General features: G+C 34.9%; 3 protein-coding genes across 6 annotated transcripts; 1 reads left to right on the plus strand and 2 right to left on the minus strand.

The window, feature by feature from the left end:
• Positions 1-1,775: 1,775 nt before the first annotated feature.
• Positions 1,776-11,002, minus strand: LOC120352661. Of its 2 annotated transcripts, none has more exons than XM_039434297.1 (4): positions 10,709-11,002; positions 9,737-9,838; positions 8,465-8,620; positions 1,776-1,884 (listed from the first exon to the last, which is right to left on the minus strand). In XM_039434297.1, the coding sequence occupies exons 2-4, from the start codon at positions 9,815-9,817 to the stop codon at positions 1,825-1,827; spliced, it is 297 nt and encodes a 98-aa protein (XP_039290231.1). In that variant the 5' UTR covers positions 9,818-9,838; positions 10,709-11,002; the 3' UTR covers positions 1,776-1,824. The 2 variants fall into 2 exon arrangements, with proteins under 2 accessions (XP_039290231.1, XP_039290230.1); XM_039434296.1 differs by having other exon boundaries at positions 10,555-11,002.
• A 17,425-nt stretch (positions 11,003-28,427) lies between these two features.
• Positions 28,428-62,602, minus strand: LOC111058765. 3 transcript variants are annotated; one of them, XM_039434295.1, is made up of 4 exons: positions 62,393-62,602; positions 39,356-39,415; positions 37,663-37,821; positions 28,428-29,996 (listed from the first exon to the last, which is right to left on the minus strand). In XM_039434295.1, the coding sequence occupies exons 2-4, from the start codon at positions 39,395-39,397 to the stop codon at positions 29,811-29,813; spliced, it is 387 nt and encodes a 128-aa protein (XP_039290229.1). In that variant the 5' UTR covers positions 39,398-39,415; positions 62,393-62,602; the 3' UTR covers positions 28,428-29,810. The 3 variants fall into 3 exon arrangements, with proteins under 3 accessions (XP_039290229.1, XP_039290227.1, XP_039290228.1); XM_039434293.1 differs by lacking the exon at positions 62,393-62,602 and adding an exon at positions 57,632-57,787; XM_039434294.1 differs by lacking the exon at positions 62,393-62,602 and adding an exon at positions 56,098-56,226.
• Positions 62,603-69,068: 6,466 nt separating this feature from the next.
• Positions 69,069-76,582, plus strand: LOC111058761. The gene is made up of 3 exons (XM_022346331.2): positions 69,069-69,446; positions 72,509-72,667; positions 75,887-76,582. The coding sequence occupies exons 1-3, from the start codon at positions 69,402-69,404 to the stop codon at positions 76,079-76,081; spliced, it is 399 nt and encodes a 132-aa protein (XP_022202023.1). The 5' UTR covers positions 69,069-69,401; the 3' UTR covers positions 76,082-76,582.
• The last annotated feature ends 44,618 nt before the right edge of the window (positions 76,583-121,200 follow it).

A 121,200-nucleotide genomic window follows, 5' to 3' on the forward strand; every position in this document is an offset into this window, starting at 1 on the left:
AAGTCTTACCTGCACTTTCTTATCTCAATACAGTATTATACTTTTTGTCATACTTACTCAATTGCAGCTGTTTTCGATGCATTAAATCAAGCCGGTAAACAGCTGTTTGCAGAGAATTAAAACATGTGATTTTCATTACAGCATACTATATTTACTATACTGTAAAAAGATCATAATAATATGTTCTCTTTACAGTCGAGTATGCTAGGACTCTACTGAGTCCCAATAACATCTGATTAGTTAATATAGACTACTAACTCAATTAAATAACTCATTTAAGGAGTTTCATAAGTTATAAGAACTCATCTGAAATCTTATAATTTAGGCCTTTATTATTTTATTTGAGCTCGAAGGGTCTGTCTGTTATGAACTAGGCGCTGCAGGCTAGGTCATGTTTATAGAATGCAGTAGCTCGAGCAGCAGCAGCAGGTAATGATTTCTGTTTCTCAGCAATATTATTCTTTCTCAGATAAGTATGACAAAATAGTATATTTCGCACCTAGGGCCGAAAATGAGACTTTTCTGGCTCGAAATCGGTTTTCAAGTCCGAGGCCGTAGGCCGAGGACTAGAAAAGATTGAGAGCCGGAAAAACATTTTTGCCCATGGTGAGAACGTTATTTTTCGCCACACAGAAAAATAAACAATATATATATGAAAATAATTTATTGTCTATTATAAGCACTTCCGAAAGCAAAAGTGGAATGTCATAGCTCTAGCAAATCTGAGGTAATCTGAATATCAGGAAATTGTCCAAGTATTTTTATTTTTTATTCTGATTTTTCTAAATAACCTAAAAGATTATGTTCAATTATGTAAGAGGTTGAGTTTAAACTTTTTATTCTTCCAAATGACAATAAGATGATATATTATAAATGTTTTAATTATTGAATGATAAACACAAATAATGAAAAGTTTTTGATCAGCTGTTTTAGCACACTTGAAATTTGGCCAATCTGAATGTCAATGGAAGTTTAGGTTAGAAGTTCTATCCTACTCTGAAAATCGAATTAGTTGAATAGTTTATAATATATATCTTATCTGTATTTTATTCATCAAATAGAATGATAGTATATTATTGCAGAATACTTTATTGAATTCTAGAAGCATAAAATGATTCCGTTTATCCACTATGTTCCGTGATAAACGCAGTACTAGGAGGTTTGAGGTTAGATTCTATTATACTCTGAAAATTGAATTTGAATAGTTTATAATATCTCATTTGTATTTCATTCATCCAAATAAAATGATAGTATCTTATTGCAAAATACTTTATTCAATTCTAGAAGCATAAACTTATTCCGTTTCATAAACTATTTTGTAAACACGTTCACATAAAATCAGAATCAGCTGACTTCAAGGTTATTTTACAGCCCTAGGGCCGTAAAAATTTTACCGGCCTGGCCAGAAAACAATCACTTTCGGCCTCCATATGACGCACGTAAACCAGCTCATTACATCCAAGTGGGGCGAAAAATATTGTACGTAACATGCACGGTAACGTATTTACCACATTCGAATGATAATTCTGCCCTCAAATACGTTTCGGGCAGAAACAATCATACTTATGCGGTAAATTATCATTACCGGACTTCTTACGTAAAGTATATTAATAAGAATTAAACCTGGTCTGGTTTACCTAAATTTTAATAATCTGAATACTCTACTATTACTACAAAAATAAAACATTTAGTGTATTAGGCCTATATTATGTGGAAGTCGATTTTAGCATACAGGAAATCAATGAGGCAAATAACAAAGTCAGGCATATTACTGTGGAAAAACTAAGTTTTATTACACAATAATAATGAATTTTTTTGTCAAGATTAGTCTATTTTCTTCCTCCTGTACAAAATGTTCCCAAATGAGAAAGCAGCTTTCATCAACTGTAAAAAACACAAACTGCAAATAAGTTAAGGGATTCAATCAAGAAATTTAATCTACATATCTATATGTATATATAAGCGAAATGACACTCACTCACTGACTCACTCACTCACTCGCAGAACTAAAATTCTACCGGACCAAAAACGTTCAAATTTGGTAGGTATGTTCAGTTGGCCCTTAGAGGCGCACTAAGAACGGATTTGGAAAGATTTCCAAAGATACGCCCAAAATCTGCGCCTTTCCAGCGTTTTCTCAGCTTTATCGAGAACAAATAAACAGAAAATGTTCAAATTTAGTACAGAAGCTAAGCTAGGGTGTAATAATGTTGTGTTAGAAGGAATTTGAAATAACGCCAAAGATACACCCAAAATTTGCGTTTTTTCAGTTTTTTTTGTGCTTTTTCAGCTTTATCGAGAACAAATGAACAGAAAATGTTCAAACTTGGTTCAGGGGTTAAGCTAGGGTCTAAAAATTTTGTGATGAGGTGACTTTAATATTTCATCAAATATACGCCCAAAATCAGCTTTTCTGCGTTTTCTCAGTACTTCGACTTTCTGATGCAATGAACCATGCTCAAATGAAAAATGCAGCCGAGCGAAGCGAGCCCGCTGATCTCATTTTTGGACGATCCAGTCGAGAAACCAGGGGACGGAGCCCCCTGGCCAGACGCATATGGCGAGCGAAGTGAGCCTGACGGCTTGTAACTATATATCAAGAAAATAGTAGTCCAGACAAATGGCAGCCCCGAAAGAATTTTTCTCGACGGTTCTATATGTATTTTGGGGCCCTGAATTCGAATCTGAAATTGCCCAGAGGGCAGCTTCACCACTAAAACCGCCAAAAAACCCCTAAATTTCGAACTTTTTTTAATTTTTCCATCCAATCTCGAAAACTTCAAGTTTTTTGAGAAAAATCATTCTCTACAAAATTGAAGATTGGAGAAATAATAAATTTTCCAATAAATTGAGTGGTTGCACAGAACTGTACCATTTTTTATCAGGTTACCGAGATACACAGTTTTGAATTTAGAAATTGGCCATTTTCTCGTGTATGTGAATATGAGCTAAAGTAAACTCAAGGAGGTATTTTTCATTTTTTCATCAAATTTAAGTTATGGTACATGATATTGAACCGCCTTGATGAGCTGAGAAGAATGAACTGTAGTACAAGCAAATCTGATCATTCCGTCAAAAGTTGAGTGTTTAAAGTTTTGATCCTTGATGTATCCTTATGTGAACCCTCCCACCTCTAGAAAACTGAAATTGAATGTATCTAACAGGTGATCTCATAGAACATAACCGTCGTAAGATGATTTCAGTAAATAATTGAATATTAAATAATTCTTTTAGTGCCAACAGGAAAATAGCTACTTATTCTAGAACACTTATAAAGTGCTGCTCTCATTATGTTTTTTAGTGAATCGTTGTGTGATTTGAATCTCATATCAGAATCGAAAGTTATTCCTAGGTGTTTTATACTTTTACTGTAATCAAGTTTCTGGCAATTGCAATCATTCATTCTTTGGTTTTTCAGGCATACTGATTCATGGCAAGTCAATTCAACAACTTCTCTTTCATCAACATTAATTCTTTGATTCTTAAACACTATAGCCTTTGTCTTTTGGGCATTAATTTTTATACTGTTATTAAAGAAGTACTTAGTTGCCGAATCAATATCCTGTTGTATGAGTCTCGAACCAGTTTCCAAGTCTTTGTGTATTACATAGAATATATTGTCATCAGCATATTGCAGAATTTTACTTTTAAAACTTAAACTAGCAAAATCATTTACATATATGTTGAATAGGGTAGGTGACAAGATACTGCCTTGAACTAATCCACATGTCTGCTTATAGCTGCTACTAATATAGCTACCTATACCTGCATGAAAAGTTCTATCCATGAAATAATTCTCTAATAATCTTCGTAATTTACCTCCAATACCTATTTCACTTAATTTGCGAAGCATGATTTGATAATTCACAAGGTCAAATGCCATAGTCAAATCAGTTGCCACTGCCATTACAAACATATTATCATTCAGAGATCTATTAATGTCACCTGTCATAGTTTCTAATAAATCAATAGTTGATTTTCCGGGAATGAAGCCATGTTGAGCCTTGTTTATTATACTATGTCTGGATAGATAGGCCTACTGTTGCAATTGCATTCCTATGAAGTGTTCCAGAATTTTCATAACAACTGATATCGATCCTACTGGTCTGTAACACCCCAGATTTTTCTTTGATCCTTTTTTAAAGATGGTCTAAGATGAGTTACTTTCATTGGTTGTGGTATATTACCAGTTTCAACAATTCTGTTAATCAAATGAATCAATATTAGTCTCAGGTAAAATATATTGCTTATTACATCTCGTGGTCTAATCCTATCTGGTCCTGAGGATGACTTACTATTCAGTTTATTGATAGCTAAATACAGAGAATGCAAATTCATGTTCTTGAAGTTCATGCTTAATTTATTGCCTATTGAATGATTTCCCTCTTTTAAATGCTGAGATAAGTCAAAGTGTTGCCCATTCATCCCACCATTAACCTCTTCAATTGTCAATTTAAATTTTTCCTTAAATTTCTCGGTTAAGTCATGCATATGATCTTAAAAAGGTATTATGATGAGAAATTTGTATTTTGGCTCTAGAACATGATTTTTTATTTTTGGGTCTACTCCCCCTCCCCCGTCTACTAAATTCGAAAACTCCCAAGGAATTCAGTTCAGAATTAATCGTTTTTTCATCATTAATCGTGAGTTTTTATCATTACTAGAAAAATATCCAAGTTATATAGGGTAGAAGTGATAGGTTTGCATAATTTTAAAAACCCCTTAAAAAATAAGTACCCCTTTTTTTGAAAATTCGTAGCTCCGGAACCGAAAATGGTAGAGTCCTGCGCGACCACTCAATTTATTGGAGAATTTATTATCTTCAATTTTGTAAAGAATGATTTTTCTCAGCTGACAAGATCAATTCTGCTCTCTCTTCCAGTGAATGATTTGGGTAACCAAAGTACCTAGAATACATTCTAGGTACATTGGAATCAACATTTGCTTCTCTCATTAAGTTTGCATTTGAATAATCACATTTTATGGAATTTTGAACTTATTTTCAATACTAGGTGAAAATTTTACTGGACATTAATTGTAGTGTTTATACGCATCTCAAGTCTACTATTCAAAGATCTGAGCCAGCTGGTGACAGGATAATAACGCTGGATACACATGAGATCTGCTATCTTTTCATAGTGAATGATTTAATAGAATCAACAGTTGCCAACAGTTTGCAATTGAATTATCACATTTTCTCAAATTTCAAGCTTATTTTCAATTTTAGGTGAAAATGTTACAAGACATTAATTGTAGAGATTTCCATGCTCAATCTTTTCTACTCAGAATTTTTTGTTTGAATTGTATCTGAAGCATGTTGATTGGAAATCTAAAATCAAAAATTGCATAGATGGGGCGGAGCTTGTGAAATTTTTTATAGGTATGGGAGTTGTGGCAGTTGATAGAGCTTATCAATAATTTATAAGTAATTATTATTATAAAATAGTAATAGTAATTATTACTATTCTAGGTCAAAATCGTTGGAGCCGTCTTAGAGAAAATCGCGAAAAACCCTGTTTTTGAGATCATTTTGCCATTTTAGCCGCCATCTTGAATTGCATTTGATCGAAATTGTTCGTGGCGGATCCTTAAGTTCCAAATTTCAAGTCAGTCGATGAGATATCGTGTACACAGACATACATACACACACATACATACATGCAGGAAAGTAAAGTGAGATCCCATGGTTTATGACAGCAAGATGAGATCCACCAGAAGGAATGCTTATTTCTTAATAATAAATAACACTTCTGCTACTTATAATCATATTAATACATTGGTGATTTAAAAAGTTTGAAAACTCATCAAATCATAGTTTGGAATATCACTATCACACTGAGATCTGTTAGGTGACCTTGTGTATATTATTCATGTAAGACAGTAATATGAGATCAATTTGAAAATTCACCGTTCATTGAGATCTGGTGGGCGAAATTGTGTAGTACCGGTACAGTGAGATCCAGTGGGAGCTGTTACCGCGGGCTATTTAAATATACGCTTCAGTTTAAATAAGTAGGCCTAGGAATTACAAAAAATATCCAACTTTGAAAGACAAGAAAAATGCCAAAATTTGGGAATTAATATTGTGCAGTATGTTACGGTAACAGTTATCTTGATTTACTGGAAGAGTAGTTATTATATTCTATTTCTGGAAGATTCTTGAAGGAGGGTAGATGGATGGGGAGAGAGGTAGATGGATTTCTTGTATTCTTGTATTAATAGGATCACGTATGTATAATTTGTCTCATTTTCAATAAGAAACTTGAAGAATGATAGAAGAGTTCCTTATTAGCTGAAGAAAATAGAATTCTTTGATTCAAAACGGAAGATTTATTAGGACCGGTTTCCGAGCTCGGTATTCGGCTAAGTTCCAGACTTTAAACAGCTTCGGGGTGTCGTCCGCATAGAGTAGAGAGTTCATAAAGAGATGATTGCAAAGTTCAATCCCCGAGTCAACATATCTATTCCAAATGTCTAGAATCTCGTAAGTGTATATATTGAACAGTTGGGGACATTGGGCACCCTTGTCTTACACCTCTATTTATTTCAATTTTTCCTGTTTTTCTATTATTGTTGGACGTGATAATGATATCTGTATTGGTGTATGCACCCGCAAAATTGCTGCAACAAGATGTTTGGGATATCCTTTTTCGATCATTATGTCCCACAGTTTGGCTCTTTGAAACGTTGTCAAATGCTTTCTGCCAATCGGTGAATGCCATGTTAGTTTTACAATTGTATTCACGATTTTTCTTAATAATCCGCTGGTGAATACATCATTCATACATGATCGACCTCAGCGAAACCCCATTTGCTCTTCTCCTAACAGTGTTTCTGCAATAACTCTCTGGCGTGTATTCAGGATGTCAGCATATAACTTGTATGCAGTGTTCAGGAGGAGCTATTCCATGATAATTCTCTGGGTTAGTTCTATCCTTTTTCTTATGAACCGACACAGGTTTTATGAAGACCTCCCAAGCTTGTTGTGTTGCTTGTCTTGTAATCCTTTTTGCATGATTTCTTGACTGCTTATAGATCTCCTCATTCATTATGTGCTTGGTTTTTTAGCCAATTCTTGTAAGATTTTTGCCACTTATTATTGCATCTCTGATTTCACTATTCCAAATCCTTTCTGGGTTTGACGCTTTATCTGTGTGCCAGGAAGTGCTTTTGTGGCTGCCTGTTTGATGGCTTTCTGTAGATTTTCCCATTCATCATCTATGTTGTCCTTTGTTGGCATTCTAGAAAGGTAGGTGATTAATCGATTCTGATAAAATTGTTTAATACTCTTTTCTTGTGGAAGACCAAACTTGAAAACCGATTCATTTTTATGGAGATGATGAATGGTACGATTTAGCAAACAAATCGATTTTTCCTACAAGCAAATAATGATCAGAGTGGATATCTGCACCTCTGAAAACTCTGCCATCTCTTACTTGCTTTGCCAGTTGCTGATTCACCATGGTATAGTCGATTAGGTATATTGTTCTACTTCCTGTAGCTGACCATGTATACTCTTATGGATATCTCGTTTCCTGAAAAATGTGTTAGTGTTTTTCAACTCATTGTAGGAGACAAAATCCCGGAGCTTCTCACCATTTCTGTTCATAGATACTTCTCCAAAAGTGCCAACACATTTAGCCAATGGATGATTTCCTACTCTCCCATTCATATCACCCAACACATTAAGATCTTCTTGTTCCTTTATACAATCAACAACCTGTTGTAGCTGAGAATAGAACAAATCTGTTTTTTCTTTTTCTTGGGTCTGTGCTGTCCTCAGGAGCATATTCACCAATAATAGAAAAGTGTCCTGACAGCTTCATTCTCGTTTCTGTTATAATATCTATCTTTATGCCGGAGTTCTCTTGAGCCTTTGCTAGTTCCATTTCTTTTGAAAGAGGTTCTCTCACATTCCAAGTTGCTATTCGAATCGACTCCGTTATCCATTTATTTGTTGAATTTGGTGGTCCATTATTTTTTCCCTTGAATTCCGGTCCCGATCTGAGGCCAGTAATTTGTGAATCCCCTGGAAATCGTTTACCAATTTACAATTAAATTGACACAATTGGCATCCTCCAACAATCATCAAGATATTACTAAAGTTTCATCAATTTCTGATTGTTAGTTTGAGAGTAACTGTGTTGGAAATGAAAAAGGAACACTACTTTTTTAATTACAAAATCAAGTATGATTCTTAAGAAATTCTATTTATCTTTTTAATGAGTAGATTTACATAAAAAGTTTGAAGGATGAAAACGATGCATAATCGCCTACTAGTTTCATAGGATTGCATATTTTTGGAGCAATGCTAGAAAGTTTTCAAAAATGAACGATGTTTCTGGATGGGTAGTATTGTCTTTGTCTAGTGGCCCTCAACCGACAGGCAAAGCTGAAGAACACGGACTATGCTTTGCTTTGGAAATTCAACTCATAAATGTTTAATACTATTTTTATTACTGACATCTTTGAAGGAGTTGAGGTTGAGTACAAAAACTCCATAAGGATTGATTTCAATGTCGACCGTTGCTCTGGCCATCATTATAAGCATGCTCTGCTTGAACCATTGCGGCTTATCCATCCAGGGAAGATTTGCAAGACATCTACGCAATATTTCATTCTGCAACAAATTAGCGCAAATATTCACAACAAAATACAAAATTATTCATGATCATGATTCATGAAGTGTCAATCTTTTCTTCAATTTTTGAATCCAACTCATCTCTTATCGACATCCGTATCATTATCCACACACAAGCCTAAAGCTTATGTAAGCATCGTCTTCAGAAAAAACTCCCTAGTAAGATTCACTTCCAACTGTCAGCATTTGTTGATTAGGAAACACTGAGGAATGCTGCAGGAATGCTGCTAGTTTAGAGTTTTTATCATAAATGATTATTCAACCAAAATTTGGTCACAAATGGATGTCCAGTGGATATTCTCTAATTTCAAAATTATGCTGTCCAGAAGACATCTCATATGGTCCGTGGATGTCCTACTATATCCAAAACATGTATGGCCTGGATTGAATTTGGTTGTGGGTTGTCCGATGGAGTTCAGATTCTGATATACATGTATATTGTGTGGACAAGAATCGGATGTCTGCAGGATATGTTAAATATCAGATATCATCCACATGTACTAGCATCACATATTCGATAACATCCACTGGACATCCACCAGAAGTTATCCCTTGAAATTATTCATTCATATTTCCAGGTGTTTAATCAATTTATTCAATACCTTTACTCTAGTGTTAGTTGAATTGAAGTAGACTAATTCAGTTGTTACCCCCTTCAAGGCGAGCAAGAACGCACCCCCCTCCCCCTAAATATCCCAAATTTGGTACTAGCTGCCACACCCACAAATAATAAGGAAGTCTCGCAGAAGAATGTCGTCAACTGCTTTTTTGAACACTGATGACCTTATTATCCTGGTCCCACCAAAAATTGGCTCTGAACCCCCCTCTCTCAAGACGCTGTCTGTTTATTTATTTTGACTAATTTTGGCTAGATTAAATTATTGAAAATTGCTGATTTCATATTTGTGATATGGAAGAGGAAATAATGTTCAACTCTTATCTGAATCTTATCATCAATTTTCATGAAGCAGTTTATTTTATATTCAATGGGAAGTTTTCTAATCTTCACTCAAAGTTATTGAAGTTATCGCTCTATAACATAGAATAAGTGTTCATGAAAAAGGAAACAAAGAGCAAACAAGACAAAATAATTACCTGGTTAGAAATGCGTTGACCACTGTAGTAGCAGAGGAGCATCAGTATATTGTTGCAGAAACACGATGCAGCATAAGTCATGAAAATCTTTGGATTATTTGCCTGAGAAGAAAGCGACATGTTCTTCAGCAGAGTAGTGTATTGGTGTTTGAAGGTGATAGTTGTTACATCTCTATTATTTGATTATTGAATTGAAAAAAAAATAAAAGATTATTCCATTAGTGAGTATGGCACCAGTATCAAGGAATCAATTCGAACATTTCTTATCAATAACATGTGATGAGTCTAGTCTCATATAAGTAATAGCAAAAACTACTCATACCATGGTGAAACAGTAGCTTTTGCTAATATTTTCATACAATTAAACTGCTATAGAGTTTAGGTTTTGTAACAATATAGGTTCCGGCAAGCAATGTTCCGCAGGAAGGGGTTCATTTAGGGGGTATTCAGGAGGAGGTCCGACCCTTGTGTTTTTGAAGAGGGGTGGAGTAGGAGAGTAAGTGGAAGAATAAGAAGGAGAAGGAGGTGAGGAAAAAGAAGAAGAATACTATAATAAGTAGTATATAATATAGTATATATTATAATAAGCTGAAGAATAAAAAAGAGAACAAGAAAAGTGGGAGAGGAGAGGAATAAGCCTGCAAACAATTGGCTACGATGCAGAGTTAGAAAAGGATGGAGTTATCTGATTTTTCAAATGACAGTAGACTGTAGCAAACCGTAGTACAGTAGACTGTGATAGTGTTAATCAGGTGCTGACTAGATTACGCGAATCTCATTACTATACTACTGTACTTAGTTTCAATAAATATCTTCACCTGCATCATCAGATAGATGTTGAAGCAAGTATCAATGGCAAGTACGAGACTTAACATCAATATCCAATATCCGGAGATCCTTGCACAGTCATTGAGGGTCCTGAAATAAATGCACTAAACTTGAAAATTTGAAGAAAATTGAATGGAAACTCACGAATATCGTCAATTCAACTTTTCATTCCAAGTAATGTACCGCACATAGATTGAAAAGTCACATTTTCAACGGTACGTTGTGTATTTTAAAATAATTATAACTCTAATAGACCCGTTTAACAGGCGTAACATTCAATGCTCAGGATTAGAAGTTAACAAACGTTTGTGCAACCAGGTGCAAAACGAATAATTCCTCAATTTTCATATTCATTAAGCATTAAGGCTATAATTGCCTGTAAATGTCGACTGTAATAAATACAGTCAACATTCAACTTAATAGGCAAGGCAAGTTAATTTGTTGGAGATCTGGAAGAAATAAGTTGAAAATACGGGTTGACTCAGTGGTCGCGCAGCGCAGATAAGCTGCTATCGCTTAGATAAGTTGAGAATCATGCGCCTTCCACTTCCGTTGGAAGGGTGACCACGTAAGCCACTCTGACCACTTAACTACTCTGAGTATGGTTTATGAGTTGTGAAATAGCTTCCCAGTGGTTTGGAACCCACCTAAAACTGTTGGTACATTCATCTCTCATTATTATCTGCCTCATTGACCGAGCGAAGTGAGGTATTAAGCTGCGTTTACACCAAAGTTATTAACAAAATGTTTATTACTCCGTCCTTATAGGTTCTATTAGATTGAACATAACTTATCATACACATGATGAACATTTATGTGTTTGTCAAGTTCCGTTCAATCTAATAGAATCTATAAGGACGGAAAAATAAACATTTTGTTAATAACTTTGGTGTAAACGCAGCTAAAAATTCAAGTCGACGGGTTTGCATTTCTCTTTATTTATGTTTAGACCTATAATATGTTTATGTTTATGTTCCGCATTTACGGCGAAACGCAGCAATAGATTTTTATGAAATGGTTTTTCGAAATTTTGCATTTTAAGGATAATACAAAAGGAAAGGAGTCTTCTTCTTCAATCTATATAAATAAAAATCGAGCCTCAAATTTTGACGTTCAATAACTTTTTAATGTGTACCGTACACCGAATTTGATGATTTTTTTTAGTTGTGTTCGTTATGTTCAGGACCAGGTTTATGACCCATCAAATTTATAATCCGACTTCAGGACTCTTTCCTACGATCCTTCAAAGTTTACATGTTATCCTTATGGGAGAAGATTTGTAAGCTGGCCACACACAGAAATAGAAATCAGCTGCTATAATCATTGCGTCATCCAACAGCCGTCGATAGATAGTAGACAAGAGTGTGTGCTGCTCCATAACCACTCATGTAGGCTATTTTATTCTAAACGCCCAGACTGAAAACAAAATGACTGTTTTGTGTGTAACCATCCAGCAGTGCAGCCTCAGGTTAAAGACATTGCTTTGTTTCGAATAATTGAATAGTTGGATAATTATCTTTATAAATGAAATCAATTAAAATCCCCCAATGCCAGTACTTGAGTTACTCATTCAGTAACATTTATATTAGTTACAGTTATTACATATTTTAGTTATCAGTCTCATATCTTCAGTTACTTATACAGACTTATTATTAATGGATCTTTTTCAATACTTAATTCACCGGGTATGGTGAATTAAACCTAAACGTAGCTGGCTCAATTAGGCCGGTTACAGAGCTCGACCGACCATCAGTGCGTATGTACCATCCTGACCGTACGCATCGATGAATCAGTTTTACACATTCAGAGCTCGACCGACCGTCAGTGCATCATCCTGACCATACATCAGTTTTTCTGACTCACAAAATGGACGCCTTTACAGATTGTTTAATTGCAGCTTATTATCTTTGTAAACGAAAGATTAAAAGATGTAGATATCAAGTTCACCCGATGGTCGCCCAAAGAGCATTTCAAAGGGAATTTAGTACCATTATAAACATCATTGCTTGGGTTGAAGATACATTTTTCAACTACCTCAGAATCTCCATAAGATATTTTGATGAGTTATTTCGAGCTTGTATCACCATTGGGAATACTATCTTGCAGTATACTTTAAGCTACGGATCAAATTAATAGTAGATAATATTAATAATATATGATTTTTTCCATAAAAAATTAGAAATGATTGAAGAAATGTATGGAAAAACTCTGTATTCAAATATGACACTATTAATTGAACTCATTCATTATGCTATTCAATTCAATATTAAACAATATATTTTGGGTACTTACCAAATTTATCTATTAAAAGAAATTGTTAGGTCTCAGTGCAAGAAGCTAGAAAATGTTATCACCAGTCATTAGTTAGTTATCAATTGACTTCATAAGATGAATTTATTTTATCCGAATTCCACCAGAGGCCGAACTCAAGCCCTGAGATATTTTAATATTTAATTTTTTCATATTGTTGGAAGTAAGATTTATAAATTTTATTCGACAAGCAATAGCAGGTTGACCACTGTAGTAGCAGAGGAGCATCAGTATATTGTTGCAGAAACACGATGCAGCATAAGTCATGAAAATCTTTGGATTATTTGCCTGAGAAGAAAGCGACATGTTCTTCAGCAGAGTAGTGTATTGGTGTTTGAAGGTGATAGTTGTTACATCTCTATTATTTGATTATTGAATTGAAAAAAAATAAAAGATTATTCCATTAGTGAGTATGGCACCAGTATCAAGGAATCAATTCGAACATTTCTTATCAATAACATGTGATGAGTCTAGTCTCATATAAGTAATAGCAAAAACTACTCATACCATGGTGAAACAGTAGCTTTTGCTAATATTTTCATACAATTAAACTGCTATGAGTTTAGGTTTTGTAACAATATAGGTTCCGGCAAGCAATGTTCCGCAGGAAGGGGTTCATTTAGGGGGTATTCAGGAGGAGGTCCGACCCTTGTGTTTTTGAAGAGGGGTGGAGTAGGAGAGTAAGTGGAAGAATAAGAAGGAGAAGGAGGTGAGGAAAAAGAAGAAGAATACTATAATAAGTAGTATATAATATAGTATATATTATAATAAGCTGAAGAATAAAAAAGAGAACAAGAAAAGTGGGAGAGGAGAGGAATAAGCCTGCAAACAATTGGCTACGATGCAGAGTTAGAAAAGGATGGAGTTATCTGATTTTTCAAATGACAGTAGACTGTAGCAAACCGTAGTACAGTAGACTGTGATAGTGTTAATCAGGTGCTGACTAGATTACGCGAATCTCATTACTATACTACTGTACTTAGTTTCAATAAATATCTTCACCTGCATCATCAGATAGATGTTGAAGCAAGTATCAATGGCAAGTACGAGACTTAACATCAATATCCAATATCCGGAGATCCTTGCACAGTCATTGAGGGTCCTGAAATAAATGCACTAAACTTGAAAATTTGAAGAAAATTGAATGGAAACTCACGAATATCGTCAATTCAACTTTTCATTCCAAGTAATGTACCGCACATAGATTGAAAAGTCACATTTTCAACGGTACGTTGTGTATTTTAAAATAATTATAACTCTAATAGACCCGTTTAACAGGCGTAACATTCAATGCTCAGGATTAGAAGTTAACAAACGTTTGTGCAACCAGGTGCAAAACGAATAATTCCTCAATTTTCATATTCATTAAGCATTAAGGCTATAATTGCCTGTAAATGTCGACTGTAATAAATACAGTCAACATTCAACTTAATAGGCAAGGCAAGTTAATTTGTTGGAGATCTGGAAGAAATAAGTTGAAAATACGGGTTGACTCAGTGGTCGCGCAGCGCAGATAAGCTGCTATCGCTTAGATAAGTTGAGAATCATGCGCCTTCCACTTCCGTTGGAAGGGTGACCACGTAAGCCACTCTGACCACTTAACTACTCTGAGTATGGTTTATGAGTTGTGAAATAGCTTCCCAGTGGTTTGGAACCCACCTAAAACTGTTGGTACATTCATCTCTCATTATTATCTGCCTCATTGACCGAGCGAAGTGAGGTATTAAGCTGCGTTTACACCAAAGTTATTAACAAAATGTTTATTACTCCGTCCTTATAGGTTCTATTAGATTGAACATAACTTATCATACACATGATGAACATTTATGTGTTTGTCAAGTTCCGTTCAATCTAATAGAATCTATAAGGACGGAAAAATAAACATTTTGTTAATAACTTTGGTGTAAACGCAGCTAAAAATTCAAGTCGACGGGTTTGCATTTCTCTTTATTTATGTTTAGACCTATAATATGTTTATGTTTATGTTCCGCATTTACGGCGAAACGCAGCAATAGATTTTTATGAAATGGTTTTTCGAAATTTTGCATTTTAAGGATAATACAAAAGGAAAGGAGTCTTCTTCTTCAATCTATATAAATAAAAATCGAGCCTCAAATTTTGACGTTCAATAACTTTTTAATGTGTACCGTACACCGAATTTGATGATTTATTTCAGTTATCAGTCTCATATCTTCAGTTACTTATACAGACTTATTATTAATGGATCTTTTTCAATACTTAATTCACCGGGAATAGTGAATTAAACCTAAACGTAGCTGGCTCAATTAGGCCGGTTACAGAGCTCGACCGACCATCAGTGCGTATGTACCATCCTGACCGTACGCATCGATGAATCAGTTTTACACATTCAGAGCTCGACCGACCGTCAGTGCACCATCCTGACCATACATAAGTTTTTCTGACTCACAAAATGGACGCCTTTACAGATTGTTTAATTGCAGCTTATTATCTTTGTAAACGAAAGATTAAAAGATGTAGATATCAAGTTCACCCGATGGTCGCGCCAAAGAGCATTTCAAAGGGAATTTAGTACCATTATAAACATCATTGCTTGGGTTGAAGATACATTTTTCAACTACCTCAGAATCTCCATAAGATATTTTGATGAGTTATTTCGAGCTTGTATCACCATTGGGAATACTATCTTGCAGTATACTTTAAGCTACGGATCAAATTAATAGTAGATAATATTAATAATATATGATTTTTTCCATAAAAAATTAGAAATGATTGAAGAAATGTATGGAAAAACTCTGTATTCAAATATGACACTATTAATTGAACTCATTCATTATGCTATTCAATTCAATATTAAACAATATATTTTGGGTACTTACCAAATTTATCTATTAAAAGAAATTGTTAGGTCTCAGTGCAAGAAGCTAGAAAATGTTATCACCAGTCATTAGTTAGTTATCAATTGACTTCATAAGATGAATTTATTTTATCCGAATTCCACCAGAGGCCGAACTCAAGCCCTGAGATATTTTAATATTTAATTTTTTCATATTGTTGGAAGTAAGATTTATAAATTTTATTCGACAAGCAATAGCAGGTCGACAACTGAGCTATAGAAATAGATAGAATATATGCTGATTCAAAAAGCACAAGATATATTATTTGATGCTTTGATGATTTTAAGCAAAGTGAAACATTTTGTGAGCTATATGTGATATTTTTACTATATATATTTTCTCATATTATTTTTATATTTATCCTTCCTATTTTTTTTTATCATTGCTTGTTGATATTTTCATGCATATTATATTTTTTTATTTTTTGAATGGTGCACTCTTCATTTATGATACTGTCTTCATGCATGACCAATCTTGTTCTAGTCTATCTTAATTCTATTGTTGACAAATTATTTGAATTATCAACCAACTCTGTATTCTTCACCGAATAAGTTGGATAAATCGGCATTATACAGCATTGATTATTAAATCTTCAGAAATATTACATTCTCAAGATGTATTTAAATTATTCAGAACCATTGCAGCCAATTTGGAAGAAACCAAGGGTCATAGTATTAAGTTACAGCAGCATTATAAATTAATATAATTTATAAGGTATTCTGATAGATTGTTGCCTTTGATTCCGCTCGGTATCATCTCACACTGCTGACCCCTTTGTCAGATGGTAGCAAGTGGTATTGGTGTTGATACATTATTGTCTAGTACAAAATTCATAACCCTTATATCTGTCTATATCTTCTGCATCTATAATTGTGGAGTCGACCAGATCAGTTGTGAGAACTGCAAATTGATAAAGCAGCCACCGTTTGCAGCCATTGGAAGCAGAGAATTATTTGAGATCCTTGAAGAGCTGGTAAGAAGTTTATGGTATTTCTCTTTCAGGAGGCGTAAAAATAATAATAGTATTCAAAAATCTTCTGCTCTACCGACTACTGCCAGCTGGGCATATGCGACGCCAAAAATAACATCATAAATATCAGCTGATTGTCAGGCAGAGGTGTCAGCACATTGGTTATGTTGCGATCGGGTTACTGATCAGTACAGCTCTGAAAGCTTCTATTTGTTTCAATAGCGCATCAGTCGACCAATGGAACGGAGGATGCGCATTAGCTCGACTGATGGTTTTCATATGCAGTATAAAACGCATGGTCCTGACCGTGTGCATGCGTGCTGTCAGTCCTGCTCTGTACGGATACATGGAATATCTATGGAAAAGACAAGGCGACTGACATACGCACTGATGGTCGGTCGAGCTCTGTAACCAGCCTTAGTGTTTTCACTAGATGTTTTTAGAGCTCCTAAAGTATCGATTTATTGATGGAAAACATTTTTTTTTTATTTTTTTTTCAATCTAATGATTAAGATTGCAGAAAATTTTATTATTGAAAATTAATTGAATCCTAAAATCATGAAAAGTGAGAAATGAAGTTTGTAGGAAATCAATGTTATGGTAGTCTATTTAATATTCCAACACACCGATTTCTCGCAACATGACAACAAAAACCCATCAGAGAAGATGGGCTGGTTGGATTGCCATATTGACAGCCAGACCTGATAACTGCGCTCACACTTGACGATTCCAGGACGACAGGACAGAATAAAGCTTTCTGATTAGCCAAATGGGTTGAATCGAGAATCAACCAATCGGAGAGCTTTCTGTTTTTTATGCCGTGCCGTGTTGTCACAGAATCGATGTTAAGCGTGAAAATTACAGTTTTCTATTGAATGTGCATAACAGTTGTTGATTGAATTCACATTAATATTTTCACTGCAAATCATATAAAATATAATTTATTGGAAGTGATATTCTTGGATTTTGGAAAATCAATTGATATTAATTCTATAAAAATGAATCTATGTAATTTTAAACACATGGAAAATGTACTATGAAGATGATATATCTTCAGAAGATATATTAGATGATATATTATTGCAGAAATAATATGCGTTCCTGAATGGATAATTGGTTCACCTGGATGGATTACCCGCTTCACTCGAGATTCATGCTTGATCATTGATAATTTATTCATTTATTTATTTATTTATTCACAATATCACATCGGAAACAACAGGTAATGACCCAAATATGTTTCCTTAACACAACAATAAGTACAGTATACAGTTTGATCAAAACAAAATAAAAGATACTAAAATTAATGCTTGAAAAAAATACTTCTAGAAAAGTACTTCTGAAACATTCCTTAATAGAGTTGATGGTGAAAATGAATATATGAAGTGATGAAGGAGAGGTGTTATCAATAAAGATGATGAGAGAGCATGCGGTCTCATGTGAATGATGAATGATAAGATGAGGGTGATAATGATAACTGCCAGCAAAGAACTATGAAAATAAGGGGTAAGTAAGAATAAAATAAGTTTGAATGTGCAAATGAAGGAAAATTAAAGTCAAAAGTGTGATATTTTTATAATGATAGGAATATTTGCAAAAATTATGGCTGCTGATTAAGAATTCATTTATTCTGATTCTCTCTCAGAAGCATCGTTTTTGTGCGCTTGATACTTACTTCATGGGCCATCAGAAAACACGTCCTGCCCACAGCCAAGTCCGTTCAACAATCTTGGCATGTGGTTGAGGGGGGAGAAATAAACACTAACTGTCCTAAACCTCTGTACTGCGAATAGGGAATGTCATCTTCGCCTGAGAGTGAGCACGGCTAATCCAACTCTTCCGAGGAGGTAAGGAGAATCAACTTCATTCGTTAGTATCTTACAGAGTACTAAGTAAAAGGAATTTTGTTATCAATTCGGATCTTAATCTTTGTAAATTCAAAATTAATTGTTTCAATTATTGTTTGTGTTTTGTTTCAATGTGGAAAGTAGTGAAGAATGCACATAACCTTTATTTGGACAATCTTATTTTATTAAATTGGGATGAAAAGAAGTTTTGGACTTCAGTCTGTTTCTTTGTCCTTAAGTTTATTGTAAATGATAAATGAATAAATAAATGAATAAAACAATTAAAGATGATTCTAAGAGCATCAACTTCGAAAAATGATCTTAATCGAAGTGTAGGAAAACCCCTCTCACAGGAATGCCCGAATTTTTTGAAGAAGAGGAATCTTAGAAATTTATTTTGCATTCTCTCAAGTTTTATTACACAAGTGATCTGATAAGGACCCCAGACCGGCGCTGCATACTCAAGCTGGCTTCAAATCAAAGACTTGAACAAGCACAAAATGGGCTCCCACCTCTCGAAGCTTGAACATGTTCTAAAAAAAACCCATCATTTGATTGCACTTTTATAACAGGTGTTCAATGTGCTTATCAAAATCCATATGAGCATCCATAATCACACCCAGATCCCTATAAACTTGTGAATGGTCCAACAGAATATTATCAATATTGTAGTCATAATGGAAAGGTTCCCTCTGTCTGGTAAACGACACCACCTTACACTTTGCCACATTCAGTGTAAGTCTTGATACCAAACACCACTTCTGCAGTGCATCAATATATTTTTGAAGTAAAGAACAGTCATCAACAGACCTAATCTGTCTGAATATTTTGGTATTGTCTGCAAACATGAAGCACTCCGAGCTATTTAGCACACTAGGGAACCCATTCACAAAATTATATCAAAAATAAAAAGGGACAAAGATTGGAACCCTGTGGTACCCCTGAAGTGCAACAGTAGGGCTCGGACTGACAATGATTGAAGCAAACAAATTGAACTCTATTTGAAAGATCACTCCTCAAAAAGACCAAAGCACCCTCATCAAACCCGAGACACTCCATTCTATCGAGTAGAATACCATGATCCAACGTATCAAAGGCCTTAGGGAAGTCCATATATATCACATTCACACATCCAACATCCAAAACGCCCGACACCTTGTCAACAAACTCTAGAAGGTTCGTTACTGTTGAACGACCAGGGAGGAAACCGTGTTGGGATTGAACAATCTTTGGTTGTACATATTATGAAAATATTTGCTTGTACAGGATCCTCTCAAAAATCTTTGCAAAAACATTTAAAATTGCAATCGGTCTATAATTACTCACAAATGACCTGTTTCCAGACTTGAATATTGGTGTCACCCGCGAGCACTTCCAGACCCCCGGAAATTCGGATTTACGAACGCACAAATTGAAAATATAATGCAATGGGCCACTCAAAAATTCCCTGCAACCCTTGACAGCAAAAGCAGGTATTTTATCAGGGCCTCCAGTAGCACGAGAGTTGAGCTATTTAATTGCATCAACCACATCCTCCCTTGAAATGTAGGTGAGACTAAAGGGATCACAAGGAGTCTGTCCGGCAATCCTCCCAGAGTCCACCATGGGTTCAGCATCCATTGCTGAAGCATTGGACGAAAACAGATCAGCAAAAGCATTAGCAGTATCAGCAGCTTTGTATATTTTATCATTATATTTGATGAATTCTTCGTTTAGATGAGAGAAACGCTTGTTATTCACATATCTCCAGAACTCCTTTAGGTCACAACCAGCCCTCTCTTCAACAGATCTTACATAGCTCGAGTAGGCTGTTGCAATCTTAGCTTTGACTCGGGATCGCACAAGCTTGAACTGCTCTTCTTGGTTTCTGGAGTACCTCCGCTTCCTACTCAACCTATTTTTAAGCTTCAAATCACTCACTATGTCCCGGGAGAACCAAGGAGGATATTTTGAGTGCTTGTATTGACTGACCACAGGAACATCAGCATCCAAACACATATATAGGATCTTGTAAAATTCCTCTACAGCAATTTCAACCTCCTGACTACTATAAACAGGATCCCAAGACACGGAACTCAGAGTGCGATAGAGATTCAAGAAGTCAGCACGCTTGAAGTTACAGTTAGCCGCACCTGCATCCGACGGACAACTCCCCTTCACCCTCACTGGCAGAGAAAGCTATATAGAAAGAGCCGGGTGATGGGCATCCTCGTTGACGAATGGCAGTTCGTCTCTCACGACGCTCAACGGTAAGTGGGGTATTTGCCAATACAAGATCAAGTGTTCTATTGTTATGGTTTGAAACAGCATTATAAGATACCAAGTCGAAAAATCCCATAAAAGTCGCCAATGACCTAGCAATTGCAGTTCCAGTCTCCAGCCGATAATTCCTATCGCATATTTCCCTTATATTATAGTCGCCCAACAAAATACATTTATAAAGATCCAATAAACGAGCAGAGTATTCAATGAATTCGAGATTATCGTCATATATCTGCAAGCCAGAAGCTGCGTGGAATGTACAACACATTAAAAAAATAACTTGATTCACAAATACGAACCCTAACCCAAACACTCTCGTAATCAGGATTCATAAGTGAGGTACAAAGCTCCACTGCGAACATCCCACCTCCTCTGGCTAAATTACCCGACCGGTCACATCGGAAGATCTGATAAAGGGAATCGAACAACTCAGAATTATTCCCAGTGCTTCTACAGAGCCACGTCTCAGTAAGAGCAATGATATCATAATCACATTCACACAGAGACACATAAAAATCATTGACTTTTATCACGTTCTGATAATATATATGAAATTCAGAAGCACTCGTCATGGCATAGAAGATATGAATATGGAACGACAGGAACGATGATGAAAGAAGATGATGGAAAATTGTGACTTATATAATGATGAAATACAATATAATATAGAAATAAAAATGAATTATTATTACACCAAAAGCCGCGCCTAGCAGCTCACAAAATGCATTATAAGCCATTTGATAATCACAATCCTACTCCAGACTGCAAACATGAAAAATTATTTTTATCAACACACCCAGATCTTCTCCATTCTCAAATATAAAAATAAACACATTATTAAATCTATTATTGATAACAACTCTTCCATGGTGATTTCTATAGTTTGAGTTTTCAGTTTAAGATTTCAATTTTCCGTTCTTTGTGTTACAGTTATTATATTCTATAATTGGGATTTTTCTAAACATTTTGAATTCATTAATTATTTATTTATTTTTGAGAAAACATAGCAACAGGTCAATGAGCCTACTATTTTCGGATTAGTTAACTAATAGGCCTAATAGCTTACATGATAGCACAGATGGTGAGGAAATAGAAGATTTTGTTTTCAATTACAATTATCATTATTATTGAATACACCGACTTGAAAATGATTAAATCTATAAATGACAACCAGAAAATTAAATTTTCGAAAAATTCAAAACTTTGTGATTGTCAAAGCGTATTTTCCAATAAATATGAATAACCACCACAAAATCACCTCCACTATAACGCAAAAGTTTGAAGTAATATCTAGTGAAATAAGTAAATGGTAACTAATAGTAATCAGTGAACAATAATCAATGATTATTGTAGAGGTATCGTAATGAATAAATTTGAATAACTATTACCGATTAAGGTTCTGGTGGTACTGCACTATCACCCTGAAATCTTTACGGAATCTTTCCATATCAACATCACTCATTTCATTTGTTTTTCTTATTCCAATTCTACCACTCTCACCAAAACCTGGATAATCATTTCCAATTTCCTCAAAAAGTATGTAGATCGTCTCAAAATCCGTCATAATTTTATCCACACCCAGCAAAAGTGGAACATATCCACTGAAACATTCCATAGCCAAAAAAACTATGAGAAAACTGTGTAAAACGAAGATGTAGATCACAAAAGAGTTTCCCTCTATGTCAGGAGGGATGAAAGATACCAAAGGAGTAGGGGAACCTCTGGGATCGTCTTCCAGGCTAGCTCCCAGTAGTTCAAAAAATAAGTACCTTACAACAAACCCCAAAAACCCAGCATGACTCAAGATGATAATGATCTGACTCGAAGATCGCAAATGATTTCTTTTCTCATCGTAGTGCTTTTTTATCTTCTTCCATTTTTTTGTTCCTCTCAAATCAAACTGTAAACCATTATCGATAAGATACTCTTCCTCTATTAGTTTACTCATTCGCATACTGTCTTCTGGGTTGAGAAATCGTTTTATATTACAGGAGAACATTGTGAGAACTGTGAGGATGTCTTTCATGGCTAGGAAACATTTTTCGAAGTTGTCGGCTTCGTTGACGAAAACCATTGATAGATTTGAGAGTACTAGGAGAGCTGCGATTAATCCCATTATGAAGGGAAGTGGGCTGCCAGTGTCGTATCTTAGCAGATTGATGTATCTGCGCATTAGGTGTGTGCTTTTCATCCAAATCTGCAAGAAATCAGTTCAATCGCATCTAAATCTAATTAAACATCAGATATATAAATTTAACTTTCTAATTTTTGAATTATACACATTATTGAGTAGGTATTCATCATAGATTACATCACATTTATGATCTTTATGACAGTTATCGCGATTGTGTTTTATTACAGGCTCACATTTGCTGTGTCTGTTTTAGTATACTAATAATATTGTGAGTCACTAAAATGATAAAAGTTCGGTTTTATCAAATAGTAGGCCTACCAAGGGTTTTTAACTGGAAAATGAATAGCTAGACTTCATAAGTCTCATAATGCATAAAATTGACTCATAGGCCTACATAAGTTTTCATGTTGTGTGGTATATCTAATATTTAAATAAATAATATGGTCATAGACATTGAAAAAACACTCTTATGATTGCCACAATCGTATTAACTTACCATTTTGTGTTTTTCCAGTGAGATTAACTCGATTCTTCAATAGTTTCTCCGATTATTATTAGAATAATTCTCCTTCAAGAACCGGTACCTATAACTGTGAAGTGAGGATATTTTTCAATATTAGCGGGGAAGTTTAGGAATGAAATAGATAAAGGCAAAAGAATTAAATATGATGTGAAAGCGTAGCCTAAATCAGAAATTTCGATATCACAAGGGTTTCTGTCATTACAATATATGGACTTTTCCATGGGAGTTTTTTATATTTATAATAAACAGAATTTCTAATTCAACTCATACGTCTCTCTCAATTATAACAAACATATTCGTCAATTCAACCATATAATATTATGGAATTTTTTACATGCCAGGAGCTATACGGTACTATATTGTTTTGAATGGTTATAAGTGAGTGGTAAACGCAAGAAATTTCATCACATATTACTATAATATAAATTATTTTATGAAATCTCAAAAGAAGTTGGAAAAACGTAGTTTGGTCCCTGAGAGGCTGCATTGTATAGATTGTATATATATTTTGAAAAAAAATTAAAAATATTGATTCAACATTGCCACAAACTTTGTAAAGAAGTTGGAGAACGCTGGCCGGTTCAGAATGGCAACGCCTCTGTATCCCTCCCGCTGTATGCTTTCTTTGCTGCGCATGTTCTTCCCATTCAAAATTTATTTTGTACGGACTATAAATTGTATACAAATGGCTGGAAATGTACAAGCTCTTCGATTTCAATATTTGAAATGAACTCATATTATTGCCATACTTGAAGATGATGTTTCGCAACACTGCCTAAGCGTCGTTGTCATAATATTAAAAACGTTGAATTTATTGAATTAAATAGGCTTGGATTTTGTGGTTGAAACGGAGAATTCTAAACAATCTGACAATGCCAATATTTTTCAGTTATTTTATTCAGACTATAATAATGACTTTGAAAGAGAATTGGTCTCCTATTTTTAATGTGTTGAACATGTATGAAGAACTAGTTAAAATTATCAACTACCTAGTGTAAGTAAAAACACTTCAAAATCTCGAAAACATCAGGCAGTGAAATTTTACCTAAAAACGCTTGTAAAATTTACAGTTGAATAAGAAAGTTCGTTTTTCCTGTCAATAATCGACTCTCCTGATATAAGCTATAGGCCTACATTCAACCTATTAATCATATTTCTTGAAACATGGCTATACCACCATACTATAGATTTATTGGTGTCTGTACCAATATGAAAAAATAAAATTCTAAATTCTCAAGTTTCGTTGTTTTTGAGTGAAAATGGACTTAATTTCAGATGGAATCATAACCCTATTTCGGACTCTTAAAATGTTAGCCCATCTAATTTCGGGAGAGAATTAGTACAAGGAGTATCCTTAGATTTTCTCTCCTATGGTCAGTGTTTTTACCCAGTCTGGACTAGGCACTTGGGGCAGCTTTTCCTTTCATCTAATTGTATTCTTGGTCTAGATAATAAAGCTTGTGTCAATGTAAGACTATATGATTTATCATTCGATACTGTTTCTCATACTCTTCTATTGGAAAAGTTAAAGCTCTATGGATTCAAGGAGGGGGCTGTGTCACTTATGCAGTCGTATTTATGTGGTCCATTTCGAAAGGTTTTTTGTGATGGAAGAGAGTCAGGATATCTACCTGTGAAGTATGGTGCTCCTCAGGTATCAATTGTTGGTCCAATCCTGTTCATCATTTGTATGAATGATTTGCCTAATGTTTTATCAAATCCATCAGTACAGAGATAGCTTTCTCTTTGCTGATGACATTAATATCTGTATCAGGTCTAATTCATATGAAGTATTGAGAAACTAACTAAAAAATATTTCTGAAACTGTTCAAGATTGGTGTAGGTACTGCTAATGTTTTGGTAGCCTATCAATGAAGAAAAAATACAAAATTCAAACAGATTATTTAAAAAGAAATACTGCAGAGGCCTGTAAGTCATTCTGTGAGTTTTCTAGGTTTTATGATTGATGAGAGTCTGGATTGGGAGAGAAACATTATGAAAATTGAAAAAAAAAATCAGTAAAGGCATACTCTTGATACGGTACGCAGATTGAGACTATGTGTGGGTTCTGTACTGAGAACTGTCTATTTTGCATTCATCCAAAGTCATTTGAGTCGAGGGACCTTACTCTGGGGGCATAAGTCCTCTAGTGTGAGGCGACTAAAAATGCAAAAAATATGTACAAGACTAATTTTTGGACTTCCTTCACTAGCTCATTGTAGAGAAGGGTTTGTTCGTCTTGGTGTGATGACGGTACCTGCACTACTCATTTTCCAGAGCCTACTGTACATTAAAGAAAATATACATTCATATGATGCGTTGGGTTCACATCACTCATATGGAACAAGGAATAGGAGTACTTCGAGTTCGATAAGGTTCAATTAAACCAGAACTCAAAAAACGTTTATATATACAACAATAAAATTATTCAATTTTCTACCTCCTCCTATAAGGAACCTGGAGATTACAAAATTTAAAAATAAATTAAAAGCAATTTTGTCAAAGAATTGTATACAATAGATGAATTTTTCGAAATAAATCTTCAAGTGGAATAGCCGTATTCCTTGATTATTATTTTGAGATTAGAGAACAATTTCTGGGTGTAGGATTAGTTATAATCATTTGTCTATGCACAATATTGTGACTTATGTGGTACCTAATAGTTCTACCTATTTTTCTGTTATGTGTCTACTTTTGTTACCATTTGACGATGTAACGCATTTTGATGTTCTCTGCTGCTACTGCAATAAAACATTTGTTTATTTATTTATTATTTATGTGGTCATCAACCTCAGCTAAAAAAAAAAATATGAAAAAAATCGCCCCCCCCCAAACCAGGTCTCTGGATCCGCCACTGCTGAGCTTCCAAGTTCAAATGAGACCTCCAGACTTCATCCCCAATAAAATCTTACTGGCTGAAAATATAACAATAATCCCTCCTCTTTCGTCATATTTTTGGCTAATGATAGGTAATTACACTTGATAGGTTCTCAGGAGTAATAAGCAAGTACCGTATTCTTTATTAAGTGTTCATGAGTACTAAAAATAATCTTACAAAAAAGTCACTCGAAAAGAGATTATTGCTCTAGAATCACATTTCTCTAAATACGGCAATGCAGAAAATTATTTCAGATGTCTCCTAATAATAATTATAGATAAGTGCTACAATCAGTCAGTAAATCATGGATTATTGAGTAGCTTATGTACCCCTTCCATTGAAAATTATTATCATAAGTGCTAGGGAGATAACGTTTTCATCTTTTCTCAACTTTTCTTCCTTCTATTTTGGTAAGGAGTTGTAGAACCTTCTTCATCATCAACATAAAAGTGTTGAAGTAAAGGTGTGCTACCCGCTTTTAAATGTAGGTTCTATTTTGCAGTAAAATAACAGAAACAAATAAAAGTAAAACAATAACAGTAAAAATAACAGAAACAAATTGTACCTAGTATAGTTTTTAGAGTATTCATGATAAGATATTGATTTTTTTATATCAGTTGTGAAATTATTTATTTGTATTCTAGTACGCATGACAATTAGTCACTATTAGTTCATTTTGGAAGGACAGCAATGTATTATTTCTTACTATGGTTACAACTTAAAAAGTGAAAACATACCACTGGAAATGAGATGCTGAGATAGTGTAGGGAGAAGTCATTGGAGAGACTACTTTGGTAAGGGGGTAAGCTTCATAGATTACTGTATATAAGATAGTTCAATGGTATGGTATTCAATAATATGAATAAGTTCAATGGTAGCACAAACATTAATATAGGACGTTTGAATAGATTTATTTCATGAATGTACAAGCCCAGATGGAGCTGGTAGTATGTGGTACAAGTTACTAACGTAACTTATCTGTACCGGTACCTGTTAAATTATACTGTTACTCACACAACATTAACAGCTTCAAAGTTATCAGCCACTTCACTCCCGTGTTATCGGATGGACACGTTCAACAGTCGGTCCCTGCTGATATATAACAGTCGTGAGGCCCATTGACGGCTTAAATTATATACTCAGTCTCTGTCAGAGACTCACCACCAATAAAGCCATAGAAATATTATTAACAGCTTTCATACTACAAAGACAGCTGGACGTAGTTACCCCAATATTACAAAATACGAAATCATTCTATATAATTTCCATTTCGTATCATGAATAGGCGTTTCTGTAGTGCTTATATGATTTCAAAGAAATTGATTTGAAACTCATTCAACTCTCCTCTACTACAGTTCTCACTCAATTTCTTCAATGGATGTGCCTTGTTTCTTGCAGCTCACACACTGAAGCCCTTCTCTCCAATGTTGTACTCTGCAGGGCAAGATATACTATTATTGATTGTCATAAGGTGTTCACAAATTTTCATTCTCCCATTATATAAGAACCAATAGTTGAACCTATTATTCTACCTTCAATAAGTATAGGTACCTATAACTATTTTTTATGCCCAATTCAGATCAATTCTTTGCTTATAGTCTGAATCAAATCATCCAGAATTGGTTAGTTGACTAACATATCGGCGTTTTCTTATTATTGTGTGGAATTGTGGCTTATACTCATGCGAGCACCTGTGGATCAACATTTTACGCAATAATGATATGTGAGAGTATTTCAGCATTAATGAGTACAATGTTATTCCTACATTGAATTTTTCAATCTTGGGGGCTTGCATATATAGAATTCTCTTTCATTAAAGGAAAGAAACAACTTTTCTTATAATATTTTGATAAAGTAATTGTGCAATAATAGTCTTCTAGATATCAATCAATTGAGGTCTTCCTTTTTTTGACAAGTTAAAATTTGTTTTTCAAGTAAGTTCATTATAGGCCTACTCACATTCAAACTATTCTTCCAGAGGAAATCTCATCCTCAGCAAAAAATATCTCAACTAGCCAAAGATTCATTAGCAAAATGGTAAAGAAAACACAAAAAACAACGACTTAACATAAATAGTAGAAATTTTATTTTGAGATTCTCTGCACCCAATGAAGAAAATCTCGTTTGAAAACGAACTATATTAATAATGTATAAAAACAACAATCAACGTTTAAGTGTGAATTCGAGTGATGAAAAATTCAAATGTGTAGTTTATAGAGTAGATAGAAATAGTAGGCCTATCAAAGATAAAATACAGTGTTAGGTACATTGGTGGAAACATACAAAATAATTCTCAACTTTTTAAAACACAAACTATAATATAGACAGTAATGTCTTAATAATTCGACACTCTTTTACAAACGACATTAGGCTACTCAAAAAGATAATGTAGCCCCTGTAGGTATTTGAATTATGAGTTCGATTTCACAGAATATTTTCAGAAAATGTATGAATAATAACATTCTTGAACAAAAATTGGAATACAGGTAAGCTGCTGGATCAGTGTAGCATACAACATGCAGTTGATAACAACTACTGATACATCAATTACTGGTATACATAGAATCTAGGATTTTTGTCAAGGAGAAAAATACATGATCATGATACATCGTGATTATCATTTTATAATAGAACTCATAATACTGGCTCCTTGACACTACATTCACACAAGAAATTATTTTTCTACATGACAAACGTTTATTTTTACTTTTGGTTATTCATAAAATTAGTTCATTTTACAACTTTTTTCAACTATACGATTATCATGTATAGCTGTACTATATTGATACATAAGTCTATCATAAGATTTAGAAGTTTGTAGTTCAAATTTCAATTTTTCATGAAATGTCGATGATGAATAATTTATTACTGTTTTTTACAATAAATAATTTAATAATTCATATAATTAAACTTTGTACTACCAATAAATTATTTTTTTTAAATCTTTCTTAAGCTTTCATTTTAACAAATAGTAGAATACAAATTTGTTCATTTAGAATTTCTCGATTGTTATGAGACATTCTTTTATCTAATGTTGAAAATTTATTATTTCATGAATGGAGTGAACGTTATTACCAAATTCTGCCAAAAGTTTTACTTAATCCGAAGAGAATAATTTATATTCAAATATATAATTTACTTTTTACGGAATAATTCTAGAGGTTACTGATTGAATAAAATGGAACATTCGAGTATAACAATGACTGACAAAATCAATCAACATATATAAGTTAGTTGACAATTTTGATTTGAAAGTCCAAAAAAAATCGTCTTATTCGATTTTGTTCCCTCCAGCAGCAGACTATGTTCACTAGAAGATTTATTCGGACTTAAATGATAGTTTAGTACAGTTTGGCAACTTTCATTCAATCCATCGACTTTGGACAATTTCAACATTCCTGTATCACGGATTGATGATGGAAATGTTTTTTTGTTAAGTTTGGCACTTATTCAAGCTTGAAAGTGAAGAATCCGTCAACGATGAAGACAATACCCTGGATGAGAGAGAGAGCAGACTTGGTAAGCCCCAGGTTGGCGTGGCTCTTGTCATAAGTCCAGCCTTGGAATCGCTGGTAACTGAAGTAAGCGGCCATGATGTACAGGATGGCTCCAACCACACAGAAAAACAGATCCTGTCAAAAATGATTCATTTATTTATTCAGCTATATGTACGATAACACTGCAAGAGAGGATTCAACATAATGTTACTTTCCAATCGTGTGTAATTATTTTTGAATAATATTGAAAATGTTGAAAATTGTTGAAATGTAGAGAATTATTGCTCAACCACTTGTAAAGCGATATCCTGGAGAACAGTGAAACTACCATTGATTTCACTCTTTCTGAAATAAAATATCTTTTTCCTACAGTTACCTTGAAAAGTGACCATTCCTGCTCTGATTACAGAATGCAAAGAATAACTTTTCCGCACTAGTGTGCAAAGTGATTACTTTGCGTACTCCAGATTTGCAACATGGCAACACAAAATAGTTGGTGGGTTTATATGGAGGATTAGTGAACGAAAACAAAAATTAAGTTGGTAACAATGACTGTGGTTAGATTTAGATGAGAATCAGTTCAATGGCTACCCTACATTTATGATAAAATCCTAATCTAGAAATCCGAAACAAGAATAATGTTCATATAAATCATAATTTATTGAATAATCATCATTTACAAATTCTCATCATTTAATAATAAATAATAGTTCTTTTCTATTGATAATTATTATTTCAACTGCAAGCAATAAGAAAAGTAGCAAATTAATATACATGATAAAATTCGAATTTTGAGGTTAAATAATTACCATTCAATATTCATATAAATGAAAATAATTAAAAACATAAGAAAACTACAAAAAATATTCTCTGTTGTCTATGTTATTTTTATAAATATTTTTCAGTTTACTTTGAGCATTTTTCTCGGTAATTTGAGCAAAAGTCTAAATTTCTGAATCCTGTTTCAGTACTTTTTAGCTGGATGAAACAAACTTAGGTACGATTCTTCCCGCTAGGTCGCGTGCTTGTCGGTTCAGCCATCTTGCAGCCATCCCAATCAGCTGTTGGTGTGTATTTTGAAAGCAAATTTTTTGTTCTATCTGTATTATTTCTGATTCTTGATTGAATAAAAACGAGAACTTTGGCTGAGAATTTTCAACTTCAATTGGATTATAAATTTTTAAATGAATTAAAGTTGTTATTAATAACAGCATCACACAGACAAACATTTGATGGATTTCAGCATAGCCACCTCTAATACAAGGCCCTGGCCTACGATATTGCAACATTGCAGTGTAGGCCTAGAATCTAATACATGATTGGTGAAAAAGATTCAAAAAAATACCAGCTGATTTTTTTAACAATCATGTATTAGATTCTAGGCCTATGCTGTGACGTTGCAATATTGTAGGCCGGGGCCTTGTATTAAAGGTGACTATGATTTCAGCCATCATTTTACCGATAATTACTCGCCTATGGCTCGTGCGTAAACGTTTCTTTTGGTGCAGCAAACTGTCACTTTGCGCACTAGTTGCACAAAAATAACTACTCCCAAATCATAACTATGAATTTTCTTCTTATATCAGGAATCTCAAGGAAAGGTGAGCTTCCCTAATTTTCAGTCTAATTTTCTGTCAAGATATAAAAAATCTATAACTTACAGGATGGTGAAAATGTATTATGGAACCAGCTCAATATTATATTGCTCTTTTACAAGGAGAATTCGACTATAGGTCTGTTTGGGAAACCTATTCGAATTAAAAAGACTATGTTAATTTTCTGTTGCTTCAAAATTTTGGTCCACCATCTTGGAACCACCTTTTGAATCCAACTCCATTTTTTAAATGGGAATGTGGTCATTATGATACATGATATCAGATAAATGATACATGATGATTTTTGAAGTGTAAATTGGACTTATTGAAGTGAAGAGTGAAATCTAACCTCATTCTTTTTTGAAACTTTTATTTGTAAAAATTTGGGAGAAGACAGTTTTGAGCTATGCTGCCTGTTGTCTTCTGCCAATCATACTTTAATTATGATTTGTGATTGTTGTAATAGGAATGAGAGTAAACACGACATAGTATTTAATACCTTAAGAAAGGTTTTTAATAACTTGAACTATACAGGTTTCGAATTGGAATGAGTTTGTTTGGAGACTTAGTAACAGTAATAACAAATTCAAAACATATGTTGTTATACTACATTCTTCCCCCCAAAGAGTTAATGAATGTAGTCATTCAAATAATTAGGAGGTCTTCTATTTCTAAAACTTCTTCTTGGATATGTATTTTGATTTTCTTGTCCAGTAGTCTGTTGTCTAGGTTGTAAGCTCTCGGCAGTAGTACTAGTTTCGTTTTCTTGGTTTTGGGTTCCTTGAGGATTATGGAAGTATTCAAGTTCAGGTTCGGAAGTTGGTAATTGAGAATTTTCATCATTTTCAGAATCGGTTTGTTCTTCGTGATCTCTGTTTTCGTACTCTCCAACTGGAGCAAGATGACGTGTTGATACTGTGGTTTCTCTTCCATCAGGTAGCTTTACATGTGCATACTCAGCATTTCCATGTAGGAGTTGGACCTCTTCAACAAGTGGCTCATATTTAGATGTTCGATTGAATTTTTTTAAAATAGACAGGGCCGGAATTGAGAAGCCAAGAAGGAGCTGAAACACCATTGTTTCCAGATCTACATGGGTGTAAAAACATCCTACGCTCATGAGGAGTTTGATTTGTGGCTGTGCAAAGTAATGTTCTTGTTGAGCTAAGAGCATCTTCTAAAACTGACTCCCATTGATCTATTTCTAAATTAAGTGATTTTAATGCTAGCTCAATCGTTTTCCATAGAATACCATTATATCTTTCAACCTGTCCATTACCTGCTGGGTTGTAAGCAGTGGATCTGCTAGTTGCAATTCCATGCGAGTTTAGGTAATTTTTCAAGTCTTGACTCATAAATGATGTTCCTCTGTCTGAATGTATGTAACTAGGAACCCCAAACGTAGAAAACAGGGTTTTCAGTTTTGATTTAACTGTAGATGATGACATGTCTGGACATGGGAAAGCAAAAGGGAACCGTGAAAACTCATCTACTATTACCAATAAATAACGATTTCGACTTGATGAAGGCAGAGGGCCTTTGAAATCGATATTTAGCCGTTCAAATGCAGAAGTGGCTTTAATCAGAGTCCCTTTGTGTTTGAAGAATTTGGGCTTGACAGCAGCACACACTTTGCAGGAGTTTGTTATACGTCTGATTTCATCAATTGAGTAGGGTAAGTTTTTACTCCGAACCCAGTGGTACAACCGTGTTATGCCTGGGTGGCATAGAGACTCATGTAAATCAACTAATAGATTTTCCTGATTTTGGATTGAAGAACATACTCTAGACAGAGCATCAGCAGCCATATTATCTTTGCCAGGTCTATATACAATATCGTAATGAAAACAAGACAGTTCCAGTTTCCACCTCATTATCTTTTCATTTTTCACTTTACCATGACGGTTGTTATCAAACATAAAAGCTACCGACCTCTGATCAGTAATTAGCTTGAAATGTTTGCCAACCAAGTAGTGACGCCATTTTCGCAGTGCTTCTACAATGGCTTGTGCTTCTTTCTCAACACTTGAATGTCTTTGTTCTGCTGGTGAAAGTATCCTTGAGAAGAATGCAACTGGACGGTTTGATTGAGTCAAAGTAGCAGCAATGGTGCTCTCAGATGCATCAGTTTCCACAATGAATTGTGCTTCAGGGTCAATGCAGCTTACTACAGATCCAATTATTTCACTTTTTATAGTTTCAAACGATTGTAACCCTGCTTTAGACAAGGGAAATGCAGTACGGGCAAGAGGAATCACCTTAGTGGCATAATCTGGTATTAGTGATGCATAATGTGAAAACATACCAAGGGTCCTCCTCAGCGATGCAGTGTCTCTAGGCGGAGGTAAATTTTTCAGTGGTTCCAATCGGCTGGGGTCAGGCTTGATAGTTTTGTTAGATATATGATAGCCCAGCAAGTTGATCGATTTCAGTGAAAATGAAGACTTCTCATTATTGATAGTTAGGTTGTATTTGTTTGCAGCGTTGATAAACTTTTTCAAGTTTATATCGTGTTGCTCCTGTGTTTTGCCACAGATTGTAACATCATCAAGGTAAGCATAAGTGTCTTGTAGCTGTTCAGACCGTATAACTTGGTCAATTACACGTTGGAACACTGCCACTCCATTAGTGACCCCAAACGGAATGCGTTTAAACTGGTAGAGTTGACCACATGCCTCAAATGCTGTGTAGTGCTTTTCTTCTTTCCTTATCGTAATTTGGTGGTATGCACTTTTCAAGTCGATAGTACTGAAAAACTCATAATTTGCAACTTTGTTTACAATATCATCGATTCTTGGTAGTGGGTAAGCATCCAGTAATGTAAAACGATTTATAGTTTTGGAGTAATCAATGACCATTCTTTTTCTATGATTTTCATTTGTAACCACTAACGCTTGAGCTCTCATGGAGAAATGCTGGGCTCTATAACATCGTCTTTAAGCATTTTACTTACTTCATTTTCAATAAACTTCAAATCATCCGTACTGTGTCGATGATATTTGATTGCAATTGGTTTACATTCCGGTTTTAAATTAGAAAACAATGACACCGGTTCTACAGTTGAGGCTGCCACGCTGCATACGGTTAACTGCGGCTTTTTTCCACCAAAAACTACTTTAATACTTTCATGGTTTTTCAAAATATCATGTCCAACAATTATATCCGCACAAAGCTCTGGTAAGACCGAAAGATTTGCTTGTTTGTAACAGTGATCAAGAATGACAAGATCTACTAAGCATTGTCCTGTTATATTGGATGTGATTGATGTAGTCGCCATTGATACAGTACCCCTACCTGGTCTTATAGGAAGACCTAGGTTAAGAGCAGTAGAATTGTTTATAAAACTCAGAGAACTCCCTCTATCTATCAAAGCAGAGACAGATTTTCCATTAACCAGGGCTTGTACTGTACTCTTTGTCAATCCTCCGGGCGAAGCTGCTAGGTCAATAGAGTTCATAATATCTTTCGATTTTTTTGATTGTTTGGTTTGTAATTTACTCGACCTGCAGACCTTAGCAAAGTGCCCCTGTTTTCCACAATTATGACAAATTGTATTTTTAGCTGGGCAGCTGACCCGAGGATGTCTCAGATTACCACAAAAATAGCATTTTTCATTAGCAGCAGCTAATAAACAGTTTTTTGAATCAGTATTCTGATTGCTTGCTTGAGTATTTTGGGAAGAAGTTGCATTTGATTGGGATGAATATTTGAAAGCTAATGATTGTGCATATGCAAGTTCCAGGGATCTGGCTTGACTATATGCCTCTTCTAGTGTTAATGCAACATTCTCTAGTAAACGCTGGCGAATTGTAGGAGACTTCATTCCAGCAATAAATGTGTCACGAATATAATCATCCCTATTTCTTTCAGCTGTCACAGCTTTAAACTCACAGTCCTTACTTAATAGTTTTAATGCATGAAGATATTGATCAATAGTCTCATCAGGCTGTTGTTGACGTGCAGATAGTTTATGTCTTGAAAATATTTCATTTACAGGTTTTACATAGATTCTCCTTAAAGTAGATATAGCATCATTATACGTACCACTTTCGCTTATGTACTCATAAATATCTGGAGTGATGAAGTTGATAAGTGTTTTGAGCTTTTCAGAGTCTGATGATTGTGGTGCGATACTGGTAATGAAGTTCTGAAAAGTTTTGTGCCAATGTGTCCATTCCTTGCTTGCAGTTGATAAGTTTGGATCCACACTAAACTTGTCTGGCTTCAGTATCGTATTCATTTTACAATATCAAGTTATTAAAATTGTAAATTCAAATTCAAAACATATGTTATTGTACTACAATATTGTCAATGAAATAAATAATATAGGATTTCAAGAGATAGTTAATGGCAAAAACTGCACATCGATATCTCAAACCGTTTCAAAGTTATTCACATTTGGAAATACCAATACATAAACAAAGATGAGTAGGCTACATAAAAAATCTGACAGATCAAACTCTTCTTTTCAAAGTGTTAAATAATATTATGTGAGTAGATGTTATTATAAGTTAATGTTACTAACACTTGAAAAATGAAATTTGATAGTTGAGATTTTTTAGTTTCTCTATGTAAGTTAGGTACTCATTTATTTTTTTTCCAAGATTCCAAGATGGCGGACTAAAATTTTGTAGCGACAGAAAAGTCTTTTCCCAGTTCGAATAGGAACCTCAATCAGACCAATCGTCAAATTTCCCTTGCAAAAAAGTATTGAGCTGTTTCAATAATTTTTACCATTTCTATGTACATTATAATGCAGTGTCAATAAGATTAAAATCGATTTTCCCGATCATTAGATAAACAGATCGAATCAAAATATTGTAAATATGAAATAATGGTGAATAACAAATAAGATGAGTAGGTATATTGCCAATAATTGATGTCGAATGCGGTACCAAATCTAAAATTGATAGTTGACACCAGCAGGATTAATTGATAGCCTACTGGGCCCTACTCCATTATTATATTATTAAGCATTATTTCTGTCATTTATTTTGTGAACGTGTTTTCATCTCTACCTACTTTTCTATTCCTTCTCTACTCTCTGGAATTGAACACTGAAGTCCCTACACTGAACTGATTCCTTCCCTTACTGATTAGAGTCTTCCTACTTTTAGCTCCAAGGTCCTTCACGATAAAAGTAATTTCATATGGGTGGCACCACTCTGATGGTATGATAACATGGGTGCCACCACTCTAGTGGTATGATAACATGGGTGCCACCACTCTGGTGGTATGATAACATGGGTGCCACTACTTTGGTGGTATGATAACATGAGTGCCACCACTTTAGTGGTATGATAACATGGGTGCCACCACTTTAGTGGTATGATAACATGGGTGCCACCACTCAGGTGTTATGATAACATGGGTGCCACCACTCTGGTGGTATTATAACATGGGTGCCACCACTCTGGTGGTATGATAACATGGGTGCCACCACGTTGGTGGTATGATAACATGGGTGCCACCACTTTGGTGGTATGATAACATGGGTGCCACCACTCTGGTGGTATGATAACATGGGTGCCACCACTTTGGTGGTATGATAACATGGGTTCCACTGCCACCACTTTGGTGGTATGATAACATGGGTTCCACTGCCACCACTTTGGTGGTATGATAACATGGGTGCCACCACTTTGGTGGTATGATAACATGGGTGCCACCACTCTGGTGGTATGATAACATGAGTGCCACCACTTTGGTGGTATGATAACATGGGTGCCACTGCCACCACTTTGTTGGCATGATAACATGGGTGCCCCCACTCTGTTGGTATGATAATATGAGTGGCATGACTAAAGTGTATAGGTTTCAAGGTGTCTCATTTATTTCGTGTTAGGGCTTACTGCATGAGAAAATACATACTAATAATATTAGTAGTAAGCTGGTTCTTAGCATAGGAGATCATTGAAATGTTAGCTTTTTTTATTCAACAGGGACCAGGTTATAGCTATATTTAGTTTTATCTGGTTATAGTTTTGCTGGAGAAAGCATTCCGAAGCAAGGTTGTTTTTTTCTTTACTCTGAGAGGGAAAAAATTGTATGCCTCACAAGAATCACTTTTTCCCCTTTGGGGAAATTGTTGTCTATTGTTCCCTTTGATGACAAAAAGTTGCACTTCAGTCCCCCGGAGCACAAATAATCTGTAAGGGAACTATTAGAGTATTAAAATTATTATATATTTATTTGTCATTTCGTACCACACTCCTGTTGACAGGGTTGCCTGTGATGTGACCGAGGAACACACCGATGACAATGATGGCGAATCCTCCGAAGGTGGCGGCCAACAGGTACAGCTGGAAAGTGCCAGCTCCCTCGAAAGTGCTGTTGTGCAGGAATGCGATCACTATGGCCAAGATCTAGTAGCAAAAATCAACAACAAATTATTTTGATTTATTCAACACCATGGGATCTATGGTAGAACAATAATTCAATTATAATATAGTCAGCTCAGACAATGAATAACTTTTTAAACAAAATTATTTTTAATGAAGGGATTAATGGTACGGTATTGATTTAAATATTTGTCTTATTCAACACAATACAAAAAACATACCTGACGTATATATTAGAAAAATGTCAAAATATACATAGCAAGAGCCTCTTAAATCATTGAAGACCATCAAACTGGTGATCCATTATTATTTATCAATGACCAATAACTCACTCACAAACATTCAAAATATGTGATGAGTTTACTGTGAAGAACGATGGAGATTCAGAACAGTAATATATTGAGAAATTATGAAATGTAGAATTTATAAGGAAAAATAAGCAAACTTAAAAGAGTAATAGGCTTAAAAGAGAATTAGAAGATAAGCTACTCCCATAATTAATTTATAAGAGTATCTTTCAACATACTTTTAACTAAGTAACGTATGCTAAAACGGCTGGACACTAGAATTTGAGAAACCTATATTCTAGAACAAAAAACTACTCATAGCATGCATTACTATTCTATTCTAGTCCACAGTAAGCAAGGCGAATGCATTGTTAGTTACATCATCACTTCAAATAATAATATGAGACATGAGTAATAATTATTGAAATGAAGCACGAAAACACTGACTCAACATAGCGAGCAGTGCAACTATGTGTTGCAAATATTCATTCCATTATGCCAGTGTGTGATCACACCCATAAGAATCAATGGTAATCTTTGATTTTGTGTGAGTATTGGGAGTTCCTTATAGCATTGGGTGTTCCATAAGAATGCATAATGATGTAATAAACGTATTAAAAATTCGTAAGTACTCAATTTTTGCGTTGGACTTGATTGGAATACGGTATCAAGCTAAAAACTTCCATCGCGTTATTCATTTTCTATTGCTGCATGAATCCAACTAATGTATTTTTTATCAATGAAAGTTCATGAGGAACGTGTCTAGACTGGCAATTAACTTGTCTATTAGTTGAGTTGACAGTTGAAGTAGGCTATAGTTGATAGTTGACAGTTGATTAGGACTATAAATGCTGACAGAGGAGAAAATACATTTTCTTTTAAAATTAAATTTCTTTATTGTTTTACATGAGTGTTGGATGCGAATGCACAAAGCTTGTCACTATAGTATATGTCAAGAATTTAAAACCAAATTCCAAAAGTTGAGAGCCTATTATTTAAAAAAAAAATATTGCTAGAAAAGTCCATCTTGTACTCCTGCTCTGTCAGATACTTCATTCAGAATATATAAATATTTATTAAATATTATGCAACCAATACCAATTCTTTTCTCTCAATGAATCTCCTTATTCCCATGACTTAAGAAAAATGTTTTTTTTTTAAAAGTTCCTTAGAAATACTTTGATCTTGATGATCTGCTTATGATCTATTTCAACAATGATAAAACCGTATCAAATCAATCTCTTCATGGATTTGATCTACTTTTTACTTACCAATTCGGCGAATTTGACAATGGTCAACCTGCTGACTGGCATTTTGGAATGGAATTATTTCTGTGAACAGAAAAAATAATACAAAATATTATAAAGCAGGTGAATATCCAAATAAATTTATTTTGTAATGAATAGAAAGCATAGTTTATTATCAACATGTTAAGTACTGTAGGCTATCCAGAAGAATGTATTTCAACAATTTAATTCACGCCATTATCTGGAAGTTTGAATTCTATTTGATAAGTTAGTAGGATATTTGAGTTGACTATCATCAAAGACTAGAGTAGCTACTATAGTAGGTATCCCTTGATTTGCAACGGGAAAAAATTGGTGTTGTAAAATACAATATTCTTTATGTCCAGGAAACAAAAAAGGATAATTATTCATTATTTTGTTTGAATTGCGTGGACAACTTAATCAGAGTTGAAAATCCCCCTCCCCTCTTAGAAAATGGTTCATATAAGTGATAATGCGTCATTCGTTTATCTGTTATTTATTTGTTATAAATAGAAACTTTTATCTCTCTGATGTAACCTAATATTTTACTTCTGTATCTGTGTTTTTAGCAAGGCTTCAAACTATATAGTAGCAGAACTATTACCGTAGGTACCTCAATCATGATAGATACCCCAATGTCAACAATGCCAACATCGTTATTCATCAAGCGAATATTATTTTTTCATCCGTGAGGAGCAATGCATCATTACTGTAGGCCTACCTACTGTTTGCTCTATTGCTCATGACTGAGAGAGAAAATAATGTGAGAGAGAAATGAAGCGATGGCTGTAGTGGCTGTAGCCTTCATCAAATGAGGGCGGAAAAACATCTCCATACAGCGGAAGTGGAGAATTAGTGGATAGCCTACTCAAGAATAAGTTTAGTACCGGTACTGATATGGTAGCCTACTCATGCTACCGTGTAAACCTACTTTGTTTTCTTCTTCTTCTTCTTTTTGTTCACCCCTTTTTCCAAGTGTTAATCATCTTATTTACACACTTTTTTCTATGTATTTCACACGACATGCAGTCAAATATATTTAAGTAAATAATCAAAATATTTTACTTACTGACTATAGAATATTCTGATTATCACTTAAATATTTGACTGCATGTCGTGTGAAATGCATAGAAAAAAGTGTGTTAATACATCGCAGCTCGTAATGGATCAAGAAACCATCAACTCATCTTATTTCTCGTATGCTGCTCAGTATAATACCCTACTCTAAAATATATCTGATACTCTTTACTAATACTAAATTCTAATACCTACTCTAAAATTACTTCTTTTCTCCTGTCTTTTTCATCTATTAGGTACTACATCGTTATCCTTCTCGTTTATTTTTTTGTATTGTCCTGCTTACTGACAATGTAGGCTATAAGCCTTCGTTTTGAAAAGATCAAGCATGCATTCATTTCAAAGAGATGGGGGAGGGGGGGGAGGAGGAGGAGGAGGAGGAGGAGAAAGAAGAAAAGGAGAAGAAGAAGAAGAAAAGAAGAAGAAGAAGAGAAGAAGAAGAAGAAGAAGAAGAAGAAGAAGCAGCAGCTGTTATTGTAGCTGCAGCTGTATTGTCACGGTGGGTGTGCGCCTGAGATAGTGCGTTAGTGTGAGAGTGCGTAATTCCAGGTCAAGGTTGTGTGAATCATGAATCCAAACTCTTCATTTATATTGTTAAGACTCAACGCACAGAGACAGCTGGGTTTTATAATCTTGGACTAATTTTTAAGCGCAGTCGTGCTATTTTATGATATTTTATTATCACTATTGACCAAACTTCCACCACTATTACAAAAATATAACATTTGGTGATCAATTTTTGGACCGCTAGATTGTGTGGAATTGATACTCTGATGATCTTATGCAAGCCCATGTCACTGAATATATTATCCAATGTGACAACGCTGCACCAGCTAAAGCCTATTATAGTAAACCTTGTACACAGGGTAGGCCTACCAAAAACTGAAGATTGATAATGATTTGAGGACAGAAGATATTTTCTCCTTTTTCAAAGTATGATTAGTTATGTCAATTTATGGGATTATTAATCGGTTATGACTTATGACAATAATAATAATATCGAGTGACCTGGCTGGCTCAGGTCTGGTGTCAGAGTTTTCAGGTCGCAGCTGATCAATTTCAGGGCCTCTGACATGACCTAACGACTGCTTTTTAGGCAGTCAATAACAATGACAATAATTATTAAGGTATTATGAGGTTTATAGGAATCTAGTGCAAGATTGCCTCCACTACACTACGGTACAACCCAGAAAGATGTTTTAAAATTTATTGAATAAAAGTCAATTAATATTCTGAAACCAACATCAAAATCAACAAAGTTCTTGTGCTATTCAACTGCTAGCTTTATAATTATCTTCTTTACTTTAAATTACCTTGAATTCATCGAATTAATAGCCTACTCCGTAACAAAACAATGGTTCCCTTTCCCAGTAACCTTGAAAAACCTTCAGATACTTTCAATCTAATTAACATCCTAAAATTTCCAAGTGGAATTTGGCATCTTACTCCACTCCTAGAGTATAACCTCGCAGCTTGTCAATGACATCATCTATTCGACCTTTAGTTTCTTCTGTTTCTAACAAGTCTACGGTAATTCATCACTTTTATGGTTAAAAGTAGCCTGCACTTTTCCTCGTTTCTCCGTCCCTTTTCATCTATATTCCTGTTTCCTGTTTCAGTTGAGCCAGTTACACACACACACACACACACACACACACACACACACACACACACACACACACACACACACACACACACACACACACACACACACACACACAAACACACACATATCGATTTTTGGACGAATGATTTTTTACCGTCCTTATAAAATCTATTAGATTAAACAGATGATGCTTGTCAAGTTAGGTTTAATGTGATAGACATCATAAGGACGGCAAAAAATCGGCTTTAGGCGGTTAGTATATTCTATTTCCATTCCAATAATTTATTCGTTTAGTGATGTACAAATCAGAATTATTATAGAATCATTCGCAATCAATCTCCTCGTTCATAATTATTCAAGCTTCATGTTTCTTCATTATCGTCCCTTCTATTATGCTTCGATTACCTTATCTTTCCTTCATCATGTTATTCCAATAATATTTCTATTTACAACCCATAGATTATTGCCTCTTTTTATTCCAAACTTCTTTAGAAACTTCCAAATTTTCTATAAAACCCATCTTCTTGACTTTTAACTTCTAAAAACAGAAAAAAAAACGTTGAGCTATTATTGGTGCTCATCACTCAAATATTTCAACAACTCACTCTTAATCAATCCAGCAGCCTTGTGGTTTCATCACAGCTGTAGAACTGTATCTGTGTGTTCCATTTCTATTCTGATTCTCGACCAGAGTCAACGAACCTTCTAGGAATGCCATCAGAAATTCTACAGAGACTTGTAGCCATTAAAAAATGATAGCTTCCAAAATTAGATTCTCCAAAGAGAATTCATATGAGAAAAATAATAATATCTTCATAGTTGCATTTTTCTATCCATGGATTTCCATCATAGTCATAGTTGTGTAAGCCTTTTCATCTTGTGGATAATTTTAGTGGCAACATTATGTGAATCCATGCTTCTAAATGAACTGCAATAACTAAGTCACATTTCAAGATACCACAGTGACTTAGTAAGATTAAAAAAACTGCAGGTGAAAAAACAATCATATTTTATTCTTCTGTCAAGGATTGTAATTGAAATCATGAATATGGAATTTTATGGGTCAATAGTTATTCATCATAGCATTTTGAAAACAGATGAAGCAGATAAGATACCAAAGAAACGTTTCTCAATTCACTTGTCTTCTGATTTATCTATATTTGAATTCCAAAACTAATCATTGACTCATCGTAAGATGCACCTTGTGGATTGGAATAATTGAAAATAAGTTTTTTAAATTTCTGTAGCCCAATTTGTTCTGAGTTTCAAGCAGCAACTGTAGTTCATGATTCAAGGTCATATTAAAAGCATTGTTAGATAAGTTACAGTAACTAGAGAATTACAGCAACTAGTTTGAATAGCATGGAAACTGCCGCTTATATGACTGTAGACTAATCATCCTAACAAGTAGAAAGGCTTGGAACAATGATAATTGAGTTTAGTTTGATTCACTATCAGTATTCCCTATAAATAAAATCAACGCTTCCCAATCAAACAATGCTGCCATTTAAACCTGCATTACAATATAGCAATTTTCCTCCCATTTTCATAAAGTTATTATGTAATGTTTTGAACATGCAATGACATTGATAACTAACTTGAAAATTTGTTTCAAAAGCAAGTAATGTTATCGCAATTCGCAGATTCATTTAACGATTCAAATTAAGTTACGAAGTATTTGTTATTTGCTTGTCGATTTTCTATTTTTTTCAATAAGTCCTTGATAGTATGGTATATATAATGACTTAGTAAAAAGCAACAGACTGACGACTCTAAGTAGTTGACTTTTGTGTACGTATTTCTTGATATTCTGACTAAGGTCTGTTTTATGAAACAGGCCTTCTTAATTCGAATGCATGAAGAGTAAAAATGATGCTCTCATCTAGAGAGCTGCAGACCAAAATTAAATGCAGCTCCTACAATAATTGAATATTTAGGTCATCTCTGGCACTTCAAAGACCCATAACGTTTAACTTCTACAACTGAATAAGGAAAACTCAGTCAACTAGCAACTTCTTGACAATTTTTATCACCACCTAAAAATGACTTGGAGTCATCACTCATCGTTAAATGACAAAATATGCAGTTGTGTCATTCATTCTGGATAAGGGAGGGAGTAGGTCATTGGCATTGTGTGGGCTGATAGCTTTCAGGTTGTCGTTTATTTAACGATTCGATTAATGTTGCAACATTTTGTCAACGATCGGTTGATTCAACGGTTCAATTATGATTAACGTTGCAACGTTTCGTCAACAATCGGTGCTTTGCTCCTTGCTTGCTGCAAAACAAATAATGAAGAAGTTCAAGGTGAACAAGTTGATAGTTGAGTATATCATTCTTTGTTGAATATGCACACTTTACCGTTAATGTTTCAACTAGATTGTCAACTGAAGCTATAATAGACTGATCAACTTCTACGATTTTTCAGAGCTTTCCTATTTTTAAGAGCAGTTTCGTCCTGTTGATGCTATCTGGAACGACAACGTTGATCTGGTTTTCGATCCAGTCTTCAACTGGTTTTTCAATTGAGCTGTTTCGTTGCGTTGAATCCACGGCGAGTTGATGGCAGTGAGATGCCTCGTGGCCCAAATACAGGTCATGTCAATTATATGCAAATTGAATGACAATACCACAGAAATGACAGTATCCGCTCTAGGAATTAGTTGGTTTCCACTGTGATAAATATTCATTCCGATCAGTCATTCCGGGTACTATCGTCTGTTTCTCAACAAACTATTTTTGGATTTCTAGACTTAGCCCAACATTTCTTTCCCTTTCAACATTAAAAGAATACCAGTCCTTTACTAGAATACCGTACCATATTCTAAAACCAAAGATGAGGATGATAAATTAAGATTAAACAGGAGTTTATTAACAACTAAGTTAGGACCTAAATAGCACGAAGGAAACTATAAAATGTAATCGTGATTAACCAGTGATTGGAAACGTCATCCCATTATGCTTCACTCATTGGCTCTTGTGACGTACGACTGTCACTACTACTGTAGATCAAAGTTAAATACTTGGGTAGCGTGCAACTGAGATTATAGGCTGATTATATTTCTATAGATATTTAAAAATTGATTCAAATGTTCATCCTTGTTGATAGTGTCGCTACAGGCTACATCTTTGATAATCCTTGATTATAGTTTTATAGATACACTATAACTAGAAGTAGTCGTAATTATTTGAGATACAATAATCGAGTTCATTTTCAATAGGGCCTACAATCTTGGTTTTGTTCTTTAATTTACTGAATTGTTTAAAATGTATGAATTCAGGTCTACTTTCCTGTATTTATGAAATAATTATAATTATGGTACCCTCTAAAATTAATAAAATATTAAAAAACAAGAATACAAATTGTAAAGTAACTACAGTAATTAATTTTAAAGGGTCCTATAATTCTATTATAAATTACTGAATTCAGTTTTCAATCTGATTAACCTTGAAATGACACTTGATTGAATACGTGAATGACACTTGAAGTTATAAGGAATTACGACCACTCCATCACTCTTCAGGCCTTCTCTCCAATGAAATTCTGCTCTACTGACTGCTGGGCATAGAATGAATACCATTGGTTCTAGTGGAAGTTATTAAACACTGTCTGAATGTTGTGAACACTTTATCATGAGTCAATGCCTTTTTTCCTTTCTAGTGATGTAATGGTTCTTATTAGAGCTTCAATTGACATTACTATTACATGTGTGACCCATTACTAGTACAGCCCAAGTTCTTTGGGAAGTGGCAAAAACAGGGCATAACCCAACAACGTAACCCTGTGCGTTACAACGCAACTCCACACTTCAGAAAATATAATATAAAGCTCCTTAGTCAGGAAAATAGCTATTTATGTATTAAGAGCGTAATGCACGACTTTATGCACGACAAACTCTCTACAACTGCGCGTAAAAAAAGTATTTACATACTCAATTCTCCTCGTAAAACAGCTTTTTTCTGAGGAGAATCTACTTTTTCTCTCGCTAACCATCCGCGCATGCGCAGTAAATTTTCTTTACGCTCACAAATCATTCGCGCATGCGCAGTAGAGTTTCTCTACGCTCGCCAATCAGCTGATGGTAAGCAGCTCGCCAAAAGGTCAGATCTTAACCTAAAAAGTCGCTAATTGTAACTCCGCCGATATAAGTAATCTAACAGGTTTGGGCAGTTGTAGAAAAATGTTTGTATGTAATTCGCGCGTAATGCTTCTTTATCGCTCTTGCAAAATTATCACGCTCCGCTTCGCAACGCGTGATAACTATTTTGCGCGAGCGATAAAGTCGCGCATTACGCTCTTAAGTAGCTATTTTTACGCGCAGTTGTAGAAAAACAATATTCTTAGAACAACTCATCAATGACATAGGTGTGATATTTCAGAGGAATCTCATTGAATAAACCTCACTCCAGTCTGCTCTTCAAAGCATAACAAACTTCCGAGAGGTGTTTTAAATTTAGCGATGACTTCACTCTTTGGGAGCAGCAAGCTTTACAAACAATCTGAAAGGGCAACTTGGTCAAAATTAACCTCAGCAAACCGGTTTGGAATCGGGGTACCCGTATGTGCAATGTGCAATACTTATACTATGTTTATACAACCGATGACCTTGTAATTCTAGCCTAGATTGTGGGCTTCAAGTTGCACCGCAAAAAGGATGAATAAGAGAGGATATGAAGGAAGAAGGAGAGGAAAAACAAGTGAGGGCACCGCAAAAAGGATGAATAAGAGAGGATATGAAGGAAGAAGGAGAGGAAAAACAAGTGAGGGTAGAGAAAATTGTAATTCAGATTGTCATCAGAAACTCAGAACTTCATTCTACAGATAAGATAGGATAGGCTATCAAACTTATTCACTCTATGGTAGAATGAGGAAAAAGAATCACTTTAAATGAAAGGTTACTTTGATTTTTCCACTCAGCAATGATTTTATCATCAAATTATGAAATATAATCTTCAGAGTAGAGTCCATGCTTTTTGTGGGGAGGTGATGCCCACGTCAGCCCTGGGTTTGTGCGTTAGTAGGCCTAATGAAAGCGATGATAATGAGATATGAATAGACTGAAGTTCTCAATCCTGATTCCCTAGAACGTGATTCCTGAGCCATACAGTTTTGGAGCAGGTTAAAATGATGATAATCTATGTAGAAAAGAAGAAAGGGGATGATATAGTGAAGATGGGGGAGCGAAAATATGGGAGTGTATAGAAAACAAAGGAAGAGAAGAGGAAGAAGAAGAAGAAGAGAAGAAGAAGAAGAAGAAGAAGAAGAAGAGAAGAAGAAGAAGAAGAAGAAAAAGAAAAAGAAGAAGAAGAAGCGTAGAAAGAGAGAGAGAGGGAGAGAGGAGAGTTTTATATCATGAGAGAAGGATGATTGAGTGTGAGTGACGAGTATGAGGAAAGAAAGGAGGAAAGGAGAGATTAGATTGGAGTTCATCATGTTACAAGTCATGTGTGTTACAATATATTCTGCCTAATCCATTAATTTACTATTTATAAATGACAGTATAGCGAATTATTCAATGAATTTTACAAAGTATGCACAGTCATTAATCAAAATAGGCTAATGATTGAATATAAATCAGAATGAATATTGAATACAATTCGAATATTAATAATATAATACTGTATAGTGATGTATCATACTAGATTGCAAAAGACTTAAGGCTAGAAGAAGGACTCTGTTTGGCTGCAAGCAACCAGGTGAGGAATGGGATGTTAGTATAGGGAAGAAACTCCTGGACCTTATAAAGGACACATGAATTGGTTTGCCTCACTAACATACTTGGGACACACAATAAGCTTCGGTTGACGTGTGAGGTTCTTCGAACCTTTGGATCTTTAAATCTGTCCCTTCAAAAACAAAAACACTAGTAGTTCTGTGAACAGTAGACCTCGCGCAGTTATAAACCATAGTCTCCTCTAATACTGACCAACAGAGTAAATTTTGTCCTGCCCTGTCGTGTCGGCAAGATATCGGTGTATAAACGACTAATGTCTGTTTGAGTTGTTGTATCGACAATGCTAATAATTTGATGTTAGCAGCTATGCTACTATCATCAAAAGCTCACCGAGTTGAAAGCAGAGAAAAGTCGGGAGAAAATACTATGCTACTTCGAGTTATCAATGCCTCACTGCATGAAATTAATAGTCCACACAACAGCTGATTTTTTACTAAAGTCACATTGAGATATTAAATTGGATGCGTCATTGCATGTAATTAACAATCCACTCGACAGCTGATTTATGATGAATAATATTCTATAGTCTGATTTTTACTCTAATATTGGCGTATGAAGAATGATCGATCCTTCCTTTTAAATTATCCTTAAATGCAGAATTTTCAAAAACCTTGTATATACGTCGACGCACAATTTGAAAAGGAAGATACCTGTCAAATTTCATGAAAATCTATTACCGCGTTTCAACGTAAATGCGCAACATATAAACATAATGAATATAAAGAGAAATGCACATCCGTCGACTTGAATCTTAGACCTCACTTCGCTCGGTCAATAATGTAGCTAAATATAAATCGGCGTTGTTCCAACGAATAACTAAATTGTTGACTCTCTGAAAAGGATATAAAATAATATCCTCCTCATCAACACACGACTGGGAAAAGAGAGAAAAGGACAGAAAGTATGAGAGTTCATCATAACCATTACCAATATAGATGGAATGTAGAGGAGAAAAACTTTACAAGGTGGATTGTGGACAGAGGAAAGGATAGCTGGAGAGAGAATTAAAATAAAGAGAGAGCGAGTGAGAGAGAGTGAGTGTGTGTGAGAGAGAGAGAAGGAGAGACTGAGAGGGAGAGAGGGGAGATAGAGAAAGAGAGAATCAAAGACAGAGAGAGAGCGTGTGATAAGATAAAAAAAAAATGAGAAAAATGAGAGAAGAGAGGGAAAAGAGCTTGATGTGAGCTTTGAGAGAGCTTCTCATGATCCCTTAGAGCACATAATTTAAAAAATGACTTCATGACAAAAGCATGTATTCAAGGATAGAGAAAAGATGTAATCCTTCCATCGGCCCACCACACAATTAGTTATTACCGGTCTCCTTGACAAATCTAATGGAATAGAGATGACGTAATGTGTGTAGTAAGTAGTATGTGCTGTGAAGCTTATGAGTTTCATAATAATGAAGCCTTGGACACACCAAATATGATAGAGTAGTTGACGCCTTCGGTTAGTTTCTAATATAAAGTTCAAATTGAACAATCGTTATTGAAATAAACAGTATGAATATCAAGAATCTCACTTAACATCGAAAATACCCTAAATATATAAAAAAAATTAACATGCCATTTGAAAAACTCGAACAAAGCGTTTTGAATTTTCAAAGAATTTCATAACTTTTGAAAAGTTGAAGGAAAGACCTTTCGTCGTTTAATGTTTTGGATGCTAATTTACAACTTGAAGGTAACTTAGAATTCAATTTTCCTGCAGTTCCAATCTCACAATATTTTAGAATATGAAAAGGTGATCAACGTTAAGTCGGGAGTCATCTTGAATCACTAGTATTAATTTGCTCGCTTGTGTAATTGGCTGGGCGCGTGGATAGTTGGAACTGTGGCCTATAATGAAACGAACAATCTTATCACGAGACATTGAATGTGAGTATCCTACTTTAATTTCCTACTTTATTGGCTGAAGTTGCCATTAGAAGAATCACTGTTCTCAGAATGGCTAGCTTGTGATTCGTTAAATTTCTCCAACTCAACTCCCATTGGTTGTCGTTATAGTTCTTATAATGTTTCTTGTTTATTGGATAGCTTGTGATTGAGTGAAATTCTGTCCTCCTCGACTCTAATTTTCTGATTCCATTACAGCGAAATCACTGTTCTCCTCCATTCTATTAATGAAATTCTCACTCATTCATTGACTATAGTTGAGTAGAAACTGCTGTGAATAATTGGCTTGTAGTTGATTAAACACTCTCTACTCAGCAAATCTAATCTTCTGTTGACAATAGGTTGGATAGCTTATGACTAGTATTCTCTTTTTCGCAACCCCCATCTGCTCTCACCATGATGAGGAAATTACTAATATATCATTGCTCAGTTTATTATTTGTTAAACTTTCAATTATTCAACGCTTATTGGCTGCAGTCATGACAACCGAATCATCATTGGCTAGCTTGTTATTATTGATCATATTCTCTCCGACTCTTCTTCCATTGGCTGTTGACATGGCATCGCCATTGCAACTCTCTCAATGGTCAGCTTGTGATTGGTTGAATTCTCATTTACTCAAATCTGATTCGCTATCTTCATAACGATAGAGTTGCTTCTTTCTCATTGTTCAGCTTATGATTTCTTGAATTATATCTTTTACTCACTGCTCCCCTAAATTTTCTTGCCCATGTCTTCCCCTGCTCATTAAATTTCATCTCATTTATTATTTTTACAAGAGAGGACTGACCGGACTGAGAGGACTTGTACTATTTCGCTCCCAAATTTAGATTACATTTTGAAAGTTCGAAATAAGGTTATGATTTCACTTTTCTGAGATTTAGTCCATTTTCACCGAAAATGAACTAAGAATTTTGAATTTTTACGGTTAAAAAACAAGATAATGCCAAAAATATTACACTCTTATCACTATTAGTTGAAAAATGCTTTCGTAAATTTTCATAATTTGGAGCCAGAAAAAGCAACTCACTTATTCAGCACAGCTGAAAAACAAAATTTTAATTCTACCTCAGCCTTCTCTTTCTCTCTATCCTTCTCCTTTTTCTTCATCGCCTTCACTTTTCCTAGATCCTTATGCTTCTCATCTCTCATTCCCTATTTTATCTCAATTATTTAACTCCCCATTTCCCTCTTGCCAAGAAGTAACTAGAAATCAATGCTCCTTGGGCCAGAATCTAAATTAATTATGGGTACCTAGCTATAAACTAGACGTGACAAAGTTATTGACATTCAGTAACGGTTATAGGGGTCGATGACATTTGGCCTACTGATGCCATTATCAACCAATCTAATATGTATGTATTGCAAGATTCACTTTCAACTGTCAGCTCTGGATGAATGGGAATCAGTCGTGTTTAATAAGGAAGTGAATATCACTATAGTAAAACGAATGTCTATCGGGAGAATGAGCTCATTATTTCTTTCCAACTCTATGAATAAATAATTTACATGATATCGATTGATGAGCACCTCCACATTCAAAAACCCCACATAAATAATATAGTGTGAAGTAGGCCTATCCAAGTAGGACATAAGTGTAACTTAAATGTAGGCTACTTGATTAGAACTTCAAGTTTGAAATAGAAAATCGTTCATAAGAGACAATATTATTAGCATCTTTATTTATTGTACAAGTCAATATAGAGTGGACGAGAGGGTCATTTGCTATGGGCTTTGGTAAAAGATAACTATTGCAATAATTTGGAACAATTTATAAAGGAGTAAAAAAATAAAGTAGTTGCGTACAGTAGGATTAAAATAACCTCCGACTTGGGGGGATATGCGGAGCAGAGATATGGAGGTTGATGGAGAGTCAGTTCAGCAAATTTAGAGTGATGAATAGAAACAAGTTTGCCAAGTTTGCAAAACAGGCTCAGTCAATGTAGTGCTTTCAGAGAGGAAACTAGGTATGCGCGTCATGAGGTGTTTAGTGACACTCACTAAAGACTACAGACGCCTTCCGTTTTCCGTTTTAGCACGGCGAAGTCGCGGCCGCTGTATCCCTACTTTTCTTTGCTCCGCTTTTTCCTCCAAGTCAGAAGACTATTTAATTCCACTATAGTTTAGTTTGTATAGCCTACAACCAAAATAAGATCTCACTGACATGGTTATGTGCTCAATGTCCATTTATTTATTGCCAATTAGAATATTCAAAACATATTACAAACTCTTTATAATATGACATATCATTAAAAATATAATTGAATGAACTTAATTACTCATACATATACTTGAATAAAATTAAAATGAAATATAAAATCTAGGCATCACCAGCAAAAATAAAATCTTTGCCCGCTGGTGAGAGTTGCAAACAGTAAAAGAAAAACATAAAATTTCGAAATAATGCAGAAAGTTAAGGTTAAATTCCATTAATAATTACAAAACTTTATAACAGCAGAATCATAGAAAATAAAAAAATATTATGCAGAGAAAATACTATAAAATGAAAATAAAATAATTGAAATTAAATTGCTTTATTTAAGGTGAAGGTGATCCACTCATTGACACTCTTTTTACTAATTTTGAAATCAAAGTCAAAAGGTATTGCATTGATCAGTTTACTGCTTGTAAAAATTAGCTGTCTTCTGATCAATGGAAGTTTAGTAGGATAAACGTGAAATTCCTCTGTTACACCCGGTCTAAAATGATAAGTGTTCTTGATCAACTTTGGGAAGATATTTGTATTTTTTATCAAGTATTTCATTAAGACTTTGACATATAGTTGTCTCACGGTAAAAACATCAAAATCCAGGAAAATTAGATTTGTTGGGTATAACCTTGGTTTATTCAAGATAGTTTTTACTTTCCTTGCCCTATTACCATAGGTAATGGGATACCTAAAATAGTCATTGATAAGCTCTATCAACTGCCACTAGTCTCATATCTGTAAAAATTCTAGGAGCACCACCCTATCTATGCAAAGTTTGATTTTAGATTTTCAATTATCAGGCTTCAGATACAATTTAAATAAAAAATCCAAATGGAAGAGATTGAGCATGATAATATCTACAATTGATGTTCAGTAACATTTTCACCTAAAATTGAAAATAAGCTTTAAATTCGAGAAAATGTGATTATTCAATTGCAAATTATTGTTGATTCTATTTAATCATTCACTATGAAGAGATAGCAGACCTCGTATGTCTCCACTCTCCAGCGTTATTGCCCTGTCACCAGCTGGCTCAAATCTTTGAATAGTAGACTTGAGATGCGCGGGAACACTAGCGTCAGGTGATCAATTTTCATAATGGCAAGGAAAGTTGTGTGAGTGCGCCACACCAGTTTTTTTTTTTTTGAATGATAAATAGATTTTCCATGTGTACATCATAATTATGCAGCACCCCATATCACTAATCCATATTGTAAAACTATCCATTCTATCTGGTTTTTATTTCATTTTCCTATTTCAATATTACAAATTGGCACATACACATGGCTCATGCATATAGCTATAACTAACAAAACCAGTTTTTATGATAATAAGGAGGCGAAGTAAAAAGCTGTGGACTAGAATTATTGTCGATGATCTCATAAAGTATGTTATGAGAGATGGGGAGAAAGAGAAAGATACAAATAAATAGAATGTGATAGAGGAAGAGAGATTGACAGAGAATGTGAGAGGTACGAAGAGAGGATGAGATTGAGCCGGAAAAGCTATTATAATCAGTAGATTCAAAACAACAACCAATGTCATTAAATAGAATAATGTAAAGTTCCCCCCTGTTTTAAATTTTGATTTTTCAATTTCAATTCTTAGATTTCCATTATACATTAATAATCTATCACAGAGAGAACTTACATTCAAAATGTCTCCGTCAATCTTCGTTCATAAGTAATTAGTTCCAATATTGTCCAGTATAGGCTACTCACACATTGAATATCTTATTCCTTTTAATAAACAAGAGAAATATCAACTTTGGATAAGTATCATCTCATAGCTTTAATGAATATTGTCAATAGACTTGGGCTACTCGTAAATGATAATCCTACCTTTAGCATACTCACTCAGAAAACTTGTGCTTATGTGAAGTACATTGAGTCACAATATTCAAGATGCATTGCTTTCTATTGGTTTAATTGTTGTTATGTGTTAATTTCAATTACCTGAGTGCTCAGTCACATTAATTTTCTTTTTAGTTTATAGTACACATTCCTTTGAGAAGTTATACAAAAGGCGATGAAGTTTTATCTTCAGTATTATAAATATTCTGACTTATTCTTTTCAGTGATCAGTAAATATCGGCTATACTGAACAGAAAAATATAACGATTGGTTAAAAATACACATTGGCAGAATGGACATGTGTGCACTCTCTTTTATGCTTCGCGGGGAGCTTCTCACTGATCACCAATTGAATTCTGCTTTTCTGGACATAAAGGAATACCATTGTTTCTTATGAGGCTGTTGACACATTGGCAGGGCGAAAATACTGTTTATTTATATATAGATAATAATGGTATTCTTCAAATTGTCAGAATTCCATACAAAATAGCATCAAATCTTCCCATTCAACCAAATGTTGACAGTTAATAATGAATCGTGATGTAACTATTGAGCACTAGTGTTGCATCATAAGTATTTTTGCTTACGAAGTTTAGACTAAACACTTGATTCTGGCTCGACGCCCAGTTTTTCGATTTTATGGAATTTCTTGTGTTTTAGAACTTTGTACAAGCTCTGGAATTCAGTACATGATAGAAAATAGAATGTTTGAGAAATAGGCTGATGTCTGATCAGTTTTCATAGAATAAAAGTAAATATTTTGTGGAGGAAAATCTGTATATTTTGATTTCTGGTCAGTTTTCATAGGATAAAAGTAAATATTTTGTGGAGGAAAATACATTTTCCAATAAGGTATGTAAAACAGTATAATAGCATATGTATTGTAATTCAATGTGTAGTGAGAAATGTATTATATTTTCATATTATTTATAAGAGTTATGCATTTCTTGTGTGGTGTGAGGGAAGCTATCATAATCACTCAAACATTTCATAGTGTTTGGTTATTGATTTCAAAGTATGGAATTTCTTGTAAATTTCTATCCCCTCAAAATTTTTTTGTATTCAATGAAATTACTTGAAACCTCGTGAATCATAGTTTTTCATAGCAGGAGACCTACTATCTGGTAATTTTAAGAATCTAAATATTCACTGCAATAAATATTGAAAAAACAATCGAATAGTTTTCTTTGTATTCAACTCCCTTCCTTTTAGTCATTTATAATTTCTTGGAAATAAAATTTCATGATATCATAGTTGTTTGCAATGCCATGATAAGAGTAGTATTGTTATTGTATGTTTGGAACAACGGTGAACGGATAATATAAGAGAGTATCCTAATGACAAATCAAACTATCTGATTGATGAATCATTATAGTAAAGTTTAAATTTAGACTATTTTCATCTTATGCTTTTTATGACACTATGTTAATTACTGTATGGTTCCTATTATTTGATCCTCCAGCTCGTTGAGTATTCATACTACATGAGAGTTAATAGCTCCTGCATTTTGTCAACAATTCTCTATAATTGTCTACAATATTAACAAATATTAACCAATCTTGAATAGTTTTCCAACATGAGCTGATTAAACGGTATCCGTTGCAGTCATCGTCTAATCAATTTTTAGGTTTATTTGTTGACCTTTGTCAGCATGATGTAACCGATTCCATGCAATATTTTCAAAGCTAGATTCACTTCAAACTGTCAGCATTTATAGAATGACCAGCATTGATGCTATTTGTATTGAATGATGACAGTTTGAAGTGGATCTAACCATTCATAGGAAGTCCACTGGGAAAGCAAGCATGTTCGAACTACAACGACAAAAATACATCTTCCATTTGTTCATTAAAAATGATTGCAACATTTCTGACAATGACAATACTTCCTGCAAGCTCTCTTCAATTACATGCTAGTATAATGAATGACTTGTTTCTAAAATTAGGCGTTTCTCGTACTTTTCCTATCAGAATCGGATTTAGAATAAGAAGTAGAATTAGAAATTGGAAATTAGATTTGAATAATGTAGAGAAACGGCTATACTACATCAATATTACTAAATTTTCCCAAATACAATGACAAAATACATATCAATAACTATCACTTGGTGCTGTTCTGTCCAAGGAACTGAAGCCCAATTCACAAACGGACTTTTCAAGGTTTGTTTTGAATTCAATCTCGGAATTCTGTTCCGTTGAAAGGTGAACGTGTTTCACTGTGAATCTCACCTTCAACTTACTACTGTATTAAGAAGAATGGGGTCACCAGAAGCAAGCAGACACATACAGAAAAATAATCGATTTTCTAAAAATCCCAGAAGCAAGTGCATATAGACATTAGCTGTTTATAGATAATATATCGTTTCATTACCATAAGCGTCTCTGTTATCGTAATATGGATATAACGACGTTAATCATCCGTAAAGTATCGCGCTTGACTTATATGCACTGGACGTTTCATTGTCGATTTCAGGTTGAAAATAATAACGATGCTTCAAGGTCGTTCTGTTGATAAAAATTGTGTTAGAGTTATGCAAGGCTTATCCAGAGAAAGTTATAGGTATTACACGATAAATTTTTGGGTTAAGGAAATGATTTGAAAGTGTTTTCCAATTTGAGAATATACTATTCAAATCGAGGGAATTGGAAGCAATGTATCAGTAGTGATTATCATCATTAAAGAGTTCCCAATATGGAAATTGTAATTAGCTATTAGCTCTAGAGAATACAGTAGCCCTCAAATCTATATAATATGGTATCAGAGTTCAAAGGATTTATAATAAACATTATTGTAGAAATGGGAAGATTTCATCTCATAATTTTCACTGAAAATTCTGAAGTGGATGAATGGAAGAAATTGATTTGGAAAATTATTGATGTTGATATTTGAATCACCTCTGAACACGTCTGCCCGGTTTCACCAAGCTCGGTCAAGACATTTGAGAATGTTCAAATCAGGTACGGTATACAACGAGTGCACTGGAACATACATATTATATAATTCCTACGGAGATAGTAGGCTATGTTGGTCTATCATTAATAAATCTAGTGTACACTCTTGTGAAGCGTACCCGGCTTGACCATAATCAAATGGTCTGACGAGCTTTTGGTGCAAGTCATTTCCATGGTTTCTATTCATTGATGATTTATTAATATATTTAATCAATGATTGTCACTAATTATAACTAATCATAATTGAGACAAATAAAAAATAATGAATTGACTGTTAATTGTCGAACCCGATTTTACAAATGATCTAGAGTGAACAACTAAACATCTTAGACTGAAACTGAGGTAAGCCGATTTCAACTCTGGTGCAAAATGAAACAAAACTTAATAACTAAAATTTAAAGATATTTTGTCAGTTTGAAATAGAGAAAGTCGATCAAATTATACCTACTTTATTCATAATATACAAAAGTCAAAATAGTTTATACAATACAAGATTCATCTCAAGAAAAATTGAATTGACACTACTACAAACAGAACGATACTCATTGGATTAGCTATAAAACAGCATAAAAAAATTATTTGTAATCACATCAACCTGGTATACTTTGAGATGAATGAAATTGTCATAGCTTAACTATCGTACACACTGTGCACATTATACAATTTGAAATTATTATTATCCAATCAATTTTTAAGGTGTTCTTTGATTTATATATATTTTTTGGTATTTCGTGTTCTCTAGTATTTGAATATGTTCTTTGATATTTCGCACATATGAAGTTTTTGAACTTATACTCGTATTAAAATTAAAAAGCACACAAAAGTACAATAAAACAATAGATAACACAATTCTAATACAAATTATGAAACCACTGGCATGTGAGATGTGATAGCCGGTGGTAATATTATATCTTATATATTATTGATAACATAGCTAATAATCGAGTACTTACAGGTATTCTTTAAAAGAATAGGACAGCAGAAACACTGATAAGTTGTTTACTGAACTTGCGCTATATCACTACAAGCAACAGATAGCTTATGAGCGTTTTCAACTCACTCCAAGCGCAAAACTTCTTTGCCACCACGCATCCATTTCTGCGCAGGTCATCTTCTGTTTTGGAAGGAGGTTAACACTGCGTGAGATTCATTCTAAACTGACAGAATTGGTTGAATGAGAATATTACTAGCCGCCTGTTGTCTCGGAAGTACTGCTTATCTAATTCCGACTATCGTTGCAATTATTCATCAGTTGTCAATTATTTTTAGGTCGAGTAATGTAGGGTGCAGGAAAAAATCCAGGGGAAATGGAAAGTGATTATTTCTGTATCAGGACGTACTTTCTATAAATAATACCCAAAAGGTCTAATAAATAAGAAGATTTCATTGAATACTGTTTAGAGGGAATGTTCATAGGAAATATCTAAGTCTAGTGCAGACGAACTACTTTATAAGACAAATCTAAAGATACAGAGGAAACTCGTGTTGTCGAGGAGTTCATACAGTAAGGAGATTCGTTTAACTGAGAGATTCTTCACCGCCGCTTCTAGTTCTATGAAGACTTTCTTAGGCTCTTGATAACGTTTATAGAACGGACGAATTTGTGGCTCACCTCCATATTAATACGTTATAGTTACACAGTCCACTGGACGTTTTGCGAGAGGAAAATAGAAAAACATAATAGGTATTAAAATACAATTTTCTAATTTTTGGGATTGGCTTTTGGTGGAAAAAGTGTGTTTTCCGCAGCAAACAGTACTTTTCTCTTTTTACTTTCCTTGCCCTACTACCATAGTAAGGAAAGTATTGCTTTCCAAAAAAAATTAAGGTACCACAATTTCAAGTTTTCTATACGTTTCAAGGTCCCCTGAGTCCAAAAACATGATTTTTGGGTGTTGGTCTGTGTGTGTGTGTGTGTATGTGTGTATGTGTGTATGTGTGTATGTCTGTGAACACGATAACTCCATTCCTAATTAACCGATTGACTTGAAATTTTAAACTTAAGGTCCTATACCATGAGGACCCGACAATAAGAAATTCAATAAAATTCAATTCAAGATGGCGGAAAAAATGCGGATAATTACTAAAAAACCATGGTTTTCACGATTTTCTCAAAAACGGCTCTAACGATTTTCTTTAAATTTATACCATGGATAGCTATTTATAAGCCCTATCAACTGACATGAGTCTCATTTCTGGGAAAATTGCAGGAGCTGCGTAATATTCTCGAGAAAAATGGCGGATAATTACTAAAAAACCAAGTTTTTCACGATTTTCTCGAAAACGGCTCTAACGATTTTTTTCAAATTTATACCATGGATAGCTATTTATAAGCCCTATCAACTGACATGAGACTTATTTCTAGGAAAATTGCAGGAGCTGCGTAATATTCTCGAGAAAAATGGCGGATAATTACTGAAAAACCATGTTTTTCACGATTTTCTCAAAAATTACTCGACTGATTTATTTCAAATTTATACTCCGTATAGTTATTTATCAGCCCCATCAACTGGCATGAGTCTCCTCTCTGGGAAACTAATGGGGGGTTCACCCCATCCTTGAGAAATGTACTTTGTAACCTCCTTCTCGTGCATGAGGTAGGTAGGTAGGTAGAGCAGTCTATAAAAATAACACACAGTCGAGATATTTCATCTGTAGAACAGCTGTTTTGACGACTTTTAAAAAATCATCGGATTTCACAATTTACACAAAGGAAAAAGTACTCTGAAAACAATAATTATACACACATATACAGTAGTCCGATCGTAGTTTCAAATAATTATGTTGCCGCCAATCGTCATTATGTTATTTCTCTAAATTATTATCGTTTAAGAATGAGGCTCCCAGTTCAATGAGCAAGGAAAGTTGTGTGAGTGTACCACACCAGATTTTTTTCAGATGACGCTGCAGCCGTGGAATATGGACTTACAGTCTCAAACCAGATGTCATTTAACAGCTTTGGAAATATTCTAAAACACTGTACCAATAACATCAGTGTACGTCTACTGCGAATACATTTACAGGGTGGAAAGTGAAATATTGTCCCCGAAAAATGTATGTTTCAAGTTTTTGAAGTTGAATTAATCATGAAAAGAGTGGTCGAAATGAGTCGATTCTCTCGAAAATCATAGTTTGGTTGATTCTAAACACTTTGGTGATAGAACCAATCCGATATCTCTCACAATAAATGTATAGCAGGCGAGATAATAATTTCTGTCAATAATGACCGCCATCTTGAATTTTTCAATGTTGTCGAATATTTTCGTTGTTTCCATCATCAACATTCTTATTCGGATTGTTGTAACGAAGAGATTGAGACCATTTTCTATCTTAAAGTAATCTTGAAAAAATCGATTTTATAGTTCTAGCTTGTTACCTCATGCGTATATGGAAAAACGCACCAGAAATCATGCAGGGGTTTCTTTGGAGAGCGCTGGAGAACTCACTTTTTGACGTACAACGCATCAAGATATATCGTTACAAAGTTGAAAAACGCTTCAAATTTTATAGATTTGAAATTTCTCTGTATCTCTTGCATAAAAAAAGGTATAATGGCATAACATTTGAAAAAATTGAGAAATAAGTTTTTCTGGGCTTTTGAAGGTTATAACTAAAGAATATGCGTTCTAGAGGAAGATTTCATTGGACAAAAGTAGAGGTAGAATTTAAAAATATTTTCGTCTAAAAAAACGGTTGAATATCTTGAACGGTTATTGAAATACAAGCGATATAGCGAAACCCTGAAAACTTTGGCGGTCATCTTGTTTCCGAGGTATTTGCCTGTGATTTCGACATCATCATCACGATCCTTATTATGCTTTCATAGAGGAGCTATTTTAATCATTTAGGGCCGTTTCCGAGCTTGGGATTCAGCTAATAAGTTGACAGCTGGAGTCAGAAAATTGGCATTTCTATAATATTAAAAACGTTTTTCCTTAACGAAATAAAACATTCCTAAATAATTCAAAATAGCTGAAACTTTACACTATTTTTCCTTTATTTTATTTTGTGTTCAATTTTCCAGTTTTTCGAAATTTAAACGTGAACTATACGACTACGACCATAGCCACCTCTAATACAAGGCCGCGGCCTACGATATTGTAACGTCACAGTGCTCAGGCCTACAATCTAATACATGATTGGTTAAAAGGATCAGCTGATATTTTTTAAAATCCTTTACACCAATCATGTATTATTTGATTCTAGGCCTACACTGCGACGTTGCAATATCGTAGGCCGCGGCCTTGTATTAGAGGTGGCTATGCTACGACCCGTTTCAGAAAGCCAATTTTCTGACTCCAGCTGTTCAAAGTCTAGAGCTGAATCCCGAGCGCCGAATCCGGCCCTGAGTTTCAAAGGGATTTAAACACCTACGTGAATAATAATATAGTTTGCCATTCAGTTGATGGTAAGCTTGAATCCGCTTTCCAATACTATAGATAGACCTACTACCTTTTGATGCAATTTGTATTAATTCAATGAAAAAATAAACAAATGAACATGAATTAGTTCTACATTGTTCAGTTACCGCATATATCAAGAAGTTAATTTACGTTTGTAACTTAAGTTGAGTTATTTATTTATACGTAACGTGAGGCAAGTTAAGTTAATGCTCAAAGTTGAGTACAATGACAAGTGTTTTCTCATTCTTGTGTACTTCCTAACAATTATGGTATCTACTGTTGACAATCATAGAGTTGGAATAATTATTAAACAACGATATTATGATTAATTTATAGCAATCCCCAATCGATAAGAATCAGACTGAAAACTGAAATGGGGTCAGTAACACCTCCATTATTGTTGAACATAAACTAGGCCGCATGAGGAAGGTTGTTGATTACACCAGGAAACTTACATCGCTATAGGTAGCCTGAAAATAATCCAGTGCTATTCTGTCTCCAGTTGAAAGAGAAAATGATTGCTATGCCAGAGGAGGAGCCATAATGTTTGTTGGATATTATTGACTGTTAGCTGTAGCTGTGAAAAGAAGGCAGTCTCTGTAGGCGACGAATCACAGTTCACTATCCTAGCAGACTACTAAAAAAAAATGGGAACTGTTTATTTGATTTGTATATTGTGTTGAGCAAAAAAAAATCCCTATCTATCTATCTACAGGTATGGGAACAACAGGCATTATAGCCCAAAACTGTTCGCGAACAGTTTATGATGTTCATCAATGTTCATGATAATGATAACTATGTAGAGTGACGGGTGACATGAGAGAATAATAAACCTATATTTCCAGGTGGATTCCGAACCATCTGGATTTAAAGATCATAAAATTGATGAGCTCTAAAATTTAAAGAGCTCTGCCATTATTAAAGACAGCAGTGCTGGCTTCGATAAATCCCCATTTTGAAATAATTACCAATACCACGTCTCTTAGAAATTTCGCTTGAAGAAATGAGTTGAAGAGATAATCTCAAATTGAAGTACAGTAGGTACAGCATTACTGCAGATGACGTAATAGTCTCGGAACTGGCTTACTCATTCAAATAGTCAGTGAACTCTAAACTTTATAGTAAAATTCCCTTCATACTGTCAGTAGTGATTGAATGGGAAACTCTGATCTATGAATAAGAAATAGTCTCAGAACTCACTTTGAAGTTGGAGAATTGTAATGCCACAATTTTTATTGATGAACTACTATAATTAAGTTATAGTACTTGAAAAAAAGCTCTATCAATAAGTTGCAGTACTCGAGTACTTACAGTACACTACTTGAATAAAATTGTAGTAGGCACCGTACATCATGCTGTTATTTTTTTCAGAACGTCTGAGTAATCCACTATTTCAAACTGGTTAAGATTGTTCTCGCTGGTATTGATTGAGACACACTTGATTCAAATTCCAAATCACTTTTAAAATGTGATTCACCTTGTTATTGTTATGAATCACATTGTCGAAAGATGACATAGTAAATGCGACTATTGATTGAAAAGGCATGTAAACGTCACTTAGTCATTAATTTCTTCATCACAACTTCTCTCTCCCACACACTCCCTCTCTCGCACTCTCTTTTCTCTCTTAGCATTGCGCTCTTCCTCCTACAATTATTCCTCTCCTCTTTCTGTTTTCCATTCCACTCCCCTCAACACTTTTTCACACTTCTCCTTTCTCTCCGAGTTTTGCTTTGCTTCCTTTATTACTCATATTATTATCTACTTCTACGGTTTTCTTCCAAACATTCTCTTCTATCCTATCATATTTCATTCTGTTATTCTCTCCTATGTTAATAACTCTGATCTATTTAAAAAAATTATGTTTCTCTCTCAATCACTCTCTCACTCCATCTTCCTTTATCTCTACATGAAATGGAATCTATTTTTTATCTCTCCTATACAGCAATATAAATAATTATAACAAAATTATCTGAGGTCAATAATGTGAGTCAAACATGCCCTAATAACGTTTTGTACTTGGAGCTCGTTGTTTGACAATATATCAAGCCTGAGTTGGCATCAGTAGATGCAAAATAGATTACATCATTTAGAATTACTACAGTATATTGGGTGATACAATTTAGTATATTTCCATGTTCAGAGTTTTGTGTTGAGCAATAAATTGCAACTGAAGATTTTTGATAAACCTACATTAAAAATCATTGCAAGATTTAATAAACTATTCGTGGATTGATTTCCTAAGCTCATAACTCGTAGTACTTAGCAGAAAAGAGCTTCTATTGAACAATATAGTTTCAACAACATATAGTATTTCTCTATGATCTTATAGTGGCCTCATACTTTATTAATGGTTCAGAATCAACCTGAAACTTAGATCAATAATCCTTAATTATTACCTGATATATTACCCACGTACAAGTACAAGCCTATGGGAAGGCGTCATATGGGCATCATTACCAGCAAAAAACGTGTTTTTAGAGTTTTATTGACATAATTTCGAATGAATATCTCATCCTTCCATTCTCGTACTCTGATTCTACTATCATTCCAGTTGTGTTTTAATGGGAATGATATTATTTTATTCATCCTTTTCCAGGAATCGACAATAATTATTTGTTGAAACATCACCGATCTATACAGTTACATTACAATAATTATCATATTATCTAAATTCAAATTGCATTCATGACGGTATTCATTCCGATAAATGATTTTCATACGATGTGAAATAAATTAAATAGCTATATTGCCATTTATTGTGATTAGTGTTTAAGCCAATAATATAGTATACGTTTTTATCACACATGAATAAAAGATAAATGTAATCCGAAATTTAATCATATTTTTCCGCAATTTTCCTATTTACCCCCCACAATTATAATATTCTTGATATTCCCCTATTATCATAATATTAGACTAGTTCCCTTATTTTCTCAACCTTCAAATTTCATCGTGAAATCTATATCAAACCGATATTTATTTCGAGGTCAAATTATTCAAATTATTTCATCTAGTTCACATGTTGATGTCTCAATTCAGACATCCTTGTGAGTTGTAACAGGTCCAACCCACGATTTGTTAACATCAGAGTTTCCAAGAGTAGATACACAGTTCTCAGTAGATTCCACATTCTGTAACATGCTTTCTCAGTTTCCGTGCATTTAATGATAATATTCCCAACTCATACAGTAACAACACAAGGTCACCTACTAAGCATAACAAATTGCGGAGCTTCTCAAGAAACACAAACCGAGATCTTCAAATTGAAACTATACCTACATATGCATCTTGTAAAAAAAAGACTTGAAATGGTTTTACATTTATATATAATGTTTTTATCTGAGGAGAATGAGAGAGAGAATAGGGGCCAAGGTTGGAATAGATAATCTATCAAAGAGATTCACTTTAAACTATCAATATTGTTTAAAAGGGAAGCATACATCTTATCTATGAGGAATGCTGACAGTTTGAAGAGAATTTCACAATGGCAGCTTTCTCTCTCCAGAAGAGAGACTAGATGACAGAGCAGAGACAGAGAGACCTTCAGGGAGAACCTAAGCAGCCAAAGTGAAATTCCTCTAAATTGACAGCATAAGTTGAATAAGAGACATCAATGTCAACCATTAGGAATGCTGACAGTATGGAGTGAATCTCATCATAGTAAAAAGATAGGTAGGCCTACTTCCAACTTGGACCGTGGAATAGTAAAAATAATGACTCACTCATCGACTAGGATACTACATTGTTTAGTAATAACAGTAAACGGCTCTTTGAACATCTAATCTAATTTATTCTATTGGTCTGCCACAATTGAAGGTCTTGTGAAGTCATCGTGAAAATAATGTCAGACTTGAGGTGGGAATAAATAAGTGGCAAGTGATGTTTTCTCATCGTTATAGAGAAGTACAATGAGTTTTGATTGATGTTGAAGTGTGAGGTTTGGCAGAGAGTGAAATATGTTTTTGATTTTATGTAGATGATAATTATTATGGGAGTATAAAGCGATACTACTTCTTCTAATATACACGATTTTCTCGATTCTCTTTCTACTAGTATAAACGATACACCTCTAGTAAACGTATTAGACGATAGACCTTGATAACGTTAACGAAAAAAAAACATTGTAGTAGTGTTTGAAGCTTTGTTTTTCATAAAAATTGAATTTTATTAAACTCATCTCTTGAAAAAATTGACCTATTTTTAGTGTACGGTTCTGAAATAAGTTTATGTTTCATAAGGATAGAAAGAGAGAAAAAATGGTAAATGTAGATAAAGTTAAAAATGAATGGTAAAGAAAATAATATGCTATGTTTCCAAGTGATAAATTCTACTGATTGGTGAGTTAACATTAGCAGTGACCCAGTGCAGTGCAGAGTCGCAAGAGTCGGCGGGCTCTTAATGAACAACTTTAGCTAGATAAAGTTTATCATATTAAAGTTAAGCTAAATAAAGACTTAGTATAAACTTACTAATAAGTTCAATAATATTATAGTTATAGTTTATAATTAGAGTTACTAATTTTTATTACTTTATCTATATAATTATAATAGATAACGTCAGAGCTACCTCTAATACAAGGCCCCGGCCTACGATATTGCAACGTCGCAGTGTAGGCCTAGAATCTAATACATGATTGGTGAAAAAAAATTTAAAAAAAAATACCAGCTTATCTTTTTCACCAATCATGTATTAGATTCTAGGCCTACACTGCGACGTTGCAATATCATAGGCCGCGGTCTTGTATTAGAGGTGGCTATGATAACGTTTAGCTACTTTATCATATTGTGGATTATATACACTCCGTTGAAACAGCTGTTCAATGCAATTGTATGTACTATGCTACGAGTAGTATCACTGAGGAAAGAAAACAGTTCTTTATCCTTTTTTTTCTGTGATAGTATTGTCCCAGTCCCAGAGAAAAGATAGCATAAGCTTCTGGTATCTTATATCTATGCTAGAGAACCTTCCCCTACTGAACCCTTGAAAATGGATACTGGAACTTTTGTTGGTTTTTGGAAAGTTATTCGTTTTTTATTTATTCATTTCTGATTGTCAAGGCCAACAAGATTGGAAAGAACTTTGCGTCTCAACTAACTATTCGATTCATCCGCCTTCAATGATAATGATGACATCACGATGACTCAATAACAATGACGTAATGGTTGTGTAGGGGCACCAGTGACCAGTGCACGTATCTTGAATCATAAGTCAGAGACTAATAAAACGTCTGTAACATTCCATTGAATAATATTTGTTTAAAAAAAACTCATCCATGTAGAGGATCTGGAATGATGTCATACTTACAAATCTTGCACTAAAAAAAATTATTTCGTCTTGAAAAATGTAGTCTAGAGTGATACGACGCAGGACGCTACAATATAAAGGTTGAAGCATAAACTAATAAAGGTGTGCACGATGAATCATTTTAAGAGGTTCACAAATCGCTGAATACTCGAAACTTCAATTTCACTCTATTATTATCATTGGTTGATGAATAATCTAATATGGGGGCATTTGCTCGTTATTTATTTATTGATAAACAGAGCACAATTCTTTAAAATGATTGGGGAAGGACTAACAGGCACAGCCCAAAACTGTTTCTTCCCCGAATTTTGATTTATACACTATAAATAGTCCAAAGATAAGACTCACTAATCACTTAGAACTGTAAAATAATGATTAAATTTGAAAATTATGATATACTCTAATTGACCGAGCGAAGTGAGGTCTAAGATTCAAGTCGACGGTTTGGCATTTCTCTCAATGTTTATATGTTGCGCATTTACGGCGAAACGCGGTAATAGATTTTCATGAAATTTGACAGATATGTTCCTTTTTAAATTGCGCGTCGACGTATATACAAGGTTTTTGGAAATTTCGCATTTAAACGATAATAAAAGGAAAAAGGAGCCTCCTTCATACGCCAATATTAGAGTAAAAATCAGACTATAGAATATTATTATTTATCATAAATCAGCTGTCTAGTGGACTATAATACTACCCGTTCAAAAACATGGAACATCTTGAAAATGTATCTTTCCATCAACGTTGTAGACAGTTGCAGCCAGACCTGATAACAGCGCTCACACTCACATTCCGGGACGACACGTCACGCGTAACGGTACGATAGGACAGAAAACACTATGTTTATTTAGGATTTTTTCTAGACATTTTAAATTGATAAATTATTTATTAATTTTCGAGAAAACATAACAACAGGTCAATGTAACTTACAGAGCGCGAGGTCTACTGTTCACAGAACTACTAGTTTAGAATGATATTCCATGTCATGTCAACAAATCAGATTATTTTGATCAATCAAGTCGATTAAAATTTCTAGATAATATTCTTAGTGGGATAAACTGATTGATTCAACAGCTGAACATAATTCTGTCTCTCTCCCACACAGGCACTACTCGCATCTTCTGTTATCGACAGACGACGAAATTATCATCTGTTTTTCCAAGGATGAATAATTATTATCCTTTTCATGTTCTTCAGCGAGGTTTTCCAGGGATGAGACCTAGTGTAATTAAATTTTTATATCATAAACCTACTATGTTCCAAATTTCGTGAAAATCGTTAGAGTCGTTTTCGAGATCCGTTACTCATAAATATATATCCAAATATATATTATAAATATATAAAGAAATTGCTCGCTTAATATATTAGGATAGGAGCTGTAATGTACCCTAAAGTAGGCCTAGTTTGTTATAAATCAAAATTTATTATCTTTGAAAATAGAAACACTGTAGTGTAGCCTATTAGTCCAGTCAAGGAAAGGTTAAAGAGGGAAAAGCAGCTTCAATGTAGGGGGTGAAATTTTCAATATTGCAATCAATAATGATTATTCGTTATCAAAATTGATCAACTGTTGCAGCATTGAAAATTTCACACCCTACATTTAAGTTGTTATAATAATGAAACGAAAACTTTGAATAGTGAAATAAATGCATCATTCCAAAGAGAATCTAATGCTCTATAAACCTACGATAGGCATTAATTTTTACGATGCATTGTTGGAGAGATATAAGCTCTGAAAGAGCAAACAAATTACACACCTTCAAGAGGGAATATCTCGAGAACTCTTGGGAATATCACAAAATTTCACCAAACAAAAAGGGTGGAGAATTTATCAAGCTTCACTTTTGTATATGGTTAGTTATGTCGGTTAAACGTATTGTTCTCAAGATATGAGCGTGGAAGCAAAAAGCTGAAAAATTCAACTTTTAAACCACCCTCATCCCCCTTAGCACATGAGTTAGGAATGGGGACTTCTGATATCTTCTTCTCCCAACTAGTCTCAACATCAACAAAGCTGCAAAGCCAAAAATTGTGTTCAAAGCATTCACCAAATTCCTTTGTTAATTAGTCTATATTGTTGAAAAACTGGAGATTTCACACTCAACACTAAAGCTGCTGCAACAGTTGTAGGAAAATACGTAAAGTGCAAAATTATACATCAAATTGGAGAGAATTTAATGCTCAATAAGCTCATAATCAGCATGGATTTTCCCCATCGATTTTTAAAAGTTATAAGAGCAAAAATAGAAACAAATGAAGGGAAACGTGTTTTCTTTTCAAAAATGTCACACCTTCAAGGGGGATATTTCGAAAACTAGAAAAGATAAAAAATGTTGTGAGACGAATATCATGTAATTTATAGGGAATTATGTAAGCTTTCATTTTGTATATAACAGTCATGTCCGTAATATACATAGTTTTCGAGTTATATGCGAGAAACCAAAAAATGGTACCTTCGAACCACCCCCACCCCATTAGTACAGGTGGTAGGGGTGGGGACTTTTGAAATGTTTACCTCCTTACTACCCTAAACAGAACTGCGGGGTCAAAAATTGTCTTCCAAACATTTCCCTCTATACCCTCTTTTGAGCATTCATTGCCTGAGCTATATCAATTTTGATAAAAAGACAATCAATTCTCGTGAAATTTTCATCATATTAAAGGAAAAATACATCAGCTGTTTCAAAAAAAATCCTCTACTTTGAATCATATATAATTTTAACATTTTAAGAGGATATTTATATAAATACGTAAAATTTATTTAAAAATACAATTTGTAAAATTTGGAGAATCGAATTAAAGAAAGAATTTTTTATTGGAAAAGTTCTTTGATGATACATTTATAATTAGCTTATATTTATGGTCAAACCCAAATGATTATAGCTCAACAGCTTTTATTCATTCAATCATCAGACTATTTCAAATGAGTTTGTTTGGAGCATAATAAGTGATTTCTCAGAGCCTTAGCATTGGTTTTGGAGTTTTAAGTTATTCAATTAAATTTTAAACAAAAATGGAGAAGAAAACTATCTATATCATTTTTACCGTGGTGGAGTTGGTAAGTATTATTTTTTTTTTCAATAATTCATTATTGAAGTTGTTGAGTTGAATGACTGAATTGAAAATAGCTTTTAGACAAAATTTTCAGTTATTGATTCAAGTCCTGGAAACATTATGATGAGAACACATTATATTGTTTTATGATATTGATTAAATAATGATTCGATTTTCAAACTTAATCAATGATTTTTCAAAAGAGTATAATTTTAATGACATGCAAAACTCAAGTCTATAAGCAATCTTGTGCTTGGGTAGGCCTAATTAGAAGAGAAATAAATTCAATAAAGCTAGCCACACTCTTTGCAATATCGCTTTAATTGTGAAAGTAAGAAAATTGTATTCATCTATCACAAAAAATGTTACATTATCCATCGCAAAATATTTAACATTATCCATCACTATACACGTCGAAACATATTGCTACAACATTTTATTTTACTGGCTGCACTTTAGTATATGGGCCGCGGAATCTAGCATTGAGACCTACATAGATCGATAGAGGAGATCAATACGAGATCAACCATGTATAACATTGTTGTCGATTTCCAAGGATTAGCTGAAAAAACATGGCGGAAAGTTCAAAATTTTTATATCAATTTTTATTTTTAATAATTTTTTATGGCTACAATATGTTTAAAACTAGTGCTATCTTAAGTAAAATTTTACTAGGAATCCAATGAAACTAATTTCAGGTTCGTAACTTCAGTAGTTTTTGAGATACTGCAAAAAATGTGTGAAAAGGTGCAAATTTTTGGTTTAAAAGAGGTGAACCTGTTTGCATGGTGATTGATAGGTATTTTAAACTATTGGATTTAGTAGAATGATAAATTCCAAAGAAAAAATGTCCAGTCACTTGATTACCTAAACTCAAAATTGATCGAGTTATTTGGGCAAATAAAAATATTGCAACTCTATTTTTTGCTACCTAGGGAGAACTTAGGTTAGAAAAAGCTTAGATTGGGGAAAGCTTAGGTTAAGAGGAGCTTGGATCAGGAAAATATTAGGTTAGGGGAATCTTAGGTTAGGAAAAGCTTAGATTAGGGGAAGCTTAGGTTAGGAGAAGCTAGGGTCAGGAATAGCTTAGGTTAGGGAAATCTTAGTTTAGGAAAAGCTTATATTAGGAAAAAAGCTTAGATTAGGAAAAGCTGAGGTTAGGAAAAGCTCAGGTTGGGAAAAAGCTAAGGTTGGGAAAAGCTTAGGTTAGGGGAAGCTGGGTCTCAGAAAAGCTTAGGTCAGGGAAAGATGGGTTAGGAAAACTTGCATTAGAAAGAGCTCAACTTAGGAAAAGCTTAGGTTAGGAAAAGCTTAGATTGGGTAAAGCTTAGGTTAAGAGGAGCTTGGATCAGGAAAATATTAGGTTAGGAGAATCTTAGGTTAGGAAAAGCTAAGATTAGGGGAAGCTTAGGTTAGGAGAAGCTAGGGTCAGGAGAAGCTAGGGTCAGGAAAAGCTTAGGTTAGGGAAATCTTAGTTTAGGAAAAGCTTATATTAGGAAAAAAGCTTAGATTAGGAAAAGCTGAGGTTGGAAAAAGCTCAGGTTGCGAAAAAGCTAAGGTTGGGAAAAGCTTAGGTTAGGGGAAGCTGGGTCTGAGAAAAGCTTAGGTCAGGGAAATATGGCTTAGGAAAACTTGCATTAGAAAGAGCTCAACTTAGGAAAAGCTTAGGTTGGAAAAAGCTTAGGTTAGGAAAAGCTTAGATTAGTAAAAGCTTAGGTTCGGGAAAGCTGGGTCTGAGAAAAGCTTAGGTTGGGGGAGCTTGGGTTAGTAAAACTTAGATTGGAAAAAGCTTAGGTTAGAAAAAAGCTTAGATTGGGAAAAGCTTAGGTTAGGAAAAGCTTGGATTAGGAAAAATCTAAGGTTAGGAAAAGCTTAGGTTAGGAAAAAAGGTAAGATTGGGAAAAGCTTAGGTTAGGGAAAGCTTGGGTTAGGAAAAGCTTACATTGGGAAAAAGCGTAGGTTAGGAAAAGCTTTATTTGATTCAATCATTTTTACAATCTTTTAAAGCTTCTGAATTGCATTGGAAGCTGAATAAAATGTGATCCTCAATATCGGTCTGCACTATGCCTATGCAAACATATTGAACTCTTCTAAAGCTAAAATACTACATTTTCTTGTATTTTTTCCAAATATCTTAATAATCTATAACATTTTCTAACCTCAAATCTATTTTAATGAATTCCCTGCAAAAATCCCAATGAGATTTAGCCAATTTAGTAGTCACTAAAAGTAGTACAAAAAAATTAAATTTGATAATTGAAGAGTACTGAGTGTGCAATTATTTTTATTTTCCCAAATATCTCGAACAATTTTGAGTTTAGGCTATCAAGTGACTGGACATTATTTCTTTAGAATTTATCATTCTACTAAATCCAATAGTTCAAAATACCTATTAATCATCATGAAAACAAGTTAACCTTTTTTATAGCAAAACATGTGCATTTTTCTGCACATTTTTTGCAATATTTCAAAAACTACTGAAGTTACGAACCTGAAATATTAGTTTCATTGGATTCCTCGTCAAATTTTACATAAGGTTGCACTAGTTTTAAACATATTGTAGCCATAAAAAAATTATTAAAAATAAAAACTGATATAAACATTTTGAACTTTCCGCCATGTTTTTTCAGCTAATCCTTGGAAATCGGCAACAATGTTATACATGGTTGATCTCGTATTGATCTCCTCTATCGATCTATGTAGGTCTCAATGCTCGATTCCGCGGCCCATAAACTAAAGTGCCCCCATTTTACTTAGCAAATGATAAAAAATATACAGTTTTTGAGAGAACCAAATATATAGGCTAACTTCACTCCATTTGTCTTCAAAAATTGTCATATGCCAAAGATGTCACTTCAAACTGACGCATACAACCAAATTCCTTTTTCTATTATAAGCTCTACAAATTTGATACTGGGTTTCTGGGGAATGATGATCTGAACCTTAATATAAGATCAAATAATGAATTATTAGATGTTTCATACATTCTTCATTTCAATCATTTTATGAAACATTGAATTCATTCATATATTTTTTTAGAATATAATGATCTGTATTGCTTTGTAGGTTCTGGCCGTACTGCTATGGATTCTCCATTATGGATCATTCCGTGCTGGTGGCAAAATGGAGTTTTTCTTCGTGTCGGGTGTGTTCGGAGGTTACATATTTGTGACAATTGGTATGTTGCTGATGGTCATCCTCAGTGAAGAAGAGGAAGGCATCACTGTAAGTTCATATTAGTAAAAAACATAAACCAATAGGCCTACAATTATTGTCTTTGTACTTAGACCTGTACCTGTACTTTTTCAATATTTTTTGTCAATGAGGAAAAATCTTTACAGAAATTATTATTACATTGGAGGAATAATTAATTAATGGTTGATGAAGATAATTTTGAGCGTTGAGCATTTCTGTTTTTTGGATCAAATTATCATCAACTATTTTTAAAGGAAATTATAACAATCATAATATTAATTCTCATAAATAGATACTTTAAACTCCGCTATCTTTGAGAATATTTTGATTCAATGCAGTCTACTTTATAGTACAGATAATTAAGTGCAGTATTAATATTATTGTTCTAATATCATGATCTGTCTCTTCAGTTTCCTCTCAAATTGATAAAATTTTTTCAGAAAAATATTAGCATTTTCACTAGATGCGAAACAATAACATGGTAGATAATCTATTACTTTCGATCCATTATTCATAGACAATATAAAGTTTTCTAAGAATCTCATTATACTAGGATACAGTCATGTAAAATTAAACTAGAAACCAACTGTTATTTTATAATTTATTGAAACTGTAAAATCTATCACTTTTTTAATTTAATAATGCAAATCCCTATTATTTGTTAGTATCTCACAATTATTATTATTATCATCACAAATTTCTATCCAGTGTTATTGGATGGGCACGTTAAACTGTTGGTCCCGGCTGAAGTATGACTGTCGTGAGTCCCATTGACGGCTTAAATTATATATTCAGACGAGGTGGAACCTTCCCGCAAGGGACTCTCCACCAACAACAGCTATACGAATTTACTTTTTATTATTATAGCGCACTGTGGCCGGTAAAGGACACAACTCATAAGTATCAAATGCCTAAATATAAATATACAATGTATATTTCCGATTTCTTTGAGATTTTGTGAGGTGTAGTTAATGAAAACATATAAGATTGTCTGGCCATCATTATTTGCCTCGTAGTTGCAAACATCAATAAAAACTAAATTGTTTGAATTAATACATCATCCAAAACTATAATGCAAATTGAATTTCTTTCTGCACTGCCAACAAAAGAGGAACTTGGAGTGTTAGCAGTGAGTTGAAGGATACAACTCGAATGTTTTGCTTACATGTTTTTCATAAAACCGAAATTTTAGCCTACTCACTATATTTTCACATAAAGACATGATCGAATTTTATAGAAATATTCAGAGTAGAGCAAATAATATATGAGCAAATAACAAATAAAAAAATACAAACAAACAAAAGATAAACAAATAAAAGATTTAACAAATAAAAGATATAAAAATACAAAGTTACTTGAAGAGCCCACTTGATAAATTGAAGGAGTTTAGGCTATAGTTCTTAAATTATAATATAAATATTCTATGAACCAGCTTTACACATATTTGCATTCATAAAAACTGGTTGGTAGAAAAATTTTGAGATTAAAAAGGGTTAGCATCTAATTTTCTCATAAATGTTTTCTCACAATGTTACAATAATTAAACATGTCTGTTATTTGTATACATTTAATTTAATAATATTTGATAAAATTATCCTTTACGTAACTCATCATTTCAATATTCGTAGCTTAGACTTTCGAAAATCTACTCCATTTTGGATCAAGTTCTAAACTCATCTGCTACATTGAATCGATAATTTGTATTTACTTTCTTATTAGGACTCTCTTGATAATAGTATATTTTTTTCAAAAAAAAAAAAATCTTTCCACAATTTCTTGATCCATAACAAACTGCTATTAGCATTTAAACCCTTCTCTCATTCACAAAAACTTATTAAAATAAACCCATTAATTTTGTCTTTTTTCTTTAAGGCTACTTTTAATATAAATAAAAATATAAATCTCAGTACCCTTTTAAATTATTCTGTCACAACATGTTTCAGACATTTTTTATCCTATTATACTAAGCGTGCAATTTCTGTATATATCTGGTTATTTATGTTTTATACGGATCTCGAAAACGGCTCTAACAATTTTCTCGAAGTTTGGAACATAGTAGGTTCATGATATAAAGATTTGATTGCAATAGGTCTTATTCTTTGGAAAACTCGCTGAACGACATTAAAAGGATAATTCATTCTTGGAAAACAGATGATAATTTCGTCGTCTCTCAATAACAGAAGATGTGTGAGTCTGTGTGGGAGAGAAACAGAATTATTTCCAACTATGTAATCATAATCAATCAGCGAGAAATTTTATCTAGCTATAAGATTTTATGTTGATCAAATCGATTTGATCAACATAATCTGATTTGTTGACATGACATGATAATCCTCCTAAACTAGAGTATATCATAATTTTCAAAGTTGATCATTATTTGACAGTTTCAAGTGATATGTGAGTGTTATTTTGTTATTTAATTTGGTTTGTATATAATCTAAATTATGATTTTTTGTTTTCAAATGTTTGAACAGAAAATTGAACCTGAACTCAAGTGTATGGAACATAACCTACTTTCTGGGCTATTTATAGTGTACCTATAAATCAAAATTCGGGAAAGAAACAGTTTTGGGCTGTGCTGTTAGTACTTCCCCAATCATTTTAAAGAATTGTGTTTGGTTTATCAAAAGTCAATAAATAAATAACGAGGGAAGCTCGGTGCCCCGATATTTTATTGATAAACCGAACACAATTCTCTAAAATGATCGTGTTTTCGTGTTTATATTTTACAGCTGGCTATACGTCAGCTTATGAATTTCGGGGATGCGATATTTTGATTTTCCACAGAATCACTCGCTCACTTTTTACTATCCACAGACGACGAAAGTCTCAGCTGTTTCAGCCAAGGATGAATTATCCTTTTAATGTCGTTCAGCAAGTTTTCCCCAAGGATGAGACCTAGTGCAATCGAATTTTTATATCATAAACCTACTATGTTCCAAATTTCGTGAAATCGTTAGAGCCGTTTTCGAGACCCGTTGAACATAAATAACCAGATATAAATATAAATAAATAACCAGATATAAAAATACTGAAATTGCTCGCTCAATATAATATTATTTTTATTTTTACCCATTCATTTTATATGGAAGCAAGTTCTCACCCTAAAATATTGACTGTTGCTTGTCGCTATGAAAAATAAGATATTTAAATAAATAATCCAAGCTGTTTCGTATTTTATTCCATATTTTGGAATAGGCCTATTCCCATTTAATATTCATTATTATTTTATGTATATATTTTTTCCAGATGCTCTATTTTGTGATCTGCGGAGCGGTTGTTTACATAGTGGCTGCTCTTTTCACCTTCATGACCTACACTGACAGCGATATCAAGAACCGACTTTTCCAAGACGGCGACAAACTGCTGGTAAAAACCATCCTTGCCGCCGTACAAGCTGCTATATTCATCATAGATGCAGTTTACAGGATCATGAACCGATAGACTTTTGAAGCTATAAATCTCTATCAAACAAATTCTAGTGCAAAGAAGCCCACCCGACAAACTTCTAAAAAAAAATGATTAAAGTGTAAACTTTCCTTATCGATATAGACTACTGAAACGTCAAACTAAGCATGACATAAAAATCAATCAAAGTGCAAGACACTCTCAGTTTGTGATATATTGTACAAAAGTACTGAAATTTGAGGATGATAATGGAGAACATAAAATCGTTGAAAAAAAACATTGAAATGAAAAAAACTATCTTTGGAAGTCATATACAAGAATTTGATGTGAATTCGTCTAGGATTCAATTTAATTCTCAATCTTAAAATTCATCGAGTGAGAATATTAACATTCTGAATTACCCATAACTGGAACTTTGGATTACAGAAATGTATGTATATTTACAGATATAGTGTCAATAATACTGTATTGTCCATGTTCTTGAATTTTCAAATTGTATACGTGCTGTGAATCGTAATAAATAATGTTATTGGCCAATGTTGAGTTGAGTTTTGATTTGATTGAATATTTTGATTTGATTTTTGGAATTTAAATGATATTGAAAATTCATATTTTATAAGTTAAATTTTATAACTTCACCGAAGTGAGCTGGTTGGCGGTAACACAATATGGTCAATGTGATAATAGTGGAAAATGTCATGTTTACAAAGAAAAATTAGAATATTGGAATTCATTTTGGAAAACTGATTTCATCTTGAATTTCTATCACTAAAATACTAAAGATAAATAGTAGGCTTACCGATAACTGAAAAAAAGAAGTGCAACCTTCTATTTCAAAAACGTTGTCACGTGTACTTCTTGAAGTTTCTCGGTTCTGATTGTTATTTTCGTAGGTATAGTTGACACTCTCTATATTAGGTACTCCATCATAGAGTAAGAAATTCATGTCATCTTTTACTCTCTACGAGTATCCTCTCTATTCCCTCCTCTTTGTTTTTAATTCTGATTCTCCATCATGCTTTTTTAGAATTTAATTTTGAATTAATTATACGGTACTTCATATTTCTTAGAAATGTAATATTGTTTCATCAACAAAGGTTCCTGGCCTGGATGCGTATTGTTTTTGGCTCGATAAAATGAATTTGAATCATCAGATTTTGATGCCCATAAATTGATAACTATTATCTATGTCTTTTTTCTGTATCTTCTATAGTTTTCGAGATATCCGATCTTGTAGATGTAATATTTTTGAAAAAACACAGATTCCAATTTTCCAATCGCCTCCAATTTTTTTGCTATTTTTGCTCTTATAACTTTTTCATACGCATTACTGATCAGATGTTTGAAAAAATCAGAAACAGCTGACTGCTTTTATGTTTCACAGACTTCATGTCTAGAAGGAGTGACAATTTTGTATTTATTTATTTTAAAATTATTTGAAAAAGAACTATCATGAAAGGATAAAGAAATTTCAAAAATGAAAATATTTATTATTGTTAGAATTATTTTTTGCTCGAGCTAAAAATTAGCTAGACTTAAATTTGCTCGACCTGGATTCTCGCTCAACCTATCTGGTTGTGTACAGAGTGGGTGAAAAGTCCGAGAATGGCTTAATATCTCATACACAAAGGTAATTTGACGGTGGGTGTGATTGGGGATCCTACTCAAATTGAAAATACTACTTCACTATACAGTAACTATATTACCCATGTACTTCACTATAACTTTGAAAATCTGGTCCGCCATTTTGAATGCAACTTAATTTTTCAAATAGGGAGGTGGTCATGCGATACATGACTTCGATACGGAATTTCAAGAAAAAATGAATGGAGGAAACCGCATATCGATATCTCAAACAATTTAGAAGATATTCACATCAACAATCAATACCACTGATGTATTTTTCATTTCTGATTTGCATGGTATTGATTAATAATGTAAATATCACGTCTGTGAAGTTGGCCCGGATGATGTCAGCCCTCTCAATGAAAATGTTATATATCGTTAGTTTAGCGTTAGTTTAGGTTTGTTTTGACAAATTTGTAAAATATAGAAAAGTTTCTAATTGTATCAGTATAAGTTACTACAACATTTTTGTTGAGTTTATTTCAACAACAATACTAATTTTGATATTTTTATATAGAAAATAAATATAATATTACGATTTTCAGTATGTTATATTGTAATACTCCCTTGTAACATCAAGACTGTATCAAGAATTCAATTATTGAGCAGGTAAAATATTTCAATAATTTTTATCTCAACTTCTACAATACTCAAGTCTACACAACAATTTGTGATTCACATAAATCAAAACAAACAATATAATTGAAAATATTTAATGGCCGACACATGTAACATTCAAAAAATGTATCATTCCAATAGAAAAGTAGAAAAACTATGAAAAGTTCTAATGCTATTATTCCATTACAAAATTATTGGTACCTACAAAAAGGAGTACCTACTTTACTTTGGATATAAGACTAATAATGATAATAGATCCTTGGTGGAAATCACAAGTATAGTATTGTTATGAATAATGTGCCAATAGAAATGAAATATTGAGTAGATGTCAAATTACTTCAATTTTGAACACGAAAAAGGCTGCTTGAGGGCAGATACCACTGCATTAGCCACATCTGATGGGTTCAGACTCTCCACACTACTAGAAAAATCAAATTTCTCCATCACCTAAAACCAAATGAAAAGAAAACAAAAATGTACAAAATAATAATAGTTCGGGCGCAAATGTCATTCCGTGGTAATTTTTGAGTAACAGCCGTGGAAGATGTCTTAATTTCTTTGTTAGGTCTAGTATAATAAGGATCTTGATAATCATATGTCGAAATCACAGGCAAGCACCTCGAAAACAAGATGGCCGCCAAGTTTTTTAGGGGTTTGCTATATCGCTTGTATTTCAATAACCGTTTAAGATATTCAACCGTTTCTTAAACAGAAATATTCTAATGATCTTCCTCTACAAACTTTGTTCTATAAAATTTCCCTCTAAAACGCATATTTTTATTCGTTATAACCTTCAAAAGCCCAAAAAACGTTTTTTATTTTTTTCAAATTTCTTTCCCTTTTAACTTTTTTTGTGCGAGAAATACAGAGAAATGTTAAATCTATGAGATTTAGCTCGTTTCTTCAGCTTTAAAAACTATATATATATTTATGCGCTGTACGTCAACAAATGTGTTATCCTGCGCCCTCCAAAGAAAAAACCCTGCATGATTCCTGGTGCGTTTTTCCATTAACAAGCTGAAACTATAAACTGGATAAGTACTTAGTTTGTAGTTACTTTAGATGCTTAGGCTTGTAAGATATTGTTCTTTGTGTATTTATGTAGTATATTGCCAAAATCATCTGAAGATAATAAGTTCATTTACTCTGAAAATTGGATTTCTCATTCATAGGCGATAGATCCATTCATAGTTTATCAAGAATCTATTACATTGGAGCCGACAACTATCCTTAGGTTAATAGGTGTGAAATGCTATCCAGCCGATTTAGGAAAAATTGGTAGCACGGCAAATGTTACCCCTGTGGTGGGACCGAATTACAAAATAAATATGTCTCAAATGGTACACCATGAAATCCCTGGTTATAGAAATTATTAGTGGATAGATATCTTGATAGGTTATGAATGGTATACTGCTGAGTGGGAAATCGGTTCAAGAGAGATCAAGTCCTAATGAATTTATTATCTGTGCAGACTAGCAAAATGGCATACAATATGAAAAATATTAAAAATGATTATGAGTTAATAGCTGCCTTAACACAACTGTTTGATAAGCAAAATGCTAAGTTAGACCAAATGTTTAAAAATCAAAATGCTAGGTTTGATGAGCTAAATGCTAAGATTGATAATTTGAAACATGATCAAAGTGCTAGGTTTGATGATATGAAGCAAGAATGTATTAGCATTAGACTAGAGCAGGTTAGTATAAACCTTCTATTGAAAGATGCACATGAAACATTGAGTGATAATCATGAAGATGAAAACAAATTGAAGCAGGATAATAGTAGTGTTAAGATACAGGATCAACTCATTCAAGTTTCTGACAATGTAGGCCTAGTTACTGTTGTTGAAAACGTCAACCCTAATGAGATAGTAGAATTGAGTAAAGAAGTAGGTAGGGAGTTGTCTTCACTGAAAGTCAACTATCATGAAAGTAATATTGCTACATTGAAGGTTAGGAAAACTATAAACAAAGTGAATGATTACATGAGACAGGTTTCTGTGGAGGTTAGGAACAATGTAAACAAAATGAATGTCAAGTTGATGAGTTCAACTTTCAACCGAGAATTGGAAAGGTGTATGCAATGCATTCTCAAGTGAACATGATTAACTTTTGTAAGCAAAATGGCTTTGTTGAAACAAATGAATCCATGAATAAAATTATGTTCTTGAAGAAAACAAAACACAAAGTCACCATTGATGTGTTGGTATTCAAAGGTTGTTTCAAGTTGCTTATTTACAAGATGATGACTGTGAATCACATGATGAAAGAGTATTCCCCAGCACACAATGATTAGGAATCCTGTGTTATGCCGGGATTCAGAATAGCATAATCGCTACGCAGTGTATGGTAAGAGTCCATAATTGTGTCTTTTTTCTTTCCTGTAGCCTATTTTTCTTGGCCCTTAATCTTTTCAAATTTCGATTCTTTCCTGTCTTTGTGTAATGTTCAGTAAAATTCTTCTATGATGCATATCTTGACCAATCTTGTCCATAGTCATTTAAATTTGTATTCTTCTGAAATAATATTAGAAGTTAAAATAGTAGCTTATTTTCCTAATCTTTAAATTGTTGATAAAACTTAACTTTTCTAAAATCTATCCATTGTAGTGTAAATAATTGTTTGCTTGTGGTATATTTTTTCATCATGTATTACATATTTTAATCATGTCTATTTTTTTTTAGGTATCATATTAGGTAATTAGGTTTTTCAGAGCAAATTTTGTCCCATGTTCTCATCTTTTATTGCATATCGTGCCATAAGCCATATGTAATTAGGTTATAGTTTTCTTCTGGGCTTTTAACCCATTTTGCATTTTATTTTTTTTGCTGTCCAATACTTTGGATTTTTGGTAGACAAGTAGGTGTGATTCTTTTAGAGGTGTGGGCGTGAACCACATACGGCTGGACTCGATTATCTGACCTACTTGTTTGCGATATAAAAACCTTAAGACTGCAACATCAAATGTTTGTAAAAACCTTTTGCATACTTTTGTTTTTGTGGTCCGATACTAGAGTCTGCTATCACATTGCCTTACAGACATCTAGGAACTCTCCACCCAGTCACAATAGTCAACATTTTTTCCTTCACCAGTTGTTTTTGTGGGAGTGATAGCTCACAATTATAACAAATTAGAGTCATACTTGGAATTTACAAAATTCCATAGTAGTATATTTTATTAAATATACTTCCTCATGAAAGTTTAGTACTGACATGTAGGATAGGCTCTAATTAATCTTTCTCTTCCTTGTATTATTTAGGAAATTTATTTACCCAATTTTCTTTTTCTCTTGTTTGTATTTTTTTAGGGAACTTATTTACCCATTATCCATCTTGATCATCTTTGTATTGTAATCTTGAAATGTTTGTATTTATTATACAGTCTTCAAATTATAAAATTATTTAAAAATGCATGGTTCAATTTAGAACATGCTGGAATCTATTCTTATGTATAAATTCTTTTGTTATAATAAATAAACTTCAAAATTTGAAAGTATTAATGAATTGTGTAGCCATATATATGTGATGTATTAATGAAAGTTAACTTGAATAATAATGTTTTCATTGAATAAAAACGTTGTGTTATATTATCAATTGAAATGAGTTAAAGGTTAAAATTTTTCTAAAGTTTTTGTAATTGATATCTCTTTCAAAATTTTAAAACTGTTTGTTCTATAAATTTTGATTATCGTTTGAAATGGATGCTGGAGTGTATGTAGAATTTTTAGTGGGGTTTGTTGATTAGAATTTTGCTGGTATGTGATTGTTTTTTGAGATGGAAAACCATTATTGCCTAAAGAAGAAATGACCAGAAGGTTATGACTTAGAGAGGCAGTAATGAGATAATATTTTTTGTGTTGATTACTTATGTTGATTGCCATAGATGCAAAATAATAATTAATAATGTTGATTGCCATAGATGCAGATTACGTATGAATATTGATTGCCTTTGAAGCAAAATATTATTGATGTTTTGAATGATTTCTCGTTTAATGATTGATAGTAAAGTTTTGTCATGAAATGTAGTTTGTGTTTAGAACATTGAAAAGTCGAAATAAACTATAGTATCCAACAAACGATGATTAATATATTGAATAATTTGCTTTTTATAAAATATTTGAACAATGAATAGATGGAAATGGAATTATTTTTTTTCTAGTGAAATTTTGTAATTGATATCTCCATATTTCACAATATATGTATTGCTGACTGTATAATAAGATGTTAACAAATTTCAATTTTATATTGATTATATACTTAAAAATAATTTTCATGTGTATTAGATTGTATTGATAGCCTAATCAAAATTTTCTTTTTAGTTTATAAGCATTTTAAGATAACAGGTACAGCACAGACATTAACATTGAAATAATTATCATGTGAATCTCGAAATCAGTAACAAGTGAACGCCATGAAGAGTGTTAAGAACATTTGGGTGATTTTCGAACTAGTGTGACTCATCTACGCCAATATCTACACCAATATCTACACCAATAACTACGCCAAAATCTACGCTGATGCCTACACTAATAACTACGCCAATGTCAACACCAATATCAACACCAATAACTATGCCAAAATCAATGCCTGTGCCAATGCTGATGCCAACGCCAATATCTATGCCGATGCCTGTGCCGATGCCAATGCCTGCGCCAATGCTGATGCCAATGCCAAAATCTACGCTGATGCCTACACTAATAACTACGCCAATGTCAACACCAATATCAACACCAATAACTACGCCAAAATCAATGCCTGCACCAATGCTGATGCCAACACCAATATCTACGCCGATGCCTGCGCCGATGCCAATGCTGATGCCAATGCCAAAATCTACGCCGATGCCAATGCCTGCGCCAATGCTAATGCCAATATCAACGCCGATGCCAATGCCGACACCATAGCATACGCCAATAACAATGCCAACGCTTATTGCTGACTTTGTATCTCAAACTTCAACACTACTACATTACCTGGAGGTAATTGTCATCCATGTTCACGTTTGCAACTTTGAATTCAGAATAACAGTCACAGTATCATGAAAGAATTGATTCAAAAAATCCTCTCCTAAATTATTCCTGTATGCAGAACTCTAAACCTTGAACAGCTGAAAATATCAAAAAACCAAACCTTACCTAAATTAATCCTCACCTAAATTAATCCTGTATGCAGCGTCTATCTCTTTTCCGAAAAACGAATTACATTGTCATTTCAAGCCTGAAATGTACATTGTATAATTATATGATACAAAATTTACGTGACTCTGTATGGAGTTTGGTATGCAGCCGTCTACTACAAGCATGAGGCAATGCTAACTGAGATGTCACCTGTATCGAGTTTGATATGCATCAGTCGACTACAAGTATCAGCCCAACACTATGAGTATTCGGATCAGCCCAACACTAACGTCATCACATTGGAGTCACACTTAACTGAAAATCATACTGAGTGCCTTAACGGACTGTTTTCCAAAATGTGCATCGATAAAATCAACCGCGTCAATAGTGAAAGAAATGAACATTTTTGATTTATTGAAATTTTATGTGAAAATTAATGTAACAATTCATGAATTCATTTAAAAAAAAAAATAATAATAATAAATTTTTTTATTCAACATACTAAATTTTTTTTATGCAATAAAAAATTGAATTTTTCTATCTTTTAAATTTATGTGCAATTTCAAAAAAAAAAAAAAAAAAAAAAAACTATTCTTTACATATTAAACTTTCTGTTGAGATATTTTCCTTTAAATTATAAAGCTAAATCAAAAGTAATTTTGATATTCTATACTTTGAAATATTGTTTGGAAACATATAACAAATGCTATTGATGAATTTTTATAATAATTTTCAATTATAGTTGAAATGTAATGTTTTTATAGAAAAAATTGTTACTGTTCTCAAATTTTAATTTCAACAATTTTCAAACAATAAAATTTTTTATGTCAAGAGGGGGGTATTTGTAATATTACATTTTTTCTCACATTGGAATCGAATCTTCAATTCGAGATCTATGAAACTTTATAGTAAATATCAGAGTCATCGATATACGGACAAACTTTTTTGACTGAGAATTTATTATCGTAAATGATTGTTGCATTGTTCCATGGTGTCACCAAGGCTGGGTTGACAGAATTAAAAAGATAAATGGTTTATTTAAATCGAGATGATATATAAAAATTTAAAATAACAGTTTCAAAATAAAGTTTTATTGAGAACAAATATAAAATGTGAATTCTAAACTTGTAATTTATACATTTTTTGGTGACGTGTCAGTGACATCGACACTGATTTTGAGATGTGGTTTTTGTCTTGACTTGTGGCTTGGCTTCTTCCTTCTTCTCTACAAAAATGGCTGGCTGTGTGTGTTGTAATTTTGTGCTCTCTGAATAATTTTCTGTTTAAGTGAATTTATTAATGTTTTAACTTGAGTTTTGAACAGTTTATAGTGTTCTATTTTGTCTATATATTGTTATTTGTGTATACAAGCCAATAGCCACTGTTTTTCAACCATACAAACTGGATAAGTATTTAGTTTGTAGTTACTTTAGATGCTTAGGCTTGTAAGATATTGTTCTTTGTGTATTTATGTAGTATATTGCCAAAATTCATCTGAAGATTATAAGTTCATTTACTCTGAAAATTGGATTTCTCATTCATAGGCGATAGATCCATTCATAGTTTATCAAGAATCTATTACATTGGAGCCGACAACTATCCTTAGGTTAATAGGTGTGAAATGCTATCCAGCTGATTTAGGAAAAATTGGTAGCACGGCAGTACCTACAAAAAGGAGTACCTACTTTACTTTGGATATAAGACTAATAATGATAATAGATCCTTGGTGGAAATCACAAGTATAGTATTGTTATGAATAATGTGCCAATAGAAATGAAATATTGAGTAGATGTCAAATTACTTCAATTTTGAACACGAAAAAGGCTGCTTGAGGGCAGATACCACAGCATTAGCCACATCTGATGGGTTCAGACTCTCCACACTACTAGAAAAATCAAATTTCTCCATCACCTAGAACCAAATGAAAAGAAAACAAAAATGTACAAAATAATAATAGTTCGGGCGCAAATGTCATTCCGTGGTAATTTTTGAGTAACAGCCGTGGAAGATGTCTTAGTTTCTTTGTTAGGTCTAGTATAATAAGGATCGTGATAATGATATGTTGAAATCACAGGCAAGCACCTCGAAAACAAGATGGCCGCCAAGTTTTTTAGGGGTTTGCTATATCGCTTGTATTTCAATAACCGTTTAAGATATTCAACCGTTTCTTGAACAGAAATATTCTAATGATCTTGCTCTACAAACTTTGTTCTATAAAATTTCCCTCTAAAATGCATATTTTTATTCGTTATAACCTTCAAAAGCCCAAAAAACGTTTTTTATTTTTTTTTCAAATTTCTTTCTCTTTTAACTTTTTTTGTGCGAGAAATACAGAGAAATGTTGAATCTATGAGATTTAGCTCGTTTCTTCAGCTTTAAAAACTATATATATTTATGCGCTGTACGTCAACAAATGTGTTATCCTGTGCCCTCCAAAGAAAAAACCCTGCATGATTCCTGGTGCGTTTTTCCATTAACAAGCTGAAACTATAAAATCGATTTTTCATGACTACTTCAAGATAGAGACTTGCAAATAGCATCAATATCTTCGATAAAATCAATCTATAATATTCGATAAAATCGTCTCATTTAGACCACCTTTTTCGTAATTAATTCAACTTCAAAAACTTGATACATACACTTTTCGGGCACAATATTTCACTTTCCACTCTGCATACAGAGTGTTAACGAACTCCCTACCAATACTCTAGGGCATTGTTCCTGGGTAGAAACATAATTATCTAAATATCATATTTAAATTGTCCGGAAATCTTCAGTTACTCACACAGCGACGATTTTGTTTTTTTCACTAACTATTTTTTTCTAAATAACAATTATACATACGAAATTGAAACTGCACAATCATTTATAACAACTAGACAAAACTACAAAAAATTATGATGATTTTTCAAATTCATAAAACAAAATGGCGGCCATTTAAAAGTTTGTTTCTTAACTCAGAAACTGTTGGTTTTACAAAAACTTTACAGAATAACATTTTTAGTACCTAAATTCAATTGCCTATCGATTGGTACGAGTTTTTTTAAAGATTGAACCAATATTAACTGATATATGGCAGCTTTAGTGGTAGTGACCCACCTTTAGAGGGTTATGTAACGTTATTCTATTGTTTGAAATGACCTAAAATCGCTCACTATCAACATGCAATGCAAATAGAGATTGTTGCATCATTGAGGCAACTCTATAAGCATTCCTTGGTTTGCACTGCAGCACACTTTCAGTGGTCACCTTTCACTAAGGCTGCCATATCTCAGTTAATATTGGTCCAATCTCAATAAAATTAGGTACCAATCGATAGGTAATTAAATTTACTGAAAAAAGTTCTTCTTGTAAAGTTTTTGTAAAACAATCGGTTTCTGAGTTATTTGAGAAACGAAATTTTAAATGGCCGCCATGTTGTTTTATGAATTTGACCATCATCATGTTTTATGAAATTTCATCATTTTTTTGTAGCTTTGTCCACGGTATATAGAAGAAGACCTTAGGTCTCACGCGCATCTTTGTGCTAAATTTCTGGTGTAGCTGACGTCATTTTATATCCAATCATCTGTCTTTAAGAAATAAGTTTCATAAATTGCCAATAGGTGTTGAAAACCTTGGTTGGTGGCGATGACGCAACCTAGTGGCCAGCCAGCCACTGCGCACACATTTCGTGACCACTACAGTTGATATAAATGATTGTTGATTATAAATGATTGATACCTCCCTCGCGTTCGCTACCTTTCAGCCTGCCACTCTGCTCTGCTCCCCACGCCACGCATCAACCAAATGAGTGGTTGACCCACCCGCCACCAGTGTGCGCCTCAGTCGCCGCCACCCGTTCCTGCGTTTCTATTGGCCGAGCACCGCCGGCCAATAGCAGCGCAGGTGAACTCGGGGACTGTGAATAAAAGGGGGCTACTCAGCTACCCTCGAGAGCACTTGCTCACTAGCAGCCTTCCACTGAAGAGCCAGGAGAGACCACCAGCCGAGACCACTACCAGAGACCACTACCAGCCGAGACCACTACCGAGACCAGGAGCAGAGCAGCGAGCAGGCCAATGAGGGAACCACGGCGAGACTAACTGCAACCTGAGGTGTCTTCCTTGTCTACTACCCAGCCGATACCTAGGAGGAACCGAGCCGGCCACCGAATCCAGAAGAGGAGGGCCCTACGTCAGCTTCGCCAGGTGGAGGAGAGGCTGAGGCTGTACACCGCCGCGCCAGCTGCGCCCCAAGACTTAGCGCCCCAGCCAACAACTGGCGCGCGGTTCTGGATGCGCGGGTTGGGTGCCGAACCGACATCGGAGTGTGTGCAGCGGAAGCCTACGACCCTGCCTGCCCGGGGTTTGACCGAGGGCCCCTTCTAAATGAGGAAGTGGTCGAGGAGGTCCTCCCAGCGGAGATTCGGCATGACCTCTGGCTAGTAGATCACCCGGTCAGCCCTCTCCGTAGCCCGGGTAAACCAGAATGGAGACTGCGAACCATTGGCTTGAGCCCCTGCCGGCCTGCTCTCACACCAGACGGACCTGCCCGGGACCCTCGCGCGGCGTGGTATAGTGCCAGTCAATGACTACTAAACATCTAGCCTACCTTGGTCCCTTTTAGGGCCACCAGCAACAATCTTGGTCCCTTTTCAGGGCCACCAGCAACAAACTTGGCCCTTTTCAGGGCCACCAAAAGCCATTTTTTTCAGACAGTGGTAACAAACCCCTCGCTCGACCCGACCGACTAGCCCAATTGATGAACGAGCCACACCTTCCGCCATATCAATTATTGGCGCCTGCCAACGTGGGGCCACTCACTGTATGGAGATACAGTAGCCCGTTACCACTGTCAAAACTTTTTTTTCAAACAAAATGTCAACCTAAATTTTCATCTAAATGTATGTCTTGAATTTTTCACACAAAAAATTCAAACTTATTTTCTTTCAACAAAATGTGTCTCTGAATCTTTCAATTCAGAATACCTGTCTGGGAACAGGCAATTTCCCAGTGGCGCCCATAACACCTGAACATGGTAGCGACTAGAACCGGAGCCGGAGACAGTGGAGATACAACCACCGAAGATTCGATGCAGTCAACCAGCCAGCACATCGAGTCTACATTCGCCGGCTGGCCTGCACAGACCACCGGTCAAACCGACAGCAGCACGACGCAGCCGCCCGCTTCCACCAGCGAAACTGGGGCAACGCAGCCACCCGCCTTCACCAGCGAGCCTGCTCGACCAACCACCCTGCAACCCAGCGCGCTGACCGTCAACCTGCCTGCTCCACCGTCAACCTCTAGTCACGCCACTACCGCAACCAGCAACATGGCCAACTTACCGGCTCCAGCCGTCAGCTACACCGGCAACCTCAGCCAGCTGACCAGCATAGCGACCCTGCTACCATTCTTCCGCGGCAAGCTCCATGAAGACCCCATCACCTTCATGCGACAGTGCACCGAGCTGCTACAGGGTCACCACATTCCCAGCTATACCTGGGTCATGCTTCTAAAAGCGCAACTACAAGATGACGCTGCCACCTGGTGGAGAGACTACGGAGAATTCATCACCACCTGGGAACAGTTCCGTGACCGACTTCAGGCCCGTTTCTTGGGAGCCCATAAAATCGCAGCCGCTCACATGGAATTTTATGGCACCACCCACAAACCGAACCAGCCAGTGGAGCAATTCATCCGTCAGAAGCTCCAACTACAGCAGCGCTTAGGAACCAACCTGGCTGAAGACGAGGTGATCGCCTGCTCATCGGTCAGCTGAGTTCCGAGCTTCGCACCCTAGTTCGAGCTGCTCGTCCACGAACTATGAAGAGCTGATCATGATCGCCAACGACCTGGAAACTGACCTCAACAGTTGACCAAAATATAAGCCGCCTCAACCTACGGCACCCGCAGGGCCACCCCATCGAGAGCCGCCGCCGAGGTTCAACTACAACCAGCTTTCTCAGTGTCATTACTGCCCGGCCAAGCATTTTCATCGCGACTGCCCAGAACTTGCAAAGAAACGGCAGGGAAACGGCGATACTAGAGAGACTCGGACTCCACCCCTCCAGCACGGAAAGTAGGAGTCCACTACACTAACGATGAGGTGCAAGACCCGCAGCGCCAGCTCGCCGTTCACCACCCCAACTACAAGCGATAACCGTCACCGAACCAGCCAGCCAGTCATTCCTTGGTCACGCCACCGTGGATCCTGCCAGCGTCACCAAGCCTCCTTCCAACGTCACCGAAGACCCCTCGCTCTTCTCGGCTGATGGAGACTCTCCACGGTACCTAGCAGCTGCACCTCCACGGGCTATCAAGAATGACCCAGTACCAGTCATCACCCGGGTCACCGTCTCACAACAGCAACCGCGTCCGGCACACCCTTGCGCGTCAACCACCCAGCCATCACGCATGACCGTCTCACTCACAACGGATCGATCGCCTACCCGTCATGCCACCATAGACCCTGCTAGCGTCGCTAAGTCTCCTTCCAATGTCACCGAAGACCCCTTGCTCTTCCCGGCTGACAGAGACTCTCCACAGCACCCAGCAGCCGTGCCTCTACTGGCCCGCGAGAGGACAGCATCACCAGCCGACGATGAGCGCGTCATCGACCACCAGCCTGGGGAGGAACATGCAACTGTGACCACACGCACCCGCCACCTACCAGGATCGCTGTCATGGATGGAGTCACCAACACTGCCCTCGCCGCAGTCGACGACCAGGTCACCAATGCTGACCCAGCCACATTCAGCCACCAGGTCACCAACACTGCCCCAGCCGCAGTCAGCCACCAGGTCACCAACACTGACCCAGCCGCCGTCAACCAGCCGGTCACCAACACTGCCCCAGCCGCAGTCAGCCACCAGGTCACCAACACTGCCCTGGCCGAAGTCACCGACAAGGTCACCAACACTGCCGCCCCAGTAGTCAACAACCACATCACCAGCCCTCCGCCCAGCCAAGCACCAAACCTAGCTGTGATCCAGATAGACGGACAGACTCTACCCCAGATCCCTGTCATCCTCACGGGTAAACAACTACACACTCTACTCGATTCAGCCGCAACGCACAACTTCGTGAGAACTGCCCACCTCGACCACGGTACACGGATCCAACTGCTGAAGCTACCTGTACTGCTGGCCAACCGTCCCACTAGCTGCGAAACGGCCATGCAAGGACATCTGGAACTCCAGATCCAACAGCACATTCAAAATATTCCCTTCCTAGGTCTACCTGACCTACGCGAAGACATCATCTTGGGACGACCATGGTTTCGGGAGAATAAGGCAGTGCTTGACTTTGAGCAAGACAGGCTAATCTACGGCAAGACGCAGCGAGACACAATCTTCTGGATAGCGCAACCACCAGTCTCAGTAGAGATGGACACTCACCTGGTTGACAAGTTACTAGAAGACACGCCCAGCGACCAGCACCGATGGTTAACAGTATTACTGCAACAACACGCAAAATTGTTCATGGAGCAGATGCCACCCTCCATCACCACGGCCGCCACCATGACAATTCAACTCAACAGCTCAGAAATACGCAGCCAGCGGCCTTACCGATACTCACGGGAGAAACTGCAAATTGTCGAGTCCGAAGTTGCCGCCCTCAAGGAAGGCAACCTGGTAGAAGCCAGTGATTCACCTTACAACTCTCCAATCGTCATTGTCCCCAAGAAGGACGGCACATCACGGTTCTGCATCGATTACCGATGGCTGAATTCCATCACCGTTCCAGCCACGGCACCACAGATGACCCTACAGGATGTCATTCGAAGCCTGGGAACTTCAAAAAATTCAGCTCACTCGACCTACGGATGGGATACTGGCAGGTACCACTCGCACCCCAGTCTCGACCTTACACGGCCTTCACCACTCCCTATGGCAAAAAGCTACAATTTAAGATCATGCCTTTTGGCCTACGAAATGCACCCAGCTGCTTCCAATCCATGATGAACAAGGTATTGAGTGGATACGTCAACAAGTTCTGCTACGCTTATCTCGACGACATCATTGTGTACTCGGATACCAGGGAAGAACACTTACTCTACTTAGCCAAAGTGTTTGAACGGTTAAATCTATACAATCTCTCTGTCTCAGCAGCAAAATGCCAGATCGGCCGCAAGCAACTTGAATACCTCGGTCACATAATCACCTCCGAGGGCAACCAAGCAAAACCGCAGGCTATCCTAGCTGTGACTTCTGCCCAACCACCCACCACCAGAAAGAAACTGCGAGAATTTCTCGGAGTAGTCAGCTGGCTATGAGAATTTTTACCCAACGCCACTGACGTTTGTGCGCCTCTGTCTGAGCTACTTAGCACGAAGACACGATGGAAATGGTCACCAACAGAAGAGACAGCTTTCCGCCGCCTACAAGCATTGACTGCCAACATCCAACCACTCTGTCGACCAGATTTCTCCAAGACCTTCATCCTACAGACAGACGCCAGCAAGGTCAGTATAGGGGCTGTCCTATACCAAGAAATCAACAATGACCGTAAGGTGATCGCATATGCCAGTGCCAAGCTGAACCTCACGGAACAACAGTATCACAGTAACGAACAAGAGTGCCTTGCGGTTGTCTGGGCAATAAAGCGATATCGCCCTTACCTGGAAGGCAGGCCGTTCATACTCCGTACCGACAATAAGGTGATTACCTGGTTACAAACTGCAAAGGACAGCCGTGCCAAACTCACTCGATGGGCCCTGCTCCTACAAGAATTTGACTTCACCCTAGAACACTGCCCGGGTAAAGAGAATCAGTTCGCCGACGCACTGTCACAGCAACCCGACAACGAAAAAGTTGAGGAGACCAGTCAACAACTAGAACGAACCATGCCTCCTGACATCCTGCCAGTCACCAGTGAACCGCTACGCTAGCAAGCATCGCAACCGAAACTGAACTGTTAGAAGAGATTCGGAAAGCACAGGCCACAGACGACCAGATCAACGTGCAGGTGCAACGATGGATGGAGATCGAACCCCGACGAGTTGGAGGATCAACCGGGAACTGATCAAGTATTCCTCACCAGTTACCGCCTACACAACCAACTCTGGGAGAAGAAGACACGCGACGGTTGGCGAATAGTCATACTGCCCAACTTTCGCACCCGGCTACTGTTCCGCTATCACAACGATGATCTAATGGGACATCCAGGCTATGCCGAAACCTACCGAAACTTCGCTACATACTACACTTGGCCCCGTATGAAGGCGCAGATAACTGCGTATGTACAAAATTGCCTGCTGTGTAGCTGCTCAAAAGCGTACAACTGGAATCACGAACCTACGCAACGACCGCGACGGTCTACTAGACCATGGGAAACCGTATGTCTCGATCTGATGGGCCCCTACCCACTCTCCAAGCGAAGAAATCGATTCATATTGGTCATCACAGATTCTTTCTCCAGGTGGATAGAGGCCTACCCGCTGCCTCACGGCGACACCAACACGATTGGCCGCACGATGGATACGCACCTGTTTCCCAGATGGGGATACTCAAAAATCCTACTCTCCGACAATGGCACTCAGTTTACGGGGAAACTATGGAACAAACTCTGCCTCAAATGGGGAGTCTTACACTACACCACGCCAATTTATCACCCCCGAGCCAACCCTACCGAGAGAGGGAACCAGGAACTCAAGAAGGGACTACGGATCCGCCTACAAGAACAACACCAAGAATGGGAGAACCAACTACCATCCGTGCTATTCACCCTGCGAAATCGACAGAACACGGCAACAAGATACAGCCCCAGTCAAATCCTGTTTGGCCAAACCCTTCCACGGCCAGGGGAATGGAGCCACTGGCCCAAAAATCAACTCGAACCGCACAAAGACCATATTAACCAGCGTCTACACACGCTAACCGCAATCCAATGCGAAGCCGTGTTGAACCAAGAAAATTATCTCAATAGGAAGGGAGACCCGATAGCCGAGACACAGCCTCGTTACCAGATCGGCGACCAGGTGCTCACACGGAATCATCAACTCTCAAACAAGGCTCAGAAATTCCAAGCGGGCCTAGCACCCAGATGGAAGGGACCATATACGGTCGCCCACAACCAAGGAGCTGTCTACTGGATCACCCGTGACAACGAGACAATCAAGGTGTACGAGACTCAACTACGTCCGGCTCCAACCACCGACCAGCAACATCTCTTGGAATAACAACCCACCTGTTGGGGGAGACCCTTCTGGTCTTATTTCTGTAATTATTGACCACAACCCACCTGTTGGGGGAGACCCTTCTGGTCTCACTTCTGTAAAATTATCGCCCAATGGCACTTTTGTATATTTTGTAAACATTGTATCTTGTTTTTTGCAATCAATAATTCTCGCCGTGGCTACCTCAAACGGGGGGGGGGGGAATTGATACCTCCCTCGCGTTTGCTACCTTTCAGCCTGCCGCTCTGCTCTGCTCCCCACGCCACGCATCAACCAAATGAGTGGTTGACCAACCCGCCACCAGGGTGCGCCTCAGTCGCCGCCACCCATTCCTGCATTTCTATTGGCCGAGCACCGCCGGCCAATAGCAGCGCAGGTGAACTCGGGGACTGTGAATAAAAGGGGGCTACTCAGCTACCCTCGAGAGCACTTGCTCACTAGCAGCCTTCCACTGAAGAGCCAGAAGAGACCACCAGCCGAGAGACCACTACCAGAGACCACTACCAGCCGAGACCACTACCAGCCGAGACCACTACCGAGACCAGGAGCAGAGCAGCGAGCAGGCCAATGAGGGAACCACGGCGAGACTAACCGCAACCTGAGGTGTCTTCCTTGTCTACTACCCAGCCGATACCTAGGAGGAACCGAGCCGGCCGCCGAATCCAGAAGAGGAGGGCCCTACGTCGGCTTCGCCAGGTGGAGGAGAGGCTGAGGCTGTACACCGCCGCGCCAGCTGCGCCCCAAGACTTAGCGCCCCAGCCTAACAACTGGCGCGCGGTTCTGGATGCGCGGAGTGTGTGCAGCGGAAGCCTACGACCCTGCCTGCCCGGGGTTTGACCGAGGGCCCCTTCTAAACGAGGAAGTGGTCGAGGAGGTCCTCCCGGCGGTGATTCGGCACGACCTCTGGCTAGTAGATCACCCGGTCAGCCCTCTCCGTAGCCCGGGTAAACCAGAATGGAGACTGCGAACCATTGGCTTGAGCCCCTGCCGGCCTGCTCTCGCACCAGACGGACCTGCCCGGGACCGTCGCGCGGCGTGGTATCGTGCCAGTCGATGACTACTAAACATCTAGCCTGCCTTGGTCCCTTTTAGGGCCACCAGCAACAATCTTGGTCCCTTTTCAGGGCCACCAGCAACAAACTTGGCCCTTTTCAGGGCCACCAAAAGCCATTTTTTTCAGACAGTGGTAACAAACCCCTCGCTCGACCCGACCGACTAGCCCAATTGATGAACGAGCCACCCACCTTCCGCCATATCATGATTGTCTAGTTGATATAAACGATTGTGCAAAGTTTCAATTTCATATGTTCAATCATTATTTAGAAAATAAATAATAAGTGAAAAAATGCAAAATGGCCGCTGTGTGAGTTACTGAAGTCTTCCGGAGAATTTAAACATGTTTGTTACCGAGGAACAATGCCCTAGAGTATTGGTAGGGATTTGTAAACAGCCTGTAGGTATTCGCAGCAGACATACACTAGAATTATTGGCACAGTGTTGTAGAATATTTCTAAAGCTTTGAAATGACATCTTGCTGAACGCTGTACGTCCATGTTCTACGGCGGGGGCGCCATCGGAAAAAGAGAGAAAAGTACTGTTTGCAGCGGAGAACAATTTTCCACCATAATATGCCAAACCTAAATAATTAAAAATCATTCAACTAATGACTTCTTGGAGGTACAGAATTGGTAAAGGTATCAATCTCTTTTTAATGATGTGTAAAAGAGAATATATATGATAGCAATCTCAAATAGCCTATTTATCATCATGAAAAATCCATGATGGCGGCCATCATAAGAGACACTTGTCTTGTATTTTTAATTATAACAAACATTTTTGAGATTGCCATCATAGTGTAATAGAACTACATAATTTTTATTATTTGCCATGAATTTTCACAATGAATAGATAAATTGTTGACAACGGTGAAAATTCATGACAAGTAAAATTATGAAAAAAATGAGAAGCTAGGCAGTCGGTGGTAAGGACGGGACCTGGAAACATCTACAGCAGATCAACCAGCCCGACTTCTCCCTACTGAGGGGTCTCCCATTTGGGTAGAGTGAGTGCCAAATTAATTATATTATTTTTATCTGAGGGTATATCTTGTCAATATTATTTGAAATCATATTTTATCTTTTGAAATAATTCTTTTTAAATATCAATAAATATTATATTATTCATTCTACATTAATTATTTTACAATTAAAACCTTTCTCATGAGATTAAACCAAATTTAACCTCTCGTTAGCCAAGCGATATTTAACCCCTCATTTATTTGATCAGTACATCTTATTTCAAATTATAATATAACAGCATTATCTTTTATTAATTTCTGTATCCAACTCCTAGAGAGTTAGGACCTGTATTCTTGTTGAATACAATCAATATTAATTATTTTGTTACAAATTTTAAATTACATCATAAATCAATATAGTTCAACCAACAATTAATCAATTCCATTACATGGTGTTGGGCGTCGTTCTCATGAGAAAGAGTTTATTAATTGACAAGATTAGCCTTCAAATTATCTATTGACATTTTCATTTCAGGTCATTATCATAATTATTATATTCTGTGTTTGATCTCGTATAATTATGTCCTCTATTCTCTCAACGTACAGGGTAAATATGATAATTGTTATTATTGTTATATTGAGATGAGTAGCTCTAGTTCTAGTGACTCTGAACAATCACCTAGTGAATTCGAGGTTTCATTATTACGTTTACCTATTGATTTAAAAGTAAAATCTCTGGATAAATCAGAATTATTAGAGCTAGGCAAACAGTTAGGTATTCACATCCCTCATCTGTTAGTATTGAATACTTGAATTCGCTGTTGACTTGGCAAAAAAGTTTGTATTTATGTGGACCACGATTCAGGAGCTAGAGATGCTCTAAGTCGATTACTTAAGTTAGGGTCCCTGTCTCAACGCGATCGTATTATCTTCCCTATGCTAGCCGATTACGAGCGAATAGTAGGCAAGCTAGGCAGAAATCAAGAACCCATCTACGACACAGTAGCTCCCGATAACTTAGCAAAAATCCCAATTCCAGAAAATAATATGGCAGGAAATGATAAAAGACCCTTTGCGAACCCGAAAGCTATGGGGGTACAAAGAGTGAAGACTTCAACGAGTGGTTGAAACCTTCAATAGGGCAGCAAAAATAAATAAGTGGGATGAGGATGATAAAATCTTGTATTTACCCCTCTACCTCAATAAAACATCATTGGCAATTTTCGACATATTTTCGGATAAAAATGAAAACGCGACATTTCTTGATGCAGGGCGACTTAAAAAGTAAACTTGTAGACCCTGTTCATGAAGAGACAACCAGACAAAAACTCGAAAACAGAAACAAATTACCAACAGAAACATACACAGAATACACAGCAGATATAATAAAACTTTGTCACATTCTTGAGCCTCAAATGTAGAGAAAAGATAGTAGGATATGTTTTGAGAGGCTTAGACGTAGGAGCATTGCAACATGTTGCTTTCATGGACAATGCATCAGTTGAAGATTTAGAGAAAAATCTCGCCAAATATGAAAGATCTCGCTTCCTTCTAGACAAAAAGTTAGGAATGCATAATGCTTCAATCGAACAGCCTGTACAAAAAATAAATGTAGTAGATACTTTAGAAAAGAAATTGAACGATCTGAGTATTGTTGTGAAAAATTTGAGTAGAAATGTAGGTCAATCACAAAATCCCAATCCTAATAGACAGTTTGGAAATAGGAGCGGAAACTTTTCCCCACACGAAACAAATCAGAACAACTTCCAAGACAACCTTATTCAAACAAAAATAATTACAATGATCGCGACAGAAACACAATCACATAATCCTAATCCTAATAGACAGTTTGGAAATAGGAGCGGAAACGTCTTCCCACACGAAACAAATCAGAACAATTCCAAAGACAACCTTATACAAACAATAATTACACACAATCAACATCATCAATTACAGGACACCAATCAACCCTAATAGGACTAGATTCTGTACATACTGTAAGAGGAATAATCACTGGAAAGATGATTGTTTTTTCTTATCAAAAACTCGAATACAGGATCCCGAGCCTAGACGAATCGGATATGAACTTGGATCCGGATTTGAAAAACAAAGCGCTGAATTTCCATTTGATAATTATTCTCCAATTCAATTGATAAAGAAGAAATCACATGTAATATAATATCTTCTGTATCAATGAAGATGAACAATCCAAAGCGATAGAATTTGTCAGGCAGTTTTTTCTCAATGCCAATAATATCGTTATACTCAAATGAAAGTGAAAACATTGCTCTAACGAAATAGAAAGTGAAACCACTTCAAACAGCTGTTGTCTTCCGAAATGCATGCTCAGCACGAACTTGGAATGAATGGATCATTGACTAAAGAGAGAAGAATTCAGTCCCAGTACTTACTATTAATGGAAAATTCAAAGGAAAAGATGTATCAATTACCATTGACACCGGTACGAACGTAAACATAGTTCAAAAAAATCTTTTAAGTAGCGATGATCTAAAACATTTGAAAAATAGTAGTATTGCTGCTTTATCGGTACTAATGGTTCATTAATGCCGATCACAGGAATGATCTCGAGTGAAATTCAAATACATGACAGGAAATTCGAAGTAAATTTAGTAATTTCTGAAGACTTACAGGCCGATATTATTGTTGGAAATTCCTTCTCAAAATATAAAATGAAATTAGATTATGAGAATAACATCATTTCAATGAACGATAATGGTAAAATAGTCGATTAGACATGGATAAAGAGTGGATTTGTACATTAAATAGATTACACAACGATTCTGAAACAATATTACAAAAGAAGTCTGCATACCCAATCCCGTAAATTTCGTCAAATGTGCTCTTGAAACAATAATCCCCGCTCAAAAAGACGTGAATGTCAAAGTCATCTAACACAAAAATTGCTCAAAGTATCCCATTTTACTCCAAATGAATCGTTATTACATAATAAAAAATTGCATGTGCTTTGGAATGAGGATGATTTTGAAACAAACATGAGTGAAATTAGAAATTTGAATCTAGGAAGGCAAGATATATAATTTTGACATCTTTTCATGTAATTATTATCATCGTGAGTGAATTATTTATCAAGTTACAAGAGTTTTATTTTCGTGTGATTCAAGTGTTCTACAGAAATTTTCAATCATGCCTCCCAAAGCAAGTACAAGGTCAGTTGTTGCTGCAGATAAGAAGTCGGCTACGGATGAAGAAGATAACAGCAGTCAACCCGTAAATGCAGGTAACAGTGAAGTGAACGTCAATAGTTTAGATTTTGGCAGTAAGCTGGATATTATCATGAACGATATCAAAACAATCAAATCCGACGTTGAAGCAATTAAAACTAAACAAAATGATATGATTTCATCAATTGAGAACTGTTTTGCTGGGATCAATGAAAATAAAAACTCCATATTAAATCAGAAAAAGATATTGAACTCTTGTGTTAGTGATATAAGTGTTGCATCAAATGCGATAATTAATTTGATGAGAACATTATTGGAAAACCCTAATGAATGAGATTTAATTTTTTTCCATTTTGATGATTAATTGAATAAGAATATTCTATTCCTCATGATTTTATCATTCACTTCATGCATTCTTCATAACATTTTTCTATAATTTTAATCCAATCAGATCATGCATTTTTCATCAAATTTTTGGTAATGGGAATTATTCTCAGGATTGTGATTATTATAGGAGAAATATGTTGATTTTTTTCTCGAATCATGGAATTGGTTTTCGTCTTTTTTTCACTCACTGTTAACCATATCATTTATGATGAATATCCTCACTCATTTTTCATTAATTTTAATTACTTTATTTTGTCATGTGTTTATGTGAATTAAAATGGTTGGTTCTCATTTATGATTCGTCTTGATCTGGTATGTGTACTTATGGAATTTTTTACTTTTTTTTCCTTAGATTATTACAGTATGAATGTTGCTAGAATGAATGTCCATCAAACCATAAAAGTATCACTAATTATTCTTAAGTATATAAGCCTATGTAATAAACTTTTTAACCTATTTCTGGATTATGGTTGAAGCGTGTAAATATGTGGAGGAAATTTCAGAGGTAAACTCTTGCTTTCTGACGACAGGGGGAATATTACTGTTTTGCATCAGAATATTAGAAGCTGAACAAAAATTTGATTCTTTCCTAGCTTACATAAGCTGTTGGAAATACAAGCCAGATGTTGTAGTTCTGACTGAAACTTGGTTCCAGCCGTTTCAGGATAAATTCCCCTTTAATATCCATGGTTATGAAGTTATGTTACTGAAAGTGATGGAAATAGAGCATCAGGAATAGCGATCTTTGTCTTGTCTGGAAGGGAGATTACATGTTCACGAGAAGATTTGAGGATAGAGGGTGCTGATTCTGTCTTATTGCATCTTAAAATTTCCAATTACAATTTAAGTCTGTTAAGTCTCTACAGATGGCATTCTGTTAGTGTAAATGTTTTTTGGATAGCTTTGGCCGGTTTCTGGACATGGGAAGGGTTAATAACGACACAATAATTATAGGAGACATGAACATAAATATAAATGATTTATATAATCAGAGTGTTTTTGAATACCTGGAATTGTTGAACTCTAAAGGTTATCAGTCACTTATAGATACGATACTCGAGTATCTACTTCAAGTTCAACCTGTATTGACCATATTTTTATAAATCTAAATTTAGTAAAAATAGTATTCAGAGTGCAGTTATAGAGTCACACGTTTCAGACCATAGAGCCGTCTTGTTTCACTATCAAGGTCAAGTAACGTGAAAAATCCTGCTTCATCTATTAGAGAGACCCTCGATATTAAAAAAATTATATAAATACTCTTGGAGCATGATTGGAGCAATTTATTTGCATGTACTGATGTGATGGTAAGTACTCTTGTTTATTAATGCATTACTGGCTTATATCAACAATGCACTGTGAAACGTCAAAATTCAAAACATATTAATAGTGGTGGTAAACACTTGAAACCAGATGACTTGAAAATATTTGTGTAGAAATTCGGCATCGTGAGACTTTAAAAATACACAAAAATAATCCACATAATGATCAACTTAGACTAAATTTCCTTTCCAGAAAAAATTTATTAATAAAACAGCAAAAATATAAATTTTCGCCAATTTAAGGACCTTTCCTGTTAAAAACCATGGGAAATCATAAACAATCACTGCGTCAATCTTCTATAAAAAATAAATCTATTAGTTTAAAGTGTGAAAATGATGATCTTATCGAGGATGAAAAGGATTGGCAGATAAATTCAATGACTATTTATAATATACTGTGCTTTCGCTAAACATTCAGCAGCAGTGGCGCAGTTGTGTGCCTAAGAAGATAATAGAATAAATTTAGAATTTAGAAATAGGCCGACACATCTAGAAAATACCTGAGTCTATACCTAATTCATGCAGGTGAACGGGCTAGAGTCAAGAAAACTTCAATTAATCTTGCATGCCTGATTAATAGGTTTATACTTAGAAAATCACTACAATTTGAAATAATTGAAAATACAAACAGTTTCAATAAACATTGGCAACTAAAATCGAACAACAGAAAACACATATCATGTTACTTTGTTGACATTCTTCATCTGATTCGGGGGCGCATTACTATCCCCGTTTAGATAGCAATACGTCACAAAACCAAACAAGATCAGTCATAAAATAACCAATCAATTTCAACATGAAATTACTCAAGAAAGAAAAAAAACCCGTTGAACCCAAATTTCGTCACTAGTAGTACCATATAACCCATTTCATAATAATTTGAATCCCCACTTTTTATTGACATTCTCGAATGAACCTTTGTTTCACTACACTGCACTTTCGTTGGTTTGTACGTTGCTTTATCGTCGGGGTTACAGTACCTTGTTTTTGGCGGTGAGCTTTTACCGGTTGAATTTGGCTTGACGGCGACGTCTCTTACGTCCCTAGACCTGTCGTCTGAACGGGTGTCTTGAAGCGGTTTTACATAAAGTGCGGAACAAAGGGTGGTAGTACAAGAAGTTGGTTTGGGGACACACATGAACCGCTGTAAATAAATGTATTACAGCATTAATTTCTAACTCTTCCTACAATTCATCAAAAGCAAAAAAGGAGTTTATTCTGTTATTTAATTTAGATTTTATCTTGACGTTCTGATTTCATTCTCAAAATTTAACAAATGAATTAAAACGGATTATTGCCAGAGTGTGTCATTAATATACAATTAATTAAATTCTCTCATTCTATTTGAATCTCATTCTATATAGATTTTTATCTTTAAACTACTGATTCTTTGTATCAGAATTAATGGATCTTTCTTCACAAATAATTCAAAAGTTCTGCTATAATTAATAAATTCGCGTTCAGTTAAAAGCCTTAACGCCATGAGAAAACACCAGTCAGAAAAATATAAAATTGAGTCTTAAACTCAATATGAAAATTCTTAAAAGTTTCATTCCAATTTAAAGGCTATCTTCCTGACTTTCAGCAATACTCTACGATAATATATCTCCAGAAACAATAACTCAAATGTAACGTAACTGAAAACTTTCTATACTTCTGTAGAAAAAAAATTATAATTATCTTCATCACTAATAAAATCAAAAGGATTATTCTCAATCAATATTATAACTTGAAAAATAACAGGCTTAATTAATTCAATACTCTTATGGAAGTTTCAATCAATTATAACACTTAAATTATTCCCTAAATTATATTTTAACCTTATTTTACGTACCTTAGCGGTTATTTGAAGAAACATTATTCGTACATGATGAAGAAACACAATTAAACCTTTCAGGACATGGCACTACTAGTAAATTTAAACATTAATAAAAAATAAAACTAGCTCCTACATTAACTACTGAAATAAACTTATAAACTGCCCAAAAAGGGGGAAACATAGTGACTACATCTTTACTCTCGTAGTGCTCTAGCAAAGTGTCCTCCGGAACGTAATCTGGTCTCTCGACTGGGGAATCCCCACTACTGTATTTAGAAACAGGTCTCCTATTGGGCGAATGGAATCAATTTGACCAATCGTCGCGTGGCTCTACAGCCTTGGACCAAATAGTAACTGCAAAATCGGTAGTTTGTTATAATTTCAATGTTTGCTGTTTTCCAACTTATCGCATTTTATGTCGCGACAAGAAGGCTAAGTTTTAGAGATAATTCATAATCTACATTCCTCGACGACTCGGAGCCACAATTTTTAAATATCTATCATGGGAAACTCGAAGTCATGGCCGTCATAATAGAGAGAGAAAATAATTTATTTCGCTAACTCACTTACAATAATGGCTCTAGTCTATTGCGTATTAAATTTACTATTATAACTTGGGAAAAGGCCTGAATTAAAGACAGTGCCCGGCACACTCCCCTTCCTTCCGGTGTGAAACACGCAAAATAAATCTAATCAGGATATGTTACCATAGAGGCATTCTGTATGATTTGGAGAGTCGAATTTCTGGATTGATAGTAGGATCCAATTTGAAGCGGGCCCTCTTCAAAAGAAATCTCTTTAATCATTCCGAAATTCAGCAAAATGTATAATAATTGAGATTTGTGGCAAGAGTCTTTAAAACTGTGGCAAGAGTCAGGACAAAACAATATGGACGTGTCCACCTTTTAAGTAGGTACTAAAGACGGACCGAGTATAATAATCTTGAATCCTTCAATCACTTTATTGAGTCCCTGGTATTTTCTTGGCAAACTCTAACAAGGGAAAACGTTTAAAAGACATCATAGTTTTAATTGGTTCTATGTTACTCTGCTGTTGTAAAATATGAAGTACGTTTGATCATAATAGTAAAGGATGAAACTTTTTCACTCAGCTGAATGTATTGAAATCTAACTATCATTACTATAGAGTTGAGAGTGCAACATATTTTTAACAATATAAAGCAATTTAGTAGGCAATACTATTCTACATAGGCTACGATTCAAAGATAACAATGGTTGAAACAGCATTATTAGATCAACGCGAGAGCTATATGACATGTGCCTAAGAAGATAATTTAGAATAAAATTTAGAATTTAGAAATAGGCCGGCACATCTAGAAAATACCTGAGTCTATACCTAATTCATGCAGGTGAACGGGCTAGAGTCAAGAAAACTTCAATTAATCTTGCCATGCCTGATTTAATAGGTTTATACTATAGAAAATCACTACAATTTGAAATAATAGAAAAATACAAACAGCTTCAATAAACATTGGCAGCTAAAATCGAACAACAGAAACAACAATATCATGTTACTTTGTTGACATTCTTCATCTGATTCGGGGGGGCATTACTATCCCGTTTAGATAGCAATACGTCACAAAACCAAACAAGATCAGTCATAAAATAACCAATCAATTTCAACATGAAATTACTCAAGAAAGAAAAAAACCCGTTGAACCCAAATTTCGTCGATAGTAACCCTATAACCCATTTCATAATAATTTTGAATCCCCACTTTTTATTGACATTCTCGAATGAACCTTTGTTTCACTACACTGCACTTTCGTTGGTTTGTACGTTGCTTTATCGTCGGGGTTACAGTACCTTGTTTTTGGCGGTGAGCTTTTACCGGTTGAATTTGGCTTGACGGCGACGTCCTCTTACGTCCCTAGACCTGTCGTCTGAACGGGTGTCTTGAAGCGGTTTTACATAAAGTTGCGGAACCAAAGGGGTGGTAGTACAAGAAGTTGGTTTGGGGACACACATGAACCGCTGTAAAAAATGTATTACAGCATTAATTTCTAACTCTTCCTACAATTCATCAAAAGCTAAAACAGGAGTTTATTCTGTTCTTCAATTTAGATTTTATCTTGACGTTCTGATTTCATTCTCAAAATTTAACAGATTTAAAACAAATTTACTTGCCAGAGTGTCATTAATATACAAAACAACTTTATGAAAACACTCGTAATAAATTAATATAATGCTTTTAGAAAAATGAATACTTCATTAATTATGATGTTAACTTTTATGATATTTTTCGTTTGGTTTGCAAAATCAAATATAATTTTCATATAGTAGTTCGACTAGTATTATTGGAAACTTGTGCGCTAGCCAACATTTTTTAATATTAATTATTATGAACTATAGGACGCAATCCAAGTGTAAATAACGGGCATTCGCCCAAAACTGCTCAGAACCTTAATTAAAAATGAACATTCATTAACATTAATTTCCTGGAAAAGAAACTCTTTCTTCTTCGTCTATTAAGATTTCTATCATAAAAAATTACTAAATCATTCGAAAGCCTTAATGACATAAGAAAACAGAGTCTGAAAAATATAAATTATAAAATGTCATAAACTCAATATGAACATAATCTTAAAAATTTCATTCCAATTTAAATGCTATCTTCCTGACTTTCAGCAATACTCTACGATAATATATCTCCAGAAACAATAACTCAAATGTAACGTAACTGAAAACTTTCTATACTTCTGTAGAAAAAAAATTTATAATTATCTTCCATCACTAATAAAATCAAAAGGATTATTCTCAATCAATATTATTAACTTGAAAAATAACAGGCTTAATTAATTCAATACTCTTATGGAAGTTTCAATCAATTTATAACACTTAAATTATTCCCTAAATTATATTTTAACCTTATTTTACGTACCTTAGCGGTTATTTGAAGAAACAATTATTCGTACATGATGAAGAAACACAATTAAACCTTTCAGGACATGGCACTACTAGTAAATTTAAACATTAATAAAAAATAAAACTAGCTCCTACATTAACTAATTATATAAGGTTGTAAACTTGCCCAAAAAGGGCGAAACATAATGACTACATCTTTACTCTCGTAGTGCTCCTAGCAAAGTGTCCTCCGAAACGTAATCTGGTCTGTCGGCTGGGGAATCGCCCCACTACTGTATTTAGAAACAGGTCTCCTATTGGGCGAATGGAATCAATTTGACCAATCGTCGCGTGGCTTCTACAGCCTTTGGACCAAATAGTAACTGCAAAATCGGTAGTTTGTTATAATTTCAATGCTTGCTGTTTTCCAACTTATCGCATTTTATGTCGCGACAAGAAGGCTAAGTTTTAGAGATAATTCCATAATCTACATTCCTCGACGACTCGGAGCCACAATTTTTAAATATCTATCATGGGAAACTCGAAGTCATGGCCGTTCATAATAGAGAGAGAAAATAATTTATTTCGCTAACTCACTTACAATAATGGCTCTAGTCTATTGCGTATTAAATTTACTATTATAACTTGGAAAAGGCCTGAATTAAAGACAGTGCCCGGCACACTCCCCTTCCTTCCGGTGTGAAACACGCAAAAAGAAATCTAATCAGGATATGTTACCATAGAGGCATTCTGTATGATTTGGAGAGTCGAATTTCTGGATTGATAGTAGGATCCAATTTGAAGCGGGCCCTCTTCAAAAGAAATCTCTTTAATCATTCCGAAATTCAGCAAAATGTATAACTAATTGAGATTTGTGGCAAGAGTCTTTAAAACTGTGGCAAGAGTCAGGACAAAACAATATGGACGTGTCCACCTTTTAAGTAGGTACTAAAGACGGACCGAGTATAATAATCTTGAATACTTCAATCACTTTATTGAGTCCCTGGTTATTTTCTTGGCAAACTCTAACAAGGGAAAACGTTTAAAAGACATCATAGTTTTAATTGGTTCTATGTTACTCTGCTGTTGTAAAATATGAAGTACGTTTGATCATAATAGTAAAGGATGAAACTTTTTCACTCAGCTGAATGTATTGAAATCTAACTATCATTACTATAGAGTTGAGAGTGCAATATTTTTAACAATATAAAGCAATTCAGTAGGCAATACTATTCTACATAGACTACGATTCAAAGATAATATGGTTGAAACTGCAACGCTAGCGAGTCATCGGAGAGCAATGACACACGCTTGATGTACATTCCGTAGCTATGAAACTTTTCTATCCATTATTGTATTCCAGCCGGAAATCTCTACCACTGAATTATATTAGTGAACTAAAATGGATTCAGTTGAACTGAATAAACCTAAGATAAGATTATAATTGTATTAATCACGGAAGGTAAACTAATAAAGAATAGGGATATCAACAAAATAAGATGAATATAAAGCGAATAGAATATAAAATATGAGGCCTTAGACATTATTCTTATTATTTTATGAATTGGAATATATATTATCTATATGTACTAACTCCTAACTAGGTAATGTATAATTCTAAACTATGAATGGATGAGTATTAAGCTATTGAAAATGGGTATAGTATAGAATATTATGATAAATCGTCTTATGCTAAATAACTTATTATTATTATTATTATTAGAGACATCATTACATACATAGTATTATGACTGTTGATGACTTCAAAAATTGATCATCACCCGATTTACCAAACAATCAATTATCTACTACCGTGGGAAAACTGTACAATCATTTACCACGAGTATGCAGCCGATCATGAAATAAAATTAAACCTAATTCACCTACCTAAATATATTAATATTACGAAGTTAATAACATAATTTAATGACTAATCTAGTTGCGCAAGTTATTTACATTCCGGAATTTCTTCTATATACATTATATTGTCACGTAACAAAATCTTTGACTAAAACCTTCATGAATCCTTCTAACAAATACGGTAAATATCTTTATCATAACTCTTTTTCTCTTTTCTCCTTCTCATTCATTAGGAATCATCTCGTTGAATGTATAGAGACAAGGCTATAGAGTGGCGCCATACTCACAAAAACCTATCCAATTATAACTCACGACAAAAAATCTTGCCTTCAATAGACTGATCTGTATCCTTTTTTCAACATAACTCAAGCGTGATTTAGCATTATAATATTCCAGTAGGAAACTTCTACCACAGAACGCTAGTCAAAACAAAACTATGATCGAGTGCCAGGCTATTATTTATCGCAAACTCAAAGTACGTGACATTTTCTCTAAACACTGGAAGAATAATTCTCAAGGCATGATTTAATAATATGAAAATTCAACTCGATCAACTAGCTTGGGACTGCTAATGCTTGACTTCTGATTATCAACATTATGAAATTTACCAATACATTAACACATTAATAGACTACTATACACTATTACTGATTCCCAAGTTCACTGACATTTCAACCTTACTGGAGCCTCACATAATTATTTCTCAACAATAAATTCATATCCAACTAGTTTCAATTACTCTACTAGATCTCAAAATATCTCAATTTGGAAAACTTGATTGCAATTTTACTATTCATCATTAAAAAATTTATCATTTCATTAAAGATTTTCCTATTTTTTATATTTATTAATTCTTTTTGACTACTTATCTCTAAAGGGTCCTACTACTGTTAATTACCTCAATTTAATTTTCCCAACAAAAATTCTATTTCCTTTTTGACACGAATTTTCCTACATATTTCTACTTTCATATCCCCAATTAAATTTTTAATCAACCTTTCAACTCTCAACTACAGAATAATTTAAACTCATGCTTAACTCAAGAGATTTTCCCTTTTCATTTCAAATTCAACTAGAAGAATTTCACTGTTAATTTTATTTTAATTTAACCCGTTCAGTACTGTTCCAATATTTATTTCTACTTTCACTGATAACATTTTAACATTACCTAGGTACTCGAAAAAGTTTCTCTGTTATTTTATTTGTATGCCTTAACTAATCACTTTAAATATTCATTGTCTAAAACCCTCAATTTTCGTTACCATACCAAATTTCTAAGCAACTTAAACTCAATAATACCCTTTTTTTTACCAATTATTACTTGTGTTTTTGCGGCTGACTTTCCTACCAAACATTAACGAACCTTTTGACTGGGCTTCCCTAAACTGCATTACGCTGATTGTTTTCCTTACAATCACTACGAAGACTCACTAAATATTCTAGATTTCGGTTTACGTTATTCTACTGACGAGCCCCATAACTCTCGAATGAACCAGACCGTTTACTAGATACAAAAAAAATCTTAGCTCACACCATCTTCGGTGCCTTTCGCTAAAATTATACAATTCCACCGTACAAATTTGCAAGGTTAGTCACAGCTAAATTCCTTGATTTGTTACATGGACAACTTTCGGGCAGTGCTCCGTTCTCTCTGGACACGGACCTACACTCGCGCCGATTACCTAAATTCAACAACAACACACACAGGCAGGACATCCCCTTGTCCTCCTCTAAATCTTGAGTCTCAACTAAACAAACAAAAAAATCCCCACAGTCTACAGGAAACGTCATCAACACAACGGATCTTTACACTATCACTACGCATGCCTACCGCAAAAATCACACCTAAAAAAAATATTTCCAATAATAAAACTGATTCACCTTTTCGAGAATAAACATTACTGATAAAGGGACTTAACAACCTCATCTCAATCAACTTATTTTCATACAAATTCCCAAGGATTTGATTATCGTTTCAACTTTAATCTACAATACCCAATTATTTAGTTTAAACATCTCAAGGCCAAAACTACTCATCAACTTTTCAAAACTACATATCAACAATAACTAATAAAACAGTTTCCTATTTATTCTCTGATTACCTTCGATCTACCTAAACTTATCAAAAAAAATTCCTATTTTCCTCAAACATTCTCCCATAATAATTTCCGAATTTTCCTAATTTACTTGGGTTGACCTTTAAAATCTCAAAATTCACTTTCACTACTACTATACTGATATTCAACTACCAGACGTGAGACCAGAATACGTACGTTGACATTACAATAATTTCTATCATCATTCACGGAATTACAGAATACAAAAATTTATTCAGCACTTAGAATCAGTTTTTTCTCACATGTCCTAGTTTCTTCTACTCATTTTTATTCTAACGTTAAACCTTTCAATATCAATGATCAATTTCAATATGAAGTTTCAGAATACTTTCAACTTAAGCCTCAATGATACTGACTTTATCTTTAAGCACTTCAAAAGATTATCATTTTAATGGTTTAACATAACTGAATAACTTTCCTGTTTCATCTACAATTATTTAAACTTCAGAAAAATTGGAGTAGCAACAATAAATTATTCATTCAACTCCAAACCCAAAATATTGACAGTTAACACGTTCACAGAATGAATTATTAAGTATAGACTCAGAAAAATTGATCTAGTATTATTAGAGTAAGTTATGAAAAATTTAATTTTTTAGAAAATTTGAATTCCAGAGATTTAAATATCTCTAGACAGCAGAGTCGGCGCAGTTATGTGCCTTTCGCTAAACATTCAGCAGCAGAGTTGCGCAGTTGTGTGCCTAAGAAGATAATTTAGAATAAAATTTAGAATTTAGAAATAGGCCGGCACATCTAGAAAATACCTGAGTCTATACCTAATTCATGCAGGTGAACGGGCTAGAGTCAAGAAAACTTCAATTAATCTTGCCATGCCTGATTTAATAGGTTTATACTATAGAAAATCACTACAATTTGAAATAATAGAAAAATACAAACAGCTTCAATAAACATTGGCAGCTAAAATCGAACAACAGAAACAACAATATCATGTTACTTTGTTGACATTCTTCATCTGATTCGGGGGGGCATTACTATCCCCGTTTAGATAGCAATACGTCACAAAACCAAACAAGATCAGTCATAAAATAACCAATCAATTTCAACATGAAATTACTCAAGAAAGAAAAAAACCCGTTGAACCCAAATTTCGTCGATAGTAACCCATATAACCCATTTCATAATAATTTGAATCCCCACTTTTTATTGACATTCTCGAATGAACCTTTGTTTCACTACACTGCACTTTCGTTGGTTTGTACGTTGCTTTATCGTCGGGGTTACAGTACCTTGTTTTTGGCGGTGAGCTTTTACCGGTTGAATTTGGCTTGACGGCGACGTCCTCTTACGTCCCTAGACCTGTCGTCTGAACGGGTGTCTTGAAGCGGTTTTACATAAAGTTGCGGAACCAAAGGGGTGGTAGTACAAGAAGTTGGTTTGGGGACACACATGAACCGCTGTAAATAAATGTATTACAGCATTAATTTCTAACTCTTCCTACAATTCATCAAAAGCTAAAACAGGAGTTTATTCTGTTATTCAATTTAGATTTTATCTTGACGTTCTGATTTCATTCTCAAAATTTAACAGATTTAAAACAAATTTACTTGCCAGAGTGTCATTAATATACAAAACAACTTTATGAAAACACTCGTAATAAATTAATATAATGCTTTTAGAAAAATGAATACTTCATTAATTATGATGTTAACTTTTATGATATTTTTCGTTTGGTTTGCAAAATCAAATATAATTTTTCATATAGTAGTTCGACTAGTATTATTGGAAACTTGTGCGCTAGCCAACATTTTTTAATATTAATTATTTATGAACTATAGGACGCAATCCAAGTGTAAATAACGGGCATTCGCCCAAAACTGCTCAGAACCTTAATTAAAAATGAACATTCATTAACATTAATTTCCTGGAAAAGAAACTCTTTCTTCTTCGTCTATTAAGATTTCTATCATAAAAAATTTACTAAATCATTCGAAAGCCTTAATGACATAAGAAAACAGAGTCTGAAAAATATAAATTATAAAATGTCATAAACTCAATATGAACATAATCTTAAAAATTTCATTCCAATTTAAAGGCTATCTTCCTGACTTTCAGCAATACTCTACGATAATATATCTCCAGAAACAATAACTCAAATGTAACGTAACTGAAAACTTTCTATACTTCTGTAGAAAAAAAATTATAAGTATCTTCCATCACTAATAAAATCAAAAGGATTATTCTCAATCAATATTATTAACTTGAAAAATAACAGGCTTAATTAATTCAATACTCTTATGGAAGTTTCAATCAATTTATAACACTTAAATTATTCCCTAAATTATATTTTAACCTTATTTTACGTACCTTAGCGGTTATTTGAAGAAACAATTATTCGTACATGATGAAGAAACACAATTAAACCTTTCAGGACATGGCACTACTAGTAAATTTAAACATTAATAAAAAATAAAACTAGCTCCTACATTAACTAATGATATAACTTGTAAACTTGCCCAAAAAGGGCGAAACATAATGACTACATCTTTACTCTCGTAGTGCTCCTAGCAAAGTGTCCTCCGAAACGTAATCTGGTCTGTCGGCTGGGGAATCCCCACTACTGTATTTAGAAACAGGTCTCCTATTGGGCGAATGGAATCAATTTGACCAATCGTCGCGTGGCTTCTACAGCCTTTGGACCAAATAGTAACTGCAAAATCGGTAGTTTGTTATAATTTCAATGCTTGCTGTTTTCCAACTTATCGCATTTTATGTCGCGACAAGAAGGCTAAGTTTTAGAGATAATTCCATAATCTACATTCCTCGACGACTCGGAGCCACAATTTTTAAATATCTATCATGGGAAACTCGAAGTCATGGCCGTTCATAATAGAGAGAGAAAATAATTTATTTCGCTAACTCACTTACAATAATGGCTCTAGTCTATTGCGTATTAAATTTACTATTATAACTTGGGAAAAGGCCTGAATTAAAGACAGTGCCCGGCACAGACACAAGCGCGATTTTGCATTCCACAATCATGAGAAAAACACTTTTCATTATAATATTCCAGTAGGAAACCTCTACCACAGAACGCTAGTCAAAACAAAACAATGAGTGCTAGGTTTTAATCGACAATTATTCTATACTTCGCTTGTCACTAGAGTATTGTAATTTCTCACTGCCTACTACTTCAACTGGATAAATTGACTCGACAGCGATCATGGTTATTTATCTCAAACTCAAAGTACGTGATATTTTCTCTAAACACTGGAAGGGCATGATTTAATAATATGAAAATTCAACTCGATCAACTAGCTTGGGACTGCTAATGCTTGACTTCTGATTATCAACATTATGAAATTTACCAATACATTAACACATTAATAGACTACTATTACACTATTACTGATTCTCAAGTTCACTGACATTTTCAACTTTACTGGAGCCTCACATAATTATTTCTCAACTATAGACTTCGTATCCAACGAGTTTCAATTACTCTACTAGATCTTAAAATATCTCAACTTATTCACATGGAAAACTTGATTGCAATTTTACTATTCATCATTTAAAAAAATTGATCATTTCATTAAAGATTTTCCTATTTTTTTTATTTATTAATTCTTTTTGACTACTTATCTCTAAAGGGTCCTACTACTGTTAATTACCTCAATTTAATTTTCCCAACAAAAATTCTATTTCCTTTTGACACGAATTTTCCTACATATTTCTACTTTCATATCCCCAATTAACCTTTTAATCAACCTTTCAACTCCCAACTACAGAATAATTTAAACTCATGCTTAACTCAAGAGATTTTCCCTTTTTATTTCAATTTCAGCTAGAAGAATTTCACTGTTAATTTTATTTTAATTTAACCCGTTCAGTACTGTTCCAATATTTATTTCTACTTCCACTGATAACCATTTTAACATTACCTAGGTACTCGAAAAAGTTTCTCTGTTATTTTATTTGTATACCTTAACTAATCACTTCAAATATTCATTGTCTAAAACTTTCAATTTTCGTTACCATACCAAATTTCTAAGCAACTTTAAACTCAATAATAACCCTTTTTTTACCAATTATTACTTGTGTTTTTGCGGCTGACTTTCCTACCAAACATTAACGAACCTTTTGACTGGGCTTCCCTAAACTGCATTACGCTGATTGTTTTCCTTACAATCACTACGAAGACTCACTAAATATTCTAGATTTCGGTTTACGTTATTCTACTGACGAGCCCCATAACTCTCGAATGAACCAGACCGTTTACTAGATACAAAAAAAAACTTAGCTCACACCATCTTCGGTGCCTTTCGCTAAAATTATACAATTCCACCGTACAAATTTGCAAGGTTAGTCACAGCTAGATTCCTTGATTTGTTACATGGACAACTTTCGGGCAGTGCTCCGTTCTCTCTGGACACGGACCTACACTCGCGCCGATTACCTAAATTCAACAACAACACACATAGGCAGGACATCCCCGTGTCCTCCTCTAAATCTTGAGTCTCAACTAAACAAACAAAAAAAATTCCCCACAGTCTACAGGAAACGTCATCAACACAACGGATCTTTACCCTATCACTACGCATGCCTACCGCAAAAATCACACCTAAAAAAAAATATCTCCAATAATAAAACTGATTCACCTTTTCGAGAGTAAACATTACTGATAAAGGGACTTAACAACCTCATCTCAATCAACTTATTTTTATACAAATTTCCAAGGATTTGATTATCGTTTCAACTTTAATCTACATACCAATTATTCAGTTTAAACATCTCAAGGCCAAAACTACTCATCAACTTTTCAAAACTACATATCAACAATAACTAATAAAACAGTTTCCTATTTTTATCTGATTACCTTCGATCTACCTAAATTATCAAAAAAATTCCTATTTTCCTCAAACATTCTCCCATAATAATTTCCGAATTTTCCTAATTTACTTGGGTTGACCTTTAAAATCTCAATATTCCCTTTCACTACTACTATAATGATATTCAACTACCAGACGTGAGACCAGAATACGTACGTTGACATTACAATAATTATTTCTATCATCATTCACGGAATTACAGAATGCAAAAATTTTATTCAGCACTTAGAATCAGTTGTTTTCAGCTATGCTAGTTTCTTCTACTAATTTTTATTCTACCGTTAAACCTTTCAATATCAATGATCAATTTCAATATGAAGTTTCAGAATACTTTCAACTTAAGCATCAATGATACTTGACTTTATCTTTAAGCACTTCAAAAGATTATCATTTTAATGGTTTAACATAACTGAATAACTTTCCTGTTTCATCTACAATTATTTAAACTTCAGAAAAATTGGAGTAGCAACAATAAATTATTCATTCAACTCCAAACCCAAAATATTGACAGTTAACACGTTCACAGAATGAATTATTAAGTATAGACTCAGAAAAATTGATCTAGTATTATTAGAGTAAGTTATGAAAATTAATTTTTTAGAAAATTTGAATTCCAGAGATTTAAATATCTCTAGACAGCAGAGTTGCGCAGTTGTGTGCCTAAGAAGATAATAGAAAAAAAGAATTTAGAAATAGGCCGACACATCTAGAAAATACCTGAGTCTATACCTAATTCATGCAGGTGAACGGGCTAGAGTCAAGAAAACTTCAATTAATCTTGCCATGCCTGATTTAATAGGTTTATACTATAGAAAATCACTACAATTTGAAATAATTGAAAAATACAAACAGTTTCAATAAACATTGGCAACTAAAATCGAACAACAGAAACAACAATTTCATGTTACTTTGTTGACATTCTTCATCTGATTCGGGGGCGCATTACTATCCCCGTTTAGATAGCAATACGTCACAAAACCAAACAAGATCAGTCATAAAATAACCAATCAATTTCAACATGAAATTACTCAAGAAAGAAAAAACCCGTTGAACCCAATTTCGTCAATAGTAACCCATATAACCCATTTCATAATAATTTTGAATCCCCACTTTTTATTGACTTCTCGAATGAACCTTTGTTTCACTACACTGCACTTTCGTTGGTTTGTACGTTGCTTTATCGTCGGGGTTACAGTACCTTGTTTTTGGCGGTGAGCTTTTACGGTTGAATTTGGCTTGACGGCGACGTCCTCTACGTCCCTAGACCTGTCGTCTGAAGGGTGTCTTGAAGCGGTTTTACATAAAGTTGCGGAACCAAAGGGGTGGTAGTACAAGAAGTTGGTTTGGGGACACACATGAACCGCTGTAAATAATGTATTACAGCATTAATTTCTAACTCTTCTACAATTCATCAAAAGCAAAACAGGAGTTTATTCTGTTATTTAATTTAGATTTTATCTTGACGTTCTGATTTCATTCTCAAAATTTAACAAATTGAATTAAAACGGATTTACTTGCCAGAGTGTCATTAATATACAATTAATTAAATTCTCTCATTCTATTTGAAGCTCATTTCATATAGATTTTTATCTTTAAACTACTGATCTTTGTATCAGAATTAATGGATCTTTCTTCACAAATAATTCAAAAGTTCTGCTATAATTAATAAATTCGCGTTCAGTTAAAAGCCTTAACGCCATGAGGAAAACAGTCAGAAAAATATAAAATTGAGTCTTAAACTCAATATGAACAATTCTTAAAAGTTCATTCCAATTAAAGGCTATCTTCCGACTTTCAGCAATACTCTACGATAATATATCTCCAGAAACAATAACTCAAATGTAACGTAACTGAAAACTTTCTATACTTCTGTAGAAAAAAAATTTATAATTATCTTCCATCACTAATAAAATCAAAAGGATTATTCTGAATCAATATTATTAACTTGAAAAATAACAGGCTTAATTAATTCAATACGCTTATGGAAGTTTCAATCAATTAAATTCCCTAATTATATTTAACCTTATTTTACGTACCTTAGCGGTTATTTGAAGAAACAATTATTCGTACATGATGAAGAAACACAATTAAACCTTTCAGGACATGGCACTACTAGTAAATTTAAACATTAATAAAAAATAAAACTAGCTCCTACATTAACTACTGAAAAAACTTATAAACCTGCCCAAAAAGGGGGAAACATAGTGACTACATCTTTACTCTCGTAGTGCTCCTAGCAAAGTGTCCTCCGGAACGTAATCTGGTCTCTCGACTGGGGAATCCCCACTACTGTATTTAGAAACAGGTCTCCTATTGGGCGAATGGAATCAATTTGACCAATCGTCGCGTGGCTTCTACAGCCTTTGGACCAAATAGTAACTGCAAATCGGTAGTTGTTATAATTTCAATGCTTGCTGTTTTCCAACTTATCGCATTTTATGTTGCGACAAGAAGGCTAAGTTTTAGAGATAATTCCATAATCTACATTCCTCGACGACTCGGAGCCACAATTTTAAATATCTATCATGGGAAACTCGAAGTCATGGCCGTCATAATAGAGAGGAAAATAATTTATTTCGCTAACTCACTTACAATAATGGCTCTAGTCTATTGCGTATTAAATTTACTATTATAACTTGGGAAAAGGCCTGAATTAAAGACAGTGCCGGCACAATACCTGGTCACATTATATCTTCAATTCATAATCCGGATGAGCTGACTACAGAATATTATAACAGTAGATTCAAGAACACTAATTCATGTGATTCCTTTTTTTAAACCATCACGTATCATGAACTTTTAACTGAAATAAATATGATGAAAAATGGTAAGTCACCAGGACCTGATAATGTAAATTCAAGCCTAATCAAAAAAAATCCAAATCTATAGTACCAGTCTTATGCGATATTTTCAATGCCAGTTTCAAGGAAGGTAAATTTCCCTCAGAACTCAAGTGGCTAAGTTATACCTATTCAAAAATGGAATAAAGGACTGAGATATCGAATTACAGGCCCATTTCGCTGCTTTCAGTTTTTTCCAAGCTCTTGGAGAAACTCTTCAAAAGAGAATAATGAGATTTTTCAATAAAATAAATTTTATTCATAAGGTACAGTTCGGATTTCAAGAAAAACTTAGTACAGAACAAGCCTTAAATAAATTCATGTCAGACATCTATTATGGAATGAATCAGCCTCATAGATCAAGGACCTCAGGTTATTCTTGATATTAAAAAAGCTTTCGATACAGTGCAACATAGTATTCTGTTAGAAAAATATATATGTCGGTATTCGTGGAGTGTCCAACATGTGATGAAGTCTTACCTGTCATGCCGGAAGCAGTATGTGTCAATTGGTAGTTGCACTAGTGGCTTGGCAACAATGAGTATGGTGTGCCTCAGGGGTCGGTTTTGGGTCCAATTCTTTCTTAGCAATATCAATGATTTGTTCTCCAACACATTCAATGGATCCTTAACATCGTTTGCTGACGACACGGCATTGGCATATTCTGTCAAAAGTGAAATTGAACTACAGGAAATGATCCAGCTTGACCAATAGATCTACGTTGCTGGTTTGATTGTAATAAATTAGCACTCAATGCTACTAAAACCTGTTATATTAATTTTTCATTATCAGCTCATTTCATTTTACTGACCCAATCAAGTATCATAAGATTGGCTGTAATCATCCAAATTGTAGCTGTGATGTCATCAAGCAGTTGAATTTTGTCAAGTATTTGGGTCTAACTCTTGATTATGGGCTGACTTGGAATCTACATATACAGAAAATCAAGATGTACCTATTATATTTGCTAAGAAGATTCCATCAATTGAAGCAATTCTTCCAGTGAGTATTTTACGAGTCATGTATTTGCATTTTTCAATTGTCAACTGGAATATGGAATCTCTTGTTATGCGTCTACTTTCCTATCTCATTCAAAAGCCTAATCACACTGCAGAAATCAGTGGTAAGAATTATTCATGGTGTGAATAGAAGGACTCATACCTTCCAATTTTCCAACTGTTGGAATCCTCCCTTTCAGTAACATCTATGTGCTGAAGGTGTTATCCTTGTTTTACAGAATGAGTGGTAGTATAGGACTTCAGCTAGACCCATTAATGAAGATGATCATCGGGTGACACGTCAATCAATGCAACTGATGTTGAAAGTCCCAAAGCAAATTCCACTACATTTCAAAGATGTTTTCTATTCTCGGAACCAAGTTTTTTAATCTTCTACCAAATGAAATTAGAAGTGAGAGATATTACAGGAAATTCTACAATAAATTGAAAATTTGGCTATGGCTTCAGTCACCAATAGAGTTAGAAAACCTTTTTAGAGTGGTGGGCTGATGATTTCTAATTTGAATGAAGTATAAGCTTTTGCAATTTTCCCTTCCTTTTCTCTTTGAAAAACCTTGTGATTTTCCTCTTTGTTGTACTTCCTACTTTTTAAATACAAATATTTTTTAGTTTATTCTTATGATGTTTTAGGCTCCAATTAATTAAATCATACTAATTAAATTATACTAGTGATACGGTATATATAATACTAATATCTATATTCATTGAAAATTAAATATGTCTATGATTTAAAAACATACTTGTGTGTGATTTGTTGTGTGAATGTGTTTTTTTTCAACTCCTACTCACGTACGAAAGTTTCTTGCTTTTTTGTGAGTAGTAAAACATTATTGTTTGCAATAAATTTATTCCATGAAGCTTCAAATTTGATCATCTCCATCATCCAGTTGAAGCTATATCATCCAACGTCATACATCATACGTCGTATCATCCAACTGATAATCAGCATCACGGTGGTTTGGTTTTTTGTTAAAATTTTTTTTTGTTGTTCATTATATCCACTGATTATTATTTGCAGCTATTTTTATAATTGTATGGATTTATCAAATTTGATTGTAATGAAAAATGAAAACAATAAATTTGAATTTGAATTTGAATTTGATTTGAATATAAGATCGTTGCATGAAACTATTATTGGTGAAATGAAGGAGAAGTTTGTAATTACGACGAATCTGTTCATTAGTAGACTCTGTACTATTCGATGGAGGAGGTTGTGAAATAGATATTAATAAAGATCTTACACCAGAGCAAAATTCCAAAGCGAAAAGACTCATCAATAAATACAAACACCTATTTCAACAAACGAAATGATTTGAGGAAGCGAAATTACCCGAATACAAGTTCAAACTTACAGATTACACACCCATTGCTAAGTCACCGTACAGATTACCTATCGCTCAAAGAACAGAAATAGACAGACAAGTAGAGTTATGATAGAAGCAGGAATAGTTGTGAAACCCAGAGTCATTATGCTTCTCCCGCATTTTTAGTTACTAAAAAAGACGGTGGATTCAGATTGGTTGTAGACTATAAAATGTTGAACGAGAAAATATTACCGGATAGATATCCCCTTCCCTTCTTCAAACAATTTTTGATTCTCTTGACAATGCGGATTACTTTTCCACCCTAGATTTCAGACAAGCATTTTTCCAACAGCCATTACACGAAGATTGTCGAAAATATGTAGCATTTGCAACTCATAAAGGGCTGTACACGTTCAAAAGACTACCTTTTGGTCTTAGAACATCTCCAAATGCTTTCCAACGAGCAATCAACCAAGTATTCAATGATTATTTGTATAGAGGAATTTTGATTTACTTGGACGATATCATTAGCTATGGAGAATCATTTGATAAGCAATATCAACAGCTCGAGAAAACCTTGAAAAGATTGCAGACGTAGGACTAAAATTGAATACATCTAAATGTCACTTCTTCTACCGAAAATTAAAGTACTTGGACACACTGTCTCAAAGGAAGGGATACAACCCGCTTCCGAAACCTTGGAAGCTATCGAAAAATACCCTATACCCAAAACTGTCAAAGATGTCAGAGCATTTCTTGGTCTTAGTGGATTTTACCGAAAATTCATTCAAAACTACGCTATAATTGCAAGACCCTTAACAATCTGATATCTAAAAATAACGAGAATAAACCAATCACTTGGGAAGAAGATCAGCAGAACGCATTCTCGGAAATAAAAAGCAAAGTCTATCACAACCCGTACTTCATCATTTAATAATGATAAGGAGGTAGTGGTACACACAGATGCTTTCGAGTTGGAATAGGGGGCATTATCTCGCAGCCAGATGACAATGGAAAATTACATCCAGTAGCTTTTGTTTCCAGAAAACTGACAAAACATGAAGAAAATTGGGCAGTAGGAGAGATTGAACTTCTATCAATAGTGTATTGTGTAAATTATTTCAGACAATACTTAATTGGCCGATTATTTACAATCTACACAGATCATGCTAGTTTGCAATACTATAAAACTTGGAAAAACACCAGTATTCGAGTCAGTAAGTTACTTATGAAATTAACGGAGTTCACGTTCGATTTGAAATATAAACCAGGAGCCCAAATGCACATACCTGATGCCCTGAGTAGATATCCACTAGAGAAGGGATAACTGATCTCACAAAGGACGAACTACAATATATTCGAAATAGAAGAAATAGACATAAAGACTTTACAGAAAATGATGAGAGTATAAGAAAAATATATGATGCAATACGAAACCCTAATCATAGTGATGCAGCTACGATTAGAAAGGCGAGAAAATACACGATCGAAAAAGACATTGTCTATCTGAAGAAATTTGATGCCCATAAATTGATAACTATTATCTATGTCTTTTTCTGTATCTTCTATAGTTTTCGAGATATCCGATCTTGTAGATGTAATATTTTTGAAAAAACACAGATTCCAATTTTCCAATCGCCTCCAATTTTTTGCTATTTTTGCTCTTATAACTTTTTCATACGCATTACTGATCAGATGTTTGAAAAAATCAGAAACAGCTGACTGCTTTTATGTTTCACAGACTTCATGTCTAGAAGGAGTGACAATTTTGTATTTATTTATTTTAAAATTATTTGAAAAAGAACTATCATGAAAGGATAAAGAAATTTCAAAAATGAAAATATTTATTATTGTTAGAATTATTTTTTGCTCGAGCTAAAAATTAGCTAGACTTAAATTTGCTCGACCTGGATTTTCGCTCAACCTATCTGGTTGTGTACAGAGTGGGTGAAAAGTCCGAGAATGGCTTAATATCTCATACACAAAGGTAATTTGACGGTGGGTGTGATTGGGGATCCTACTCAAATTGAAAATACTA

This window comes from Nilaparvata lugens, chromosome 8 (assembly GCF_014356525.2).
Source record: "Nilaparvata lugens isolate BPH chromosome 8, ASM1435652v1, whole genome shotgun sequence".
NCBI classification, from domain to species: Eukaryota; Metazoa; Arthropoda; class Insecta; order Hemiptera; family Delphacidae; genus Nilaparvata; species Nilaparvata lugens.

Excerpts from the sequence above, each read along its gene's own strand:
- LOC120352661 (XM_039434296.1), bottom strand. The coding sequence starts at position 10,611 with ATGTTAAGTCTCGTACTTGCCATTGATACTTGCTTCAACATCTATCTG. Across the intron at positions 8,621-9,736 it reads GTCAACGCATTTCTAACCAG|AATGAAATATTGCGTAGATG; the intron begins GTAATTATTTTG and ends AATTTGTTGCAG. Across the intron at positions 1,885-8,464 it reads ACCTCAACTCCTTCAAAGAT|TTGATGAAAGCTGCTTTCTC; the intron begins GTCAGTAATAAA and ends TGTTTTTTACAG.
- LOC111058765 (XM_039434295.1), bottom strand. The coding sequence starts at position 39,397 with ATGCCAGTCAGCAGGTTGACCATTGTCAAATTCGCCGAATTG. Across the intron at positions 37,822-39,355 it reads TTGTCAAATTCGCCGAATTG|ATCTTGGCCATAGTGATCGC; the intron begins GTAAGTAAAAAG and ends TTTTGCTACTAG. Across the intron at positions 29,997-37,662 it reads ACCCTGTCAACAGGAGTGTG|GATCTGTTTTTCTGTGTGGT; the intron begins GTACGAAATGAC and ends CATTTTTGACAG.
- LOC111058761 (XM_022346331.2), top strand. The coding sequence starts at position 69,402 with ATGGAGAAGAAAACTATCTATATCATTTTTACCGTGGTGGAGTTG. Across the intron at positions 69,447-72,508 it reads TTTTTACCGTGGTGGAGTTG|GTTCTGGCCGTACTGCTATG; the intron begins GTAAGTATTATT and ends ATTGCTTTGTAG. Across the intron at positions 72,668-75,886 it reads AAGAAGAGGAAGGCATCACT|ATGCTCTATTTTGTGATCTG; the intron begins GTAAGTTCATAT and ends TATTTTTTCCAG.